At 40.1% G+C, this 144,179-nt stretch overlaps 2 protein-coding genes across 4 annotated transcripts; one reads left to right on the top strand and one right to left on the bottom strand.

Annotated features, from left to right (window-relative positions):
* Positions 1-32,528: 32,528 nt before the first annotated feature.
* On the bottom strand, positions 32,529-141,717 carry psmd1 (proteasome 26S subunit, non-ATPase 1). The gene is made up of 25 exons (XM_063045633.1): positions 141,540-141,717; positions 129,101-129,144; positions 128,310-128,383; positions 127,822-127,991; positions 126,326-126,531; positions 125,407-125,550; positions 124,042-124,268; positions 119,599-119,665; positions 118,206-118,343; positions 118,037-118,125; positions 112,163-112,241; positions 108,760-108,933; positions 106,973-107,084; positions 103,967-104,163; positions 99,259-99,354; positions 96,958-97,022; positions 61,996-62,110; positions 61,195-61,311; positions 47,817-47,919; positions 43,357-43,526; positions 41,870-41,962; positions 39,074-39,169; positions 38,673-38,828; positions 33,910-34,061; positions 32,529-32,711 (listed from the first exon to the last, which is right to left on the bottom strand). Exons 1-24 carry the CDS (start codon positions 141,553-141,555, stop codon positions 33,915-33,917), a joined length of 2,895 nt encoding a protein of 964 aa, XP_062901703.1. The 5' UTR covers positions 141,556-141,717; the 3' UTR covers positions 32,529-32,711; positions 33,910-33,914.
* Positions 77,550-90,075, top strand: htr2b (5-hydroxytryptamine (serotonin) receptor 2B, G protein-coupled). 3 transcript variants are annotated; one of them, XM_063045631.1, is made up of 4 exons: positions 77,550-78,899; positions 79,097-79,728; positions 87,464-87,664; positions 88,254-90,075. In XM_063045631.1, the coding sequence occupies exons 2-4, from the start codon at positions 79,329-79,331 to the stop codon at positions 89,126-89,128; spliced, it is 1,476 nt and encodes a 491-aa protein (XP_062901701.1). In that variant the 5' UTR covers positions 77,550-78,899; positions 79,097-79,328; the 3' UTR covers positions 89,129-90,075. The 3 variants fall into 3 exon arrangements, with proteins under 3 accessions (XP_062901701.1, XP_062901700.1, XP_062901702.1); XM_063045630.1 differs by having other exon boundaries at positions 79,094-79,728; XM_063045632.1 differs by having other exon boundaries at positions 78,877-79,728.
* Positions 141,718-144,179: the final 2,462 nt, after the last annotated feature.

Raw genomic sequence — 144,179 nt, 5'->3', positions numbered from 1 at the left:
TCCAGGTGCTCCATTATTCTCCCACAGTCCAAAAACAGATTGGTTAGAAGGTTAATTGGTCATTGTAAATTGAGCTCAGAGCAGTATTGAAACTTCATAAATAGTGCAATTTTCATTAGAAGACCACAAATTGTCTGCACATTGACCTCCACAGGAACTTTGGAAAAATGTCAAGTTGTTTTTAATATGCAAAGATTGTAAATATTTTGACAAAGAACTCTCAAAATTCACCTAGCTTGTTTATGAAGGATTTTTTAATCTGTGGGATTTTATTTTACCAAAAAGCAGATTACCAAAAATCTAAACTGCTCCTCCTTTACAAAAGAAATGTGATATAAAAATTGATTGCCCAATTTTTTTTCTGTTCCCTGCTTTTAAGTCTTACCTCAGTTTGCAAAACTTTCACAATGAGAACCAGCAGATACAATCATGTATCATTATGCACTGTTGTAACCTGCTCAAGAAGTACATTCTAGAAGTGATCTACAGGAAAGCATAGAGTCATAGAATCATGGAGTTATAGAGCACTACAGCACAAAAAACAGGCCCTTCAGCCCTTCTTGTCTGTGCTGAACTATTATTCTGCCTAGCCCCATCGATCTACACCTGGACCATACCCCTCCCATCCATGTATTTATCCAAACTTCTCTTAAATGTTGAAATTGAATCAGATCCATCACTTCCGCTGGCAGCTGGTTCCACACTCTCATAACCCTCTGAGTGAAGTTTCCCTTAAATATTTCACATTTTCCCCTTAATCCATGACCTCTAGTTCTAGTCCCACCCAACCTCAGTAGAAAAAGCCTGCCTACATTTACCCTTCCTGAGGAGACTGAGGTCCTTTAACATCTGCCGGACGATGCTGAGGATGTTCTACGAGTCTGTGGTTGCCAGTGCTATCATGTTTGCTGTTGTGTGCTGGGGCAGCAGGCTGAGGGTGGCAGACACCAACAGAATCAACAAACTCATTCGGAAGGCCAGTGATGTTGTGGGGATGGAACTGGACTCTCTGACAGTGGTGTCTGAAAAGAGGATGCTGTCCAAGTTGCATGCCTTCTTGGATAATGTCTCCATCCACTACATAATGTACTGGTTGGGCACAGGAGTACATTCAGCCAGAGACTCATTCCACCGAGATGCAACACAGAGCGTCATAGGAAGTCATTCCTGCCTGTGGCCATCAAACACTACAACTCCTCCCTTGGAGGGTCAGACACCCTGAGCCAATAGGCTGGTCCTGGATTTATTTCATAATTTCAAAAAACAGGAATTCTGCAGATGCTGGAAATTCAAGCAACACACATAAAAGTTGCTGGTGAACGCAGCAGGCCAGGCAGCATCTCTAGGAAGAGGTGCAGTCAACGTTTCAGGCCGAGACCCTTCTACATATTACTATTTAACTATTTATGGTTCTATTACTATTTATTATTTATGGTGCAACTGTAACGAAAACCAATTTCCCCCAGGATCAATAAGGTATGACTATGACTATGACTATCTATAACCTTCATAATTGTATATACCTCTGTCAAATCTCCCTTCGTTCCCCTACACTGCAGGAAATAAAATCCTAATCTCTTCAACCTTTCCCTATAACTCAGGTCCTCAAGTACTGGCAACATCCTTGTAAATTTTCTCTGCACTCTTTCAATTTTATTGATATTTTCCCTTAAATTGATATTTTCGCCATCTGGGGGAGGTGAAGATGGTGGCGCAAGGCAGCGCACGCGGCCGCTCCGAAATGATATCGTATGTGTTAACTAGGGGCCGTGCACAATCCTGATTTGATGGAGATAGACGTGAGAAGCACGGAGGAACATCTGGAGAAACTTCTGAAATGCCTGCTTCACTGCCGCTGCTACTGTGCGATCGAGAATCTCTGGAGGGGAAGGCCCCAAATCCTCAGCTTTGCCTATTGCCGGGCCCGGGGTCGAAGTGCTCAGCAGAGATGGTGCTCGGTGCTCGGTGCTCGGTGTCGGAGGCTCGAAGTTTTCGGACAGACTCAAGAGTCGGACTGTGGTCGGGTGCTTCCAGGATACTGCATCGGCAAGTTTGCAGCGCTGGAAGCTCATGGCAGGGAGAGTTTTTTTCTTCCTTCTACCGTCTGCTTGAGATGATGGGACTTTCGAGAGACTTTAGAGACTTTTTTTTTACCATGCCCATGGTCTGTTCTTCATCAAATTATGGTATTGCTTTGCACTGTTGTAACTATATGTTATAATTATGTGGTTTTTGTCAGTTTTTCAGTTGGTTTGTCTTGTGTTTCTGTGATATCATTCTGGAGAAACATTGTATCATTTCTTAATGCATGCATTACTAAATGACAATAAAAGAGGACTTCGTGTCCTCATAATCTAATCTAATCTAAACTGGTGACCAGAATTTAACACAACCCTCCAAATTAAGCCTCACCAACGTCTTCTATAACTTCAATGTAACATCCCAATTATTTGATTTCTGAAGAACAATATGCCAAAAAAAGCTCTCTTGTTGGCCCTATCTACCTGTGATGCCACTTTTAAGGTCTGTATTCTCAGATCACTTTGTTCTATCTCACTTCTCAGAGCCCAAGCATTCACTGTGTAAGTCATATTCTGGTTTGGCCTTCTAAATATTCAAAGACTTAAGATTCAAAGTATATTTATTATCAAAGAATGTATAAATTATACAACCTTGAGATTTGTCTGCTTACAGGCAGCCACAAAGCAAGAAACCCGAAGAACACATTTTAAAAAGAAGAGGCCAATCCCCAACGTGCAGAGAAAGGGAAAACAAACACAAATCATGCAAACAACGGAGGTGAGAAACAACAACGGTATTCCCAAGCAGACTGAGTCCTTAGATCCAAATCTGCGGAGCAGCCCGGCGTAGACCGAAAACCTCAGTATCAGTAACCCAAACGGAAACAGCTCCTGTGCTCCTTGACGTGGGCTCTACTGTGTGCCCTGTCAAGGAGCACGGAAAGTGTATCCATTTGGGTTACCCAGAGAAATCAGTGGTCGCAGAACATTGCACTTGTAATGGCCTTAGGTTGCATTTCAACAGTTCAAAACTACCATGCCACGCCAATGTCTTTTGGGTCCACCTGGTGAAGGGAGCCATTGAAATAAAACTAGAGAAAAAGAATTTTAACAAAGATGAAGTTCTCTCTCACTCTAAGTAAGAACTGGAATTCAATTGTAAACAAGGTGGGACAGCAGAAACCTGATTGAATGAGGACTAAGCAATCAGGAGGGACAGACGACGGGGATATATGTAACCATCGAACTAGACGTGCCTAGGTATCATCCCTGATGAAGATGGCGGAGTTTGTCATCGAAATGTTGGTTAAAGTCAATAACTGTACCCGGCTGGAAGCCCGAGAAGAGTTTATCCGTCATATTTTTATAGATGCACCGTAGAAAGCATTCTTCTAGGGTGCATCACCACCTACTATGGAAGTTGTCGTGTCCAAGACCGAAAGAAGCTGCAGAAGATTGTGAACATGGCACAGCACATCACACAAACCAATCTTCCATCCGTGGACTCACTTTACACCGCACGCTGTCGGAGCAGTGCTGCCAGGATAATCAAGGACACGACCCACCCAGCCAACAGCCAACACACTTTTCGTCCCTCTTCCCTCCGGGAAAAGGTTCAGGAGCTTGAAGACTTGTACGGCCAGATTTGAGAACAGTTTCTTTCCAACTGTGATAAGACTGCTTAACGGATCCTGACCCGGATCTGGGCTGTACCCTCCAAATATCCGGACCTGCCTCTCGGGTTTTTTGCACTACCTTACTTCCCATTTTTCTGTTTTCTATTTATGATTTATAATTTAAATTTTTAATATTTACTAATTTAACTATTTTTAATATTTAATATTTGTAATCCAGTGAGTGTGTAGCGCAGAATTAAATATCGCTGTGATGATTGTACGTTCTAGTACCAATTGTTTGGCAACAATGAAGTAGAAAGTGTACACCGGCTGAAGCTGTCAGGATGGAGCACAGGCCCTTTAAGAAATGACATTCAATTACAGATTGTTTACGGACCATTGTTACGTCTTGGACCATCCAGTATTACAAACTTTACAAACAAAAATCCTGAAGATCTTTCTTTATTAAACATTACTGGTGTGTTGTTAAGTTTCTTTGAACAGCGTTTCATTGGAAATAATGGTATCCAGTCTCACCATTGTCTCTTAGGTTGTGTTATTTGGAGCTCTCGCTGTAACACTACATTATATTGTAGACTCTGTTGTGTTTCCCAGATCCCTTCAACAGTATTTCAAGGATCATTACACCCTGCCAGATGATTTATGCATTGTGCACAAGAAAATGTAAAATTAACAACAGGATATTAAAACGAAGAGCTGAGACTTAATCCAGGGACTACTGAGGAGGGGTTGCTGTTGAAAATGTGTATAGAAATTAGATGAACTGTTCTACTTAAAACAAAATCAGTGGTCTGGGAGGTTCAATACATTTGTTTGAAATAAGAAGAGTGATCATCCTTATAAATCAAATAAATCTATATACATAAAGCTGTACTGAAACAACAGATTTTTTCTCTGTTTATAAACTGAATGTTCCAGGACTCCACAACAGATTAATTTCAAACAGAAGTTTGCACCGTAGAATTTTAACCCATTGTAAGCCGGTTTTGAGAATTTTGTTCTTCATGTTTTAATTCCTGTGCTTCACAGTTTGCTTTATTCTGAGAGCAGCACTTTGTCTATCTTAATGATCACAAGTGGCCATTTCCAAATTAAGTCTTCACTGGTAACATTTCATCAGTGAATTGCGTTATTTCTCAATATACTACAAATGAACGTTTCAGTAAATTTGCCAGTCAGTGTACACTCAGTGGCCACTTTCTTAGTGTTGTGGTAGTTAATGGTGGCATTCCCATGCCACTCCCACATGGGAGGAGTTCACATACTGTACAAGCAACATTACGAATAAAGTTTTGTTGAAGATCTTACATGTTGGCCTCTTGGTGTGCTCTGCACTCTCCCACATAACAAAGACAACAATGCATCTCAAGTGGTTGATTGTTGATGAATTTGGGCTATAGACCAAAGGAGATCCCAAACAAGAAATAATTTACAGTAAAACTGTTTTTTGTTCTCATATATCCATGAAAAATATCCAGAAACATATTTTACTAATTGTATGCACCTTGAGGCTGAGCTAAGAACTGGTTGCTAGGCAATGCCTTCAAGTTGCACCGGAAAGTGCATACATTGTATAATGACATTGGGCCACTGGGAAAGTGCACAGAGACACAAATAAAATAGAGGTGTGGAAGAAGTCAGTCAAACTCTCAGGGAGAGAAAAGAAGACTTCTGTTGTCCAAATAAATAAAATAATTAATAAATGAGCAAACAGTAAAATGGAGCGAATACCTACAGTGCCTACATCTATCTAACTCAATAAAGCCCCCGAGACATCTGATTTCTCGAAAGCAAGGGACTTTGTGAGATGGCTCAGGTGCGTTGAGAGATTTAGGGTTTCAAGTAATCTCACTCAGACTTCAGAAGAACATCAAGTAAGCACACTGGATTGCATGGGTGACAAATATGACAACATCATAGGTAGATTAGGACTGACAGATGCTCAGAAAATGGAGTACAAAGCAGTGCAGGACAATTTCAAAGAATATTTCACATGAAAGCAAAATGTGACATTTGAGAGAGCAAAGTTCAACTCCAGAAAACAGGAGCCAGTTGAAAGTGTAAATGACTTCATTTCAACATTGTATACCCGGTCAGACAACTGTGCATATGGAAATGTGAGAGGTGAGCTCATTAGAGACAGGATTGTTGCTGGGCTTCTGGACACCAAATGGTTGCAGGCAAATCTCACATCAGAGAAAGCTATTACTATGGTCAGGCAGAGTGAGAATTTTCATCAGCAACAGGCAGAACTCAAGTACAAAAACAATGCCAAGGTAGAGCAAGAAGCTGTACAGAAAGAAGGTTACAAACAAGGTGCAGTTAGAAAGACAGAAGGAGGAGACAGTAGAAATGAGCTCAAACAAAACAGACAAGCAAAACAAAGAGCAGGTAAAATGTCCAACTGCAGGAGATTCAGAAAGTCTCCATTCCATGTCAAAGAGCTCTGTCCGGCAAAAGCAATGAAATGCCACCAATGCAATGGAATTGGCCAATGTCACTCAAAAGCAGTTCTTCAGGAGATCAAAGAAGAACTACTTCTGTTCTGGGTGTCAGATATGGGACTTCCAGGAGACTACCAGCCTCCCCGATGGTGCAACAGATGCAACAAGATGCAGGGTTGAGATTGCAAAGGGAGTTTCTGAGAATAGTTCACAAGGCACAGGATAGATATGTCCCACAGAGGAAGCTGTTCTCGAATGGCAGGGTTGGGCAACTGTGGCTAACAAGGGAAGTTAAGGACTGCATAAAAGCCAAAGAAAAAGCATATAAGGTAACAAAAGTGAATGGGAAGTTGAATGATTGGGAAGCTTTTAAAATCCAACAAAAGACAATTTTAAAAAGTTATAAGAAGGGAAAAGATGAAATATAAGGGCAGACTAGCCAATAATATAAAGCAGGATACCAAAGGTTTTTTTTCAGTTACATAAGAGTAAAAGGGAGGTGAGAGTTGACATTGGACCACTGGAAAATGATGCTGGTGAGGTAGTAATGGGGGACAAAGAAATGGCAGATGAACTTAATGGGTACTTTGCATCAGTTTTCACTGTGGAAGACACTAACAGTGAGGGTCAGGGAGCAGGAGTGAGTGTCATTGCTATTGCAAAGGAAAAAGTGCTAGGCAAACTCAAAGGTCTTAGGGTGGATAAGTCACCCGGACCAGATGGACTACATCCCAGAGTCCTGAGAGAGGTTGCTGAAGAGATAATGGATGCATTGGTTATGGCATGGTCCCAGAGGGTTGGAAGATTACAAATGTCACTCCACTCTTTAAGAAGGGAGGAAGGTAAAAGAAAGGAAATTATAGGCCAGTTAGCCTAACCTCAGTAGCTGGGAAAGTGTTGGAGTCTGTTACTAAGGATAAGGTTTCAGGGTTCTTCGAGACTACTGATAAATTAAGTCAAAGTCATCATGGTTTCTGTAAAGGGAAATATTGCCTGACAAATCTGTTGGAGTTCTTTGAGGAATTAGCTAGCAGGGTGGACAAAAGAGAGGCAGTGGATGCCATTTACTTGGATTTTCAGAAGGCATTTGATAAGGTGCCGTACATGAGGCTGCTTAACAAGATAAAATCCAGTGGTGTTACAGGAGAGATACTGGCATGGATACAGGAATGGCTGACAGACAGGAGGCAGTGAGTGGCAATAAAGGGGTCTTTTCTGGTGGGTTGCCAGCGACTAGTGGTGTTCCTCAGGGGTCGGTATTAGGACAGCTACTTTTCACATTGTTTGTCAAAGATTTGGATAATGAAGTTGATGGCTTTGTGGCAAAGTTTGCAGATGATACAAAAATAATGGAGGGGTAGGTAGTGCTGAGGAAGTAATGTGATTGCAGCAGCACTAGACAAATTGGAAGAATGGGGAAAAAGTGGCAGGTGGAATACTGAGTTGGAAAATATATGATAATGTATTTTGGTAAAAGGAACAATAGTGCGGACTATTATCCAAATGGAGAGAAGGCTGAAACATCAAAGGTGCGGAGGGATTTAGGAGTCCCCGTGCAAGACTTCCAGAAGGTTAATTTATAGGTGGGGGCTGTGGTAAAGGAGGCAAATGCAATGTTGGCATTTATTTCAAGGGGAATAGAATATGAAAGCAAGGATATAATGCTGAGGCTTTATAAGACACTGCAGGCCACACTTGGAGTATTGTCAACAGTTTTTGGGCCCCATATCTCAGAATGGATATGTTATTATTGGAGAGAGTCCAGCGGAGGTTCACAAGGATAATTTCAAAAATGAAGGGGTTAACATATGAAGAGCGCTTAGGAGCTTTGGGCCTGAACTCACTGGGATTTAGAAGAATGCGGTGGGGGTGGTGGTGGTGGGGGGCGGATCTCATTGAAACCTACTGAATGTTGAAAGGACTAGATAGGGTGGACATGGAGAAGATGTTTCCTTTAGTGGGGGTATCCAAAACTAGAGGGCACAGCCTCAAAATTGAGGGGTAATCTTTTAGAGCAGAGGTAAGGAGGAATTTTTTTCAGCCAGAGAGTGGTGAATCTGTGGAATGCTCTGCCACAGACTGCGGTGGAGGCCAAGTCCATGGGTATGTTTAAGGCAGAAGTTGATTGTTTCCTGATCAGTCAGAGCATCAAAGGATATGGCGAGAAGGCAGGTATATGGGGTTGAGTGGGATCCGGGATCAGCTATAATGGAATGGTGGAACGGACTCAATGGGCTGAATGGCCTAATTCTGCTCCTCTGTCTTATGATCTAAGACCATGATTCAGATAAAGAGAGCTTTCCTCAGAGTCAAGGCTGGTGTTCTATGGTTCAGTTGCAAAATGAGGCAGTACATTCAAAATGGACACTGGGACAGATGTCACAGCCATCTCCGACAGTCTGTTCACAAAACTGGCAAAGAAAACAGGTATTACACTGAAAAACCTGTTTATGGGAGGCAGGGTTTGAGGCTCAGCACAACATTGTGGGCCAAAGGGCCTGTACTGTGCTGTACTATTCTATGTTCTAAAATCCGGCAAAGGAAGTGCTCGTGGGCCCAGGGAAACACGAGCTAAGTGTGAAAGGAATGCTTATTATTTCCACCTGTAAGAATGGGAAACAGTCTACATTGTTCAGAATCTCGTCTCATAACTACTGGGACGACATGCCGTTGAGAAGCTGAACCTCATTGCAAGGCTGGATTTGCTGAACAATGTTCAGTGGCAGGAGAAGTACCCGGAGTTGTTCACAGGCCTGGGGGTACTGAAAGAAGAGTACCCTATCCAACTGAGGCCAGGAGTGACACCCTACTCTCTGGCCACAGAGAGGCACATACCAGTCCCATTGATGAACAAAGTCAAAGCTGAGAGAAGGGAGATGTTTGACATCAAAATGAGAGTGAATGGACCTGCTGGCTTTGTTCCTGTTCCCAAACCAGATGATATATTGAGGATCTGTTCTGATCTAACAAAAAATTGTGCTGTAGGCTTTCTATGTTCTATGTTCTAAAATTGAATACAGGCAGTCCGGGTTATGAACAAGATCCGTTCCTAAGTCTGTCTTTCAGTCGAATTTGTAGGTAAGTTGGAACAGGTACATACGGTTCTCATTAGCGTCAATTAGTCAAATGTTTGTCTTAGTTTGAAACGATTGAACCAACCCCTACTTGCAACAAATTCTTCATCACAATCACCTTCACTTGCTGCACGTGCAGTTTTTAAATCACTGAAAAGACTTCAAGCCTTTTCTTGCACTAAAGTAAGGCTAATAGGCATACTACGCTGATTTTGATCGTCTAACCAAATTATCAATCGCCTTTCCATTTCAATAATTAAACCACTGTGTTGCTTAATAATAATTGTAGCTTTCGTCGGGGCAGGGCCTTTCACATGCTCCATTAATCTCACTTTAGCCTTTAAAATTGTTCCGATCGTTGACCGACTGTAGCCTAACGCTTTTCCAATGACCTATGCCATTTCACCTCTTTCCGATTGCTTTATTATTTCCACATTATTTTCAATTGTGATTGTTTTCCTTTTCTTTGATGCATCACTAGCACTTGCATCAGATTTACGCTTTGGAGGACTGGTTACAAGGGTAAATAAGAGAAAAATTTAAGCCAAATACAAAGTTACACACTCAACACAGTGTTAATGGCAACGTGATCCGACTTAAAATGGCTCCTTCCTCGAGCTGACGAACCACTGAAGCCGCGCAATGTTTTCATGGGCGTCACAAAGTAGTGCGTGCGTTCATTATTACGAACCATTGTATTAAACTCAAATTTTTAATATAATAGGCTTTATGGCAGTCCATTCGTAAGTTAGAGTAGTCTGTAAGTTGGACGTCCTTAACCTGGGGACTTAATGTAATGCAGTGTGACGGGAGTAGTTTATTCTGCCCTCTGTTGAACATACATTAGGTATGCTGGGTGGAGCAAAGTTCTTCATCAAACTAGATGCAGACTCGGGGTTCTGGTAAATCTGTTTGGTCTCAGAAGTTCACAACTTTTATCACACCATATGGACGTAATGCCTTCAAGAGACTCCCTTTTGGCAACTCATCAGCCCCTGTCCCAGCCCCAGTCCCAGCAGATGGGTGACTACCAGGAGAGGTAAGGAGATTGAGAAGTCAGTGTAAGATTCCACTGTGGTCGTTCCCCTCAGCAACAAGTATACCCCTTTAGATACTGCTGAGGGGATGACCCATCAGATCACAGCAGCAGCAGCCAGGCTGGTGGCACTGTGGCAGGCTCTGAGACTCGACGGGGATGGGTAAAGTCAGGCAGTGCCGTAGTTATAGGGGACTCGATAGTTAGGGGACAGAAAGGAGATTCTGTGGCCACAAAAGAGACATCAAGATGGTGCATTGCCTCCCAGGTGCCTGGGTCCATGATGTATCAGAGCATCTGCAGGATATTATCAAGGGGAGGAGGAACAGCCAGGAGTCCTGGTGCACATTGGCACCAATGACGTAGGCAGAAAAGGGGAAGAGGTCCTGTGGAGTGAGTATGTGGAGTTAGGAAAGAGGCCGAAGAGAAAGACCTCCAAGGTCGTGATCTCTGGATTACTCCCTGTGCCAAGAGCTAGTGCAGGTAGGATTAGGGTGATAACACAGATGAATGAACGGCTGCAGAGTTTCAAGTTCTTGGATCATTGGAACCTGTTCTGGGGCAGAGGTGATCCATACAACAACTGAACTGGAGGGTAACTAGTATCCTGGCTGCAAGGTTTACTGATGTTACTCAGGAGAGTTTACACCAGTTCTGCAGAGGGCAGGGAGTAGGGAGCCAGAGCCCCAGGTCATTAAGGGAAGGATCAGACTCGAAGGTAGATGTCAGGGAAAATATTGAAAGGCAAAGTCGAAGTAGCAGGTATGAAGGGTCAGATAATTTGAAGTTTGCATATTTTAATGCTGGAGTATCATGGGTAAGGGTGATGAATTTAGAGCATGGATCAGTAGATGGAATAGTGATTTGTAGCCATTACTAAAACTTGGTTGAGGGCAGGGCAGGAATGGGTGATTAACATACTAGCTTTTCAAAATTTTAGAGAAGACGGAGGAGGTGGTGTTTCACGAAGAATCAGGGACAATATCACAGCTACATTCGGAGGAGACATAATGGAGGGGTCAAGCACTGAGTCCATTTGGGTGAAACGCAGGAATAGAAAGGGTGCAATCACGCTGATGGAATTGTACTACAGACCCCCTAATAGCTACCGGGACATTGAGGAACAGATATGTAATCATATTAAGGAAATGTGTAAAAATAATAGGGTTGTTGTCATGGGGGATTTGAACTTCCCTAACATAAACTGGGTCCTTCTTGGTGTAAGGGGTTTAGATGGAGCTGAATTTCTTAAATGTATCCAGGAAGGTTTCGTGAATCAGTATGTGGATGGTCCATTGGGAGGAAGGGCCACACTGGACCTGGTTTTGGTAATGAGTGTCGCCAAGTGATTGATCTTTCAGTCGATGAACAATTAGAGGACAGAGACCACAACGCCTTATCTTTAAGGATCGTAATAGGTAAGGATAGGTGGGAGAGTTTTAAATTGGAGTTGGGCAAATTATGAGGGCATTAGGCAGGAACTAAGAAGTGTTAATTGGGAACACCTTTTCTTTGGCAAGTCCACACCAGACACGTGGAGGGTGTTTAAAGATTAATTACACAGAGTGCAGGAAAGGTATGTTCCTGTTAGATGGAAAGACGGGGATGGTAAGACAAGTTGATGAGGGTTCGGCAGTGGATGTTGTCTACATGGATTTTAGTAAGGCATTTGACAAAGTCCCTCATGGGAAACTAATCCAGAAGATTTAAGATCTGCAGCGAGTTGACTCTTTGGATTTAGAACTAGCCTGTGCATAGAAGACAGAGGGTAGTAGTTGATGGGACTTATTTGAGCTGGTGGTCTGTAATTAGTGGAGCTCTGCAGGGATCTGTGCCGGAAACTCTGCTGTTTATAAATGACCCTGGATGAAAATGTTGATCAGTGGGTTAGTAAATTTGTGGATGATAACAAGATTGGTGGAGTTGTGGATAGTGTAGAAGACTGACAAAGAATACGGCATGATATAAACCAATTGCAGATGGAGTTTAACCCAGATAAATGTGAGGTATGCTCCTCAGCAGGGCAAATGCAAGGAGACAGTACAATGATAAAATAAGGTCCTTAACGGTGTTGTTGAGCAGAAGAATCTTGGGATCCAAGTTCATAGCTCCTTGAAAGTGGTTACACAGGTCAAAGTTCAAAGTAAAATATATCATCAGATGTATTGACATCCTGCTCTGAGATTCTTTTTCCTGCGGAAAATGTATAGAACAGCAACTGTAAACAGAGTCAATGAAAGAGCTAGCGCATAGAAGACTATGCAAATTTAAAAAAAATAAATAGCGATCAATAACCAAGAGCCTGAAATTACAAGATAAATAGTCCTTAAAGTGAGATAATTGGTTGTAAGAACATCTCAATAGATGAGTGTAGCTATCCCCTTTTGTTCCAGAGCCTGATGGTTGAGGGGTAGTAACTGGTTTTGAACCTGGTGGTGCGGGTCCTGAGGCTCTTGTACCTTCTGCCTGATGGCAGCAGCGAGAAAAGAGCACGGATCTTCGATGATTGATGCTGCTTTTCTATGGCAACGCTTCATGTAGATGTGCTCAGTGACTGGGAAGGTTTTACCTGTGATGTACTGGGCTGAACCCACTGTAGGATTTTCTGCTCAAAGGCATTGTGTGTTCCCACACCAGAACATAATGCAGCCAGTCAATACACTTTCCACTGCACATCCATCACAAAACTTTGTCAAAGTTGTTGATGACGCGTTGAAACTCCACAGACTCCTAAGGTAGTAGACGTGCCATTGTACTTTCTTTATATGCTGGGTCCAGGACAGGTCCTCTGAGGTGGTGACACTCAGGAATTTAAAGTTACTGACACTCTTCACCTCCGATCCTCCAATGATTACTGGCTCATAGACCTTTGGTTTCCCTCTCCTGATGTCTACTATCTGTTCCTTGGTCTTATTGACATTGTGTGAGAGGTTGTTGTTATGACACCACTTGGCCAGATTTTCAATCTCCTTCCTGTATGCTGACGTGTCACCACCTTTGAGACGGCCCACAACAGTGGTGTCATCAGCAAACTTAAATATGGTGTTGGAGCTGTACGTAGCCGCGCCATCATAGATGTAAAATGAGAAGAGCAGGGGGCTAAGCACACATCCCTGTGGTGTAGCTGTGCTAATGGAGATTGTGGGGGAGATGTTTTTGCCCATTCAAACTGTCTGGGGTCTGCAGGTGAGGAAATCCAGGATCCAATTACACAAAGGGGTATTGATGCCCCGGTCTTGGAATTTAGTGATTAGATTTGAGGTGGTTAATAAGGCTATGGAATGCTTGCTTTTATTAGTCAAGCATTGAGTTCAAAAGTCTGGAGATTAGGTTGCAACTTTATAAAACTCTGGTTATGCCATATCTGGAGCATTGCATACAGTTCTGGTCACCCCACTATAGGAAGGACGATGAGGCTTTGGAGAGGGTGCAGAAGAGATTGACCAGGATGCTGCCTAGTTTAGGGGGTATGTGCTATCACGAGGGGTTGGATAAACTTGGATTGTTTTCTCTGCAGCGTTAGAAGCTGAGGGGAGATCTGGCAGAGGTTTACAAGATTATGAGAGACATTGATAGAGTGGACAGAGAGTGTCTGTTTCCCAGGGATGAAATGTCTGATAACCAGAAGGTATGCATTGAAGGTGAGAAGGGGTAAATTCAACGGGGAGGGGCAAGTTCTTTTACTCAGTGAATGTCTGGAATGGTGATACAGGCAAATACATTAGAGGCTTTTAAGAGACGTTGGTATAGGCACATGGATATAAGGAGGATGGAGGTAGGAGGGATTTGTGTTTGGGTGTTTTTAATTTGCTTTTTAGCTGGTTCAGCGCAATATTGTGGGCTGAATGGCGTGTTCCTGTGCTGTACTCTCCGACATTCTATGTTCTAACTCTTTCAGATGAGGAAGAATCAAATCTTGGAGGGACTGGAAAGAGTAGTCTGCCACATGGATGATGTACTCATCTTCAGAGGCTTAAGTGAGGATCATGACAAAAGAGTGGAAGCTGCCTTGGAGAAACTGAACCAGGCTGGAATCACCCTGACCAAAAAGAAATGCGAATTTGCAAAGTTGAAGTCCTTAGGCTTCCAGCTGTCCTCAGACGGAGTGCAGTCAGATGCAGGCAATCTGGCAGGAGTTCAGAGCATGAAACAAACTATAAATGTATCAGAGATCCTCAGTTTCCTTGGCATGGTAAACCAGCAGGGAAAGTTCATTTCAGAATCAGCAGAGAAAACAAAGCCACAATAAAACTATCTCTCTCAGAGAGATGTTTGGACCTGGGACACACCATAGGAGAAGTCATTCTCATCAGTTAAAGTAGAGCTCATCCCTCTGTCAACATCGGCATTCTTTGATTCAAAGAAAGCATCCAAGTCCGCCTCTTCCTTTGTCCTAGTGGGAGTGCCGATGAAAAACTGCAGAGAAGTACGGAAGCCGGTGGCATATGCTTCAAGAGCACTGACTTACATTCAAATTGAAAAGGAGACACTGCCTCTCGTGTGGGCTTGTGAACGCTTCAGCAGCTACTTGATAGGCACCAAATTCCTACTTGAAACAGACCACAAGCCACTTGTCAGCCTCCTAAGCTTGAAACACTTGGATGACTTACCTCCACGTCTGCAAAGATTCAGAATGAAGCGTATCCATTACTGTTATGACATTGAACACGTCCCTGGCAAATCTTTCACAACACCAGATGCTCCATCAAGGACGCCATGCAAAAGCGAGTGGACAGTAGCTGACTCTGCTCTCATGGAGGATAACCAACATCTACATAGCTGAGGTATGTGAAAGCTTTCCTTCACTACAGAGTAAACTGGATGAAATGCACGCTGAGTTGAAAAAGGACCAAATCTGCAGCAAGGTCATGCAATACTGTGAACATGGGTGGCCAGCTGTTCCAAAAGGAGCTCACAAACACAGACCTTACTGGCTTCAAAGAAACACACTAATTTTTCTTGAAGGTTTGCTACCCAAGGGCTCCAGACTCATCATTCCTGCTTCTATACACACTAAAATCATCAGTCAAATCCACCAAGAACAACGAGGCATCAAAAAAATGTCACCTAAGAGCAAGGCAGTCCATGTGGTGGCCTGGTCCGAGCACACAGCTGGGAGGTTATGTAAAACAATATGATGCATGTAGAAAACTACACAAAAATCATGTTGAACCTTTTTGTCACACAGAATTCCCAGACTTTCCGTGGCAAATTGCAGGCACAGACATTTTCCAGCTGAGAAGAGACAACTACCTCCTCACTGCGGATTACTACTCATGGAATGCTGATGTGTCCAAGCTGTCCTCTGCGTCCTCAGCAGCAGTTATACAGCACCTGAAATCTGTATTTGCTCACCATGGAATACCAGAGACACTTGTGTCAGACAATGGTGCCCAATTCAGCTGCTCAGAATTCAAAGCCTTTGCTAGGGACTGAGAGTGCAAAGACCAGAGAAGTGATCCACAGTGGCCACAGAGAAATGGAGAAGTGGAAAGAGCAGAGCAAGCTGTTAAGAGTCTCCTACCGAAGGCAAGAGATGACTACAAAACACTGCTAGCTTATTGCTCCACTCCTCTTGTGAATGGTTACAGTCTATCAGAGCTGTCAATGGGGCAGAGACTGAGAACAAACCTGCCCATTCTTCCTTCCCTTCTCCAACCTCACTTACTGGACTTCAACAAAAGTGAGAAATTTTGAGAGAACACAGCTTGAGAAAATGAAGAACATGCATGATCTCAGACACAGAGCAAAATCTTTGTCGCTGCTCAGGAGTGGTGAAGCTGGTTGTGTTTCAGAACAATCCACCAAAAGAACGATAGTCCAGCAGCATGCACCACAATCCTTTGTGATCAGAAATCAGGTGGAACAGGTGTGCACTTGTGTGCCTTCAAAGTCTAGGAAAAGCAGAGAAAGAAATAGAGAGGGCTGATCCTCCTGACGACTTACCTGAAGTGGATGGACCCGTTCAAGTTCAAGAATCTCCATCTGCTCCAACACTTCCAGCAACCTATAGCAGATCAGGTTTTTTTAATCTTTTCCACCACAGAGATATACTCCATAGCCTAATAGCTTAGGATAAGTGACTAAAGAAGCAGAATAATCCTCTCTCATCGCCACAGTGTTCAGCTAGTCTACCCTGGCCACCTTTAGGTTTAGTGTTTTCAAAAGGAGTTCTAATGGTGAAAATATTTCACAAAATGAGACTGTTCTTTAAAAAATCACAAATTGGTTAAAAAAAAAGGAGACTGTTAAAAACAAAGAGAAAGAATGTTATAACGTTGGCAGTTCTTTTTTATGTTTATGTAAGGAGCTTAAGTTATTTGACATGGGTAAAATGAAAGGAATCACTCAATTTCAGTGACTATAATTCCAATGCAGTTCCATACACAAAGAGTACATACCTAGCTTCCCCCCCACCCCAGGAAGGGGAGTTGTTGTAGTAGTTTTTAAATGATATTCTTGTGCCAACCAGTTAGCCACTCCCACATGGGAGGAGTTCACCAACTGTACAAGCAGCATTATCAATAAAGTTCAGTTGAAGATCCTGCATGCTGGCCTCCTGGTGTGCTCTGCACTCTCCCTCATAACGAACACAACACTTTGGTACCTCCTGTACCTAATAAAGTGCCCACTGAGTGTAAGTTTGTTGTCTTCTGCTGCTGTAGCCCATCCACTACAAGGCTCGATGTGCTGCGTATTCAGGGATGCTCTTCTGCACATGACTGCTGTAAGGTGTAGTTATTTGAGTTTCTGTCCCCTTCCTGTCAGCTTGAACCTGTCTGGCATTTTCAGCTACAGTACAGCTGCACACTTTTTGTTTCTTTTCACACCATCTCTGTAAATTCTAGAGACTGTCGTGCATGAAAATCTAAGTAGCTCAGCAGTTTCTGACATTAACAATCACTCCATGGTCAAAGTCACTTAGATCTCATTTCTTCTCCATTCTGATGTTTGGTCTGAACACCAACTGAAACTCTTGACCGTGCCTGCATGCTTTTATGCATTGAGTTGCTGCCACATGATTGGCTGATTAGATATTTGCATTAACAAGCTGGTGTACACATGTAGCTAATAAAGTGGCCATTGAGTTTAATAACAAAGAGATATTGTCGCATATTTACACTATGAGGTTTTTATAGTTTTTGAATAATCAGTTGTGATGTTGTAATTTCTTCTTAGACCTCTGTTATCGATATATCAGAGAAAATCATTGAGATACTTTTTGGATATGTTTGTGCAAGTGCAGACCATGAATTAAGTAAATTTTAATGGTATAAATGTGACCTAAAAATGTTCAGGATATTCTAGTCCCTACCGTTTACAGATCAGAAGTTATATTACATGTTCAAATTGAAATATGTTGTTTTTCTTACTGGTGTCTTCTCCAGTCTTACTTCTTAAGCTTTTTACTTTGTATATGCCTCCTATCAGGAAGGCAGGAAGCCTGGAAAACTTAGTGCTGGCGCCATTCTCTTCACCAGCAACAGAAAATATGTTTGCAACAGGCTGACAAATTTGGTATTCTTTCCCTTTGAAGTTTCACTCTCCTGTTGCAGTGTTTTCAATCTTTTGTTGGCGATAGAGTGGAGAGACTACAAAAACAGTGTGATAAAATCAACAAAGCCAATCTACTACAAATTGGCAATCAGCTTTCCATGCCTCTTAAAACGGGGTGAATCTGTAATCAGCTGCAGACTCAATTGGGAATTAGAGTACTTTAAAATTCGCAAGTGAAATAACTTCATGAATGTTTCAGAATCAGATTCAGGTGGAATATCACGGGCATATGTCATGAAATTTGTTGTTTGGCAGTACATTACAATAATAAAAACTATAAGTTACAATAAGAAATGCATAAAAAATTAAGTTAAGTAGCGCAAAAAGAGAGCAAAAGAAAAGTGAGGTAGTGTTTGTAATGTAATGTAACTTCTGATCATTGTTCATTCAGAAAACCATAGTTGGAGAGGAAGCAGTTTCTAAAATGTTGAGCATCTCTCTTCAGGCTCCTGTACCTCCACCTTGAAGATAGCAAATGAGAAGGGGAAATGTCCTGGGTGATGGAGGTCCTCAATGATGAATGCCGCCTTCTTGAGGCATCTCCTTTTGAAGAGGTCCTTGATGCTGGGAGGCTCGTGCCCATGACGGAGCTGGCTGAGTTTACAACTTTCTGCAGCTTTTTCTGGTCCTGTGCAATGGCCCCTCCATACAAGATATTGATGCAACCAGTTAGAATGCTCTCCATGGTACACCTCTTGATTTCTGTGATCTATTCACAGGGCATTTCTAGCAATAGTCTGCCATAATAATGATGGATGACAACTTTTTTGACAGGAGAATGACTAAGTTATTGGGAATATCTTCACAATAATATTTGAACTGGTTAATTTCACTAAAGCCCCGCGCTTGGGATAGTGGGAAGAGGATATAGGTTGAATCTGAATCAGATATAATGAAAGTTTATTTTTGCTGGATTGAGAACCCACTCTTGGGTTCCTCTGAATGTCTGCATCCTTCTGTAATTCATTCCATTAGAAAGCTCACCATGCTGATGACAGCCGAAATTTCATATCTGTTCTCCTGAGGTTGGTTTTAAAGTTCTCATTTTTCAGGCTCACATCAGACTCAGAATCAAAATCAGGTTTATTATCACCGGCATGTGACATGAAATTTGTAAACTTAGCAGCAGCAGTTCAATGCAATACATAATCTAGCAGAGATTTAAAAAAATAATAAAAAATAAACAAGTAAATCAATTACGCATATTGAATGGATTTTTTAAAATGTGCAGAAACAGAAATACTGTGTAGCGACTATGCCCCACTTGACTCCTGTTGGTCTAGGGTAAACTGGCATTGACCCCACCAACTCTGTAAGTGCATTGGTGTGGATACTGTGTGATTGCACCCCGGTACAAGCCCACAACCTAAAATATCAGACGGTACATGATAGGCAAGTAAATGATTACACTTTATAATTATTTCTCGATGACGGGTTAGTAGAAACAAATAAAATAAAGGTGCCAAATCAGTAAGTTTTATCAGTTCTGTGCACAAATAATTCATTGGAGCTCACGAAATTCAGCATCCGTTCCTCCCATCGATCTCCTCCGAACTCTGTCAACCCTTGGCTGGGATCACTCCCGGTGATCTACCAGAGTGCTCGACTCACGTCTGACCTCTTCTCTTCTCCTCCACCAAAAGCCCGCACTTCTCTTCCGGTTCCCACACATACAGATAGAATAACATGACTTCCATTGGCTAGCAAATGAATACAAGTCCCATTATCACTAATTATAACCCAAACATGCTGCTAAAGAGAAGCCCTTACTCAGCAGTTAACATTATGGGAAGCCATTTTGTCAGCCTCAACAATTAACGTTACAATGAGTATTACTGAGAATCCCACAGCCGTATATTAAAAAAAAGTTAAGTAGTGTCCAAAGATTCAATGTTCATTTAGAGGGGAAGAAGCTGCTCTTGAATCGCTGAGTGTGTGCCTTCAGGATTCTGTACCTCCTATCTGATGGTAACAGTGAGAAAATGGACACTGCCTTTCTGAGACACCGCTCCTTGAAGATGTCCTGAGTACTTCGTAGGCTAGTACCCAAGATGGAGCTGACTAGATTTACAACCTTCTGCAGCTTCTTTAGGTCCTGTGCAGTAGTCCCTCCATACCAGACAGTGATGCAGCCTGTCAGAATGCTCTCCACGGTACAACTATAGAAGCTTTTGAGTGTATTTGTTGACATGCCAAATCTCTTCAAGCTCCTAATAGAGTATAGCCGCTGTTTTGCCTTCTTCATAACTTCATCGACATGTTGGGACCAGGTTAGATCCTCAGAGATCTTGACACCCAGGAACTTGGAAACTGCTCACTCTCCCAACTTCTAATCCCTCTATGAGGATTGGTATGTGTTCCTTCGTCTTACCCTTCCTCAAGTCCACAATCAGCTCTTTCATCTTACTGACACTGAGTGCCAGCTTTTTGCTGTGGCACCACTCCACTAGTTGGCATATCTCACTCCTGTATGCCCTCCCGTCACCACCTGAGATTCTATCAACAATGGCTGTATTGTCAGCAAATTTACAGATGGTATTTGAGCTATGCCTAGCCACACAGTCATGGGTATACAGAGAGTAGAGCAGTGGGCTAAGCACACACCCCTGAGGTGCGCCAGTGTTGATCATCAGCGAGGAGGATATATTATCACCAATCTGCACGGACTGTGGTCCTCCGGTTAGGAAGTCGAGGATCCAATTGCAGAGGGAGATGCAGAGGCCCAGATTCTGCAACTTCTCAATCAGGATTGTGGGAATGATGGTATTAAATACTGAGCTATAGTCAATGAACAGCATCCTGACATAGCTGTTTGTGTTGCCCAGGTGGTCTAAAGCTGTGCAGAGAGCCATTGAGATTGTGTCTGCTGTTGACCTATTGTGGCAATAGGCAAATTGCAATGGGCCCAGGTCCTTGCTGAGGCAGGAGTTCAGTCTAGTCATAACCAAACTCTGAAAGCATTTCATCACTGTCAATGTGAATGCTACCTGGCAATAGTCATTAAGGCAGCCCACATTATCATTCTTAGGCACTGGTATAATTGTTGCCTTTTTGAAGCAAGTGGGAACTTCCACCTGTTGCAGTGAGAGGTTGAAAATGTCCTTGAATACTCCCACCAGCTGGTTGGCACAGGTTTTCAGAGCCTTACCAGGTACACCATCGGGACCTTCTGCCTTGCGAGGGTTCACTCTCTTTAAAGTCAGCCTAACATTGGCCTCTGAGACAGAGATCACAGGGTCATCAGGCGCAGCAGGGATCTTCACAGCTGTAGTTGTGTCCTCCTTTCAAAGCGTGCATAGAAGGTGTTGAGTTCATCTGGTAGTGAAGCATCGCTGCCATACAGACCCTGCCAGTTGCCGTGCATCTGATGTCGCCTCCAACCTCGTTTGAAGTTGTCTCTTCACCCTTGAAATAGCCCTCTGCAAATCATACCTGGTTTTCTGGTACAGACCTGGGTCGCCAGACTTGAATGCCACAGATCTAACTTTCAGTAGATGAACATACCTCCTGGTTCATCCACGGCTTTTGGTTTGGGAATGTACAGTAAGTCTTTGTGGGCACACGCTCATCCACACAGGTTTTAATGAAGTCGGTAACAACTGCAGCACACTCATCCAGGTTCAGAGATGAATCCCTGAATACAGTCCAGTCCATCGATTCAAAGCAGTTCTGCAGGCACTCCTGTACTTCTCTTGTCCAAGCTTCTTGGCCCTTACTGCTGGTGCTGCAGTCTTCAGTCTCTGCCTACATTCAGGGAGTAGAAGTACAGCCAGGTGATCAGACTTCCCGAAGTGAGGGTGTGGAATAGCACAGTAGGCATTCTTGATGGTGGTGTAGCAATGGTCCAGTGTGATGTTTCCTCTGGTATTGCAAGTGATCTGTTGATCTTAGTTGCTCAGTAATTTTTTCAGGCTGGCCTGGTTAAAATCTCCCAAAACAATGGTGAAGATGTTAGGGTGTTTATTATGGCTATCTATAGAATATTTGGTTCTATTGCTAATGCAGAAACAGAACAATAGTCAGAATTGCCAATGGCCTAATCTTTCCCCATTTCCAGTAACAATTCCTCCAAATTGTAGAATAATCTTTAATGCAGATTCCAAACAGGAAGCAGCTTCTTTCCAACTGTGATAAGACTGCTGAACGGATCCTGACCCAGATCTGGGCCGTACCCTCCAAATATCCGGACCTGTCTCGGTTTTTTTTGCACTACCTTACTTTCCATTTTCTATTTATGACTTATAATTTAAATTTTTAATATTTACCATCGATTTGTATTTCAGGGAGTGGGAAGCGCAGAATCAAATATCGCTGTGATGATTGTATGTTCTAGTATCAATTGTTTGGCGACAATAAAGTATAAAGTATAAACTTTAAGTGTCTGATAATTTCTAACCAATGATGCCTTGTCTCTGTTTCCTCATGATCAGTTTTACAGCAGTAATTTGTTTTGTTACCTGGATTCACAATAGTCCTCCACATGAGCTACAAAATACCCAGGCGGATGGCCGTCCATACCTTTCACAAGTTCAAAGCATGCTTCAAATAGAAATCAATCGTGCAGGGGAAGTTACTAACACAGCTCATGGTTTGGTGTATCAAAGGAGAGTGAATAAAGATCACTTGGAGTTTCTCACCTGCAACAAACCGTGCCTTGTGCCTACAGCATCATCACAAAATGGCTTAAGCTGGCTGTCTATCAGAAACAGATAACTTGTGATAAATAATATTTAAACATGAACAAAACTAAAACACTCGTGGATAATACAATTAATTGAATTTAATACCATCATTACCACAATCCTGATTGAGAAGTTGTGGAACCTGGGCCTCTGCAATTGGATCCTTGATTTCATAACCGGAAGACCACAATCTGTGCGGATTGGTGATAACATCTCCTCCTCACTGACGATCAACACTGGTGCACCTCAGGGGTGTGTCCTTAGCCCACTGCTCTACTTCTCTCTATACCCATGACTGTGTGGCTAGGTATAGCTCAAATACCATTTATAAATTTACTGATGATACAACCATTGTTGGTAGAATCTCAGGTGGTGATGAGAGGGCGTACAGGAGTGAGATATGCCAACTAGTGGAATGGTGCTGCAGCAACAACTTGGCACTCCATGTCAGAAAGACGAAAGAGCTGATTGTGGACTTCCGGAAGGGTAAGACGAAGGAACACATACCGATCCTCATAGAGGGATCAGAAATGGAGAGAGTGAGCAGCTTTAAGTTCCTGGGTGTCGAGATCTCTGAGGATCTCACCTGGTCCCAACGTATTGATGCAATTATAAAGAAGGCAAGACAGCGGCTATACTTTATTAGGAGTTTGAAGAGATTTGGTATGTTAACAAATACACTCAAAAACTTCTATAGGTGTACCATGGAGAGCATTCTGGCAGGCTGCATTACTCTCTGGTATGGGGGGGAGGGGTGGCTACTGCACAGGACTGAAAGAAGCTAGAGGGTTGTAAATTTAGTCAGCTCCATCTTGGGCACTAACCTACAAAGTACCCAGGACATCTTCAAGGAGCGGTGCCTCAGAAAGACAGCATCCATTATTAAGGACCTCCAGCACCCAGGGAAGGCCCTTTTCTCACTGTTACTATCAGCTAGGAAGTACAGAAGCCTAAAGGCACACACTCAGTGATTGAGGAACAGCTTCTTCCCCTCTGCCATCTGATTCCTAAATGGACATTGAATCCTTGACACTACTTCACTTTTTTAATATATAGTATTTCTGTTTTTGCACAAATTTGATCTATTCAATATATGCATACTGTATAAAGTATACTGAATAAGATTTATTTATTATTTTCTTCTATATAACGTATTGGATTGAACTGCTGCTACTAAGTTAACAAATTTCACGTCACATGCTAGTGGTAATAAACCTGATTCTGATTCTAATTAAAATGTATGCGCCCAACTTATGGACACCCATTCAAACTAGCTCGAATATTAAATTCAAAGGTCCAGCAAATACATTTGCTCCTATTAAATGGCAGAACCAATTTCCCCTCTCTCTCCACTTTTATAAATTGTTCTTTCTTATCGTTCTTATGTGCTTTTGATGCAATTGATAAGAATACTATGGGAGTAGTACTATAGAGAGATTTTGATGTGTTTTCTAACTTAAGAACAAAAGCAACTTCTGAATGTTTGTAAAAACAGAATTAATTCATTATGCAGGGACAGCCTGTATGACCCAATTAGTTTTGACCTTCCACTTAGTGCATGATGACACTTTTTCCAAGCGGATTCCCTGCGATGGGAATTATTGCAACTTTCCTCTCCCTGAGCATTCCACAATACAATCAGGAAAGTGGAGGCAAAGGGCAGCCACGGAGTTAGGAACTTATGTTTGTGTGCATAATTGTGGGAATTCCACTTGGGTACTTTGGAAGGGAAATGGCAGTATTTAATGGCAAACCAGTGGCCCACAAAACCCTGCACTACATAGCTAAATAAAGATCAATCAAGAAATTTTAGTTAGGTGCTAGTATTCTACACTGGCATTCCCAGTTTCTTAAACTTCCATTATCTGCTATAAAGCAGATGGTTATCTTTACAAATTACAGATGAAATTATAATCACTTATTTGAGGATGGGGAACTCAGGAAGTGGTAAAGTGAAAGGGAGTTTCTTCCATTCAATGAAATCCACATATGCATTTCTATAATTAAGGATAATGTAAAGCTTCTCATATGTTCAAGTTCATGAGGAACCCATTGCAGTTGTGCTTTGCACATCTTCCTTCAATAAAGAATGCGTTCATGATATCTTTCTTATTGCTAATACTATATGTGCAGTTGTACCTTGGAAAAAAGGAAAACTCAATAAAACACTAAAGTCGCCTTAGGAAGTTTGAAGAAAACTAATTCTCCAACAAAACGAATTATACGTGGCATTATCTGCATATTTTATTGATATTTTGATTACCATATACACCCCTCCTTTCCTTGGAATTCTGATGAAAGGTCTTGACCCGAAACATTGACTGTTTAGTCCTCACCATAGATGCTGTCTGATCTGCTGAGTTCCTCCAGAATTTTGTGCGTGTTGCTCTGGATTTCCAGCATCTACAGAATATCCTGTATGTATCCCTTAAAATCTATTAGTTTGACAGACATCTCTGGCTCCTTCAAGTGAGAGGCGCTGTGAAACATCCTGTTCAAATTTAGCTGCACAATGCGATTCATCTGCATCTTATGTTTGTTTCATGATGGCATGCAAGCCGGGTTAAGATGGTGTTACTGAAGCTGGGTGACAGCTTACTGGTGGTTCTTAAAGCAAGAAATTCAACTAATTACTCTATTAATAAAACTTTTTATGTGGAAAATTGTGGTAAATGATCACTGTGAACAATGAATAGGTGAGCGAAGGTGAGGCTGATCTGAGGGTTGAGGCATAGGGGTGCAAGACAGAGTTGGGACAGCGAGGTCAAGGCATATAGAAGTGGCTGGAGTTGGAGTCAGAGACAGAGTTGGAGTGAGCGGAGTGAGGAAAAGTTGAAGCAGTGTTGTTTCGTAGCCTGTCATCCTACTCTGGGATGTAGACTGTAGACTGGCATCAAACAAGGCTGTCATTTGTCCAATCATTTTCTCAGTGAATTTTACCACAAGCTTCAAACTGGAGTGGAGTCAAACTAAAAGACAAATATGAAATTCTTCAACATACATCATCTCCACTCTAGAACCAAAGTCACCTCCACTTCAATCACTGAGCTGCAATCTGCAGACAACTGTGTATTCACAGGCTTGGAGGGCAAACTCTTTTGCTGGTTTACTGATGCAAAGAAAATGGGATTTACACTTAACTTCCTTAACCAACCTGTTACAATTAAGGAGCAGAATGTTTATTGTGTCCTGTGCAACTGAACAGGTCTGCTTGACTTGTAGCCACCCAGAAACAATGAACATGCCCACCTGCACAGAATTAGATCAAATGTTAATCAAGCCCACAACATTGACCAGCCCCATGATGTCATATGACAAGCAGATAAACAGTCACCCTGTGGATTGAACATTCCTCCACCCGTAAGATTTTAGGCAAAAACCAGCTTGATAATATTCCACTAGTTTTCTGGTCCGTTCTGACTGGCGCAACCCAGAAGCCCCAGGATCGAGTGTTGGTCTGGATTCAGTGCTTTTAATGGGGGATCCTGCTTCGAAAGGTTGCAGTGCCAATCCGTCTTGTTCACTAGCTCATTCTGGAATGACAGATTCATCTGGCCAACTCCTGATGTGGTCTAGATGACTACCATCCTCAAGTGTTGGAAGTAACCTGTTGGCTTTCTTTCACAACTTCTCCTTTCATCCACCTTCAACTCTCAGTGTTCGGGTGAACGTAAACTGGATTTCCCACCTCAAAGTTCCAATGTTTCATATTTGAATCGTACTGCACTTTCATTGTCTGTTGTCTTTCTCTTACTCGGTCCTCCACCTCTCCAACAATAAAACAACATGACATGAGCCTTCAAAACATGAACTACTTCCTCAAATCTAGAGAGCTAAATCGAACAGAAGTTATATTGATGGATTATGAGCAGGCAGAAGAAATATAGACCATAAGACATAGGAGCGGATTAGACCATTTGACCCACCGAGTCTGCTCTGCCATTTAGTCATGGCTGATCCCTTTCCCCCCTACTCAGCCCGCTGCCTGGCCTTCTGCTCATAACCTTTGATGTCATGTCCAATCAAGAATCTATCAATCTCTGCCTTAAATACATCCAATGACCTGGCCTCTACAGCTGGCTGTGGTAATAAATTCCACAAACTTACCACCCTCTGGCTGAAGAAATTTCTCTGCATCTCTGTTTTAAATGGATGCTCCTCTATTCTGAGGCTGTGCCCTCTTGTCCTAGACTCCCCCACCATGGGAAACATCCTTTCCATATCTACTCTGTCTAGACCTTTCAACATTCGAAATGTTTCAATGAGAATCCCCTTCTTCTTCTAAATTCCAGCGAGTACAGTCCCAGAGATATCAAACACTCCTTGTATGATAACCGTTTCATTTCTGGAATCGTGCTTGTGAACCTCCTCTGAACTCTCTCCAAAGTCAGCACATCCTAGATGAAGAGCCCGAAACTGTTCACAACACTCAAGGTGAGGTCTCACCAGTGCCCTATAAAGCCTCAGCATCACATCCCTGCTCTTATATTTGCCTTCCTCACCACTGACCCTACCTGCAAGTTAACCTTTAGGGTGATCTGCACAAGGACTCCCAAGTCCCTTTGCATCTCAGATTTTTTGATTTTCTTCCCATTTAGAAAATAGTCTGCACATTTATTTCTACCGCCAAAGTGCATGTCCATGCATTTTCCAACATTGTATTTCATTTGCCGCTCTCTTACTCATTCGCCTAATCTGTCTAAATCCTTCTGCCGCCTATCTTTTTCCTCAACACTACATGCCCCTCTACCAATCTTTGTATCATCTGCAAACTGGGCAACAAAGTCATCTATTAAATCATCTAAATCATTGATATACAGCTTAAAAAGAAGTGGCCCCAACACAGACTACTGCAGAACACAACTAGTCACTGGCAGCCAATCAAAAAGGGATCCTTTTATTCCCACTCATTGCCTCCTACCAATCATCCAATGCTTTAATCATGCCAGTAACTTGCCTGTAATACCATGGGCTCTTAACTTGGTAAGGAACCTCATGTGTGGCACCTTGTCAAAGGCCTTCTGAAAATCCAAATATACAACATCCACTGTGTCCCCTTTATCTATTCTACTTGTAATCTCCTCAAAGAATTCCAACAGTTTCACCAGGTAAGCTTTTCCCCTTAAGGAAGCCATGCTGACTTTGTCCTATCTTGTCCTGTGTCACCAAGTACTCCATAACCTCATCCTTAACAAATGACTCCAACATCTTCACAACCACTGAGGTCAGGCTAATTGGCCTATAATCTCCTTTCTGCTGCTTTCCTCCTTTCTTAAAGAGTGGAGTGACATTTGCAATTTTCCAGTCCTCTGGCACCATGTCCTACAATTTTTGAAAGATCATTACTAATGCCTCCACAATCTTTTAACGCCACCTCTTTCAGAACCCTAGGGTACAGTTTATCTGGTCTGGGTGACTTATGTACCCTCAGTTCTTTCAGCGTTTTGAGCACCTTCTCCTTTGTAATAGTAACTGCACTCAGTTCTCATCCCTCACACCCATCAACATCAGGCACACTGCTAGTGTCTTCCACGGTGAAGACTGATATAAAATACTCATTGAGTTCATCTGCCATCTCCTTGTGCCCTGTTATTATTTCTCCAGTCTCATTTTCTAGTGGTCCTATATCCACTCTCAACTCTCTTTTATTTTTTACATACTTGAAAAAGCTTTTACTATCTACTTTGAGATTGTTTGCTAGCTTGCTTTCATATTTCATCTTTTCCCTCCTATTGATTCTTTTAGTTGCTCTCTATAGGTTTTTGGAAGCTTCCCAATCATCTGTCTACCCACTAATTTTTGCTTTGCTGCACGTCCTCTCCTTTGCTTTTACATTAGCTTTGACTTTCCTTGTCAGCCACAGTTGTACTATTTTGCAATTTGAGTTTTTTTTGGAATACATTTATCTTGCACCTTCCTCATTTTTCCTAAAAACATGCCATTGCTGCTCTGCTGTCATCCCTGCCAGCAGCTCCTTCCAATTTACTTCGGCCAATTCCTCTCATACCAATGTAATTACCTTTACTCTGCTGAAATACTGCTATGTCAGACTTTACTCTCTTCCTGTCAAATTTCAAGTTGAACTCAATCATATTGTGATCACTGTCTCTTAAAGGTTCTTTTACCTTAAGCTCCCTAATCACCTCTGGTTCATTACATAACATCCAATCCAGTATAGATAGTCCCCTAGTAGGCTCAATGACAAACTGCTCTAAAAAGCCATCTTGCATGCATTCAGCAAACTCACTCCCTCGAGATCCATTACTAATCTGATTTTCCCAATCTTGCCTCATGTTAAAATCTCCAATGACTATCATAACATTGCCATTTTGACATTCCTTTTCTATTTCCCATTGTAATCTGTGGTCCACGTCCTAGCTACTGTTGAAAGGCCTGTATATAACTGCCATCAGTATATGTAGTTTAATTTGGTAACATGTTCAGCACAAACATCATGGGCTAAACAGATGAAATTCACCATCACTTTCATTAGTGCACCAGCTTAGCTTTTGATTCTCTGAAGAGTGTTTGAAGATCAAGATCTCAATGAAAAGCTCTGATCTACTGGACAACAATGATCTCTTTCCTCCTCTGTGCTTGAGACATGGGTTGCCTACATGCGACACTGCAAAGCACTGGAGAGGCACTGGCACCATCATCCGCACAAAATCTTCCAAATACACTGAGAGAAAAAGCAGTAGCTTTCTGACTATTAAAGGAATCAAGGTATATAAAATTAGGATATAAACAATGGTATTGAAGTTGTAGATCTCAATGATTGATGGGTGGCCAGGTCCTTCTGCTTAATCAATAGCAGCCATTCCCTGACAAAGGTCACAGTAGTGACACCCTGAATACAGACAGTTGGCTCAAATGGACCCAGGCTCCTGAAGTGCGTTGCAAACAAAATTTCACACTTAGTGATCTCTTAACATAAATCTAATTACCCCATGATTTTTTAAATCAGCAGACTATAGTTTAGGAACACAGCAGAGTGAACTGAACCTATGCTATCAGATCTATTACCACTGACTTATGCCATGAAATTTGTTTTGTGGCAGCTGTACAATGGAAGACAAAAATGACTACAATTTACAATAATTAAATGGTACAAAGGAGGAGTAGTGAGTCAGTGTTCATGAACCATTCACAAATCTGATGCCAGATGAGAAGAAGCTGTTCCCAAAACATTGAGCGTGGGTGTTTGGACTCCTGTACCTACTGAGAGTATATTTGAGATGAGGGCACGTGCCGGATGGTGACATTCCCTATTGATGGATGTTACCTTGGACACTGCCTTTAGAAGATGTCCTTGAGGGTGGGGAGTCTTGTACCCATGATGGAGATGATTGAGTCTACTATCATCTGCAGCCTCTCTTGATCCTGTGCATTGGAGCCTCCATACTCCATACTAGGCAGTGATGCAACCAGTCAGAATGCAGTCCTTGGTATATCTGTAGAAATTTGCCAGTTTTTCATGATATGACTAACCTTTCAGCTGTAGGTGTGAAAACAGCAACAATATGATGGCAACGGTACTCTTTACTAATCACATTCATTCCAGAGTGGATCATCAAGATCATTTCTGCTTTGTTTGCCACTGCGATAATTGAACTACTCACTGGGAGCTTGGTGTATGAGATAACATTAGTTTAATAAAGGACATCATTCTTGTGCTGGCTCCAAATTATAAAGTGAAGTGATTTGCCAAACAAAACCTGAACTCTTTCAGCTGTATTAAAAAGAACTAGCATAAGCTTACCAAAATACATTTCTCCCACAAAATATTTATCTTCATATTTTATAGCTGTTCATCTCATGAAGCAATTAATTTAAAGATGAAATTATGGCTTTAATACTAATTTTAAACTTTACTCATACGATATTAATTTTTTTGTGTAAAGGATCTTTGACAAATCTTATGTAGATTATTTCATATGGTGTTTAGGTTCCCATAGACACTATGGAGCACCAGCTAATGTGCACACTATGACAGGGTTATATTGAAGAGTGACTCAAGACAAACACTGTAAAAATCAGAGTATAATTTAAGGTAATAGCATTGCCTTTTTTGAGTAAAGTCATCAACCTGAAACATTATCCTTGTTTTTCTCTTTGTAAATGCCACCTGATCTGCTATCTCCAGCATTTTCTGTTACTACCTCAGATTTTCCAACATCTGTTTTCCTTTATAATTTAATGCACTTAAATTCAGAGTTTACTTATTTCCTCTAATAAGTAAGAATGCTGAAAGTAAGAGAAAAAAGTCATGAGAAAACTGCTAAAGGAAATAAAAATGTCAAGTGGCAAAAAACTAATGGAAGAGGGCAAATAGAAAATAAAGTGGCAAAGAATTATAAAAACGCAGTGAGTGATGCAAAGATAAAGCCAGAACTATTGGTATGAACAAAGTAACTGAGTGGAATACAAATTCTGACCTTTGTTTTGCTATTCACAAATCATGATTATATTTATATATCCACTATGCCTCTGAATTCTCTAAATCCTTAACATGTATTTTGACACAGTTTGATAAATGAAAAACTTCCTACTGCTCACAGCATGTTTTTAAAAATTCTTTTCTTCTACTTTTCCTATCCATATTTCTTGAATGTCCTGTAGGTACAGGCAGTGTTGGAATAATTAGATTAAATTGCTATTTTTTACATAAGCCGAGAGAATGACAGACTAATTTCTGCAGGATGAAAATCAAAGCTTAATTGGAAATATTCTAATCTACATACAAATACTTAACAGTATGAGTCACTGGAATGAAGTCAAAAGTAGAAACTTAATTGTTGGAGACAAATGTAGCACTTCTACAGCTATCTTAGCTAAAACAAAGTAACTTGGTTCCTATAAGGGTTATTTCTCACTTATCCTTCAAAAATTGTCGGATTAATATTACCTAATTTGTTCAAATTTTAATTTCATCAAAATAAATGAATAGCAATAGAGAAAAAAAAACTATAAAGAAAGAAAACAAAATCCATTTTTTTTTAAATTTTCAATTCAACATTGTATGGGGTTCTCTTGTTTAAAATGATTAACTTCTAAAGCCTTTTCTCACTTCAACCTCTCACTGCTGCAGTTTGTGACTCCCAACCGTTTCAAAAGGGCAGTAATCATACCGGTATCCAAGAGCAGGTGAGCTGCCTCAATGACTACCAACTGGTAGCTCTCGCATCCACTGTGATTAAGCATTTCAAAAGATTGGTTAGGGCTAGAATTAACTGCTGCCTGAGCAAAGACCTGGACAGGTTGCATTTCACCTACTGCTGCAACAGGTGTACATTGGATGGAGTCTTACTGGCTCTCCCACTCTGCTTTGAGCACCTACAGAACAGAAAAAATGTCAGCCTACGGCTTCTCGATTAAAGACTGGCTTTCAATACCATCATCCCCTTGATATTAACCAACAATCTTCTAAACCAGGGTCTCTGTACCTTCCACTGCAAATGGATCCACAACTTTGTTTGGAGACCACAGTCAGTGTAGGTCAGTGATAATATCTTCTCGCTGACTATCAACAAAGGTGAATTTATAAATGGTGTTTGCACAATCTCAGCACGCTACTCTACTCGCTCTACACTCATGACTATATGGCAAAGCACAGCTCAAATTCAACATTTGTATAAATTCGCAGGTGACACCTTTGGTATTGGAAAAATCTTAAAATGGTGACAAAGTAACATGCAGGAGCGAAGTAGATCAGCTGGTTGAGTGGTGCTGTAATAACTTTGCGCTCAGTGTCAGCAAAACCAAGGAAATGATTGCGACTTTAGGAAGGGTAGGTCGAGAGAACATGCACCATTTTCATTAAAGGGTCAGTGGAGGAAAGAGTGAGCAGCTTCAATTTCAGGGCTACAAATTCTCTGAGAATCTGTCCTGGGCCCATCACATTGATGCAGTCACAAAGAAAGCATACCAGCAGTTCTACTTCATTATAAGTTTGAGATTGGCATGTCATCAGTGGAAAGTATTCTGACTGGTTGCATCACACCCTGCTACGATGGCTCCAATGCACAGAAACAGTGCATTTGAATAAAAAAACAATGTTTTTTATACACGAAAGTGGTTTATTGATTTTTTCAACATTACCAAGTTTTACAATGTATAATTAATCTCTTGCAGTTGTTTTGAAAGTTATCAATCCAGATATGAAATAGCCCTCCTTTCTGTCGAAGCATGGTGTGATCACCCCCAATAAAATTAAAATGTTGAAAATGGTGTAAATATTCCCAGATTTCTGTGGACAGTCTGTGAAGGAACAAAAGAAAACAGAATGAGCCTTTCAGTGACACCTGTTTGCAAAAATGTTTTACTCAGTTTGAAACATTTCATTCTCACCCACTTAAATCTGAAAACCATTTATTTAAATCCACCCAAATTAAAGAAGTTGCATCAAGCTCATATTTTGGTTCCCATAATAGGGAGCATGCAGATAATACATGTGATGTAGAGCCACTAGTTAAATAGGGAGATCTGGAAAAACAAAGCTCACATGAATTTCTCACCAACTTGCTTTAAGAATATCTGTCATTTACTAATGATGCAAGAGGAACTTAGATTTGAAATAAGAGGCCCGATAAAAGCACAGTGATATTACCAATGAACTGATGTCCAGGTGCCATGACAGTTGAATGCCAAAAATCATTACAAGCATGCTCCTGCATTTCTAACAATTTCACCATTTCCTCTAGACAAACAGCTATTACTTGTGCCTAGACTCCAGAAGTACAGGAAAGCCACTTGAACTCTAGGAATCACAGCCAATGATTCTATGACTAACCTCTAATTTAAATCTTTCATTCTCTTTAGATTATGTAGGTCATTTTAATGTACTTTTATCTTCACACAATTTGCCAAACAATTATTGTTAATGCTTTTTTAACTTTAGGAAAGTCAGATAATGCTCTACGAATCTCATATAGCCTAACAACCCGCATATGAAAATTAACCATATGGCTGTTGACCAGTACACTTGCACCCAAATATGAATCAAGATTTTCAGAACAAAAAAAATTTAATGCAATAATAACTCATTTTCAGCTAGTAGCTCATGCTTTCTGACATGTACTAATTGCTTAATGCAGAAACACTTTTTCAAATCTCTTATGGTCCAGTCCCTCTCAATCCCTGCAACTGCCACCTGTTCTGTCAAGATCTTTGCACTGAAATTCTGACACTTTGCACATTTCCAATTTCATTTGCACTGTCAAATTCTAAGTACTATTTTTTTTCCATCTTTAAGGCGCTTCTTAAAACTCATTTCTTTGAATGAGTTTGCGGTCATCTGTCCCAATATCTCTTTCTGTGGCTTGGTGTTAATGATATTATTTTAATTGATAAGTGTCCTGGGATATTTTGCTACAAAAATTTATTGCACAAGTGCAAGTATTACTCTTGTTACTGATGAAATAGAGCACGAGAGGGATTGACAAGTTACAAGACTTACTTGGTTTAATCATCAACATATTCAAATGGCTCAGGGGGTTCAGGCTCCTCCTCCTCTTCCTCAATCTTCGGTCCATGAGCAGGAACAGGTTCCACAAGCTCCTCTACCTCTTCACTTGTGTCCTTCAGAATAATAATCCCACCAATTGACAGCTGCAATAACAAAATTGCAACCACGCCATCACAAAACAGATGAATTTATGTAAAGAAAAACACCTTTTGTAATTTTGTAGAATTTCAAAGAAGAAACTAATCTGAATGAATATACGGTAGAACTCCTTTAAATCAGCACAATCTGGACATTGTTGGGGCCAGAGTGGCGGAATTGAGGGCATTGCATAGTATTACCATTAATACTGCAACACAGTTTTTTAAATAGATGTCAGGCTATAGTACAATTGCCCACTGAATCTGGTACATTTCAAGGGAGCATGGAAAGCCAGACACCATGGAAGTGCCAGAACCGGGTCCCAGTGAGTTAAAAGGGAGAACAGGAACTGGGACCCAAATTGTGAAAAGGAGGGCAAACAGCAGATATCTTGTGCCTGTTGAACAAGGTCTGAAGTGCTGGAATCACTGTGTTCTTCCATAAAACACATCTTTCTAACCATGATCCAAGCTGTTAATACTTAACCAATAAATGTTATAAATAAAAAGTTTTATTTTGTCCTTCTGACCTACATTACTATAATAAAAAGTCTAATCATGCTGAATCAATTATTAATATCGATATTGTTGATTGGAGTACTGCGCAGACACAACAGAAGCATTCCCGTGCAGGTCCACTGAAGAGTTTTAAAAAGCAGGAAGCTTTTTGACGAGGGTGAGTGATTGGAGTACTTTGCAAACGTAACAGAAGCATTCCTGCGCAGGTCTGGCAAAAAGCTTTAAAAACCCAGTCTTTATAAAAGAGGTACCACCTAGCAGAGCGCTCATTGTCAGAGTAGTCCGAAGCAGAGTTAAGGCTTTTGCTCAACAGGGCTCTGCCGAGATCAGGCAGAGGCAAGGTAAGTAGGTAAGTTCAGTCCTCATTTCTTATTTAAACCTTGAGAGAACAGGGGGTATGCCTACAGAGCCAGTATTCTGATCTCAGTGTCAGATGTGGGATTTCCGGGAGACTTCCAGCCTCCTTGACATTCACATCTGCACCAGGTGCATCAAGATGCAGTTACAGGTGTCCCCCGCTTTTCGAACGGTCGCTTTACGAAACCTCACTGTTACGAAAGACCTACATGAGTGCCCTGTTTTCGCTAACAGAAGGTGTTTTCACTGTTACGAAAAAAATCACCGCGCGATAAAAGGCAGCGCGTGCCCCGAGCAGCCGCTCTCCCCCGGATTCGGAATGGCATTGCTTTAACACGTGCCTGTGAGCAGCCGTTTGCAAGATGAATTCTGAGGTATTGGAAAAGCCTGAAAGAGCTCGTAAGGGTGTTACACTTAGCGTAAAACTAGACATAATTAAGCGTTTTGATCGTGGTGAACGAAATAAGGACAATGTAAGTTTGGCTTGTGGAAGCTGACGAAGATGATGTTGAAGAGGTTTTGGCATCCCATGACCAAGAACTGATTGATGAAGAGCTGATGCAATTGGAAGAGGAAAGGATAACAATCGAAACCGAATGCAGTAGCAAAATGAATGTGAAGCAACTGCGTGAGATTTTCGCTGCAATAATAAAGTACGACTTTAATTTTGAAAGGGTACGTAGGTTTAGGGGATATTTGCAAGATGGTTTGAGTGTTTACAAAGAACTGTATGATAGAAAAATGCGCGAGGCTCAGCAGTCAGGCAAGCCTTCCACATCAGCCACAGCAGACGACAAACCTCGACCTTTGACATCGAGGCGGGCAGTCATGGGAGAAGATGAGCCGCCTACTCTAATGGAAACAGACGATGAGATAACACCCCAGTGTCCCAACACCTCAACCCCCGGGCCACGTACAGATACCGATTCGCGGAGAATGCAGCAGTAGCCGGGAGGCACCCAGCACATCTTTAAGAAAAAAGCCGAGATAAACATGCTAATTAATTATGCAAACAACAGGAATTCTGCAGATGCTGGAAATTCAAGCAACACACATCAAAGTTGCTGGTGAACGCAGCAGGCCAGGCAATATCTCTAGGAAGAGGTACAGTCGACGTTTCAGGCCGAGACCCTTCGTCAGGCCTAACTGAAGGAAGAGCTAGTAAGGGATTTGAAAGTGGGAGGGGGAGGGGGGTATCCAAAATGATAGGAGAAGACAGGAGAGGGAGGGATGGAGCCAAGAGCTGGACAGGTGATTGGTAAAGGGGATATGAGAGGATCATGGGACAGGAGGCCCAGGGAGATAGAAAGGGGGGGGGAACCCAGAGGATGGGCAAGGGGTATAGTCAGAGGGACAGAGGGAGAAAAAGGAGAGTGAGGGAAAGAATGTGTGTATAAAAATAAATAACCGATGGGGTACGAGGCGGAGGTGGGGCATTAGCGCAAGTTAGAGAAGTCAATGTTCATGCCACCAGGTTGGAGGCTACCCAGACGGAATATAAGGTGTTGTTCCTCCAACCTGAGCGTGGCTTCATCTTGACAGTAGAGGAGGCCGTGGATAGACATGTCAGAATGGGAATGGGATGTGGAATTAAAATGTGTGGCCACTGGGAGATCCTGCTTTCTCTGGCGGACAGAGCGTAGGTGTTCAGCAAAGCGGTCTCCCAGTCTGCGTCGGGTCTCGCCAATATATAGAAGGCCACATCTGGAGCACTGGATGCAGTATATCACCCCAGCCGACTCACAGGTGAAGTGTCGCCTCACCTGGAAGGACTGTTTGGGGTGCTGAATGGTGGTAAGGGAGGAAGTGTAAGGGCATGTGTAGCACTTGTTCCGCTTACAAGGATAAGTGCCAGGGGGGAGATCAGTGGGGAGGGATGGGGGGGACGAATGGACAAGGGAGTCTCATAGGGAGCGATCCCTGCGGAAAGCAGGGTGGGGGGGGGAGGGAAAGATGTGCTCAGTGGTGGGATCCCGTTGGAGGTGGCGGAAGTTACGGAGAATAATATGTTGGACCCAGAGGCTGCTGGGGTGGTAGGTGAGGACCAGGGGAACCCTATTTCTAGTGGGGTGGCGGGAGGATGGCGTGAGAGCAGATGTGCGTGAAATGGGGGAGATGCGTTTGAGAGCAGAGTTGATGGTGGAGGAAGTTGATGGTAGAGCGTTCTTGTGAAACCTTTCATGCCGAAATGGCATAAAGCGACGAAGCAATTACCATTAATTTATATGGGAAACTTTTTTGAGCGTTCCCAGACCCAAAAAATAACCTACCAAATCATACCAAGTAACACATAAACCTAAAATAACACTAATATGTAGTAAAAGCAGGAATGATATGATAAATACATAGCTTATATAAGGTAGAAATAATGTATGCACAATGTAGTTTCACTGAACAGAATCGCCAAAAACGATCTGCAGAAAAAAAATCGGCACGTACACGCGCATGCATGCATGCACACACAGGTGCCCGCGCAAGGCTTCATGGTCATGGTAGTCTTTCTTGGGGTAAACACAACATATTTGACTGCTACTCTTGTCCGCTGGCAACCCTAACCCCCCACCCAGGTCTGCCGGTCTGCAAGAATATTGTCAATAGTAAACTGGTCCGCAGTGCAAAAAGGGTTGGGGGCCCCTGATATAAGGTAGCAAAAGTGAGTGGGAAGTTGGATGATTGGTAAGCTTTTAAAATCCAACAAGAGGCAACTAAAAAAGCTATAAGAAGGGAAAAGATTAAATATGAGGGCAAACTAGCTAATAATATAAAGAACGATACTAAAAATAAAGAAGTTTTTTTTTCAGTTATGTAAGAGTAAAAGGGAGTTGAGAGTTGATATCGGACCACCACCAAAAGATAATGCTAGTGAGGTAGTAATGGGGGACAAAGAAATGGCAGATGAACTTAATGGGTACCTAGCATCTGTCTTCATTGTAGAAGGCACCAGCAGTGTGCAAGAGGACCATGAGTGTCAGAGAGCAGGAATAAGCACCACTGCTATTACAAAGGAAAACGTGCTAGGCAAAATCGAAGGTCTTAAGGTGGTTAAATCACCTGGACCAGATGGACTACATCCTAAGTCCTGAGCAAGGTTGCTGAAGAGACAATGGATGCATTAGTCATGATCCTTTAAGAATCACTTGATTCTGACATGGTCCCAGAGGACTGGAAAATTGCAAATGTCACTCTCAGAAACGACGTGTTGTCATTGGAGAATCCAGGGGAGATTCACAAGGATGATTCCGGGAACGAAACATACAAGGAGCATTTAGCAGCTTTGGACCTGTACTCACTGGAGTTTAGAAGAATGCGTGGGAATCTCATTAAAATCTACTGAATGTTGAAATGGTTAGATAGAGTGGATGTGGAGAGGACACTTCCTATGGTGGGTGTATCCAGAACTAAAGGATACAGTCTCAAAATTGAGGAGCAACCTTTAGAACAGGGGTAAGGAGGAATTTTTTTAGCCAGAGGATAGTGAATCTGTGGAATGCTCTGCTGCAGATTGCGGTGGAGCCCAAGTCCGTGGGTATATTTAAGGTAGAAGTTGATAGTTTCCTGATTGGTCAGGGCATCAAAGGATATGGTGAGAAGGCAGGGGTTGAGTGGGACCTGGGATCAGCCAAGAAGGAATGGCAGATAAGACTCGATGGGCTGAATGGCCTAATTCTGCTCCTATATCTTGCATTCTATTATTTTAAATCTACAACTGGTTAAGTTGAATGTTTTGAACTCAATACTCACAGGTTTAAAGGGCTGGTACCTGCAACCTTCTGGCATTGCCAAGACTTTGAGTTGTGCAGGCATTACTCGAGCTGGATTCTCCAACAGATGGCAGTTCGGCTCTGGTTCTTTCTTCTTTTCTTTTTCTTTGTCTTCATCTTTCTTTTCTGTTTCTTCCTGAAGAGTAACAACTTTAATTAACATAAGTTTACATTTATATGAGCATTCCTAATCTAAATTAATAAAGTTACCATTTAGAGCACATTCAAGCATTAAATTTGTTAAATAGATGTTTAAATATTAAGCTCTGAAATTTGCAAAGCGTAAGCAAGGAAATTATATTCTTTCTCTTTTTCTCTGCGATTTCCTGACTGAGATACTTTAATGCAAATAACTCAAATGTCTGTTCACTTCATACTTACAACTTCCATTTTTTCCTCATCTTTTTCTTTTCCCTTCTCTTTTTCTTTCTCTTTCTTCTTTGCTTTGGCAGTGATTGACAGAACAGCTGTTGATACCTGCGGATTTAACAGATTGCATATCTATACTTCAAGCCAGGAGTCACAATGTAGAGAAATGAAAAAGTTTATCATGTTTAAAGAAAGACAATAGGGATAACCCTAGGAATTATAGATCAGTGAGTGGACAAGCTCCTGGAGAGGAATCCTAGAGACAGGAGAATTAGGGATAGTCAACATGGCTTTGTGAGGGGCAGATTGTTCTTCATGAGCCTGATTAAATTCTTCGAGGAAGTGACAAAACAAATCGATGAAAGCAGAGTGGATATGGTAGTGTATATGGGTTTTATTAAGGCCCTTGAAGGCTCCAAGTGGTAGGCTCATTCAGAAAGTCAGGAGGCATGGGATCCAGGTAATCTTGGCTGTGTGGATTCAACAGAAGGCAGAAGGTGGTATTAGAGGGAGAGTATTCTGTCTTGAGGTCAATGACCAGTGGCATTCCACACGGATCTATTCTGGCATCTCTACTCTTAATGATTTTTATAAATGACTTAGATGAACAAATAGAAAGGTGTGTTACTAAGTTTGCAGGTACCACTAAATTGGTGTTGTGGATAATGTAGAAGGTTGTCATAGATTACAATGGGACATTAACAGGATGCAGAGCTGGGCTGGGCAGATCGAGTTCTATCCGGAAAAGTGTGAAGTGATTCACTTGGAAGATCGAACTTGAAGGCAGAATATAGGGTTAATGGCAGGACTCTTCAAGTGTGGAGGGACATAAATTCCTCAGAGTTGTAGCACAAGTTGATAGGGCAGTTAAGAATGTGCACTGTCTGTTAACCTTTATCAGTAAGGGGGCTGAGTTCAAGAACCATGAGGGCTCCATACAACTCTGGTTAGACCACACTTGGAGTATTGTGTTCAGTTCTAGTTGCCTTATTATAGTAAGGCTGTAGAAGCTTTATAGAGAGTGCAAGTGGAGATTTACCAGGATGCTACCTGGATTAGAAAGGAGATTTTTTCTTTGGAGAGGAGGATGAAAGGTAACTAGATAGAGGTGTAAATGAAGATAAAAGTCACTTTCTCAGGGTAGAAATAGATGATACAAGGGGCATAACTTTAATCTGTTAGGAAAAAAGTATGGTGTGGGGGGGGGGAAACTGTCAGATGCACAGATGTAGTTTTTTTTAAATATGCAGAGAATGATAGGTACATGGAATGCACAGCCAGGAGTGGTGGTAGAGGCCGATACATTAAGGAGACCTAGAAGACTTAAAGAAAGGCATATGGATGAAAGAAAAACGAAGAGCTGTGTGGAAGCGAAGGTTTAAATTGGTCTTGGAGTAGGTTAAATGGTCTGTACGGCACTGTTCTACGTTTTCTGTGTTTTATGTTTAATAAAGACGAGTTCATGTTCACAATTCACGACAGCAACAATAACTATAGAAAGTGCAATCATCAAAAATATCTGAACTTTCTACTTCAAAAGAAACAAACAAACTTTCTTGACTGTACAATATTGCTGTTTTAGTAATACTCAATACAGGTGCACATTCCCTTATCTGAAAACCAAAGTTTTTTTCACCAACAGCTGACGTCATTCAGGTGTGATGTGGCAGCACTAGCAGAGGCCGCTAGACGTCAGTTGTGGCTCAGCACTTGTACTGGTTACACATGCATTTGCTGTTCACTGATATTTTGCGTTCACTGCTGACTTTGTGTTTAATTTCACTGTGAAAATGTCAAAAAGAGCTGCAGATACCCCTATGGGTAACAATGAGAAAAAGAGAAGGAATCTTCTCTATCAATAATGCAGAAAGTGGAGTTATTGCAGAAGCTTGATTGTGGTGTGTCTGTGCGGCGTGTTACTGAAGAAAATAGTGTCGGAACTACCACTGTATATGATTTAAATAAACAGAAAGACAAGTTACTGAAGTTTTATAGTGACAGTGACAGTGACGTTCTACATTTATTCCAATAAGTCATTTACTATGTGTTTGATTCGGTTCGTTTGAAGCTGTATATTTTTATGTTTTATTGAACGTTTTTGTTGGAAATAAAATTTCTTGTCATTATTCCCTGAACAATACAGTATAACAATTACTTACATAACATTTACATTGTATTAGGTATTGTAAGTAATCTTCACACAGAGAGTGGTGAATCTGTGGAATTCTCTGCCACAGCAAACTGTTGAGGCCAGTTCATTGGCTATGTTTAAGAGGGAGTTAGATATGGCCCTTGTGGCTACAGGGGTCAGGGGGTATGGAGGGAAGGCTGGGGCGGGGTTCTGAGTTGGATGATCAGCCATGATCATAATAAATGGCGGTGCAGGCTCGAAGGGCTGAATGGCCTACTCCTGCACCTATTTTCTATGTTTCTGTGTAATCGAGAGATGATTTAAAGTATACGGGAGGATGTGCGTAGGTTTGGTGCGCCGCTGGGTCCTAAAGACCACTGCACTGAGCCAGGTTAAATAAGGGACTTGAGCATACATGTTTTTTGGTATCGGGGGTGGGGGTGGGGGGTCTGAAATCCAAAAAATTCAGAATTCCGAAATGCAACTGGCCCCAAGGATTTTGGATAAGGGATTGTGGACCTGTATTTTAACTTGCATTTTAGAAACCATTTCAAAATTTAAATTGTGAATTGAACCAAGGGGATGAAATTTCAGATACAATTTCATAAAAATAAATTGAATATTTTACAAGAGAGCAAATAAAGAGTTATGTATGGAAATAGCCTATGAAATAAGACCTTCTCCTTCTCTTTCTCTTTGGGAACCTCCAGTGGAGCAGGGTAAGCAAATGTTGATGGCTTGCAGTTTGATCGGTACTGGACTTTAGGCATCTGTGAACAAAGCATACCATACAAGTAGTGTTCAAAAGTTATTGAGCAAGCTAAAGAAAAACAAGGCCAACAAAATACAGTTTATTTAGAAAAGGGAAGGAAATTTCTGCATTTATATACAATTTTGGTGTTCCTAGGGCACTTTACAAACACATTTACAGTGTAATTTGTTATAATACAAGTACTAGGAAGAAACACTGGCCAGAATACAACAACAATTATCCAGCTCTTCTTTAGTTGCGAGATATTTTACATCCAATTAAGAAAACTGCAGATGTAACTTAGAAAATTCTGTAAATATTAAGAAGATAAGGCAACATATGTGGAGAGCAGACAAAGACTGTTCATAGAACTCATCACATGATGATAGCTCATTGGCCCGAAATATCTTTTTTGCCGTAGATGTGGCCTGATCTACAGGGTAGTTACAGAACTTTCTACTGTAGGTTTCCAACATGTGTAGCATTTTTCTATTTAATTTAAAAAGTGCACTGGTTTAACACTTCATCTAAAAGATGATATTTTCAGTAGTGAAAATATTTTCAGTCTCCTCCAAGCGGACCAAAACTTTGTTGTGGTTTGGAGGCTTGCGTGCCTCAATGACCCAGAAAGCTATTTTGGCTGGAGTCAGGGCTTTATGCTTTGGCTGTTGGGAGGGTCACCCATGCCAAACAGGTCAAAGGGTAGAGCCTAGAATCAGAATGCTCCACTGGCCCTCCTGGTTTCAGGGTTCAGCTCAGGGCTTAGAACCCTGACTGGTAAAATAAATTTTTTTTTTTTTTTTTTACAGAAACAGCAATGAAGAATCCTTCTACATCTGAATGCATTGGTATTCCTGAGTCTCCATTCAGAACTTGCATAACTGACAGTACTAAGAACTAAGCTTCTGACATAATGAAAGAAGCCCAGACATGCAGGATCTTCACTGCTGCCATAAACGCCAACAGTGTAACGGGCATCAAAAAGAGTTCTTCAGTCTGAATCCACTCTATCTGCTCAAGTTTTATGACCTGCAATTGAGCCCACATCTATCATAGCTAATAGAGTGCTGTCACTGGAGTACCTGACCCCCCTGCATGTTTAAAATCTATTTTAATAACCTATCTACTATAGTACATGCACACATCATCTGGTTTTGTGACTAATTTAAATGCAAAACGCAAGTTAGCCAGTTCATGTGCAAAGCATTAACCCTTCCTGTCTTACAGGTGTGGTGAATTTAAGCAGCATACAGTAAAACTCTTGATAGTCCACGAGATAGTTATTCTGAAATCCTGATGGATTGGCATCTGTCTCACTGGTGATAATTCCTGCTTTCTCTTAAAACTCACCAGTCCCAATTCATAAGCTTCCCATTTCCCACATTCCCTGGAAAGGAAAAACACACAAATTACCTTGAGGTCCTTGTTAAGTCCAATTACTGCAGTTGGAGTGAAGGCCAAGGACAGAAAATGCGAATGAGGGAACCAGAACCAAAACTGAGTGAACACCAGCACTCCAACAACTGAGGGCATGTGGGTGTGCCCTGTCCGTGACTGAAGTGAAATGGTCATATTACGGCCACCTAGCAAGGAAAAGGAAATTAAATAACCTTACATTATGACCTGATGTCCCTGCTGTTAAGGAGTTAAGCAAAATTTATTAATTTAAACAATAAAGGATTTGTGCAATACAAGGAATTAATTGTATATAAATGGACCTTGTTTTACTAAACTGTTCAAGCTTGGAGGTCCCTTAGCAAGGAGCACATTCTATGAGGCATTCACTTCTGGAAACTGCACAGCAGTAAAAGCCGTGTAAATATAACAGCTTTGACTGCAGTACTAACTTACAATCTCACCCTTCAAATTATTTTCTGGAGAATCTCAATTTCAATAGAGGGAAAAAAAAATACATTGTGTTATACACCATCACACAACTCAAATTTGTTTGTTTTTAATTCAGCTATCGCACCTCAGCAACTCCTCCACTTTCTCTTAAGCCTTTTGAGTGCTTCTTAAATCCTGTCTCATTGACCAATCTTGTTAGATACTTGCCCCAACATAATCCAGTGTCTCACTACTAAATTTAGTTTGCTAACACCTCTATAATATACCTTGGGGTGTTCTGACATATTAAAGTGACTATGAAGGTTTTTGTAAATAAAATTGTAACTTTGGTACAACTTTACTGCAACTGTATAATAAATGAGGTGCCAAAGGAGTGGTTGAGCCAGGTACAACAGTATAACTTAAAAAGCACCTTAAGACATTGCTTGAGTAACAGGGTTTAGAGAGGGATATGGGCTGAAAGTAGCAAAGTGAGAATGAGAAAGTGAGAAGGTGGACACCATGGTCTGCCTGTGTTCATTATGGCAAAGGGCCTATATCTGTGTGGTATTGCTTTACGACTAACTGCCATCTCATCTAAAGCCAGATTCTAATTTAATAAGATGCTGTCTAAAGTGATCAAGATATTAATTTCCAAATTATGCAGCTGAGAATAGCCTCAATATTCAAATACGCTGCCTTACATTAACTGTAACTGTCCATATATTGTTTGTCAAAGTCCGATATAAATTAGATTCCACCCATGAATTGATTTCAAGCCAATATGGGTCCAATTACTTATAAAGAACCTCAAGTACAATTGATCTAGATGATAAAGTTGTTTCAATTAAGGGATTAACTGGATGATACATCAAGCCTAATAGCAACTTGCTTCTCCAGAAGACTGAACATACATTACTGGTGCCTGATTATTTAAAAAAAAAGATACTTCAGGAGAAATAGAATGCGTACTAAATTCAAAATATGGTTTCCAATCACAAACAAAAGAAAATCTGCACATGTTGGAAATCCAAGCATGGGTCCCAATGAAGGGTCTCGGCTCAAAACGGCAACTGTTTACTCTTTTCCATAGATGCTGCCTGGCCTGCTGAGTTCCTCCAGCATTTTGTGCATGTTGCTTGGATTTCCAGCATCTGCAGATCTTCACTCGTTCAAAATGTGGTTTATTAGGTTACTTTTGAACTATTTCCTCCAATGAGAGACCCTAGAAACTGAAACACAAACTTAAAATTAGACCATTTCAGAAGATCTCTTCCACACAAAGGAAAATCAATCAAACTTTCCCCCACCTCCCTCCATCCCAAGGAAAGCTAGGTCCATTGATAACTTCAAAACAGTGATATACAAGGATATTAAGGTATACAGAATCAATATAAAATTGGAGATAGTTACGGATCAAAAATGGTCAGATAATTGAGTGGCTGAATGATTACTCTGGATTCAATGAGTTCTCAGAATTTAAACGGGGTTCATCATTGTTATCATTTATATTAATGATTTAGAGGATCATAAAGTAAACTGAGTCAGTAAATTTGCAGATGCCATCAAAATTGGGAGTGTAGTAGGTTATCAAAGCTTGCAGTGTGATGTTGTTCAGCTGGGAAAATGGGTTGAAAGTTGGAAGATGGACTTGAATATGGACAAGTGTGAGGTGTTGCACTTTGGGAGGACAAACCAGGGCAAGATTGACATAGTGAATAGTAGGGCACAGAGGTGTGTGGTAGAACAAAGCGATATGGGAAAACAGATCCATAATTCTTCGAAAGTGGCATCACGGGTAGAAGGGGTCATAGGAGAGCTGCTGGCACATTGACCTTCATAAATCAAGGCACTGAGTACGGGAGCTGGGATGCACGGTAGCATAGTGCTTTACAGTATCAGCAACCCATTTCTGCCGCTGTCAGCAAAGCGTTTGTATGTTCTTCACATACATTTCCTCCAAAGATCTACCAGATGGTAGGTTAATTGATCATTGTAAATTGTCCCGTGATTAGGCTCGGGTTAAATTAGGGGTCACTGTGCAGGGTGGCTCGAAAAACCGGAAGGGCCTACTCTGCGTTGTATCACAATAAATAAATAAAAGATACCAGTGAGGCTAAATTTAGAATATTGTGTGCATTTTTGGTCAGCTATGTATAGGAAAGATATGAGTAAGTTTGAAAAAGAGCAGAGAAAATCTATAAGAATGTTTCTGGGACTTGACCTGAGTTGAGTAGATTAGGATTTTATTCACTGAAGCATAGGAAAATGAGGGGAAATCTTACAGAGGGATACAAAATTATGAGGGGTATAGATAGGGTGAATGCATGCAGTCATTATTTTCCCCTCTGGCTGAGTGAGACTAAATTGGAGGTCGTTGCTTAGTGTGAAAAGTGAAATGTTTAAGGGGAATCTGAGGGGGAACTTCTTCACTCAGAGGATGGTACAAGTGTGAAAAGAGCTGCTCGCAGAACTGGTAGATGCAAGTTCAATATTTAAAACAGGCAAGCTGCGACATTTAAGAGAAATTTGGATAGGTATATAAATGGGAGGAGTTGGAGGGGTATGGACCAGGTGCAGATGTTTGATATTAGGCAGAAGACCAGATTTGTCTATGCTGTAGTGCTCTATGACTCTGAGAATGGCTACCACTATAGGTTGTGGCAGCTTCTAAACGATTAAAGAGATAAACTTAATAAATTGTTCAAGACAGAAGTGGGGAATATAGCTCAGTTAGTTTAATGTTTATTATTGGCCAGATGCTGGAATCAAAAATCAGAAGAAATAAATAATAATTGAAGACAACTGCATATAATCAAACCTAGTTAATGTAGTTTTATGAAAGGCAAATTACGTTCGACAAATATGCTTTAATTCTTTGAGGATGTGACAGGGACAGTTGACCAAGGGGAAATTAGATACAGGGTCTTTAGATTTCCAAAATGCATTTGACAAGGTGCCACAAAGCAGGCTGGTGCAAAATTAATAGCCCATAGTATTGGGGGAGAAAAGTACGCCATTGGATTGAAAATTGGCTATCATGTAAAAAATAAGAATTGGACTAAATGGTTTTTTTTCTAGCTGGAGATTTGTAACTAGTGAAGGACTCAAGGAATTAAAGCATAGGCTTCAATTGCTTATTATTTATATTAATGACCTGAAAGAGGTTTCCAAATTTGCCAATGATATGAATATAGTGGAAAGGAGGACATTGTGATTCTGCAATGGGATATTGGTAGACTGAGTGACTTGGCAAATAAAGTTTAATGTCAGGAAGTGTGAGGTCATGCACTAAGGTAATAGGAATCAAAAAGTAGATTATTATCTAAATGGAGAGATTGCAAGGGAGTTAAATCCAGAGAGACCTAATTATCCAGTGCATGAATCACTAGAGGTTAGCAGGCAGGTCATACAGGTAATTAAGGCAAATGGCATGTTGACCTTTATTAAAAAGAGGCTAGAGTTTAAGAATCATATAAGAATAGCACACTGTATATAGTTGGATATACTGTAGTAGACTGCATTATAGCTCTTAAGTGTCCTATATCCAAAATATAGCCAATAAAAGAATGACTTGAGGTATTAAGACAACACATAGGTCAGAAATAGCAGGAAAACAAAGATTTTATGATAATAAGGAGCTTAAAATTATCATTGACATGAAGTACTGAAGAGATTAACGAAAATATCGCTATTAATCTCATTAATCTGACAATCTAAATTTAAAGATTTTAGAAGAGGATAGAGGACACAAATAGTGACAAATTTCCAGAATAGCTTAGGTTCTAGATTATTTCCATCGGTATAGAATTAGTATGACATACAGGTTCAGAAAAGAAAGGAGAAGAGGAGGAAATATATCTCAGTTAGTCTGGCCTCATCGCTGGGCAAAATATGCAATACTCTAATGATTAATGGTAACTTTGAAAATCATAATGTATTAAAAAGAGTTAATCTGGTTACACTGAAGAAAAACTGCATGCAAGAAATCCACATACTAGCTTTCTTGAGTAAAATATTGAGCCTCAAGGTAGAATTTGCATTACCTGCATCAAGAATGCCTTGAGCTAGGATAGCACCAAATTTGGCCATCACATCGTCATGCTTGTCGTTGATAACCTTTGCATAGAGCTGACGGAACTGAGTAACCTAGTGAAGAACCACAGGGCAGCACATGAATAGGAGACACGCGAGCACCACTCAGGTTCTAATCCTTTCTAGGAGCAATTTATAACAAACCTAACATACCAACCATCAATCTATACGATGTGGGAAGAAACCAGAGTACTCATGAAACTCACAAGTTAACAGGGAGAACATGCAGTCCCCACACAGAAGATGCACCAGTGGTCAGGACTGAATCTTGGTTGCTCAAGCTGTAAGGCTCAAGTGAATGGTACTGGTGAACCAAATATTTTCATAAATGTTCTTTTATTTGATTCATTAAAATATAGAAAGGCAAAATCCAGATGGATGCAACTTTGTGCAATATATTTTACTTCCCTAATCTTTCATGCTGTTGAAATTAATTGTGTTGCTTGGATGTAACACGTGTTTAAGTTGATCATTCCAAAACTGCACTTTTATATAGAATTTGGTCACCAGATCTGAGCCTGATAACTAAGGATTTAGCCAACAGACCTGCACCCAACTATGACACTATTATCAAGTCCATAAGACCATAAGTCAAAGAAGCAGAAGTCGGCCATTCGGCCCATCGAGTCTGCTCCGCCATTTTATCATGAGCTGATCCATTCTCCCATTTAGTTCCACTCCCCTGCCTTCTCACCATAACCTCTGATGCCCGGGCTACTCAGATACCTATCAATCTCTGCCTAAATACACCCAATGACTTGGCCTCCACTGCCGCCCGTGGCAACAAATTCCACAGATTCACCACCCTCTGGCTAAAAAAATTTCTTTGCATCTCTATTCTGAATGGGCGCCCTTCAGTCCTTAAGTCATACCCTCTCGTACTAGACTCCCCCACCATGGGAAACAACTTTGCTACATCCACTCTGTCCATGCCTTTCAACATTCGAAATGTTTCTATGAGGTCTCCCCTCATTCTTCTAAACTCCAAGGAATACAGTCCAAGAGCGGACAACCGTTCCTCATATATTAACCCTCTCATTCCCGGAATCATTCTAGTGAATCTTCTCTGTACCCTCTCCAACGTCAGCACATGCTTTCTTAAATAAGGAGCCCAAAACTGCCCACAGTACTCCAAGTGAGGTCTTACCAGCGCCTTATAGAGCCTCAACATCACATCCCTGCTCCTATACTCTATTCCTCTAGAAAAGAATGCCAACATTGCATTTGCCTTCTTCACCACCAACTCAACCTGGAGGTCAACCTTAAGGGTATCCTGCACGTGGACTCCCAAGTCCCGTTGCATCTCAGAACTTTGAATTCTCTCCCCACTTAAATAATAGTCTGCCCATTTATTTCTTCTGCCAAAGTGCATAACCATACACTTTCCAACATTGTATTTCATTTGCCACTTCTTTGCCCATTCTTCCAATCTATCCAAGTCTCTCTGCAGACTCTGTTTCCTCAGCACTACCGGCCCCTCCACCTATCTTTGTATCATCAAAGTCAACTTGGGATTTGCCATGCTAACTTAGGTCAGTTCCTCATCAGGATCAGCATTGTTTGCTTAGAATCACGACACATTCTGCTCCTGATCCAACATATGGTGCAGTAAAAGATCAACAGTACATTTGGGACTGCTATAAAAAATAGTTTGTCTAACATGTAAAGGTTTAGATTAACGATCCTTTTAATGTAGGAAAGAGCCTTGGCCCACTGGTTGCATTACAAAATTAACATTTCGTTAGAAATGTCTGATTAAAAAAACAGCATCTTTTGAAGCAAGGATACCTTTGTAAGGACAAGTAGGGTATTACCTATCAGCATGACATATTCTGATAAGCTTTTTGTTTATGTGTGTTTGGACATGAAGAACAAACTTTTTGTCAGACTGCTCTTTGAAAGTGCCACATACTTTCCATGCTAATTTCTCACTTAAAAAAGTTCACTGATGTATTGATGGTTTCAATTCCTTTAAAGAATAGTCTTATTTGTCACATGTACTTCAAAATAAACAGTGAATTGCATTGTTTGCGTCAACAACCAACACAGTCCGAGGATATGCTCGGGGCTGTCAGCAAGTGTCGTCCTTCTTCCAGAGCCATCACGGCATGTACCTTCATTTCTTTACTGATTCACCCATTCTTGTCTAAATTCTCAAATTTCCTATTTAATTTTATATAGACATACTGCTTTAAGAGGAACTGATCACATATAAAGTTAGTTTAAACGCAAACAACAGGAATTCTGCAGATGCTGGAAATTCAAGCAATACACATAAGAGTTGCTGGTGAACGCAGCAGGCTTAATTAAAGTTATTTTAAAATATGTTTGAGTTTATTTAGATCACTTCCAAGCATTTTAATATTTCTCACCATCAGAGATGTTTGAACTGACCTTTAAGAGCAACTCGTCCTTTGGTGGGACTTAGGATCTGCTCCCTGGAATCCAGACGAAGGGTCTCGGCCTGAAACGTCCACTGCACCTCTTCCTAGAGATGCTGCCTGGCCTGCTGCGTTCACCAGCAACTTTTATGTGTGTTACATATAAAGTTAGCACTGCCTAGTTCTTTTTAAAATTACAAATCTTCTATTCACCAGTTCTATATTCCATTGAAAGCTGATTAACAGTGGCATCATTTTTTCCAGCTTTTCAATCAGTGTTTTTGTAAATGGTCAAAACCACGTTTCTATTTGTAGAAGTCTGCAGACACTTGCCTCACAGCATGAACTCTAGAATACACTAGTGCTCTGTAAATACTGAAAGTTTTCAAAAATTTCTACTGTTGAATCACAATTGAACATTAACTGTAGTTAATGTACTTGAACTCTGTTCCAGACGCTCAGTCAGACTATAGGAGCTTTTCACACGTACAGTGCAGGCTTTATTTCACAAATAAACTAAGTATAAATTTATTTTCTTAAAAAGTTCTCAAATGATCAGTTGTTTTGGAAGTGTTTACTGTCATAACAAAAGTTTTAATATACTTTTGGACTTTTTATTATGTTAGTGTGATACGTAAATATAGTTTTGCTGGCAAGATTATGTTATTTTAATTAGTACATGTTTTATCACTGTGAACATCCAGCCCTTTGGCTTACAAAAATAAAGTGCAACCCAACACGGTCATAACCATTTGATTCTTTCTAATTTGGAAATTTTCACTGCCACCAAGAAGTTATATATTTGGTAATAATGATAATCTTCTAGTGAATATAGTTAGCTTATCAGTAAAAGTATTATTTATACACATAATGCATTAAAAAACTGCAGCTGTTAAAACCAATGTGACATCTGCCACCACGAAAGACATCACTGAAAGGTAATGGATGTTCAGAAGTGATGTCAACCTAGTATTGGCCTCTTAAGGTTCACCACATGGTCTGGACCTCTCTCTCTTGGCTGCTCTTGGTAAATTTGAAAGGTTTTCCATTACTGATGCAACACACACAAAATGCTGAGAAACGCAGTAGGTCAGGCAGCATCTACAGAAATGAATAAACGGTCAACGTTTTGGGTTGAGACCCTTCTTCAGGACTGAAAATAAAGGTTGAAGGTGCCAGAATTAAAAGATGAGGGCAGGGGATACACACAAAATGCTGGAGATACTCAGCAGGTCAGCAGCACCCATGTAAATTAATAAACATTTCAGGCACTTCAGACCGAGGCCCTTCGTCAGGACTGGAAAGGAAATGGAAAGACGCCAGAATAAAAAGGTGGGGGGGAGAGAATATTACTGATATTTTTCTTATATTGTGTGGCGTGTGGCCAAGTGGTTAGGGCATTGGGCTCATGATCTGAAGGTCGCGGGTTCGAGTCTCGGCCAAGGCAGTGCGTTGTGTCTTTGAGCAAGGCACTTAACCACACACTGCTCCAGTCCACCCAGCTGAAAATGGGTATCGGGAAATGCTGGGGGTTAACCTCGCAATAGACTGGCGTCCTATCTGGGGGTGGGGGGGGAGGGAGTCTTGTACTCTCAGTTGCTTCACGCCACAGAAACCGGCATAAGCACCGGCTTGATGGGCCACAAAGGCTCAGGATAGAATTTGACTTTGACTTTTCTTACATTAACATTGGATGTTCTCAACTGCTCTGTTTTGTTTTTGTTGTTCTGCTAAACATTGTGGGCATGCTATATTGGCGAAAGAATGCATGGCAACGCTAGCAAGCTGCCCCCAACACATACTTTGGTGTATTATTATTAGTGCAAATAATACATTTCACTGAATATTTTGATGCCCTGGAAATAAGTAAGTAAATCTAAATCTAACACCATAAATTCCATCATCCAAACACCAGGAATAGCCATCCTCCAACTCCTCACTGCCACCTCAACATGCAAAATCATGCTTACACTTTCAAACAAACAAAGAAATAAAAAAGGAGCAGGGTAGGCTCCTCGACTCCTCAACACTCTTTAATGTTTATTTGCAAAGGTGAGAGCATCTGAAAGTTTCTAAATATTGCTAATTGACTTTTAATTTTTGTCGGTCAGTTTGTACTGGCTGTAACTATGTTACCCTAATCAAAAGGTTTAGGTCCAAACCATACTTCAGACCCAAGTTGTTTCAAGCCAATGTTAAGGGATTGCTGAATATTTGCAAGTTAACAGTAGTCTTGATCATTAAGGGCATCAAGTTTTTGAGAAGGAATATCATGTTGCTGTTATACAAGTCACTGGTGGGACCGCACTTGGAGTACTGTGTTCAGTTTTGGTCACCCTGTTATAGGAAGAACATTATCGAGCTGGAGAGGATGCAGAAGAGAGTTATGAGGATACTAACTGGACTAAAGGGTCTGATTTATAAGGACAGGCTGGTCATGCTGAATCTTAATTCCTTCTGCATGCAACATTCTGCGTGCCATACATCACTAAGAGATGTTGAAGTTTGTGTAATTAGGCACTTGGCAAGGTCCAAGAAAAAGAAGTTAGGTATAACGGATTGTCCATTCTGTGAGCAGGCCAGTGTTAGAGTGGTGAGATAAGGCTTTGGCTCTTGGAAGCTCTGGCAAGGAGAGACAGAGGCTGTGGGTTAATTTTTTGGTTTACATTTTCTTTCATATTGCAGTTAAGAGCAATGAGGATGCCAGGCAGGATAGTGGATTGCTCCTTATGCGGGATGTGGGAAGACAGAGTGACCTCCAGTGTCCCTGACAACTATACCTGTAAGAAAAGCATCCAGCTGCAGCGTCTTACAGACAGTGTTAAGGAATTAGAGCTGGAGATGGATGAATTCCGGATCATTTGGGAGGCTGAGGGGTTGATCAATGGGATAAACTGGGACGTAGTTACACCCAAGGTCCTGGACACAGGTAACTTTACTGTCAGAAAGGGGAAAAGGGATGGGCAGCCAGTGCAAAATATACCTGTGGCTGTTCCCATCAAAAACAAGCATATGGCTTTGGATACTGCTGGGGGCATGACCTAGCAGCGGAAAGCCAATATCAGGACTTTGACACTGAATCTGGCTCCATGGCTCAGAAGGGAAGGAGAGAGAAGAGATGAGCTGTAGTGTTAAGGGGATTCAATAGTTAGGGGAAAAGGCAGGAGGTTCAATACCCAAGAAAAAGATTCCCAGATGGTAGGTTGTCTCCCAGGTGTCAGGGTCAAGGGCATCTCCAATTGAGTTCATAGTATTCTTAAGTGGGAGGGTGAGCAACCAAAACTCACCATCCGTGTCAGTATCAATGACATGGTTAGGAGTGGTGATGAGGTCCTGCAAAGTCAGTTCATGGTGTTAGATGCTGAGTTCAAGGATGGGATCTCCAAGGTTGTGACATCAAGATTGCTGTCTGTGCCATGTGCTTTTGAGGTCAGAAGTAGGAAGATCATACAGTTTAACACGTGGCTAAGGAGATGATGCAGGAGGGAGGGCTTCAGAGTTTAGGATCATTGAATTTTCTTCCAGGGAATGTGGGACCTGAACGGGGGGGGGGGGGTGTCAACTGGAGTTGGAGGGGTGGGAATCAGGGTGTCAGAGTTAATAGTGGAGTGTTAGTGGGGAAAGATGTTGTTAAGTCTATATACAAAGTCAGGAGTCAAAAGGTTGAGCATCATAGGACTAATGTTCTGAGTTGTGTACATTTCAATACAAGGTGTATTGTAGGAAAGGCAGATGAGCTTAGAGCATGGATCAGAATGTGGAATTATTATGATACTATAGCTGTTAGTAGGTTCCTTGACGTTCATATAGCTAGGTGAAGTAGTGGGGATAAGTTCTCATTGCCTATTGAACGATCCCAATGGTGTGTGACTCAAATAGCCTCTGACAACCGAGTCCAGCTTCTGGCCTCATGTGGTTTAGGTACTAATCTCATCAGACCGTTTATACTGACAGAACAAGGGGTAAAGGCACCTTAAAAACAGATGCTTCAGGCAAATGGGGTTCTCTAGCAATGGTTGGCAGTTCATCTAGAAAAAAAATCTCTGATCTTAAAACTCAGCTGTTTTGCAGCTATACCCACTCATGGGGAGGGCTTTGGTAGCAAACCCAGAGGAAAGATTTGAAGCAACACACATCAAGGTCGCTGGTGAACGCAGCAGGCCAGGCAGCATCTCTAGGAAGAGGTACAGTTGACGTTTCAGGCCGAGACCCTTCATCAGGACTAACTGAAAGAAGAGCTAGTAAGAGATTTGAAAGTGGGAGGGGGAGGGGGAGATCCAAAATGATAGGAGAAGATAGGAGGGGGAGGGATGGAGCCAAGAGCAGGAGTCTGAGTCAAAATGTGGTCGAAAAGTTGAAGAGCTGAAGAAATTACAGATGGGGAGCAGTGAGAGATGGTTTCACTGAACTCCCGTCGAAGAGAAGATTTAAACTTCTTCAGTGTAGGCATCACAGGAAGAGGCTTCGCAGTAGTGAATTTAAAAACGCAAACACGAGGAAATCTGCAGTTGCTGGAATTTCAAGCAACACACATAAAAGTTGCTGGTGAACGCAGCAGGTCAGGCAGCATCTCTAGGAAGAGGTAAGTCGACGTTTCGGGCCGAGACCCTTTGTCAGGACTAACTGAAAGAAGAGCTGAGTTACTCACACAAAATGCTGGGGGAGCTCAGCAGGCCAGGCAGCATCCATGGAAAACAGTCGAGCCGACATTTCAGACCGAGACCCTTCAGCAGGGCTGTACTCTTTTCCATAGATGCGGCCTGGCCTGCTGAGTTCCTCCAGCATTTTTGTGTGCTGCTTGCACTCCCAGCATCTGCAGATTTTCTCTTGTTTGTGATTGGATTATTACACCACATTAAGTTCAATACCGACTGACAACTTCTGTGATGCCACTGCTGCCAAACTGTATTGGTCTCAACTGTTCCTTTGGATCCATCGGCTGCGTGGAGAGGGGGAGCCTGCTGCACGGGCAACAGCTTGCACTCCATATCATACTGACCTAGCTTGCGTATCACGTAAATAGCTAGGACGCAATATTCATGGTTGACCCTGACCAATGGAGGACCTCAACTAAGCCATTAGTGGTACTTGGTTGCAGGAGCAGCAGGACTGGGAGCTCTGTGCTCCGGGATTCTGTTGTTTTAAACATGATAGAGCTGAAGGGATTAAAGGGAAAGAGGTGGCATTACTAGTCAGAGCTTAGACAGGACAGAATGGAGAGCTTGTCCATTGAGGTTCTTTCGGTGGAACTGAGGAATATGAAAGGGATGACCACGTTAATAGGATTATATTATAGACAACCCACCAGTCAGTGGGATACAGAAGAGTGCATTTGTAGAGAGATCGCAGACTGTTGCAAGAACCATAAGATTGTGATAGTAGGTGATTTTCCACAGATTCACTGGGGCTTCCATACTGTAAAAGGACCGGATGGCAAAGAGTTTGTCAAATGTGATCAAGGAAGGTTCCTTAATCAATGCATAATCCCAACTAGAGGAAGTGCAATACCAGATCTTCTATTAGGGAATGAGTCGGGGCAGGTGACAGAAGTTCGTGACAGGGAATACTTTACATCTAATGACCACAATCCCATTATGATTACTGGTCCTCAGGCTGAGATTCTAAATTTTAATGGTTAAGAAAGGACCTGCCAAGTGTGGATTGGGATAGGTTGTTCTCAGGCAAAGCCATGCTTGGTAAGTGGGAGACCTTCAAAGGAGAAATTTTGAGAGTACAGAGTTTGTATTTTCATATCAGAATAAAGGGCAAAGATAACAGGTTTATGGAAGCTTGGTTTTTAAGAGATCAAGACCCTGGTTAAGAAAAAGGAGGTACATAGCAGGTATAGGAAGCAGGAACAAATGAGGTACTTGAGGAATATAAGAAATGCAAGAGAACAAGAAGAAAATCAGGAGGGCTAAAAGATATGAGGTTGCTGTAGCAGTCAACGTAAATGAGAATCCCAAGGTGTTCTACAGATATATTAAGAGTAAAAAAAATTGCAAGGGACAAAATTGATCTTGAAGATCACAGTGGTCATCTATGCACGGAGCCAAAAGAGATGGCGAGATCTTAAATGGATTTTTGCGTCCATACTTACTCAGATGGACACAGAGTCTATAGAAGTGAGGCAAAAGAGCAATGGGATTCTGAATCGCATACAAACTACAGTGGAGGAGGTGTTTGCTGTCTTGATGAAATCTAGGGTGGATAAATCCCAAGGGCCTGACAAGGTGCTCCCCTGGAGCTTGTTAGAGGCCAGTTCAGAAATTGTGGGGGCCCAAGCACAGATGCTTAAAACGTCCTTTGTAAAGGGTGAGGTGCCAGAGAATTGGAGAATAGCTAATTTTCTGTTGTTTAAGAAAGGTTCTAAAAATAAGCCAGGAAATTATAGACCTCACTAGTAATTATAGATTCACTAGTGGGCAAGTTATTGGATAGGACCAGATATACAAATGTTTGGAAAGACAGGAACTGATTAAAGATAGTCAACATGGCTTTGTGCATGGTAGCAATTTACCAGGAAAATTGAAAAAGGCAAGGTAGTGAATGTTGTCTAAATGGACAGCAGCAAGCTCTTTGACAAGGTCCCACATGGGAGGATGGTCAAGAAGTTTCAGTTGCTTGGCATTCAGGAAGAGATAGTAAACTGGATTAGACATTGGCCTTGCAGAAGTAGCCACTGAGTGGTTGTGGATGGTTGCCTCTTTGACTGGAGGCCTGTGACTAATGGTGTGCCACAGGGAATGGTGCCAAGTCCATTGTTATTTGTCATCTACATCAACGATCTGGATGATAATATAGTAAACTAAATCAGCAGATATGCGGATGACACCAAGATTGGGGGCGTAGCAGGCAGCAAAGAACGCTATCAAAGCTTGCAGCAGTATCTAGACCAGCTGGAAAAATGGGCTAAAAAATGGCAGATGGAATTTAATGCAGACAGGTGTGAGGTGCTACACTTTGGGAAGACAAACCAGGGTAGGACTGATACAGTGAGAGGTAGGGCACCAAGGAATGCCATAGAACAGAGGGATCTGGGAATACATATTTATAATTCCTTGAAAGTGGAATCACAAGTAGATAGGGTCACAAAGAGAGCTTTTGACGCACTTGCCTTCATAATCAAAGTATTAAGTACAGTAGCTGGAATGTTATGCTGAAATTGTCTAAGATGCTGGTGAGGCCAAATTTACAGTATTGGGTGCAGTTCTGGTTACCCATCTATGGGAAAGATATCTGGTTACCCATCTATGGGAAAGATATCAGAAAAAGTGCAGAGAAGATTTACAAAGATGTTTTTAGAACTTGAGGACCTGAGTCATAGGAAAAGGCTGAACAAGTTGGAACTATATTCCAATGATCCAATCAACGGCAGAAACCGGCCACAGTGAGGAGGCTTCTCATGCGTCAGCGACGTTTGATTGAAAGGAGAGCTACGCGGGCATTCAGGCTTCCTCTGACAGTCCAATCAGCGGCAGGAGCAAGCCATAGCAACGAGGTTTCTCGCAGGGCAATGACGCTTGTTTAAATGTACAGAAGGGACAAATGTAGATTACACGTAGGACAGATAAAGGAGATGCAGTGGATGTTGTATATTTGGATTTTCAGAAAGCCTTTGACAAGGTGCCACACATGAAGCTGCTTACCAAGTTAAGAACCCATGGTATTACAGAAAAGTTACTGGCATGGTTAGAGCATTGGTTGATTGGTAGGAGGCAGTGAGTGGAAAAAATTCTGGTTGGCTGCCAGTGACTAGAGGTGTTTCACAGGGGACAGTCTTGTGACTGCTTCTTTTTTATGCTGTATATAAATGATTTAAATAATGGAATAGATGGCTTTGTTGCCATGTTTGCAGATGATACAAAGATTGGAGGAGGGGCAGGTAGTGTTAAGGAAACAGGTAGGCTGCAGAGGACGTAAAACAGATTAGGAGAGTGGGCAAGAGAGTGGCAAATGAAATACAATTTTGGAAAATGCATGGTCATGCACTTTTTCCTAAATGCGGAGAAAATCCAAAAATCTGAGAATGCAAAGGAACTTGGAAGTCCTTGTGCAGAACACCCTGAATGTTAACTTGCAAGTCCCGTCGGTGGTGAGAAAGGCAAATGTAATGTAAGCATTCATTTCAAGAGGTCTTGAATACAAGAGCAGGGATGTGATGCTGAGGTTTTATAAGGCACCGGTGAGGACTGACCTTGAGTATTGTGAACAGTTTTGGGCTCCTCATCTAAGAAAAGAGGTGCTGGCATTGGAGACAGTTCAGAGGAGGTTCACAAGGATGATTCCAAGAATGAAAGGCTTATCATACGAGGAACGTTTGATAGCTCTGGGTCTGTATCACTGGAATTTAGAGGGGAGGGGGGAATTTCATTGAAAACCTTTCAAATGTTAAAAGGCCTAGGCAGAGTAGATGTGGAAAGTATGTTTCCTCTGGTGGGGGAGTCCAAGACAAGAGGTCACAGTCTCAGAATAAAGGGGTGTCCATTTAAAACAGAGATGCAGAGAAATTTCTTTAGCCAGAGGGTGGTGAATTTGTGGAATTTGTTACCACATGCAACTGTGAAGGCCAGGTCATTGGGGGTATTTAAGGCAGAACTTGATAGATTCTTGATTGAACATGGTATCAAAGGTTACAGGGAGAAGGCTGGGGAGTGGGGCTGAGGAGGGGAGAAAAGGATCAGCTATGATTAAATGGTGGAGCAGGCTCGATGGGCCAAATGGCTGAATTCTGCTCCTATGTCTTATGGTCTTTATTCCCTAAAGTGAGGGGAGATTTAACGGCAGTATACAAAATTATGAGGGATATAGATAGGGTAATCGTAAGCAGGCTTTTCTCACTGAGGTTGAATGAGACTAGAACTGGAGGTCATGGGTTAAGAATGAAAGGTGAACTGTTTATGGCAGGGGTCCCCCACCTTTTTTGCACTGTGGACCGGTTTAATATTGACAATATTTGTTGCAGACCAGCCGACTGGGGGGGGCTGTTGGCCACGACCGGAATATAGGTGATAAGTCAACTATAAGTCACTTATCAGTGGCTAATACACTCAATTTTGTTTCTAAAGGGGTTTATCTAACGAATTTAATATTAAACACACAGCTCATACTTTCCTCGCATGAAGTGATAAGTCAATTATAACAGTGGTCCCAAACCTCCAGGCCGCGGACCAATACCGATCCACGAAGAATACAGCAGTGGCCGGAACGCACCCAGCACATCTTTAAGAAAAAAGCCAAAATAAACAAGCTAATTGTTTAGGTGCTGCTCGGCACGTAAATGCTGGCCCAGATCAGAGGCAACACAATCGGCAATCGCCTCTGATCTGGGCCGACATTTACATGCCGAGCAGCACCTAAACAATTAGGTTGTTTATTTCAGCTTTTTTCTTAAAGATGTGCTGGGTGTGTTCTGGCTACCGCTGTACCGCTGCATTCTTCGTGACCTGGAGGTTGGGGACCACTGAATTATAAGTCACTTATAAGTCAATAGCATCATAACATTTTAAGTAATGTTTGGATACTAAACACACAGCGCATATTTTCCTCGTATGAACATATAAAATCATTGCAACACACCAATATCGCTGTATCAGTGGGAACCCTGGGCTTGTTTTCCTGCAACAACACCCTCCTATCGAGGGCTGATGGGAGACAGCGATACTCGAAGGGGGTTCCTTATGTCTAATCTATTCCACAATTTAGTTTCGTTGCATTTATTGCAGAAGACTCCACTTCGCAGCGATATGGTGTTGGAAATGGAAGCAATGTTTTCAGTGCTTTCGTGGCTATCTCAGGATATTCAGCTTTGACTGTGATCCAGAATGCCGGCAGAGATGTTACGTCAAACATACTTTTCTGCCCACCGTCATTTGCAAGCTCGAGGAGTTGATCTTTTTCCCACGCTGAAAGGTGAACTGTTTATGGCAGGGGTCCCCCACCTTTTTTGCACTGTGGACCGGTTTAATATTGACAATATTTCTTGCAGACCGGCCGACTGGGGGGGGGCTGTTGGCCATGACCGGAATATAGGTGATAAGTCAACTATAAGTCACTTATTAGTGGCTAATACACTCAATTTTGTCCCTGGATGATTCACCGGGGACATTCACAAAAGGGTCACGGACCCATTCCTTTGCACGTTCTGGGTCATTGATGACCTCGCGTGCGTTAAAAGTTCAACAGCGGGCGTGACAGGGAATGAGGAAAGGTGCAGCTGACTCATATCATTTCATATTGCCAAATCATATCGTTTCCTCGCGGCCCGGTGGTTGGGGACCACTCGTTGATGGTGAACATGAGGGGGATTCTTTTCACTCAGAGTGGGGAGAGTGAGGAATGAACTGCCAGTACAAGTGATGATTCAGGTTCAATTTTAGTAATTGAGAGAAATTTGGATAGGTACATGGATAAGAGGGGTATGGAGGGCTATGGTCCCGGTGCAGGTCGATTGGGCTAGGCAGATTAATAGTTTGGCAGAGACTAAATGGCCGAAGCAACTGCTTCTGCGCTGTAGTGTTTTTTGATTCTTGGAGTGTAGCAGAATGAGGGGTGACCTCAAAAGTTTATAAAATCATAAGTGGTGTGGATAAGGTAGGTGTTCACAGTCGGCTCCGCGGGGCTGTGGAGTCCTAAACTAAAGGGCATAAGTATATGATTAGAGGGAGGGATTTTAGAAAGTCCTGAGAAGCAACTTCTTTAAACAGAGAGCAAGTGAGTACCTGGAATAAAATGCCTGAAGAAATGGTCCAGGCAGATACAACTGCAACATTAAATAAGCATTTGGACAGGTACATGGATGGAAGGGTATTAGGCTAAACTCAGGCAACTGGGATCAGCATGGTGGATGCTGTGGGCAGCATGGACTAATTGGGCTAAGTGACCTTCTGCCATATCATATTACTCTATGACTCGATGGACTGAAGGCACATTTTGTAATCAGCCTTACCTTTGGACATGTGATTTCTGTTTGCTGGATGAGGAGCAGAGCAGATGCGATCAGAGCACCTTGGCGGACATAATTCACTGGATCATTAGTCATGGGCTCCAGAAGATTTATAGCTTCCTGCAAGAGTATGGAAATATTCGTAATGATGAATGTAAAAGCTAGATTTTAGATACACTCTGGAATTTCTGAGCTAGACATTAATAACTTGAAAATCCAAAGAATCAGTCTTTTAGTGGTATCAATGTCACGCTTGTAGACACAACAGATTTGTACCTAAAGTGATCACCCAGCTTGTGTTTGAACTCCTCAAAGTAGAGGATTCTGCATACCAACCAACAAATGCTGAATGACTAACGAATTAGAAGATATTTGTTGTTGATCTTTAAAGTCTGTGTGGGAACCTAAATGAATAAAAGAGTTAGAAAAATAAAACGTGGTGGATCTCACTGTGATGATTAATGCTCTGGACAGAATATCCACATTCTTTTATGATACATCAATTATTTCAATGGGTCTTACTATTCAAAGTATTTCTTCAAATACCTTTGGCAAAGCACATCAGATCGGTTTCAAATGAATGCCCACTGGTTGAGAGTTCAACTGATTAAAAGTTCCGGCTTTGCTCTGCGCAATCATGCAGAGAGGTCAACATCTTGTTGCAAAAATTAAATCAGATATTAAATTTACTGATATTATGCCCTACAGTGAGTTAACTGGGTTAAATAATATTAAAGTTGCCTCCAATTTTACACAATAGGGACACAGAACATCTAGTAACTGTAAACTACTATATAATCTCACCTTGTTGCCAGTTCCAGCACAGCAAATGCCTAGTGCCAGAGCAGCACCATACCGCACGTGGGGGTTATAACTTTCAGAAAGAAGAGACACCACACTTGGGCACTGTTCTGGTGTTCTATAAAACAAAGAAAATATTAAATGTAAAATAACATTAATTTTAAATTCAAATTATCATTCATTACATGAAACCAACAACTTCTGTATTACCAACTATGCATAAATATCTCATTAGTTTTACCAATCATTTTGATTTGGTGACACACATAATGGTACAGAGAGCAACTGCTATGGGAATGCGTAACTGAACCCCAGATGAGAATTGTTACCTCTGTATATAAAGATGTTTACTCAAAAAATAGTATGTCACTATTCTACATCAGCAGACGTGATGACCACCCACATTGCAGGATTTGAATCCCACTACTGTAAGGGAACAGGCTAAATATTCATTCAAGTTCAAAAGAAGAAAGATTTGTCACAGATGGTTGAAAAAACAATGCCTCTCCAGATGTGCTGGAAAGCTCCAGAGGTAGCACTTCTTGTTCTTGAGAGTGGGGGGAAAAAGCCAGTAATATAGGGAATGTGGAATAAAGATTTGCCAAGCAATTGGCAACCTTTCTTCCACTTCCATTTTCCATAGGAATGCCACTTTTATAGTAGAATTTAAATTATGCACATCAGTATACTGACATTAAATGGTTAAGAAATAAGACCATAAGATATAGGAGCAGAATTGGGCTGTTTGGCCCACTGAGTCTGTTCTGCTATTTCATCATGGCTGATCCAATTTTCCGTTCAGCCTCAGTCTTCTCCCTATATCCCATCATACCAACCAATCAAGAATCTTTCAACCTCTGCCTTAAATACACATAAAGGCTTGACCTCCACTGCTGCCTATAGCAAAGAATTCCACAGATTCACCACTCTCTGGCTAAAGAAATTCTTCCTCAACTCTGTTCTAAAAGGATGTCCCTCTATTTTGAGGCGTTGTCCTCTGGTCTTAGACTCTCCAACCATAGGAAACATCCTCTCCATATCCACCTTAGGTTTCAATGAGATCACCATTTATTCTTTTGAATTCTAATGAATACAGGCCTAGATACAAATGTTCTTCATGTGACAAGCTAATCAATTCCGGAATCATTTTAGTGAACCCCCTTTGAACTCTCTCCAGTTTCAGGACATTCTTTCTAAGAAAAGGGTCCAAAACTGCTCACAATACTTCAAGCGAGTCCTCACCAGTGCTTTACAAGTCTCAACATGACATCCTTGCTTTTATATTCTAGTCCTCTTGAAATCAATGCTAACACTGCATTTGCCTTACTCATCACAGACTCAACCTGCAAATTAACCTTCAGGTAATCCTGCACAAGGACTTCCAAGTCTCTTTGTGACTGTTTTTTGTATTTTCTCTCCATTTAGAAAATAGTCAACCTTTTCATTTCTTCTACCGAAGTGCATGACCATACACTTCCTGACACTGTATTCCATCCGCCATTTCTTTGCCCATTCTCCTAATTCAAGTGCTTCTGTAGCCTCTCTACTCCTTCAAAGCTATCTGTCCCTCCACCTATCTTCATATCGTCTGCAAACTTTGCAACAAAGCCAACAATTCCATCATCCAAATCTCTGACATATAACATAAAAAGAATCGATCCTAACACAGCCCACACCTCCCCCACCACCCGTGGAACACCATTAATCACCGGCAGTCACCCTTTATTCCCACTCTTTGCCTCCTGCCAATCAACCACTGCTTTATCCACACTAGAATCTTCCTTACGAGTAGCTTGTTAACAGCCTCATGTGTGGCACCTTGTCAAAGGCCATCTGAAAATCCCAAGTACACAACATCAACCAATTCTCCTTTGTCTAGCTTGCTTGTTATTTCTTCAAAGAATTCCAACAGATTTTTCAGGCAAGATTTTCTTTTGAGGAAACTATGCTGACTTAATTAAGTTGGTCAGTAAAACTACTGAAAATCTTTTCTTTGTACTTTTGTCAGTTAAATAAAGGTTCACGTGAATTAACATATCACAGATTTTCGTTTTATTGCATTTTGGAAAATATCCCAACTTTTTTGGAAATGGGGTTTGTACTTGGGCAGTGGACCTCCTCTCAAAACTTCCAATGTCTGGGTTGGTCGTTGTTCAAAGCTCTTTTGTCCCAAGAAAGGGCACAGGTTAAAGTTGAGAGGAGAAAGATTTAAAAAGGACCCGATAGGTGACTTCTTCACACAGAGGGTGGTGAGTACATGGAACAAACTCCAGAGAAAGTCGTTGAGGCAAGTACAACAACAATACTATAAAACATTTGCATAAGCATATAGCTAGAAAAGATTTAGGGGGATATGGGTCAAACATGAGAATATGGTACTAGCTTAGATGAGCACTTTGATTGACGAGCTGGGCCAAAGGATTTGCTTCCATGATGAATTCCAAGTCACACTACTGCTTTAGCTGGCTTTAAAAATTTTCTCGCTAATGCGATTCCCATTTTTAGGTTTCACATCAGCTAAAGTCAGAGTTATACAGCGTGGACCCATCTTGTCCATGCCAACCAAGATGCCTTCTTGAACCCGTCTGCATCTTTCTAAACCTTTCCTATCCATGAAGTTGTCCAAATGACACAATGGATGTGTTGGGCCAAAGGGCCTGTTTCTGAGCTGTAAAGCACCTGGACTCTAGACTGAGCTCCGTAACTGTCACATATGTGACCTATGCAGAGTGAAACCTCATTTCAAACACACAAGACTAAGTGAAGGAAAAAATGATGCAACCAGGTAATCGTACTTTTAGATAACCTTGCCTGTTCTCTCTATAAATGTCAGCTAACTTGCTGTGTTCCTAATATTTCCTGTTTATGTTTCAGATTGTCAACATTTGTAACTTTTTTCTTGTTTACGCTGGTTTCATTGCAGATCTAAAAAGTAAAATTGGCATGAGGCTTTTAGCCTTCTATAGCTTTAAAGACCTATTGAATTCTACAATCGAAACTTAACAAAAATCAAAGTAAAAATACCACAGAAAGATTACTACTTTCTGCAGCACTTAACTTTACAGTGCTTATGTTTTGCTAGCGATGTCCTTTTATAAAAAGTCATAAACTTGTACATAAAAAAACAAGAATTCCTCAGAAGCCATCTCAGAAACCTCAAATGAAGATGAACAATTAGTACATCATTACTTTATAATCGTCACATGTACTGAGATGGAGTGAAATAATTGTCTTGCATACTATCTACACAGATATCATTACAACAGTGTACTGAGGTAGTACAAGGCATAATAATACGAGAATGCAAAATATAGTGTTACAGTTTCGGTGCAAAACACAACTGCAGGTAGACAATAAGGTACAAGGCCATAATGAGGTAGATGAAGCAAAGAGTCCATCTGCACACAAGCTGGGGTCTGATCAGCCCCGGCTGGGTCACCTGGAGGAGGGTGTACGATGTTGAAAGACCCGAAACACCTGATGATTCCAGGAATATCACTGAAGACGTGTCCAGAAGCATCGGTAGATGTATGTACACAGCATAAATAGGAGATATTCAATAGTGGGATGGAAGCTGTCCTTGAGCCTGATGGTACATGCTTCCAGGCTTTTGTATCTTCTGCCCAATGGGAGCAGAGAGGGTGGGGTCTTTTATTATGTTGGCTGCTTTACCGAAACAGCAAGAAACGTAGATAGAGTCCACAGAGGGGAGACCGGCTTCCATAATAAGCTGAGCTGTATCCAACACTCCCTGCAGTTTCTTGAGATCACAGACAGAGCAGTAGCCACACCAGCCCATAATGTAGCTACATAAAATGCTTCCTATAGTCATAATTAAAATTTGCAGATCTTCTTCTTCATGTGCCTTGCGCGTTACACACTTGGGCGATCATGGCTTTCCACATCAAACGATCCCACGCGGCGTCAATGATATCTCGCACACTTTGGTCTGTTAGTTCTTTCACAGTGTCCATATATTTTCTTCTTTGTCTTCCTCTTCCGCATTTCCCAGGCATACAGCCTTGTAATGTAAGGCATTCTATTTCTCCCTTTCTGATGACGTAGCCCAGGAATTTAAGTTTCCTCTCATTTAATGTTCCATTAAAGATCTTTTTGTATGGGCATATTGGAGTACTGTCTCATTAATTACCCTGTCTCTATATAATATTTTCAGCATTCTTCTAAGAAACCACATTTCTGTTGCTTCTACGTTTCTTTGGAGTTCTGGTGTTATAGTCCATGTTTCAGAAGCATACAGCAAGATTGACCAGATGTAACATTTTAGTAGCCTAAGCCTTGTTGTCATAGAAATGTGTCTGTTGGTAAAAACGGGCTTCATTTTTTGGAAGTTGGTTTTGGCAATGGCAATTCTTCTTTTTATTTCTACTTTACTTCTAGCATCTTGTGATACAAAGCTACCAAGGTAATTAAAGCTGGTCTTTTCTTCAATCTCTTGGTTACTGATTGGCAGTTGGGAGTATCCTGCTGTTTTGATAATAGCATACATTTGTTATTTTTTTTACAGTTGATGGTTAGCCCAAAATCTGCACTTGTTTGTACTACTTTGTCTAGGAGGATTTGTAGGTCTTCTGCAGCACTTGCTATCGTCTGCATATCTTATATTGTTGATGTTAACACCTCCAATTTTTATCCCATCTAGGTCTTCTATTTCTCTGAAAGTCATTTCACTATAGATATTAAACAATTCCGGTGAGGCAACGCATCCCTGTCTAACTCCTCTTTGAATTTTAGTCCAACTGCTTATATTATCATCAATTTTTACCGCCGTCATTGATTCCAATATAAATTTTGAAGCAGTTGTTGGTCCCTTCCGTCAATGTTTAGTTTAGTGAGAATTTGAAATAATTTTTCATGTTACACTTTGTCAAATGCTTTAGTGAAATCAATAAAACATAAAAAGACATCAGTTTGATATTCAATTGCCCTTTCTGAAAGCATTCTCAGTATGAAAATTGCATTTCTAGTTCCTCCATCCTCAATAATCCCATATTGTAGTTTAAAAGTTTCAGGCCTTAACTTGTTTTTAATTCGACTCAGAACAATTCTCAACAAAATCTTTATTATGTGACTCATAAAACTGATAGTTTTATAATTTCCGCAGTCAATAGTTACAGGAATTTTTGGCAGAGTTATAAATACTGATTTCAAGAGATCCTCAGGCAATACAGCAGACTCATATATGCCATTAAACTGTTCAAAAAGAATATCTATGCCCAGATCTTCTAGGGCTTGTATAATTTCCATTGAAATTTCATCAGGTCCAGTGGCTTTATCATGTTTCATGCTTTTCATTGCTTTAGTTATTTCTTCTTTGGTAATAGGTGGGCCAGAATTAGGGTGTTTAATATCTGGGGGTTCCCCTCTATTATCCTCAAACAGCTGCTGTATATACTGAACCCACCCCTCACATACTTCATCTCGATCTGTTAGTATGGATCCGTCTGCTGATCTTATGCATCCTGTAGAGGAGGTTTTCTTAACTCCAGTGATTTCCTTAATTTTCTTGTGCATTTCTTTGCTGTTGTTAATATGGCCTTCTACTTCATTGCATTTTTGATTCAGCCATTCTTCCTTTGCAATATTGCACAATTGTCTGGTCTGTCTGTCTAGCTCTCTGTATTCACTTCATTATTCTTCACTAACCTTCTTTATTCCATCAGATCTAGCATTTCTTGGGTTACCCATCCCTGTTGGTGTGTTGGATTTCTTGTACTGGGATTATCTCCTCTGCTGATTGCTGTATAGAATATTTCAAACTGTCCCAAATAGATGTTATTACGTTTTCGTTGAGGTGTTCTTCTATAGCTGTCTTAAATTGTTGCTTAAGTATGCTATCTTTTTAAAGTTCTCCCAATATATACTTCTTCCTCTTTTTTCCGTGTTTCAGTTTCTTTAATTTTGTTTTAATGGTAGCTATTACTGGATGGTGATCTGAACCACAGTCTGCTCCTGGGTAGGCTTTAGAATTTGTGATATTATTTCTAAAGCGTTCATTGATGGTAATGAAATCTATTTGATTCCTTGTTCTCTCTCCAGGGTTAATCCAAGTACACAATCTACGTGGATGGTTTTTATACCAAGTTTTGGTGATCACTTGGTTGTTTCTGGCACACCAATCAGTAAACTTTTCTCCATTTTCATTTTTCTCCCCTAATCCAAAGAGTCCTATTATGTTATCAACCCTTTCCTGTCCAACTTTGGTGTTAAAGTCTCCCATGGCTAGTTTTATATCCTGAGATTTACACTGCTCATAAGCACTGTTGAGATCTTCATAAAACTTGTTGATATCCTCTTCATCCACATCATTTGTTGGTGCTTAGGCTTGGATTATGCTAATGTTAAAAGGGTTACCCCTTAATTTAACTAAAAGCAGCCGATCAGATAGCACCCAATATCCCATAAGACATTTTGATACTTGTTTGTTTAAAATAATTCCAGCTCCATACATATGCTGTTGACCTCCAGAATACATTATAAGAGAACTATTCTTAGTGAATTTGCCACTGACGGTCCATCTAATTTCTGACAGGCCTAAGACATCAACTTCCAACCTTTTCATTTCATTTAATGTGTTGTCCAACTTTCCTTTCTGGTAAAGTGTACGGATGCTCCATGTTGCTACCCTTAGCCTTTCCCTATTGCTTACAGTCTCTGGATGACGGTCTGGTGTCACCTGCAGCACTTGACTACCCCTACCGGGCAAGGTGTTGTTCTGTTGATTAGAATCAACCCCATTCACACTGTTGTCTGGTTTCCTTCTTTTGTTTCTTTCCATGATTGATTAGGCAGAAATTTCAACAGTGGTTTGCCGTTGCCTTCTGCTGCCGCAGGGCTCATCTAACTAGAGCATTTGACCTCTACTGGTGTTCCCAATTGGGATTCATACACCAGGCGTCGCCCAACCTTTGCTGTTGTTGTACAAAGACAATCCTCCACCAAAGTTTGGAATCCATCTCCATGCTGCTGGAGACTCCAGTGATTTTAGGTGACACCACCACCATTGGTCTGGTTATTTTTCTGGCCCCAAACATTCGCCATAGACAGAGAACATTGATGATTAAAATCATTAAAGTTAATTGATTATATAGACTTTCTAACATACTACAGGATAGTTTGAAGTCTTCATATTCCACCTGCCTGCCAGGCATTTCCTGTCACATCTATGAAAAAGTCTACAGTTCCCTCTCAGACCTTATTAGTTACCTAAAAATCAGAGTGGAACCAGACTATCCCCAATTTCAAGGGATACTACAAGAAGAGAAAGAATTACTGAGGCCTGTGATCAAAAAACTCCATACAAGGGAATTAAATCTATACAAGCAAACCAACTGAAGAATATGTCCATATCATATTTTGATGATTCAGTTCCTGAAACTCCCTGCTGAATAGTACCATTGGGACCATCTTAATAGATGGACTTCACCACCATCAATGGCAATTAAGGACGGAAGATAATTGGCAACTTTTCCTAAATCCCCAAAATAAGGATAAAAAGTCTCAGTGCAATGTGGAAAGAACAACAGGCTTCACATATAATAATGACTTCAAATGTAATACTTGTGGAATATGGGAGCAAGCTTAGTTGTGATAAAGATTATGATTAATTATGTAAACACGAGGAATTCTGCAAATGCTGGAAATTCAAGCAACACACAAAGTTGCTGGTGAACGCAGCAGGCCAGGTGGCATCTCTAGGAAGAGGTACAGTCGGCATTTCGGGCCGAGACCCTTCCTAAGGACTAACTGAAAGAAGAGCTAGCAAGTGATTTGAAAGTGGGAGGGAGAGGGGGAGGGGGAGATCCAAAATGATAGGAGAAGACAGGAGGGGGAGGGATGGAGCCAAGAGCTGGACAATTGATTGGCAAAAGGGATATGAGAGGATAATGGGACAGGAGGCCCAGGGAGAAAGAAAAAGGGGGGGGGGACCCAGAGGATGGGCAAGGGATATAGTGAGAGGGACAGAGGGAGAAAAAGGAGAGAGAAAAAGCATGTGTGTATATGCCTGGCCTACTGCGTTCACCAGCAACTTTGATGTGTGTTGCATGATGAATTACGTCTTTCTTCTTTTTGTGCATGAACATCAGCTAATAATTTTACCATCCAACACAAACTTCTAACTAAATAAAATACAAAATGTAGAGCTATTTGCATTTTGAATCCTCCTCAGTTCCTTCTTTGGGTAACAAAGCTTGCAAACAGTAGAGTACAGTTTTTTGAAAGGAAGGCGGCTTCAGTGAAGTAGGTTGATAGTGAATGACCAACTTCAAACTGGCATTTCTTTTTTTTTGTAATATTTTTAACTGAATTTCATCAAACATTTCCATAAGATGTATTTCAGATACTGTACATATATATCATACAATCATATTTGTCAGAAACCTCCACATAATATTTATCTGAGGTAACCAATTTCCCCCCGGATCAATAAAGTATGACTATGACTAGAAAGGAGACAAAAGAAAGAACAATTGAAAGAAGAAAACTACGTACAGAGTAGGGAGTGATCTTTTTTTTTTACAACATATTCATTGACTTGTGAGAATAAAATCAGGCCTATGAGGTGTTATGTAGTTAAACCATTTTTTCCAGTATGAATAAAATTGTTCCAACTTATGATTAACAGATGCTGTTATCTTCTCCATTTTGTAAATGTCCATTGTAATTTCCATCCATGCGTTTAAAGTTGGGCTCTCCTGTGATAACCATTTCCTGGTAAGGGTCGTTTTACCAACCACCAGCAGTACATTCATTAAATATTTATCTCTTTTCAACCATTCTTTGAGGTATATACCCAAAATATATGGTCTTACTCTCTAAGGGTATTTCACATTTAAAGATGTCTTGTAGGGCATTATGTATCCCACTTCAATAGTCTTTGATAATGGCGCAGTCCCAGAAAATATGATAATGGTTTGCATTTTGATTTCCACAATTTCTCCAGCAAACAGGGGGGGGTTTGCTATCATAATGGGATTTCTGAGAGGATGTAATAAAATATCTTATCAAGTTTTTCCACCCGAACTCCCTCCATTTCTGTGAACTGGTACACTTCCATTGATACCTCCATATTATTGTCCAATCTTCAAACTGGCATTTTTTTTTGACAGTTTACATCTGCAACCAGGGAACACTACAATATGACATCACAGGTGAGGCATATAAGTGGCAAGTGATGGTGGGGTGTGTTAAGTTAACGAAATTAAGCTTATAAACTCAATAAATTAAATGAGGTAAATTTGACAAATGTTAAACTAACCAATTAAATAAAAAATAAGAGAACAAAGAGAAATATTGCTTCTGCAATTTGTGGGAGCTTGCGGACACTTTTATCTAGGGGGACCACATCCAAGGTAAATGCTGCAGTCAGAAGAACTTTAGTTCCGTGTTAAGGAGCTGTTCGCCAGGCTGCATGCACTGTAAGACACGAAGAAGGGAAACTGGATGACCTTGATTAAATACTTTGGAAATGACACTTGGTCAGGAATGAGGATCCAAGTGAAAGTGTTTGCAGGATCCTGGATAATACGTCTGAGTGTATTGCAAACTGTGCGGAGAAGTGTTGGGAACTGCTATCTGAATGTAGCATTGCAAACAGGAAGCACACCATATAATAGAAAAATGTTAATGTCCGAAGAAGTGAAAAAGATAAAAGTGTTGATAGAATGCAAGGGAGAGAAAGGAAAAAGATTAGCAAACTCAAGAGTTGATACCCCGTGGCAGTAATGTTCATAATGGGGAATATTAAAAAGGCACAATAATTTAAACAGAAGTAGATACAAGGAATTATTCAGAAACGTTAGAAGAACCAAGACTCCAGCGAGGAAGTAAAGGAAATACAGTGGATTCCGGTTAATTAGGCCATTGGTTAATCAGGGCAGCCACTTACTTGGGACAAGTCATAAAGAACAAAAACTAGTTAAGAAAATATCTGTGATTCCCTTGATATATTTGCTGCCGAATTGGAAAAGGAAACTGTTGCCAAACAGTTTTTAAACTAGTGTCAGTTGCATGAACTTGTGTGGCCGTTAACACTACACTGTGCTTACAGCGAACAATTTTCAAATAGCATCCTACATCAAAGTTGCTGGTGAACGCAGCAGGCCAAGCAGCATCTATAGGAAGAAGTGCAGTCGACGTTTCATCCTGACGAAGGGTCTCGGCCTGAAACGTTGACTGCACCTCTTCCTATAGATGCTGCTTGGCCTGCTGCATTCACCAGCAACTTTGATGTATGTTGCTTGAATTTCCAGCATCTGCAGAATTCCTGTTGTTTGCTTTCAAATAGCATCAGTTGCTTGTGATTGTGTTCAAAAGGTAGTGATTTTGTTACTGATATTTGGCGAGAAATAAGCAGAACTGTTTTGCTCACTGTGGTTTCAAGCATTCAGGCTTGGAGATGCCAGAATGGACAGAGCGGACAGTTTTTAAGTAGCGCAGTTGCGTGTGCTTGTGTTATCCATTTGGGATGACTGATGTAGATTCAAAAAGCAGTGATATTCGATAATTGTTTTTTTTTATTTTGACTTTATGCCAAAATCTTGGCTAATTGGGGTAGCGGCTTAATTAGACCAAAATGTAGTGGTCCTGATGTGTTCCAATAATCGGAATCCAGCGTGTTAAGAAAATAATGCTGGAGTAATTAGTAGCAACAAAAATTAATAAATCCTCAAGGCCTACAAGAAGTAGCTTATAAAATACTTCATTGCTTATTATTTTCCAGAATTCTATAGATCATGGAACAGCAATGAAACAGTTCTTGCAGACTAGAGGTGGCTCCACTTTGATTAGCCTTATGTCAGTAATAGAATGAGACAGAAAATATCAACAGGGTTAGACAAAATCAGTGTGGGTTTCTACCAGGGAAATAGTATTTGACAAACCTATAGCAGTTCTTTTATTGAGGATATAACTGGTAGAATAGATCAGAGTGGATAAACTGTGATGTTATCCAGTTCAACAGGAAATGCAGAAAGGCAGCACAGCACTTATACAGTGTCAGGTTGTGAAATGTTGCTGTATACTACAAAGACTCAGATGTCCTTGTACACCAGCAAACATGAAGATGCATTAAGCAGTTAAGACAGCAAATGGTATGCAAGCCTTCAAAGTAAGATGTGAATTCAACAGCAATGCTGTTTTGTAAAATCATACACTGCATTAAAAGTCAAGTACATTTATTATCAAAGAATGTATAAAATTTATCAACGAGATCTGTTTGCTTACAGGTAGCCACAAAGTAAGAAACCCAAAAGAACGCAAAGAAAGAAAAAAAAGAAAACCAACACTCAATGCACAAGAAGAGAAAGAAAAAAAAACTAATCATGCAAGCAATTGAAGCAAACAGCAATATTCCAAACCAAAATTGAGTCCTCAGTTCAAAACCCTGGAGCAGCCTGGAGCAGGCCCAAAGCCTCGCTTATCAGTTCATCATATTAGCAGGCATGGAGCATAGCAGCCAGGGCAGTCTTCATAGTCTCAGCGCCATGGAGAGAGCAAAATCTGCTCTCACCTTAGATCCTGACACCCTGGCTTTTCAGTCTATCTGGGCCAGCGTTTGAACTGACCAAACAAAAGACAGTGAAAGGCTCCAGTGCCCTGGACAGAGGAGTGAACATCACAGAGAGTGAGCGAAATATGTTCTGGCCTCTGATCTGGGCCTCCGTGCAAACTGTCTCAACAGTTGATTGTACCTCACACCAGGACCCGCTGCTGCAAAGGGCTCAGGGTCTAGACCTCTCATCCTCATCTCCGAATAGCTCACTCCATCTGCATCGATTCTGCAACACACCATCTCAGCTCATCCCCCAAACTTGCCTTGCCACCGCTCACCCCCTCACTGTTTATGGTAAAAAGCTAACATAATTTACCCCAAAAAAAATTAGAGTGATGTTTTTAGTCATATTGCTTAACTTTTTAACTACCAGTGAGCTGTCACACGTGTTTGGTAGTGCCATCTTAATCATTAGTGAAACCCCGGCCCCCCGCAGTACTGTGTGCAGTTCTGGTCCCCTTACCCAAGGATATAACTACCATAGAAGGGATGTAGCAAAGGGGCACCAGACTGATTCCTAGGATGACAGGTCTGCTGAATGATGAGAGGTTGACTATCATTCTAGTGAATGCAAGGGGATCCAAATAAAAACTCTGACAGGGCTGAGCAACTGGATGCAAGGAGAATGTTTCTTCTGGCTGAAGTTGGAGAATGATGGGTCAGAGCATGGATCACTAAATCCAGGACAATGAACCTGTGAAATTCTCTGTCACAGAGAACTGAAGGTGTGGAGGAGAAAATGACAAGATGATAAGGAAAAAAGATATTAAAATTTCTAAATGCAAAAGCATCAAGGAAAGTGGGGAAAGAGCAGGAATATGAATTCAGATAAAGGATAGCTTTGAAAAGCAGAGCAGGTTTGAAGGTCCAACTGGTCTACTCATATTGCCATTTTTCTATGTTTCTATACAAACAACGGGTTGATAATGAATAAACATGCAAATTTATTGAGGAGAGGGAAATATTGGAAAAGCATTTACTTGAGGCAACAATGAAGATAATAGATAGAATAACAGAGTGAGTAAATAGCCCCCACTAAGTGAAGGCAGGGGGAGAGTAAATAACTAAACAGCAAAACCTAAAATGTTGTGCTGAGACTAATACTGTTGATGCAGAACTGCTACTCTGAGGAATTAATGACTTTGAATTGTATTTCCTTGAATTCAACATCAGCAAAGTAAAACGTGATCCATAATAAAACTTTATTAAATCTGCATTTATCATACCAAGATAGTCATTTCATACCTCATTTCATTTCATTGCTCAAGATTCCTAATTAGTGCAAAATGGTACATGTTTCTTAAAAACAAATCACTTGCTAACCAAGAGGCATTTTTAATATAGTTCCCATCAACATATCAACCTATTAAATACATCAATTGTAACCAGCTTATTTCAGGACCTGAATTCTTGATAATTATCACATTTATGGTGCAATCTGAATTGATGCTACAAAAATCTATTACAATAACTTGAGAATACAAGTTTATCTATTGTCTGTGCAAAGAAGGACTCTGATCTATGAGGAAGAAATGTGAAAACATCCGAATCAAATTTAGGGTTATCAAAAATGTTAGGCTTGGCATTGGCAAAGTAACAAGTTGGCAAGATGGGGGAGCATGCCCAGAATTTATTTGATGCTTCTACTAAGTTATTGGATAAATCTCACTGAAGCAGCCTGCTGTGGCCATGTGGTTCCCAAGAGCCTCATAAATTCACTATTAAAGCTGCTCTTAAAAGAGGGCCAGAAGTGACAGTGCAAACTGAAACCCCAGCTCACACAATGCCTTGAAGATCTTCTGTCAGAAGACTGAATCATGGTTTCTAAATATCTGAGCTAATCAAGGTTAAATAATTAAATTAATACATTTATTTGAAAACAACTGACTGATGTAAATTAATTATAACACAAGTGTTAATTCATATAAAGTTCATGAACAAAATACCCAGTTCAGTGTTTTGGAAGAGCAATGGCCCCATTACATCCGCTCAGAGTGTCAAAACCGAGGGACCAGATACGAAGTGTGTCTAGCCCTTCAGCTTAGGACAGTCAGGAGTCAGTAGTGAATCTATGGGTCAGAATGAGAGGTCAGATGCAGTAGGCAGACATGCAAGTCTGAAATGCACTCATTCACAGAATACATCCAACCAAATTCCTGTATGGATCGTCAAACTAGCCATTTTTCGCGGTATGTTTCAAAGCTAAGTGAGAGACTGATGACTTAAAAAACAAAAATGGAAAAAGACGAAGAAAGAAACTGTGTTTACAACTTGCTCTCTTGCATTTCCTTCTGGTAATCTACAGCACTACAACCAAAAGATTAATACATCTCAGTTTGAATAAGCTCACAAGAAGAAAAATTTCAAAGTTTGCTTTGCTTCACCCTATAGTTCACTGCAACCTTAAGAGTGCTGCAAACTTATCTGTTTCAACTTTAGGATTACAAGACCTCAAGACAGCGGACCTGAATTAGGTCATTCAGCCCATCAAGTCCTCTCATCGATCATGGCTGTTCTATCATCTCTCTCAACCCTGTTCTCCTGCCTTCTCCCTGTAATCTTTCACACACCAACTAATCAAGCACCTATTAACCTCCACTTTAAATATACCCAACAACTTGGCCTCCACAGCCTTCTGTGGAAATGCATTCTACGGATTCACCACCCTCTGGCGAAAGAAATTCCTCCTCATCTCTGTTTTAAAGGGGCAACCTTCTATTCTGAGGCTGTGCCCTCTGGTTCTACATTCTCCCACTATTGGAAATATCCTCTCCATTTCCACTCTTTCGGTGTTTCAGTATTCTGTAGCTTTCAATAAGATCCATCCGGCCCCCTGCCATTCTTCAATAGGTTTCAATAGGTACATTTAATGTTGGCGAAATATATACAATATACACCCTGAAATTCTAATGAGATTCCAACAAGTACAGGCTCAGAGCCATCAGACTCTACTCGTACAGTATGTTAACCTTTTAATTCCCAGGATCACGTCAGCCAAATCTCCTATTCATAATAGTATCTTTCCTGTAATACCATGGGTTCTTACCTTGTTTTGAAGCCTCAGGTGTGGTACTGTGTAAAAGGCCTTCTGAAAATCCAGGTAAACAACATTCATTGACTCTCATTTGTCTATCCTGCCTGTTAATTCCTCAAAAAATTCCAACAGATTTGTCAAACAGGTTTGTCCCCTTAAGAAAACCATGCTGACCTTGGCCTATGTTATCATGTGCCTCCAAGTACCCCAAAACTTCATCCTTAATAATGGACTCAACATCTTCCAATCCACTGAAGTCAAGCTAAATGGTCTATGACTTCCTGTCTTTTGCTTCATTCCTTAAAGAGTGGAGTAACTTTTGCGATTTTCAAGTCCTCTGGAACCATTCCAGACTCTAGTGAATCCCGAAAGATCTCTGCTAATGCCTCCACAATCTCACTGGCTACTACTTTCAGAACCCTGGAACGTAGTCCATCTGGTCTATGTGACCAATCTACTTTCAAACCTTTCAGCTTCCCAAGCACCTTTTCCTTAGATATAACAACTACACTCACTTCTTCCCCCGACGTTCTTGAATTTCTGGCATGCTGCTGGCAGCTTTCATAGTGAAGACCAATTGGAGACCATATGACTATGGTCTTCTTAACGACCCCTAAATCAAATCTTCTCCTTGCTTGCTAATGCTTTCAAAGTCTTTTTGTCCGCTCCAAGTTTGGTTTCAGTAAGTGCTGCCAAATCATAGCTTTGTGCACATTAGATCCTGTTAGGTAGATTTATGATGAGACCCCGAACTACTCCAAAAGAAAAGTACATTTATATAACCTGCATGCTGAATTTAAGGCACAGATCATTTATTTTATTTGAGCCTCTTACAACTTCATGAGCAATGTATTCCACATACACATGACAATAAATGCCAATGTCAAAATTATAATTAATATCACAGAAATAGCAACGAAAATAGCACTTTGTAGTGGTAGCCATGAAGTCTTTGAAAAAGTCAACATAAACTTTTCATTTCACCAATCTTAAGATGATATTCAATCAAGTTATTGATGTGTGGCTATATATTGTTACCAGCAAGTGGTTTGAAAATGACTTACAATCAAGTCATTTTAAAGCAGGCTACTTTCAGCTTTCTGTTGATGTTAAATAAACAATTACTAACATTCATAATAGGCAAGCTGATCCAAAGGAAAGTTTGCAAAATTCTGGACTGCTAGTCCAGTTAGTCTCAACTGCTGGCACGTTTTAGAATTAGTTTTGCATATTAGCAGCTAAATTTTGTACTTCAAATTTAAGAAGCATGGAAGAGATAGGAAATTTTAATTATTAACACAAGAAACACTTCCAAATTCTGCATCTTCCCAAAAAGAGCAGATTTAAGTTGTATCTATGACTAGCCAGAAGCATCAATAGCTACTGTTTCTAACAAACTTAGTACTTTCAAATTATTGCACAATGTCATGTGTTTTTATAGACAGGAATTTATGATTTCCCCTAAACTTAATTCTTTCCTTCTTACGTACAAAACAAAATACCAAAGAACTCTGTTAAAATTTATCAAATGTTCAAAAATAAAAGACAGAAAATCTAAAGCTTTTGATGACTAGGAAGAGTTAACTCTGGAACAAGTAACCAAGAAAACTTAAAAATCTTTACAAGAAAACATTACAAATAAAATTGTAAAAACAAATAAATTCTTAACTGTAATTAAATAGGGTATTACCTTTTGGCTTTCAGCCTCCGTGCTGACATTAAAAATGCTCATTTGTTTTCTGCATTCAATCATCAGAGATTAGTTGTGTCCAATAGCAATATGTAAAAGGAACAGCACTCAATATTTAGATTTTAAAAAAAACACTGTTAAGGGCGTAAGTGAGGCGGTGGTGGTGGTGGGTGGGTGAGTAGAGAGAGGAGAAAGGGAAAGGGAGACAGAAACAGAGGGAAAGGGAGACAGAAACAGAAGGAAAGGGGGTTGTAAATGCATCTTCAGAGATAAGTATTAGTGGTGGAAATTATGGATAGAAATATTGTAAATCCAGAAAGAACACAGTTGAAATGTAAATGGAAATTTTATGACCTGATTAAATAATCACAAGAAAAGGTTAAGTAGATGCATTTTATGAATAGCAAAGAAAGATACAGTACAGCCACAAGGAGTGAAACAAGAGCAGCGATCTGGCAGCGATACAGCACATGGATTAAAACAAAGTTATACAGCTCCGGGGAAGCAGAGAAAAAGAGAAATGAAATGACTTCCTGACCAAGCAAAGGAAGCATCAGCAGTTTAAGACAACAGATTGTGAACTTAAACAAAAAACAGCTGTCACATGGGAGGTAAGAGCAATTACAGAGCAAAATAGTTAATTTAATTAGTAGCCTACAAAAGTAAATGTGAAAGACTTGCAGCAATTCTTGGTAGCTGGAGTCAGGTTTGAGAGGCTCACTTTTAGGAAATCTTTAGCTATTCACAAGTGTATTAAAAATTATTTTTCTTTCTTCCTCAATTATTTATTACATAACTGTCACAGCAGGCTACAGACACAATGGAAATTTTGAACAAAGAGATACATAATGGAGGAGTTAACATTCACGTCAAGAGTATACATCTGGCTGAAGCCATGGACAAAGCTACAAAGACTCTGCAGCAAGACATTATTCTGGCACAAACGTGCCAGTGATCTATGAACTGACAGTTCAGAACATGCAGCCTGTTCCTCACTATTATTCGAAAAGAAGCAGGTGGGCAATTGCCAATATTCAGAGATGATGCCCGGACCAGAGAGTTATGGCGTGTCTTACTCAGCGGACTCTACAAGCATGTTTACAACCAGCAGAATGCAGGCAACCCCAATCCAGCCCTTCAACCCTTCAGGAACAAACAAAATCTTCTATCTGGCAATTACAGAGGAATCTAAGCTTGCCAGTGTCCTTACCAGCTCTAACATTTTAAAAGATCATTCCAAGGATGGACTACAGTGGGCAGCTTTACTAATTTTACTAGTGATCATACCAACTATTGGTGGGAATATTCTTGTTATTTTGGCAGTTTCTCTCGAGAAGAAACTCCAGAATGCCACCAACTACTTCCTCATGTCACTTGCAGTAGCAGATATGTTGGTTGGACTTCTGGTGATGCCCATCGCTCTTCTAAGTATTCTGTTCAGTAAGTGTCATTCAATTTTCTCTTCCGTTTCTCAGGCTCAGTTCAGTATTACCCTGCCAGTTATTGAAGGTACGTGTTGTTTGGTTAGTTTCAGATGTTTTAGGTACAAAGTGAAATGAAGCACTTGTCCTGCTGATTGTAAACATGTTAGCGTTTACCTAATAATTTAATCTTTTCTTTAAAGTACACTTAGTATTCTCACCCATAAATTATCACATGAACATTTTTCTTATAAAGGATCGTGTCCTAATAACCTTATTTCATCTTTCAAACTTCAAAAAAATCCTTTAAAATCCAACTTATCCAATAAATTTATGATACATTAGCTTAGAGGAAAATGCATTACCTCAATCTTTCTTTGTGCAGTTAAATTTTTATAATACTTTCTGAGGAAGCATAATTTGTATGGTTACCTACAACACAACGATTCAGCTAGCTACAATTTGCAACTACGATTGAAAGATGGCCATTAATAAATCCATAAAAGGAATTCTGCAAAAACTTGTTTATTGCGTGCCAAAAATAAGTAGAATACAGTGAGACTATCAGAGGGTAGAAATTAAGCAAACTACATGGATTAATTTAAGAGCAAATAAATGGAAAAAATGGTATTAAATAAAGAATAGGAACTGATGTGGAGGTCAAACACTAATATAGATCTGATTAATCAAATGGCCTTTTTCTGTGCTGTTAAAACCATGCAATTAGTCTCATCTAATAAGTACTCATTTAACAAGATAGTCAATTAGATGAAATGAATTGAAGAAACAAGTTTTCAATAACCTAGAAGTTAAAGTGTTTTGAAAAGTATTACCAACAGTTGCCATACTGTAATCCACTAGACAGCAAGAGTACCTTGCCACAAGACTTGGGAAAAGTAATTTGTCTTTACCGCTTACCTCTAATGATCATCTACAAATATTCCCTCTGGGTTGCATAGATTCATAAGTACACATTAACAAAAGATGGAGTTTATATAGGCATCAATTCCTGACAACACTTTTCTTCTGCCACTACTTTCCTTGCCTTAAAAGACTGTATAACCAAACATACTTCTTTCAATACACAATTTTTTTTCCCTCTGAAAAGGAGCAGAGGAAACTGTTTGGTTTCACATTTCGTACCAACACACCAGAGAATTGTTAAGAACTGTTCAAATTAAATTTATAAAATGGCAAAAAAATTCTGATCAACTTGAACTTGGTCATAAATCACTTAAAACAAAGTACAGTATATAGCAATTTGCCATTCAGGTGTAACTTTCATAATTTAAAGAAAAACAGAAATGAATTATCTAATGTATTTTGAATGATATGAAGATATGGAAAATACTATATGAAATGTATTTAATTTAAAAACAAAATGAGAAGCTGAGTAGTTTGGATGCAAAAGTTTGACAAAGCATTGTTAAAATCACTTGAATTCACATAGTTAAAGGATCATTAGCCTAATATTACTGGCAGGGAAATTTCTAAGAACAATCAGTTTAAAAATACTGAATTCTCACTTGGGCAAATACTGCTTATTTGCAAATAATGTACGATTTCCAACTCATGTTGACTTAAGTTCATCTATTAGTCTTGTGCATGCTAATTTACAGTACACTGGCTACGGGCTGAGTAATATCTTGATTTTAAACAAAATTCTTTTATGGCCTCATTCTCTTGCTATTTCTGCAATCTCTCCTAGACCCTCAGACCTTCCATCTTCCCAAGTAACTCTGCTTTTCAATTTTTGTCTTTTAATCATCCATAAACTGAATTTCTGCAACAGTGGTGCCTATGCCTTTAGGCTCTAAGACCCTTAGACTAGCATCCCCTTCCATGTAAGAGGCAACAATGGTAAATTTAGGGAACCCTAGTTAACAAAGAATTTGAAGGTTTGTTCATGGAAAAGAAGAAAGCATTTATAAAGGAAATTGCTATCAAATGGATCATTAAGTTTTTATGGGAAATCAGAGATAACTAAGAAATCTTGGCACCTTCATTACCAGAAGACCAAAGGATAGTAAATGTTGTCCCCTTATTCAAAAAAAGGCAGTAAGAATAAGCCTGGAAATTATAGGCCAGTTAGCCTCACATCAGTGGTAGGGATGGTGTTGTTGGAGATTCTGAGAGACATGATTGATGTTAACTTGGAACAGCAAGGGCTGATTAGGAGTCAACTTAGTTTGTTCTGCAGGTAAGATCATATTCCACAAATCTTACGGAGTTCTTTTTTTATCATGTAACCAGGAGAATCTATGACGGCAGGGCAGTAGACGCTGTCTATATGGACTTCAGTAAGGCATTTCGGCAAGTTCACGCTTGGTAGGCTGGTTCAAAAGGTTAAGACACAAAGGATATGAAATGTGTTGATGTACATATCCAAAATTGGCTGGGACAATGGTGCTTTTCTGACCGATAATCTGAATCAAGTGATGAGCCATAGGGATCAGTACTGGAACTTTGATGCTTGTAATGTACATAAATGACGAGTATGATTTGCAAGTATTCAGATCCCAGAAAAATGGTAGGAGTCGTAGATAGAGTCGGATACAGATCAGCTAGAAAGTTAGGAAGAGTGATGGCAGTTGGAATTTAATTGAGACAGTATGAGGTAATGCACTTTGGAGGTCAAGCAGAGTAAATAACAAGGACTTTCAGAATATTAATATAGAGAAATCTTGGGGTGCAAGTCCATAGCTCCCTGATAGATAGGGTAGTGAAAAAGAAATTTGGTATGTTTGCCTTTATGGGCCAAGGTATTGAATCAGAAACAGATTTATTACTATTGCCTTAAATTACATTAAGTTGGTTCTGCATCAGCAGTACAGTACATACATAATTTACTATAAATTACAAAATAAGTGGTGCAAAAATAAAAAGAAAAGGAATAATGAGGTTGTGTTCATGGACTGCTTCCAAATCTGATTGTGGAGGGGAAGGAGTTGTTCCTGAATCATTGAATGTGGGTCTTCAGGTAGTCAGAAGATTACGAAGGGTAGGACATCATGTTGCAACTGTACAAACATTGGTTAGGTCATATTTGAGCATTGAGTACAATTCTGATTGCCTCTCCGCAGGAAGGAAGTGGTAAAAATAGAGAGTGTCCAAAAGAGAATCATCAGGATGTTGCCTGAACTGGAGGGCTGTACTTATTAGGAGGGATTGGATAGGCACAGTTAATTCTCACTAGAAATTAGGTGGCCAAGGAGACCAAGTTTATAAAATTATAAAGGGCATAGGTACGATAGGGAGCCGGATTCTCTTTCTTCCCCCAAGTAGTCTAGAAGTAGTTGTAAACACGAGGAATTCTGCAGATGCTGGAAATTCAAGCAACACACATCAAAGTTGCTGGTGAACGCAGCAGGCCAGGCAGCATCTCTAGGAAAAGGTACAGTCCGCGTTTCGGGCCAAGACCCTTCAGGACTTGATGCTTTCGAGAGGGTGCAGGAGAGGTTTACCAGGATGTTGCCAGGATTAGAACTTGAGCTATAACGAGAGGTTGGACAAACTTAGGGTATTTTCTCTGAAGCGACGGAGGCTGAGGGGAGATCTGCCAGAGGCTTGTAAAATTATGAGAGGCATAGAGTAAACAGACAGTATCTTTTTCCAAGAGTTAAATCAGTAGATTGTGATACAGTTACATCAGCGGACAATCTGCTAGCATGGCTGTATCACAAAATTGGAAGTCCTCAATGGGGCAAAGACTACCAGTATTGCAGACATGAACCTGAAAGCACAGCTTTGTTGGACTGGACATGTCATATTCATGGAGGACTCCAGACTCCCTAAGCAGCTGCCCTATGGCTAGCTATCACAGGGGAGCAGAAACCGTGGTAGACCTCGCAGGACGTGCACCTTTAGCTAAACTTGCTCACAGCAACTTCGAAGATAGGCGTCACGCGGACCTGGAGACTACCCGACGGAAGAGGAAAACAGGAATAACAGCTATCTCGTGTCCATTTAAGCATCTATGCCATTTAAGAATTGGCCTCTACAGTCACCGCCAAACACACATCCCAAACACACATCAGATGAACTGCACAAACACAACAGTCAATTTTCGAAATCGATGGACAATTAACAAATTAGTAGGTAGACTGATACAACTGGAATAGAGAAGCAGGCTTCTGAAAGAACCAAGTCCTTTTACAAGTTAACAATTATCTGAAATGCGAGAATGTTGTATGAACAAAATATAGTAATTTCCATCTTTCTTATTTTCTTTATGAGGCCTTGCATCCTAAGTGACTCAACAGCATATAATCTATTTTCCCTTCCACAATCATAGCCATACATTCTTAATGCAACTATGAGCACATTAAATTGCGAACACACATGGTTATTATCTTGGACATCATTTATGGAATTACATTCAAGGAAACCTTTAATAAGGTCGCTTCACTTAAAAGCAATTTAATTACTAAAAAGTAATCCTGTACTGAAATTTTCAAAACATATTAATCATCTTATAATGTTTTTGTAATAATTTAATCTGAATTTATATTCTTGTTTTGGTATGTTGCCTTTAAGGATCAGTTCCAAATCACAACCAGGCAGCTGGTTATTCAATTCTGAATATGCTAACAAAATTAGTTTATTGACAGACTTCCTATTAGGAAAGCTGATTGAAGGAATCTATAGAAGAACAAAGCACGATTTGATGCAGGTCTTTAAAATGATTAGTTTGTTAAAGTCATAGAAAACACTTTCACTCATGGAAGAGCCCAGACATCATCATTATCTACATAATATACTATATCCACAAAATATTCAGAAGCAACTTCTTTATTAGGGACTGGTAAAAATGAAGAATTGAAAGAGATATTCCATTAAGGGAGAAAGGAATATATTTGCGGATTAGAGGGGCCTTATGGAGCATAAACACATAATGGACTGCACAGCCTTTGTCAGTGTAACTCCATACATTTGTTCATAAAGATTAAAAACCAAGGCTCTTGGATAAATGGTAACTAAAGAACTTATCCACTAATATTTATCATACTTAAATATTTTATTAATTATGAGTCAGCTGTTTAAGTTAAATTTTCTTCCTTTTTGTAAAACATTGACTTATAAAGTGTCCAAGAACTTCTAATTAACACATGTAAAAGTTGACATTACAGAATTATAGAAATAGGAAAAGAATGCATCAAGCATGGAAATGGCATAGTTTAATCTTAACACTACAGTAAGATTTAGGTAACTATTAACTTAGCAATTGGAATGGTGACTGAACAACCACATCTTGCAGATCACCCCTTCAGGTTTTCATCAATCTGCTACCATTTGACAAATCCAAAAAGGATTTCCTCATATAGAGTATGTTATTAATACATTGGCTTCTGACTAATTTGCCATTAGTTAATCAGGGCAGCCATTTATTTGGGACAGTTCTTAAAGAACAAAATCAGGAAAATAGCCAGGATTCCCTCTGTTTATTTGGGACACTATGTCATTTAACTAGGACAGGAAACAGTTGCTAAACTGTTTTTTAACTCGTGTGAATTAATGTGGCTGTTAGACACTACACTGCGTTTAGAATGAACTATTTTTAAGTACCATCAGTTGCATGTGTTTGTGTTCAGAAAGCAGTGATTTGTCATTGATAGTTGGCGAGAAATAACTTGCAGACTGTTACACCGCTGGCATTTAGGGCAGCAATGAAGTCTTATTGCCGTTTCCGTAGCAATGCTTTTTTTCACCAGTCGGGGTTGTTTGCCCTGAGACTAACTCCTGAACCAGAAAATTCCTCCAAATAAATGAGAAAAATCAAAGCCATTGTCTTTGAACCCACTCCTAAATTCTTGATATGAACTGACTGCTTCCCTCTCCTTCATTGTAACTGCTTGAGGTCTTGGTGCTATATTTGATGTCAAAACGCAATCCATGTTTGCAACCTCTATATTTGACGATTTCAACACACTACTGGTAGACATTCCTCATTCTACCTTCCATGAATTGGAGGACATACAAAATACTGTTATGCATGTCCTATCTTAATGAAATGTCATTCACAAATTATCTCTCTGCTGCTGGCCAACAAGAGCCTCCAGGTAAGCAATATCATGATGTTAAAATATTCACTCTTCAAGGTGCTGTAACTTTGTAATTTTGATGACAGATATGAAACTACTTTGTCCCTGCAATATCAGTCTAGATTCCTGAAACCACATGCCTTAGCACTTCACTCTACTCAAAATTCAACACCTATAAAACTTTTGATCATTCCAGCTAATTAATTCTTCCTTGGCTTGGTGATCGATGTGTCTTTGGAAAACATATTTAGATATTTTTCTAAATTTGAATGAACATTTTTATAAAATCAAACATCTCCAGGCTTCAAAGATTTACAAGCAGTTTTCTAAATTCATTCACTCTAATGTAATTTAAACAGATCAGCAAACTAAGTCACTGATATTCACTAGGAATATATATTTACTCTGACTTACTAAGAAATGCACTAATATATTCATTCACTCTTTTACTGCCTGGGGACTACTGCCAAGCAGAAGCAGCTCAAGTTCACCAAAATTTGAAGCTAATATTTTCCCTTTTAGATACTGTAGAAATTGCTTTTTTTTGCCAATGCATGATGAAGTACAGGTCAACTACTTTTAAATGAAGAACAACATCGTCTATTATTTAATTTTAAATCTCAAGGAAAGATGAGTAGAATCTAGATAAAACAGTGACAGAGTAGGCTAGGTGAATCCTTAACTATTCACATATACAGGGAAGAAATTTGTTGAGTGAGGAATCACTATTTAAAGATATACTTAATTTTATGTGAAGTAAAATATCATCAAAGGAGGCTGAAGATATGGGCAATTTTAAGTGTCTGCTGATGTTCAGGAGGCATTATCAGTCCAGCAACATGACTGCAATCACCTTATGTTAACAGAAGAGTAGAAATGCACAAAAACAAAGAGGAAATGTATTTAAGTAAACAGAAAATACAAATGTATTGTCCTTACAAAGGCAGTGACGACTGTGGCATATTCAACTTGCACACCCCATATCACTACCTCAGTATAGCAACGATAGGACCACTTGGGTTTTTTGTTTTGTTTTATTCTACTTGTGTTCTTTCCTATAAAAATATGTATAATATATATTAAATTTACATTTTTCTTGTGGATGCTGCTTATTCAATTCTACATCTATGATGCTGCTACACGTTTTTCATTGCATCTGTATACACATGTACTTGCGCAGATGACAAAATTCTCAACTTTGACTTTAAACTTTATGCTTTGCATGTTAATAATATTTAAGGAAGCATGACAATATATAGCAAAGTATATTTCAAATGGAGAATCCTCATGAATTGCTTTTCCAACATAATAAAATGAATATTGCAGGGGAATTAGTAAACACATATTTTTCACATAAGTAACTTTGTCTCTGCTCCCTTAAAAGCTAGCGATTTGTCAGACCCATAGAAAGGTTGACCCATATACAATGTTGAATAGGAAGAGGTTTTCTAGAAATTACAAATGAAAGAGTTTTATTTTTATGCAGGTTTAAGTGAATTTAAATACAAGAGATTTATATATTAGCTGTACATGCGGACTTTTGTAGGAAACACATGACGAATTGTGGAAATAGGCATATATCGTTGATTTTGAAAGAAATGCTACTCGACCTGAAGTTTGTGCTGTAACTGAAGCCAAACAGCTTAAGCTGACGGACTTTAAGATAAACTTTAACACAGTTCTGCATACTGTAAAGATCTTTCTTACTTTCAGATTCTGAGTGGCCATTACCTTGCGAGATATGTCCTATCTGGATATTTTTGGATGTTCTTTTATCCACAGCCTCAATTATACATCTGTGTGCAATCTCTTTAGACCGTTATATTGCTATTAAAAAACCTATTCAGCACAGTCGTTTCAACTCCAGGGCTAAAGTTCTCATTAAGATCACAGTAGTATGGATCATCTCCATTGGTATGTATGGTTTATTGGAATCTTTAACTTATATGTTTTAATTTATATTCTTCTGACTAACAGACACCAAATTAATACAGTTTTATTAAACTAACATAATAGTTTAATTATTATTTGTAATCTTATCAGTAGGTAAAAAAAAATTTCTGTGCATAGGTCCAAATATGGTTCTTACATTTTTGTACCTTTAATAGCTAGAAGAAACAGCCTAGAAATTATTTTAGTGTTCTACATTTCTTACAATACAAACCAATCTAAAGCAATAAGTTTAATAATGGAAAGTGGCGTGGCCTGAAAATTGGAATGAAACTGTCATGTTTGTTTCAATGAGAAGTTAAATTATGTTGATCCTAATAATTATAATAATATTTTAAGGGCAATTTAAAATTCCAGGAATATACAGTTCAAAAATGCAAAGCATGCTATACTGTAATACTTGGTAAAAAGACTCTAAAATATCTAACATATTACCAGAAAGACTCATCTTCCTGCATAAAAACAGCTCCAGTTTATTGATTTAGATAGGACATAACAAAATGATGAAAATCAGTTACTGCATTCAACTCATTTTGTTGTCTTTTCAATTTAGGCATTGCTATTCCCATCCCGATCAAAGGTCTACAGGATGAAACAAACACCTTTATAAACCAAACCTGTTTACTTAACGTTGGAAAATTTAAAAATTTCATGATCTTTGGGTCATTGACTGCATTCTTCATTCCCCTTGCCATCATGATAGTTATCTATTTCTTGACAATTCAAGTGCTGAGAAAGAAAGCGTACCTGGTTAGAGCCAAACCACCTCAACAGTTTAACTGGACTACTGTCTCAACCATTTTTCAGCAAGATCTTACATCAACAAATTCTCCAGAGAAGGTTGCAATGATCAATGGTTCACAAAAGAACAAGACATTTTCCTGCACAATTCAAAATATACCTATCCGAAGACTCTCCAGCTTGGGTAAAAAGTCCATGCAGAGCATCAGCAACGAACAACGAGCATCCAAGGTTTTAGGAATAGTGTTCTTCTTATTTTTGGTGATGTGGTGCCCATTTTTTGTAACAAATGTCACTTTTGCCATCTGCAAGAACTGTGACCAGGAACTCCTTCAAAAACTGATGGAAGTTTTTGTCTGGGTGGGTTATGTCTCCTCAGGAGTTAACCCACTTGTGTATACTCTTTTCAACAAGACTTTTCGCAAGGCATTTAGCCGATATATTACATGTGAATATATCAGAAATAAGGATATTAAAATACTTCAGAAGTATTTCAGCCGGATGTCTTTTCAAACATCAATCAATGAAAATGCCAAGTTATTCAATACAAAAAATGACATCAACCCAATGTACGCTAGTCCCCTGCGGTTAGGACCTGCCTCTGTCCAAAGAACAATAATGCTGGACACTCTATTCCTCGCTGAAAATGAGACCGACAAAGCCGAAGAAGCAGTAAGCTATATTTAAAGTTCAAAGAAAGTAAAGGAAACTGCAAGAGTGTTTAGCACTCTGTATAAAATGGGGATTCAACATGTAGGGCATACCTTTCAATAAGAGGATATACATTTACAATTCATTACTGTGATCAGTGCAGCATTTTTCTTCAATAGCTAACATGTTTGCTACATATCCTATCAGGTCCAATATCAAAGTGATTATCTATGCCCTCACTGGATTGGTCATTCATCCATCAATAAAATCCATGTGACACAGAACATCAAACTTGAGAACTAGTAACTTTACAAAAATATGTAAAGAAAAATACATTCAGTATTTGAGGAAAGGGAAAGAAAAACAATGCCACAGTGAGGCAGCATTAAGAAATATTAAGGAACAGTTAAGGAAATGGATTTCAGGGAAAATGTTAAAGGGGAATACACAAGTAGAAAGAGACAGGCTTCTAAATGGAATTAGTTTCTCAGGAGAGGACAAGTGAAGAGGCAGACCTACATCTAAGAAAGAAAATTTCATGGATGAAGGCAGCAGCTGCATAACTTCATGAAGTTAATGTGATGGGGGAGGGGGCAAAATCAAGTAGTAATATAAACACAAGGATGAAATTTATAAACCATAGGCACTGTTGGATAAAAAATTAATATATATCAACAAAGATGAGATGTTGGAAGAACAAGGTATTATATGGATGCACTTTCAGACGAACCAAAGTCCACAAATTTACTGATAATCAAAGCAAAGTGGCATTGTGATCTATCAGGATCAGAGGGGTTTCAAGGGAATACTTAAAGGTTACAAGACTGACAAGAGCATAGCAAATTGAAGTATAATATGAAAACAAAAGTGAGGTTATTCATTTTAGATGAAAAAAATAGAAAGGCAAACTTAGAGAGAAAGGTTTAAGGTTCAGACCTAGAGATCCTTGCACTGAAATCTGAGTGGAAGAATTGAGATATCTTGCTCCAAATATAAAGGCTCTTAGTGATGTCACATCTGAAATACTGTATATTCCATAGTCGTTATGGATAGAGGAAGGAAGATGCAGAAATGACATTCCTCCAGGCTGGAATGTCTAGAACTAGGCATTTGTTTCAAATAAGTTGACAACTCTGGTTTGAAATGAGAAGGAATTTCTTCACTCGTGAGGATAATGAATCTTTGGAATTCTCAATCCAAGAGAACTACGGGGCATATTTCCTGAAAAAGTGCTGATTTTTTTTTTTAAGATTATTAAAGCAATCAAAATATGATGGCCTTGGTTCCAGAAGGTATGGCAAAGCAGGCACATGGTGTTGAAATGGTCCTGACGAAGGGTCTCGGCCTGAAACGTCGACTGCACCTCTTCCTATAGATGCTGCTTGGCCTGCTGCGTTCACCAGCAACTTTGATGTATGTTACATGGTGTTGAAATGCTTATTCTTGCTACCATTTCTTTCATTCTTAAGTTTTTATGTTTATAAAAGTTAAGAGGCCAAACAGCAAAACATTTGAATAATTGAGCTGCAAAGTTTCAGAGATGCAAGATAAAAGCCGGAATTCAATGAAATTTGGGATTACAGATTTGGACTGTCTTTGCAACATAATCTCAGATCAGGGATGACCGAAGTGCTAAAATTGTTCAAGTATGGCTTAGAAAGATGATGGAATCAATAGCAGGGGCCAAAGCTAATTGTTTCTGCCGATGTTAGAGGAAACTGCAGTTCATACAAAAGTATATAAAGGTAGTGTGAAAGCATAGCATTTGTTAATGCCATCACGAACATTGTAAGACTAAAACTAGATCCTTAGTCATTTTTAGTGGGGTGTGGAAGGTACAAAAGCAACTAAGTGGAACTAGGTCATCTAGTCTACAGTCTGAGAACTCAAGGGGTAGGCGTCACCAAGCTTAGGTGATCAGAGGGAGCGATAGAAGGATTCTAGATAATGGGGATGGGTGGGGGTCAAACCAATCCATGACTCGTTGCAATTAAAAATTCATTGGGCATTTTGTTTTTATTGAAAGATTTTTTTTTTTTAAATGAGGTATTTGTTATTAAGTGCTTTCTCGTAAAAGCTTGCCCAAGCTCATACTATACTAGATTGTGAATTGGTAAGCAACAAATGCCAAAATTCTCATTTATCTTTAATTTATAAGATGTATCTACTTAGTAAAGCCACATTAAATTTCTGTATCCGAAAACTTTTTAAATTTACAGGTATCAATGGGCTTGCAAAAATTGCATCAGAGATTCCAAGAATCTGGGAGTGAACAGCCATATTGAATGGAACCTGTATTGTTCTGGGCACTGAGACTCACTAAAAAGCAATTAAGTTTTTAAGAAAATTTGTCAAATCATTCATTGGTTTTGAGATTTTATGCTCTTAATTAATGAACTGAAGTAACAGCTGGCTTGTGACTCTTAATGAATTGTACATTATCACTGTGGAATAAAGCAGTTCACAATTGGAACGCAACTTTGTCTCACCCAATTAAAATAATTTGATTCTGGAAGAACTGAACCTACGTGTGATGACAAAAAGAGATTTGGAAAATCAGTCCAAATCACCAAGTATTTCAATTTTATATTAAGATCCACCACTGCACCAATAGATGTAGATTTGGATGAAGCATTAATCTGATTTCCACTTTGACCGGAATGAGTTTTTGACCAAATATCAAATGCTACTATATTTCATGTGACACAATGGTCTGCGAAATTTCCTCTTAAAAGTTTTCAGCCAAATCTTTAAAAGTTGTAATTTATAGAAAAAAATCAGGCCAAAAAAACTTAAAAGGTGGAACTGACAGTATTTACTATTTTCTCTAGTATCTTTAAACATAGATGGTCAGTCGAGTTTTGTTCTAAAACATGGACAGTCATCTATGAAATTGTCAAAATACCAACATTGTCTACCAAGCAAACTGAAGTTATCATTACATACTACATCAATTAAATTATTTGCTTCTGGGATAAGTAATTAAGATAATTTTTATCAACTCTTAAATTTGATAAATCCTAATAATCTATTAAAATCAAAGACTGGCAAAGAATTTACCCAATGGACTAATTTAACAATTCCCAATTATTTTGAATAACAGCAGTAAAATTTTAGGATACTCAAAATGGCTATACGATTTTTAGAAGAAGAATTACTCATGTCTGTGTTATTCCTCGTGTTGAATAAACATTACAGAGAGGATATTCTCTTTACTTGCCCTCATCAAATCACTATTACAACAGGCTGTGCAGAAATTTCTTGGATATTCATTTCTTAGTAACAAGAGAGAGAAATAATGATTGGAAAACAATCATTACTGTTACCAAGCATCAAGCTATCCATCAATGCATTTCCTGTAAGCAAAGATAATTACATCTGCCTGATCTGTACTAATGTCCAATGTCTGTCACATTCAATTGTCTCAAAAACATAAAATGGGTTGTATCTTTACGTGCATCACTCATTTAAAATAATGGCCAATACAGTCTGGCAAATCATCTATTAGAAATCCTGTAATTATGCTTTTTGTTTTACTTACAAAGCTTAGTAACACTTAGTAACCAACACTGACTACTTAACTTGGACAAAGCAAATAAAACTGTGGATGCTGGAGTCTGAAATAAAAAGAGAGATGCTGGGAGAACTTAGCCAGTCAAACAACTTCTGTGGAAAAAGAAACCACAAAGTATTATTGCAAGATGTTTTCAATACGTCGGGGTAGGTTTTATTGCTATATTAATTACCAACTTCATTGGACCTATAACTTCTTTTCCATCGAATTAAGTTGACCACGTAAACAAATTGCTATGAAATCCTCATGACCAATCTTTTCATATTAGCTTTGAAAATGCTGGCAAACAATTCAACAAAAGATAACAATATTACAGTGAACGCCAATTATTTCTGCACACGTTTGTCTACACTAACTTCTACAGATGTATTGTTGATCTATTCCTGACTGCTTGCATCATGGTCTGTTATAGTAAATCAAGTGTACAGGAATGCAAGAAGCTTCAGAGGGTAGTTGACTCTGTGCAATACATCACGAGCACATCCCTCCCCACCACCAGTAGCATCCACAGAAGGCACAGCAATCATCCAAGATCACCACCATCTGGGCTGTGCCATCAAGCAGGAGGTACAAAAGCCTGAAGTGCTACACCATAAAGTTCAGGAACAGCTAATTCTCTTGAACAAACTGGCACAACCATAATCGCTACCGTTTAGCAACAATATGAACAAACCACTAAAATGGCCTTTTTAGTTCTAACTGTGTTTTCTCTTGGTAAAAAGTTATGTATAATTTATGATTTTGTTGTGAATATGCCACCTTGTGGTGCTGATGAAAGTTTTCATTGCCTCTGTACATAGATGTATGTACTTACACGTACAACAATAAACTCAGCTTTGATTTTCATATGATGCACCTACCCTTTGAATCATGATCAGAAAAGACCACGAGGCATGAGCAACTAAAATAATTCTTGTCTGAACATATACAGTATTTCTGTAACTTTCTCAGGAACCAATACTTTGTTAAAACCACAAAAAGTTGCAAGTTTACAATAAATGATTAAATATTTTTCTATAATGCACTTTAAGTCCGTGAAAATCATATACTGGTAAATCTATTCTGCAACATTCACATTTTTAATACATCACAGGCATTTCCTACATTTCTTTTTGGATTTCTTGTTTTCTGCTGTAAAAAACTGAGCACATTTATATAGGAACAAAATTCCTGACTGGTTTCTCTTAAAAGTACTTTTGGATGGTATCCCATCCCAAGAGTGCCTACAAAACAATCCAGAAACTGCCCTTTTTCTATCCACTTCGTATTGAATCTTATCTCTCTACTGCCCACATTCCAAAGCGGATCTTCACTGCAAATAGAGGAAGTAAGGCAGTGCAATGTATTGCAGTTAGAAGTAATCTTGCCAATTGCAATTTGTTCGTCAATATTTCTCAATGTACCATTCATCCTGAGCTGCCACTCTAGAACGTCAGAGACGGAGGTGATATCTGATTGAGAGTTTCAAAATTATAAGAGACAGAGTAGGAAACAGACAGAATCTTCCCAGTAGAAATGTCGAACATCAAAGTACATGCTTCAAGGTTTAACGGCAATATGAGAGGCAGATTTTCCTATTAAAAATGCAGAGTGGTAGGTGCCTGGAATTGGCTACCAGGGTGGTAAGGAAGCAGGTAATTTGGAGGTGTTTCTATAGATATAAATGTGAAGGGAATGGAGGGATATGGATGATAGACTGTTATGTTTTGTAACTTCAAAACATTAAACTAATCCAAAGGAAAACAAGAGAACGTGAGATGAGAGTCTAACTTCATTCTTTAAGCAAGGCACCTGCATATCATGTGGTAGCTTGATGACATACACCCCACACAGGACAAGGACATTTAGTATAAATGAGCATCATGATCAGAACATCATGGGCTAAAATAGTCTGTCCAACACTGTTCTATGTTCTAATGAAACTGATAATAAGTAATTGGCTTATGCAGAATTTAATTGTGCAAAAAACCCTGCCATCCAGAATACTAGTTACATTATTATACAACACAATAAAAGTGTTAGTCATCACTTTCAGTCAGTACTTTTAGTTGTGGCTCAAGATGATAAATGTATCTTTAAGATTCAAATTCACTTTCATGGTTTTACATACAGCTGTCTAGGTAACAGAAGCTCGCCTTTACAGAATTTACAAATTACTACCCAAGAATATGAGATATGAAATAAAATTTGCTCTCTCAGAATTTGTGAAAAAGTATATAAACAAACAATGTGCAGATGACACAGCTTTTCAATGAAGAAAATTGCAATATGGACTGTTTTCTGGGAATATGCAAGTACTCCCTTGCCTCCCATTTGTGGTTGTTGTGGGTATAGAAAATGTAGACATTCTCCTTACACAGGAGAACCCTGTGCAACTTTTCTTATTACTGATGAAAAGGCAAAAGGTTAAACATCCTGAAAGCTTCACAAAAGGCAGCTGGATGCACTTTTTACAGGTGTAGAAGTCAGGGACACTGGAGGTCTCCCTGCCTTCCCATGTGCTGCAAGATGATTGACTCCTTCAACAAATTCTGGTTAATCACCATAAAAATGAAAAATCAACTGCTCCTTTTTAAACACATACTTATGGTGCTGTCTGTGTGGAGTCTGCAAATTGCCTCTTTTAGCATGTGGATTTAACCCAAATCCTCTGATTTCCTTTCACATTTCATGTCATATACTCCTATCCATCCTCATGTATTCGTCACAATAGCACGTGAGAGAAGGAGTCTGAGAGACTGTTCGCAGTCGTAAAGAAACTAATGTGGAAACGCCAATGAAATAGAACATGTAAGAAAAATTGCTAACATCAGTAAATATGGTACAGGTTAACTGAACACATGACTCAACACACTAAGTTATTAAAAGAGAGATTATATGTATATTACCTCAAGATAATACATTTTTGAGTTTGGCAACACAGCTCTTTTTGTTTTTTTTGTGTTACTAACTTTAAGAAACAAATAACCCAACAAGCTATATTGTGCAGTTCTGTGCTATGTGTAGCCTCTCAAGCCTGAAATGACTTGAGGTCTTTTGCAAAACAAACAGCGTAAATGAAATGCAAGCACTCTTCCCTCAGAATTCTTCTACCCAGTTTAGATGATTGAATTAAGACCAGAGAACTATCCTAAACAAGGCAATAATGATCACAAATATGACAGCAAAATTGGTGATTAAACATTTTAAAATATGCCTTACTGAATTGTAATATGGAGCCACTACATATTATAAAACATAGATCAATAAAGCAGGGCCAGTAAGAACTCATGAATTATTTTCTGGGGAATTCAAAATGAAATCTTGCCGGCTTTGAATTGTACCCACTAGGTCCATCCAGCGTGATCTACTGTAGGTCTTTTAACTAATGCCACCATATTCTCTACCCACCACCCCAAACAACATCATTAATTGAGATGATCTTTTTTTGTGCCTGGCCCACCAAATTACATGGCCTTCAGCAGGCAAGGTGTCTATTGGGAGAGACAAGCTTAAAGAATCAGTTGGCCTCAGTTGCTGTGTTTTAATTAATTCATGGTAGACATTTGGTACTCCAATACTTTGCATATAAAACAGAAAATATGTAAAAAAACATAAGAATCAGAGCAGTTTCCATTCCTGAATAATAACCAATGTTAAAAATAAAATACATAATCTTGCTGTCCAATAACTAAACAGTAAATTATCACTTTACCAAGCCCACACATTCTGCTTCAAGGTAATCATATTAACATTTCCAAGTACTTCCACTAAAATTATACCTCTCCTCAGGAGAAGAGCTGCTCGATACCATTAAATGAAACCAAGTGTCCATACTAAACACTTTTTTTTAAAAAAAGGGTGAGATTCTGTCAATAAATATAACTCAAAAGGAATACACCATCATCCGAATGAGATATCAGCATACACTCACATTGTAAATTAATGCTTGCCAAGTTCGTAATACCAACTTCAGTATATATTTTTTAATATGGAATAAAACACACTTTGTTGTAGCTGTAGAAAACAATTAAATAGAAAAAGCTCCCTTAAACTCAAACTAAGGTATAAAGGGACTGCAGAAACAGACTATGACAGAATGTCTGGGAAGGAAAATACACAAAAAGAATGCTACCATGCATATACCATATGTCCGTATTTTCAGTAGTTAGTGCTTGAGATTACGCAGATTCATTCCTATTGGAAAACATATCAACCAGCGCCACCATGTGGCAGAATAAGTCATGGTTGTAGAACAAGTACCATACAATGCACTTCAAACCATGGTTTGCAATAATTCAAAATTCTATACCTGAATAAAATAAATCCAAGAGATTCTACAGCAGCACGTCTGACATCATCATTGACATCACTCACCTGAAAGAGCAAGGAAAATTCATCAATTCTGAAGTCTCCCTTTAATATTAAGTATAACTTTCTGCCAAGCAATTGTACCAGTATCAGAAAGACATGCAGATAGCTGAAATCCACCTTGCAAATAAACTTTCCTCTCAATTCTACACTGTGTACAAGTTTGCAATCTTTTAGATCACATGCACTGTGTTGCCTAAAGTTATTGATTTTGCAAAAAAAAAGTTCAAATTTGCTTTTATGAGGAATCTGTTCATGATGGAAGTGTAAACAGTAGATACACAGATCATTTAAAATAAATTTTATTTTTAGGCTGATTTATCTGTGATTCTCGGAACTCAATTCAAAATTAACTCCACAATATAAATTATAAGAGTGAACAGGGATTGTGAGAGGAGAGTCAAATCAGCTTCCCCAGTGATGCACTTGGAAAGTGCAAAAATACAGATGTCATGCAAGCATAGGATCATGTTCACTGATGATGCTGTCAAGTAATATACTGTCAAAATCCTGAAGAAGAGCTGAACGCGTTGGAAAACTATCTTACAGACACCAATAAGCTCTCAAATTGGAAAATTCTCCTCATATCCTGCCAGTTTCAACTCCACATTAACATAACTAAGAGCTAATTATCTGGTCAATATCACGGAGGTGAGCATGACTAGACTGAGCTCCTGCCTCAGCAAGGACCTGGACCCATTGCAATTTGCCTATCAGCACAATAGGTCAACAGTAATCTCAATGGCTCTCCACATGGCTTTAGACCACCTGGACAACACAATCACCCATGTCAGGATGCTGTTCATCGACTAAAGCTCAACATTTAATACCATCATTCCCACAATCCTGACTGAGAAGTTGCAGAATATGGGCCTCTGTACCTCCCTCTGCAATTGGATCCTCGACTTCCTAACGGGAAGATCATAATCTGTGTGGATTGGTGATAACATATCCTCCTCGCTGACGATCAACACTGGCGCAACTCAGGGGTGTGTGCTTAGCCCACTGCTCTGCTCTCTATATACACATGACTGTGTGGCTAGGCATTTGTCGGCGAGAGATGGAGAGCAGACATGAATGGAAAGAGTTGGTAGACCACCGGATGGAGTGGACTTGGAGCGAAGATCCGACAGTTAGCAACGCTTGGAGGCAGTCGATGGGGAATAAGCGGGAGGAGAAGATGGTGGCGTGCCTGCGTGTGCGCAGCCCTCCGGTGAAAAATGATATCGTATCTGTTAAATAGGGGCTGTGGACAATTCTGATTTGATGGAGAATGGACGTGAAAGCACAGAGGAACATCTGGAGAAGTTTCTGAAACGCCCATTCGCTGCTGTCGTTACTGTGTGGTCGGGATCTTTCGAAGGGTAGGCCTCAAAATCCCTGGCCTTGCCTGCTTTTGGCGACCAAGAAGGAGGTCGAATCGTTCAGACAGAGATGGCGCCCAGTACTCAGTGTCGGAGAGCTGATCAGAGCTCAAAGTTTTCGGATGACTCAGAGTCGGATTGTGGTCGGCATGGCAGGGAGAGTTTTTCTTCCTTCTCCTGTCTGCGTGAGATGTGGGACATTTGAGAAACTTTGAACTTTACTGTACTCATGGACTTCTTCATCAAGTTATGGTATTGTTGCACTGTTTGTAACTATATTATAATTATGTGGTTTTGTCAGTTTTTTCAGCCTTGGTCTGTCCTGTGTTTTGTGATATCACACCGGAGGAAATAATGTATCATTTCTTAATGCATGCATTACTAAATGACAATAAAAGAGGACTACGTGTCTTCATAATCTAAATAGACGAATCAGTGAACTCCAACGTGCACATTAGACTGCTTCATTAAAACAGGCCCTTTTTCTTTTTATTTTCTTTACTAACCCTATGGTCAGATTAAGATTCAATTGTTAAATTGCATGTGGTGTACTGTCTGATATTTTGCGTTTCAGATTTGTAATGGGGCAACACATCACGCAGCATCCACACAAGTGAGATTTGACTGGGCCAGAGGCTGTCTTCCCCGGACAAACACATGCTGGCCAAACCTGAGGATTACACTTGTGTACAGAAATGACAAAAAACAATCTTTAAAAAATCTTAAATGATACACAGCATATGAGGGCCTACTAGGACACTACTATTATCCTTTAAATTCATATGCTTATACAGGTTAGCATCTAGGAGAGATGGTGCAAGATGATAAATCACCTAACAAATGAAATAATTAAACAAGAGGCAAATTTTTTTTCTTACAGCAACATGCAGTAGTCTTCTGATTGCCTTATTATTTCCAGAGCCACAATATGCCATTGCAACACTGTACATTCCAGAACGTCTGAGAATGGGGTCCTGCGCATATCAAGAAAAGACACCAATTATGAAATACAAACTTTTATATTAGGTGGATAAAAGGTGCTATAATAAACCTTTTCTGCTAACTATCATTTCTGCTCTATAACATCACCAATAACTTCTCAAAGTCATTTTTCAAACAGTTAGAATTAAGGTTCATTTGATTAAATTTCCAGTCTTCAAGTGATGAGCTAAATCATTAACCCTTAAGAGAACTTTGAAGACATCATTAGCTTGATCTATTTTTAAATAAAGTTATTAATCCTCCAAAATCTGAACATTGCCAGTAAGACCACAGCTTGTACGTCGCTGGTAGAAAGGGTCCTAAAGAAAGGCTCTGGCACATTGGCCTTGAAAAATCAATGCACAGTTGCAAGAAAAAGTTTGTCAGCCCTTAGCAATTACCTGGTTTTCTACATTAATTACTCATAAAATCTGGTCTGACCTTCATCTAAGTCACAATAGACAAACACAATCTGCCTAAGCTAATAAAGCACAAACAATTGTACTACGTCTCGTCAGTACTGAATACACCATTTAAACAATCCCAGTCAAGGCTCAAAATCTCTGGGGTAATGCCTTCTACAAAAGCTATTTGGAGTCAGCTGTTCCAATCAATGAGGTGAGATTGGAGGAATGGATTGTAGAGATACCCTGCCCTATAAAAAAAAGACACTCAGTCAAGTTACTGACAGGGGCTGCCCTTTCCAAGAAAGATCTGTTTATGTGCACGATGCCTTGATCAAAACAACTTTCAGAGGAGCTTAGAGGAACAATTATAGAGATGCATGAAGTTGGAAAAGGCTAGAAAAGCATTTCTGAAGTCCTGGGTGTTCATCAGTCCACAGTAAGAGAAACTGTCTACAAATGGAGGAAATTCAGTACGGCTGCTATTCTCCCTAGGAGTGGGCATTCTGCAAAGATCACACCAAGAGCACAATGTGTAATGCTGAAGGAGGTGAATGGAACCCAAAGGTAGCAGCAAAAGACCTACAGAAATTTCCAGAACTTGCTAAGGTCTCTGTTCATGTTCACTTGAAGAAAAAACACTGAACAAGAATGATGTTTCATGGAAGGACACCATGGAGGTAACCAATGCTCTGCAAAAAAAAAAATTTCTGCATATCTCAAATCTGCAAAACAACACCTTGATGTTCCACAACGCTTCTAGGACAATGTTCTGTGGAAAGATGAGACAAAAGTTGAACTTTTTAGCAGAAATGCACATCGTAGTGTCTGGAGGAAAAAGGGCACTGCACACCAACACCAAAACTTCATCCCAACGGTGAAGCATGGTGGAAGGAGCATCATGGTTTGGAGGTGCTTAACTGCCTCAGAGCCTGGACAGCTTGCAGTCATTGAGGGATCAATGAATTCAAAATTGTATCAAGACATTTTACAGGAAAATATCAGGGTAGTGGTCCATCACCTGAAGCTTAATAGAAGTTGAATGATGTAACAAAACGATGATCTGAAACACAGGAGTAAATTAACAACTGAATGGTTTAAAAATAATGGCCAAGTCAGAGTCCAGGGTTTAACCCAATTGAGATGCTGTAGCATGATCTGAAGAGGGCTGTTCATGTAAGATATCCCAGAAATATTGATGAACATGAATAGTTTTGTATAGAGAAATATTCTAACATTCCTCCTCACTGTTGTGCAAGTCTGATCAGCAGCTACAGGACACGTTTGATGGAGGTTATTGCTGCTAAAGGAGGTTCTACCAGTTATTAAATACAAGGGTTCACATACTCTTTCCAGCTTGGACTGTGAATGATTAAACAATGTGTTCAATAAAGACATGAAAACAACAATTGTTTGTGTGTTATTAGTTTAGGCAGATTGTGTTTGTCTATAATTGTGACTTAGACATTTTGTGGGTAATTAAGGTAGAAAACTAGGTAATTGCAAAAGGTTCACAAACTTTTTCTTGAGACTGTATTGAGTACAGGAGATGGGATGTTATGTTGAAGTTGAATAAGATGTTGGTGAGGCCTAATTTAGAATATTGTGGGCAGTTTTGGTCACCTACCTATAGGAAAGATGTAAATAAGGTTGAAAGAGTACAGGGAAAATTTACACAGATGTAGCTGGGCCTTGCGGACCTGAGTTATGGGGAAAGGCTGAATAGGCTAGGACTTTATTCCCTAGAACATAGAAGATTGAGGGGAAATTTGATAGAACTGTACAAAAATTATGAGGGCTATAGAAAGGTAAATGCAAGCAGGCTTTATCCATGGAGGCTGGGTGGGACGACAACCAGAAGTCACGGGTAAGGGGGAAAGGTGAAAAGTTTAAGGGGAACTTGATGGGAAACTTCTACACTTAGAAGGTCAGGGGAGAGTGGAATGAGCTGTCAGTGCAAGTGGTAGATGTCAACTTGATTTAAACATTTAAGGGAAGTTTGGATAGGTACATGGATGGTAAAGTATGGAGCGCTATGCTCCTGGTTCAGGTCGATGGGAGTAGGCAATTTAAATAGTTTGGCATGGACAAGATGGGCCAAACAACCCGTTTCTGTGCTGTACTTTTCTATGACTCTCCTTATCCCCAAATGCTCTTGAAAAGGTTGTGTTTAGTTGCCATCTTAAAACTGCTATGCTTCCCATATCCAAAAGTTCAATTTAGCAACACTGAAGTATATTTTACAATTACAGTATATCCATATCAAGTTAGCATGCTACTTGGAGGGAAACCTGCAAGTGCTGCTCTCACACTTTCTGATGATAGAGGTCCGAAGTTTGGAAGGTGCTGCCAGATGCCTGGATGACTAATTGTAGCCCATTTTGCAAATGGAATCCAGCAGTTACGTTATGCCAGTAACAAAAGAGTTGTACATGTTTTTATTATATATTTTATACTAGTTTAACAATATCTATGATTTTGACAATGTCTATATTAATCTCGGTTTATATTGTTACTGATATATATATTTAAAATAATTCTCCTCTTGATTGTATTCATGCTCCTTTTAAATCAATAAAAAGATTAATAAAAAAAAAGAAAGAGTTCTACAAATCCAGCCAAATAGAGAGCTTTATATGCTGGTCTTTGCTTTGGTGTATTAAGTGGTGTGGCATTTGCCACTGGATATCTCACTTCTTGTAGCCATGTCTTATAGACAGCGGTGGAATTAAACTTGGGTTGCTGGTGCTGTAATAGCATTACACTAGCCACAATGCTACTGTGCCGCTCAAGTTTCGGTCAATTTTTCGACCAAACCTTGTGAAGAGACCTAGAGCAAATTGGTATGGCCAAAACACAAATGGGGCATTGTCACGTACTGCCTAATAGAATTATCAATGACAGTTTCTGTTACTTTACCAGTGATTGGGAAGTGACTCAATCGGCTTGCATTAAGCCAGGATGGACTTGTCTTATTGTTAACAGGACACACCAGAGCCATTTTCCACATTGTTGGCTAAATTTCAGTGTGCAATTATTCTAGAACAGGAGGCACATTTCTGGAGTGCAAGTCTTCAGTACCGCAGCTGGAATGTGTATGCTACTATATAGCATCAAATGTTCCCAAGAATTATTTCCAATGAATTTTGATATACTAAGTATATCAATCAGTGATTTATCTTAATGTATTAAAAAGTACTCAATTTTCCCTAATAGTCTGGAATTCTACAAACAAAAAAAACCCAAAAAAATTACCTCCTGTAGAACAAAATTTCATGTTTTCCTTTTCCTTTCCCTAAATCTACAGGAACTACAGTTTTTCTTATTTAAAGAATAATACAAAAAGAAAATGCTTGACTAATATTGATCCTAGTGTATGCTGCCTACCAATTTACCAATACCACTCTCTTTTATAATGTGCTATTCTTTCTTCCTCAACATTACCAGGAATGAATTTAACTCCTTTTCTTACTCATTCTTTAATCATAAACTGCACTGCTTTACTCATCACCCTACAAATGACCACAGACATTGTCTCAAATACAATTATGATCTTAATTCAATAGATACAAATAGATTATAACTTAATTCCAAAACTACTTAAATTTTTTCTTCACAAGGTAAGTGCATTGCAGATAAGGTTATCATATGCTGCTGACCCCAACTCTCCCTTGATGGAGTGTTAACCATCTTCTTTCCTCAAAAGCTATTAGAGAAGGTGATGGGTCTTAAAGTTATACTGCTTGTTGTCAACATTACTAATATTAGTGTTAAGTTCTTGATTTATGTAATTAACTACAATGAGATTCCAATAAACTTTTCTCAGGCTTCTAGTTGGGTACAAGTATCGATTACAACCTGTTATATACCGGGAAAGTATTAGATCCTTTTCAATTAAATTCCACTTGAATAATAAGATATGAACTCTTATTCATCTGGGCAGAACTATGAGATTATTCAAGTCAGTTTTAATCACCGTTTTACCATGCCTCTAAGATTCTGTCTTAGATATATATCAATCAATAAATAAATACGGACATTATTAAGCAACATAATTATTTTATAAAAATACTGCTTTTGACTACCATACATGCTAAAATGTGCAACCTATTAGATTCCTACACTATATCCTTTGACAGACATCTAATAAAAACAAATGAGATAAAAATGCTCTGGGAAAAATTTTTTAAGTTAAACTTACCTTATCTCTACAAAGACTCTCAATGAGAGCATCTGCTTCTTCCATTCTACCATACATCACCATAGCAATGCCTACAGCCAAGCCACGGAGAATCTTCTCATGCTGAGTCTCCTGAGCATAGCCCACCATATCCTCAATTGCTTGAGCTGACTTAGATCCGAGCATAACCAATCCCAGTGCCAAACCTGCTGCCTCACCTGCATAGACCATCAAAATCGACAAGCAATGTAAAAGAAAAACGGAGCATTACTTTTAAACAATATACATGGGGGGGGGGGGGAAAATCGATATTGTCCTAAATCTACTCATTCATCAGAATAGTTGTTTTAAATAGGATTAAGTTGCTCATACAGTAAAAGACTGGAAACCTAGAACTCTAGCCTCGTAAATCACAATCTAGACACCCGGGTACAAAATCATCAGCTGACATTCAATAGCCACAGAGGTAATATTGTGCTGTTAAAGAGGCTATCCTTCAGAAGCTACTATTGTATTTTGACAACAGCAGGAGAATCCTCCCCTTTGTTTTTTTGCCCTAATACTTAACAATCATTACCGAAAAGAATCTGGGCATTATCATTTTCATGCTCCTGGGAGATTACTCTGCAGAAACTGCTGCATTGTGATCAAAGCTACGATTTAAGAATGCAATTGTAAGCTTAAAGACAATCTAATTATGATGCATTTACAGAAGGACTGTATACTGAATAAAAATCTAAATAAGTCATATAGTATTTGCAATCATTCCAAAGCATTCCACATTCACAAGAGTAGCATGTGATTGGAGGCAGAGGATATAGACAGAGTCCTAAATGAGTGCTTTGCAATGGTGCTTAACAAGGAGAAGGATATGGAGGATAGTAACATCTGTATGGAGCAAGCCAACGTGCTAGGACATTTTGTGATAAAGAATGAGATAGCATTGGGTCTCTTATTGTACATTAAGAAAACTAAATCTCCAGGGTCTGATGGGATATATCCCTGTTTGCTGAAATGTCTATTGAGACAAGATTGATGATTATTGAGATAAGATTGTTGGCGCCCAGACCAAGATCTTCAAGACTTCTCTAGCTCCAGATGAAGTCCCAGAGTTCTAACTAAGTAGCTAATGTTATTCCACTGTTTAAGAGGAGAAACAAGGACAATCCTAGTAACTATAGACCAGTGACTCTCACGTCAGTGGTATGGAAGAAACTGGAGAGGATTTTTATGGATAGGATTTATGAGCAATTAGAAACAATTTGGTGCAGGCAAGCCACACCTTACTATAGTTGATTGAGCTATTTTTATGGTAATAAAGGTGACTGATTAGGGCAGGGCTATAGATGCAGTCTGCATGGATTTCAGTAAGGTGCTTGACAAGGTGCCATATGATACACTATACAGAATATTGGGATGCATGGGATCCATGTGTGGGGATTTGGAATCATCTTGGCTACAGAAGACCGATGGTAGTGATCGATGGGACTTACTGGAGCTGGAGGACTGTGACTAATGGTGTATCTCAGGGATCTGTACTGGGACCTCTGCTGTTTGTGATATATACAAATTATCTGGATGAATATGTGGATGGATCAGTACGCATATGATACAAATAGTATAGAAGATTGCCAATGGATACGGCAGGATATAGATCAGTTGCAGATATGGACAGAGAAGTGGCAGATGGAGTTTAATCCAGACAAGTGTCAGAAATTGCACTTTGAAAGACCAAATGTAAAGGAGCAATATACACTGTTAATGGCAGGGCCCTCAACTGTGCTGATGCACTGAAGGGTGTCCAAACCCATAGCTCCCTGAAAGTGGCTGCACAGTGTGATAGGTAGCAAAGGTGTACAGCATCCTTGCCTTTTATTAGTTAAGGCATTGAGTTCGAAAGTCAAGAAGATATGTTGCAGAATTATAAATCTCTGGTCAGGCTGCAACTGGAGTATTGCATTCTGTTCTGGTCACCCCATTATAGGAAGAATGTCAGACTTTGAGAGGAGAGAAAGAGTGATCAGAAGAGGTTTACCATGATGCTGCCTGTATTAGAAGGCATACCCTATGAAGACAAGTTGGATAAATTGCGTTGTATTTTCCAGAATAGTGGAGGCTAAGGGCAAAACCTGATAGCAATTTTTAAGATTATGAGGACATAGATAGAGCAGACAGCTGGTATCGAAATGTTTTAATACTAGAGGGTATGCATTGTGCCATGATAGTATAGTGGACAGCACAACTCCATTCTGACATCATCGAAGGAGTCCGTACATCGTCCCCATGGAGAGCATGGGTTTTCTCCAGGTCGTCATGTTTCCTCCCACAGTCCAAAGCATCACCAGTCAGTAGGTTAAATGCTCATTGTAAATTACCCCATAATTACGCTAGGGTTAAATTGGGGGGCTGCCGGGTGGTGCAGTTTGAAGGGCCAATTCTGCACCGCATCACTGAATAAAAATAAAAAAATAGATAAATAAATAAGGTGAGAGGAGATCAGTTCAAACAAAATGTATAGGACAAGTTTTATTTTTGCACAGAGAGTGGTGGGTGCCTGGAATGGACTGCCAGAAGTACAACAGGCTCTTAGATAGCCACATAAGTATGCAGTTAAAGAAGGGATATACACTTGTATAGACAGAAGGGACTAGTTCAGTTTGGCTTTTACTTACTAATTTAATTAGTCTTGCACAACATCATGAGCCAAAGGGCCTATTCATGTGCTATACTCTTCTTGATGAGTACCTGTCAATCATATTAAGACTAACCACAAATTCTACACTGCTAGTAGAAAAACGATTGCACTTATCCAATAATTTGTCTAACCTACATGGCAATAATCATTGAGATGATTGTTTCTTCATTATTTGGAATGAGAGGGAAAAGGAAGGAGGAGGAGAGAATTCAGGGTCACTAGAGTAGAAATCAAAAGACATTTAGTCATGCAATGGTCAGTACTGCTAACTCCATACAGGTCTTTGCACAAATTACATCTTTAATTGGGACTGATATTCATCTCTTCCTTACCAGTAACTGCATCATCTTGATATAGATTTGTTTTGAGCAGATCATAGACATCCTGTCGAGCAGTACCCAAGGCAGCCAAACCAAGACCAAGGCATCCACCATGACGTACAATCTACATGCAAAAAGATATGTTAAAATCAGTCTCTTCTTGCTACACATAAAACACAAGCTTTACTCACAACAAATACATAGATTAAAAAGCAGATTGAAAACTACATACTTTTTACAATCTAGTCTAGAAATGCTGAACTACGACAGCTAGCAAGTAAACTAAGTAATTTACTATGGACACATATTCAATTAGCATGTGAGAATAATTTGAGCTTTGTGTGCAGTGATCATATTGATCAAGCTCAGAAATATTAATTCATGTTAAAACAATTGTAATGTTTGCTACTGAAAATAGGCAAAAGAAATCTCAAACAGTTCACTGGATTACACGTGCCACTATTGCATATAAAGCCATCTGTGTGTTAATAACCAACACTGAACTACCGTAAAGCCAAATGAATGAAGTTTATTGGGACCGATATATTTCCACAGAGAGAGTTGCCTGACTGCAGAATCTGTGGAACACAGAATCTACAAAGGACTTTTATGAGAAGAGAAATGGTGACACTCAATAAGTTAATTTAATTACATAATATACGAAGAGAGGCATGACAGGCGAAGTGATATGTTGCATCTGTGGATAGGTGGGAGCTGATGAAAACCAATGGAATTCATGGTGATCAAGTCTGTAGTTCAAGGAACACTGGTTCAGAATGAAATTTGGATACTGTGATGCAACGTTAAATGAAAGCAGCCTTACTTGGACACTATTCCAGAAGCCAGTCTTAGAGTAAGTATTCTGGAATGCTCCAATCAAACAGGACAGGATAAGGTGAGTATAAGGGAGGTAGCACTTGCGTAAAAGGGGCTATTGAAGCAAGGGAACTGTATTGGAACAGAATAAGGACTTTAAGAATAGACACCATTCTCTGCATCTACAGATGAAAGTCTTAAGGGTTGTGATTATGTCCTTATGGACATATTAAGTTTAAGAATATTTGTTCTGGGGGCTTAATATAAATTTACAGAGGAAAGGAAAGATCCATTTGTCATGGTTCACATGGAACCAACAAAGGTACTAACACAAAGGTTGTGGTTCCAGAGTTGGCCTAAGTCAAAGTTATACAAAGTTGATAATGCCGTAATTACTACCCAAGTCACACACAAATTGGCTCAGTACAAATAAATTCAGAGTAGTGGGAATATAGCTTATTGATAGGCTGGAAGATGGCAGGGATCTGATGAACAGAATAGTGTCTTGTGCTTGAAAACGTGAGATAAATAGTCTGTCAGAAGGGACAGTTCATAGAAACATAAATGTATACCTTATTGATCTTCAAAATTCTTACACTGGAAAAGGTAGAAACAGAGCTGATGTTTCCTTTGGCTATGTGCTTAGAAGAAGGGAGCTACAGTGTCAGAACAAAGGATCAGCCATTCAGGGCACGAAGGAATACATCTACCCCGAGGCTGGTCAACCTCTGGAAGTCACCACCCAGGAGAATGAGAGACCTATGTCACTGCAAACAAGTTAAACTTTTTTTTAAGATACTGAGGGAATCATGAGTATGAAATTAATTTGGTATAATTTCAGCTAAATTCTTACTGAATGACAGAACAAACTTGAAGGACCAAATAATGTACACTTGTTCACATTTCTTACGTTTTTATAATTGTGTCCAGGTCAAAACTCTGTTCTCAAAAGTTCACATGTTGTAACTATATTTAGCACTTACATCATTACTTGCATTCTTCAGCTGGTTCAGCAAATATTCTATTATGTCACCACCATGATTTGCATGGATGAGACCAAGGGCATATAGACCACCTCCTTCCTGATAAGCTGATCCAGGTGAGGAATCCTTGGGCAAGTATGTTGCCATTAACTGTAATACTTCCTTTTCATGACCCTTGGAAAGAAACAAAATTTCAGAAATATAGATTTCAGGAAAATATTTGGAAAATGCAAACCTACAACCTGTAATTATTCATAGAAAATCTTGCTGGGAATACAAAGCTTCAACTGCTTTCTTGAACAAATTATACAATGTATGCAATGATAAAATGCAGCACTGGTACGCTAAAAGATCACAGGACTTTAAAAGACAAAATGCGTGGGTACTGAGAAGTGATAATGAAAGTAGCCAATGCTAAATCTGTTCTTTTGTACCAACGAGATAAAATGTGGAATACAAGTACCAGACAGTTGTAATATCAGATGCAATTTCTGGTATTCCATTAAAGGTACAAAAATAATGGCAAAAATTCAGCTGGTTACCAAAAATGGGAGATCTCAAAAACAAAGAGATCTTTGTTATTTTGCATTAATATTTTTGAGTAGTCTAATCACCAAGATCATTCATGATTGCTACTGACTAGTTGATGACATGAGGGTTCCATATCACAATCAATTATAAAGAATTTTTTTTTTAAACTCTTCATAGAAAAGAGTCATCTGACTGTGGAATTCTATGCAAAAATGTTTTGAACTGTAGAAACAAGACAAAATCTGCAGATGCTAGAAATCCAAGCAACACACACAAAATGCTGGAGGAGTTCAGCAGGCCATGCAGCATCGATGATAAAAAGTACAGTCGACATTTTGGGCTGAAACTCTTTGGCAAGGTTGGAGAAAAAAAGCTGAAGAGTAGATTTGAAAGGTGGGAGGAGGGGAGAGAGAAACACCAGGCAATAGATGATACTTGAAAGGGAGGGGGGGGGATGAAGTAAAGAGTTAGGAAGTTGGTTGGAAAAGAGACAGAAGGCCATGGAAGAAAGGGGAGAAAAAGGGGGTGGGCAGAAGAGAACCAGAGGGAGGCAACGGACAGGCAAGTAGGTAACATGATAGAGGGACAAAGGGATGGGAGATGGTGAAGGAGGGGCATTACTGGAAGTTTGAGAAATCGATGTTCATGCCATGAGGTTGGAGGGTACTCAAATGGAATACAAGGTGTTGTTCCTCCAACCTAAGTGAGGCCTTATCCCAACAGTGGAGGAGGCCATAGATGGATATATTGGAATGGGAGTGGGAGTAGAATTACTGGGAGATCCCACTTGTTCTGGCGGACGGAGTATAGATGCTCAGCAAGCGGTCTCCCAACCTACGCTGGGTCTCACCGATAGGTCACACCAGGAGCACCAAACACAGTACATGATCCCAACAGACTCACGAGTGAAGTGTCGCCTCACCTGGAAGGACTGTTTGGGATCCTGAATGGCAGTGAGGGAGGTGGTGTAGGGGCAGGTGTAGCACTTGTTCCACTTGCAAGGATAAGTGGGTGGAGTGAGATCAGTGGGATTAGTGGGGAGGGACAAATGGACAAGGGAGTCATGTAGGGAGCGACGCCTGCAGAAAGCAGAAAGTGGGGGGAGGGGTGGGGGGGAAGGGAGGAAACGATGTGTTTGGTAGTGGGATCCAGTTGGAGGTGGCAGAGGTTTCGGAGAACTACGTGCCGGACACGGAGGCTGGTGGGGTGGTAGGTGAAGTCAAGAGGAACCCTATCCCTGGTAGCGTGGCAGGAGGATGGGGTAAGGGCAGACATGTGTGAAATGGAAGGATTGCAGTTGAGGGCAGCGTTGAGAGTGGAGGAAGGGAAGCCCCTTTCTTTGAAAAAGGAAGACATCTCCTTCATTCTAGAATGAAAAGCCTCATCCTGAGATGAGAAATTGAGAGAAGGAGATGGCGTTTTTACAAGTAGCAATTTGGGACAAAGTGTAGTCCGGGTAGCTGTGAGAGTCCATTGGTTTATAACAGACATCTGTGGATAAGCTGTCTCTAGAGAAAGGAGAGGGAAGTAAATGGATTCAGTGACTTTGAGGGCAGGGTGGAAGTTGGAGGCAAAGAGATTGAAATCGACAAGTTCAGCATGGGTGCAGGAAGCAGCACCAATGCAGTTGTCGATGTAGTGTAGAAAAAGTGCGGGATGGTTGAACTTTAAAAGTTCATTATCTTTACTTTAGAATGTGACACTTGCTTGAAAAGATTTGGGAAGTGAGTATCAAAGAGGTTAAATTAGACAGCTCAGGCTCAGACTTACTCTTGCCCCAGTGAAACACAATTAACTTCACCTCATCTTGACTCAAAAAAGGGAACTTTTCCAAGCTTTGTCATCCTGAACCTTTCTCAAAAGTGTCTGTTTGTGGACACACCCAAAGAATAACATTTAACTAAATCAATAATTACAATAAAATATCAGACAATTGCAACATGCACCTTACTGGGAATCCAGAGAAAACTAATTTATGGCTCATATGGTTCAATTGCTTTTAATTACTAGACAGAAGGTTAATATTTTCATGTTTACTAGTATTTTGGAGCTATGTCAACTGTTTTCAGCCAGAATTGCTGTAATTTATTATTAAATAATCTCCACATGATCCACCTGTGCTAATCACCCATTTCAGACAATAAACAGGAATGTTGTCCCTTTTCTAAAGATATTCTGCCACTGCATATTATTTCACTTATTTTAGGGCACGGTATGTTTATCCATTGAATCATACATCAATATGACCAACTGCCTTCATGGCAGATCAAAAAATCCGGAATATTACTGAACTATTGCAGTAGATATCACTTAAATTGTTAGCTTCACCTAGTTGTACTTAAATATGTTCATTGTCGAACACTGGAATAAATAGTTCATCCTACAACATGTCTAAGGAACAAAGAGTTCTTTTTGGAAGCATTTTCTGTTAGATTTATTTCATAGTAGTATTAACAGGTTTCATTATCTTATTTCCTTTCTCAAGATTGAGTACTTCACAGTGCCTGCATTTCAATGTACTCTCGTGTTGCTGTTTATAACTTACTGCTTATATCTGCAACATATTGTTTCAGAAGAGGTGGACCTGTTGTCTGCAGTCACTGATTAAAATGAGAAGTTTAACTGCAAGGGCTATTTATACTTAAGCACATTCCAGAAACATCCATTTAATTCTACTAATTTCAATTTGGCCAGAACTAAACAAATAAAAAATAAATCCTGAAGCATGAAAGAATGTTACAAAAAGACCTCTATAAACATTATATAGTGAATTTTCTGTAAAATACAGAAATACTATAATATGAATGAAAAAGAAAATTAAGTAGACTGGTTCAACAAAAGCACACTGTACTTTCAGAATACAAGTCATTACCTTATGAATGACTCCAAGACTGGCTGTTGCTGTAAACTTAGCCCAGTTGGTGGCTCTTGCCAACCACTCAAGATTCTCTCTAAAAAAACAAATTTCAAATGTCAACCTTCCTATTATCATCAATTCCGCATTTTTTATTTATTATTTTCTAATCTACAGATGCAAAGATTGACTGTGGTATCAACATTACCACATGCAAGATGCTCCAATTCTATAAATTAAGAATCAGAAAACTATCAGTTACAGCCTGTATAGTTTAAACAACCCACCAGTTAAACTCAACTGTCACTTTATCTGAAGCCACAGTTTATTACAGACAAATTAAAATTAAAAGCAAAACAGAAGATTTGGCAAAATTTCAACTTGACAATATGGAATAAGAACCGTTATGAAGTACACACTAATATTTAACTGTTTTCTGCCAGATTTTCCACAATCTGGAATAGACTATATTGAAAAAATCACTAAAATTTCTTGCAAAACAAGAAGGGAAGGGGGAGAAGAGAAGAGAAGAGAAAAGAAGAGCTATAGTAATTGAGGATTCGTTGCTTGGGGAACAGAAAGGAGGTGAAGTGAACGAAAACAAGAACAAGATTCCAAGATGGTTTATTGCCTCCCAGGTGCCGGGGTCAGGGACATCTTGGATCGAGTCCACAGTGGGAGGGTGAGCAGCCAGAGGGTCATGGTCCTCACTGGTACCAGTGACATGGGTACATGCGTGATGAGGTCCTACTAAGTGAGTTCAGGGAGTTAGGTGATCAGTTAAAAGACAGGACCCCCAGGTTGTAATCTCAGGATTGTTACCTGTGCCATATGCTAGTGAGGCCAGAAATAGGAAGTACACACAGTTTAACACGTAGCTAAGGGTTGGTGCAGGAGGGAGGACTTTAGATTCTTGGATCACTGGCCTCTCTTCCGGGTAAGATGTGTCCTGTACATAAGGGACGGTTTGCACCTGAACTGGAGGGAGACTAATATCCTAGCAGGAAGAGAAGTGGTTGTGAAGAAAGTTGTTGTTAAGCCTACATACAAGGTCAGGAATCAAAAGGTTAAGCGTGGTGGGACTTATGTTCTGAGTTGCATATATTTCAAAGCAAGGAGTATTGTTGAAAAGGTGGATGGGCTCAGGGCATGGATCAGCATGTGGAATCATGACGTTATAGCCATTAGTGAGACTTGGTTGAAGGAAGGGCAGGACTGCTAGCTCAGTGTTCCAGGGTTGCATTGTTCTAGACATCATACACTGGGAAAGAATAAAGTGGGAGGGATAGCATGACTAGTCAAGGAAAATATCACAGCAGACTGAAGAACTTGTCTAGTAAGGCTTTCTGGGTAGAACTGAGTAAGAAAGGTATGGCACATTAATATAAATTATAGACCACCCGTTAATCAGAAGGATTTAGAGGAGCAAATTTGCAAAGATCACAGACTGTTGCAAGAAACATAAGATTGTGATACAAGTAATTTTGACTTTCCACATATTGGCTGGAACTCCCACACTGTAAAAAGGCTGGATGGGAGAGTGTGTCAAATGTGTTCAGGACTTTCTTTACTCCAAGTCCTAAATAGGGAGTGTGATACTAGATCTCCTATTAAGGAATGAGACAGGGCAGGTGAAAGAAGTTTGTGTAGGGGTTCACTTTGTATGTAGTAATCATAATGCCATCAGTTTCAAGGTAATTTGGAAAAGGATAGGTCTGGTCCTGGAACTGGAGAAAGGCCAATTTGATGTTATGAGAAAGGATCTAGCAAGTGAGGATTAGGATAGGTTGTTTTCTGCCAAAGGTGTGCATAGTCATTGGGAGGCATTCAAAAATGGTATTTCAAGAACACAAAGTTTGTATGCTCCTGTCAGAATAAAAGGCAAGGATAACAGGTTTATGGAACTTTGGTTATCGAGAGATATTGAGATCCTGGTTAGGAAAAATAAGGGGCATAGCAGATATAGGCAGGAAGGAACAAATGAGGTACTTGGAGTATTATAAATGCAAGAGAACACTTAAGGAGGAAATCAAGAGAGCTAAAAGTACACATGAGATTGCTCTAGCAGAAAAGTTGAAGGAGAATCCCAAGGGCTTCTACAGATCTATTAAGAGCAAAAAGATAGCAAGGGACAAAATTGGTTCTCTGGAAGATCAGTGTGACAATCTATGCATGGAGACAAAGAAAGTGGGGGAGATCTTAAATGGATTTTTTGCATCTGCATTTACTCATGAGACAGACACAGATTCTATAGATGTGAAGCAATGCAGCAGCAAGATCATGGACCGACACAGATCACAGAGGACATGTTTGGTATCTTGAGGAAATTTGGATGGATAAATCCCCAGGGCCTGACAAGGTGCTCCCTGTGGGAGGATAATGGAGAAATTGTAGGGGTCCTAGCAGAGCTATTAAAGCATCCTTAGCCCTGGGTGAGGTGCCAGAGGATAGCTAACGTTGCTCTATTATTTAAGAAAGGCAATAATAATAAGCCAGGAAATTATAGGTCAGTGAGCTTGACGTCAGTAGTGTGAAAGCTATTGGAAGGTATTTCAAGGGACTGAATATACAAGTATTTTGATAGACATGGATTGATTAGGGATAGCTAACATGGCTTTCTGCGTGGCAAGTCGTGTCTAACCAATCTTTAAGTTATTCGAGGAAGTTACACCGAAAGTTGAAGACGACAAGGCAGAGGATGTTATCTACATGGACCTCAGCAAGCTCTCTGACAACGTCCCTCATGGGAGGTTTCTTGCATTCAGGATGAGGTAGTAAACTGGATTAGACACTGGCTTTGCGGAAGCAGCCAGAGCGTGATTGTAGATGGTTGCCTCTCTGACTGGAAGCCTGTGTCTGGTGATGTGCCACAGGAACCAGTGCTGGGTCTGTTGCTGTTTGTCATCTCTATCAATGATCTGGATAATGCTGTAAACTGGATCACCAAATGTGCGCATGACACCAAGACTGAGGGTATAGTGGATAGCGAGGAAGACCATCAAAGCTTGCAGGGGATCTAGACCAGCTGGAAGAAAGGTTGAAAAATGGCAGATGGAATTTAATGGAGACAAGTGTAAAGCGTTGCACTTTGGGAAGACCAACCAGGGTAGGTCTTACACAGTGAGCATAGGGCACTGAGGAGTCCAGCAGAACAGAGGGATCTGGGAATAAAGATACAGAATTCCTTGAAAGTGGCATCACACAAAGAGAAAATGGTAAAGAAAATTTTCGGCACATTGGCCTTCATAAATCAATGTACTGAGTACAGGAGTTGGGATGCTATTTTGAGGCCTAATTTGTAGTACTGTGTCCAGTTTTGGTCACCTACCTACAGGAAAGATGTAAATAAGATTGAAAGAGTGCGGAGAAAATTTACAAGAATGTTGCCAGGACTTGAGGACCTAATTTGCAGGGAAAGGCTGAATAGGTTACAACTTTATTCCCTAGTACATAGAAGATTGAGGGGAGATTTGATAGAGGTATACAAAATTATGAGGGGTATAGATAGCCTGTTTCTGTGCTGTGCTATTCTAAGACTAAAGTAATATCATAAAAATTGCCCTCTATCCCAGCATGCTTCTCCACCCTACAGTATATTAAGAATTTTGCAACAACAATAACCCAGAATTTCAGGTGACCAAAATGCCCAAGGTTGCCTGCTCTTACTTGTAGCAGGTTTCTGAGTACATTGTCCCCCAAGGTGGCAAACTAGGCCCAGAAAAAAAGCAGAGCCTTTCATGGTGTGATTACCAGATTGCCAGCGATAGCTTATGAAACTCCACTCATGTTTCACTAAGCTTCAGGAAAACTAACAAAAATAATATAATTAAGAATCAATACACAATTATTATTTAAATATGTACCACACAAACATAACTAATCTGGCTCTCAAAATCAGCTTCCGTCTCATCCGGCTACTTGCCACATTATTAGTACATTCGCACATTATGAACACCCCTTAACCGAAATTCCTAAATTTAACAACCTCTGAAATTTAAAGTTTTTTGAGCACAGACATGATGTCACAAATGGAAAATTCCACGGTGCTAGGAGGGTTCCCAGGTCTCTGCACACCACAGTCACTTCTGAGAAATTACCTCATATATGCAATGAATAGAAGTTAATGAAAAATTGAAAAATACTGCATAAAGTGAAAAATGAAGTGGAAATTCCATTATGAGTGGAAAGAATGGATTCACCAGCAGAGTGAACATAAACAAGCAAAGATCTATCATGCCAAATTGAAAATTGAAGTTAATTGTGAATATTCAGCAAGCTGTTTGCAGAAATTTAAGGCAGGGCATTCAATTTTAAAAGATTTCTGGTCATAGAGCATCTGCTGGTCATGAAGCAGTGGAGAAATTCATTGACGAATTTGCCAAGATCGTCGTTGCTGATGAAAATCTAGCACGCTGAATGGCTATATCAATACATACGTATGATGAACAAAGGTAAGACTGAGACTGCTTACTGGTAGCACATAAATTCAGAACTAGGAATGATAGCGATGCCAAATCACCACTGATCGTCCACCTGGGTGGCCGTGGTAGGGATAGCTTACATTTCTGATGGCTCAATGTACACATTATTGTTTGATCCACAAAAATATTAAAAATATTATATAAAACTACCTTCAGAGCATATGTATATGCTGTACTGTATATGCAGTGTACATGGATTGTACATTTAAACTTGGGTCTCATCCCCCTGGCATCTCATTATATAGATGCTGATATTCCAAAATCCGAAATGCTACTGGATCCAAGCGTTTTAGATAAGTGGTGCTCAACCTTTATCAACTACAGCCCTACCAACAATTCCCAAGATTCATTAAAAGGAGCTGCCTGCAGCTTTATTCAACAGAAGCCTTGGAGCTCAAGAGAAGCACTATGGAAGGCATAGGCATGTTTCAACTCTAAACCCGACTCTCTGCTGTTCACCTATGTCTGCAGGATCCAGGGAGCCTACTAAGCCAAGGACCTGTCTGAGCATCTGATTCAAATACGTCTCCACCTCTCAACGTGGATGTATTGTATTGAAGGGCAGTGGTCTATCACTATAACTCAGGATATTTTTTTGCGGTTGCTGAATGACACGAGATGCAATTTCATTAAGCTCATTTGAATGACTGTAATCAACTCCTGCCAAACCATGGAGCAGAACCTGCTGTAATTAGCCTATCATCACAATAGGTCTACACAATAGATGCAATCTCACTGGCCTCCACTCGGCCTCAGATCACCTGGACAATTGCAATACCTATGTAAGGTTGCTGCTTATTGACTGCAACTCAGCATTCAACACAATTATACTCAGTTCTAATTAACCAGCTTCAAAATGTGGGCCTCAGTACTTCCCTCTGCAACTGAGTATTTGACTTCCTCACTGGGAGACCAGTCAGTGCAGGTTGGAAATAATATCTTCTCCAACACCAGCGCACCTCAAAGATGCGTACTCTACTCTCTCTACACCCATAATTGTGTGACTAAGCACAGCTCAAATGCCATCTATAAATTTGCCAATGACACAACCACTGTTGGCAGAATTTCAGATGGTGATATGGAGGCATACAAGAGTAAAATAGATCAGCTGGTTGAGTGGTGTCGCAGCAACAACCTGGCACTCAACGTCAGTGAGACCAAGGAATTGATCATGGATTTCAGGAAGGGGAAGTCAAGAGAACACACGCCCGTCCTCTTTGAGGGATCAGAAGTGGAACGGGTGAACAGTTTCAAGTTCCTGGGTGTCAAACCTTAGGTTCCATTCTCCCTACTAACTTTTAACAGAATGGTCCATCATTTTAACACAGAGGCCTCACTCTATATTGCCATTATTATAAAAAACAATTTTGCTTTAATTTTACTTCACAAATTAAAGAAAACATACATTTACCTGAGAAACTTGTCACTTGTTGTTCCACAATACATAAAAGAATTAGCTATCACTGTTGCTGTATGACAAACTGAGTTTCGGACTGCATCCTGACAAACAGAAACATTTTATTGAGTGACATTAGAAATAACTTATAAAATTCTAAAATTAAACTTAGACAATGACTTACCTTTGTGTTTTTTAATATCATAAGGTCTGTGTTGTTATTTAGAATTAAAAACTGCAAATGTAATTCAATAGACATTTCACCACTTAATATTTTTATCATTTTTGTGTTCTGATCATGCAAGGCTTTGGACTCCGAAGTCTGAAAAGTAAAACACAAATATTTTGCAAATATAAAGCAATATATATGTACTTGAATTTCACAAATTACACATTCACTATTCATGTGGATTATTAAAGAACTGTAATTTATTCTCCAGAAAAAAATATTTTAGAATTAAAAAGTAATGTAATTATCAAGGTTACACTCACAGTAGAGCCTCCAGACACTCATTTACCCATTTCACACCCCCTCAAAAAAAAAAGTTATAGCACAGAACAGGCCATTTGACTCCAAGTTCAGATGTTTTTACGCCTCAAAAGATCAAGTTATCTCCACTCTCTCTATGCTGGAGTAGAGCAAGATAAATTGGCAATTGTTTCAAACTTAAACTCCTCCCTAAATTACTGACCAAGATACTCCCCAATCAAAGAATTCTGCCACTCTAATTAAAAAAAGTGTCAAGATTATTCTTTGTACCCCTGGGCTGATAAAAATGAAGGCAATTGAAGCTGTTGCAATACCACACAAGTTCCATTAGAAATCCAAATATGCAGATTAAAATTCCACCTGCTGGAACCCTCGTATTGGACAAAATTTTTTTTTTTACAGCTTTTTTCCAAATTCAGTAAATAAGGTTACTTGAACCATGCAAAGTTCCAAGCAATCATGAAACGTAAAGATATTATACATTAACTTCACAGTTAGCTCTCATAAGGAAATTATTGGCTTCCTTCAATTTCTTCCACAATAGTGGACATATTGATTGAAAGTAGAGATTAAATAACATAACAAATCTACTGGACTGCAGTCATGACTAAAATAAAAGACTTTATTAATGACAAGTACCTTGAATTCCCTAATCAAATTCCATTTGTAGTTAAGATTAAAGGAAGTGGTTCTGTGCCTACCAGTTTCCAGAGTCTTAGTTCTAACAATATTCCAATACCCAATTTTTAAAAAATATACGGAAAAAAATCCTCTTTAAAAAGAGATCAAAATTACTTCAAACAGCACTCTTCACATCGGGAACAAAAAACAAAGTCAAGGATTCAGAGTTATTTTTGGTCACCAGCCAATTAGACAACGCAAACATCCTCATATATCTTTCTGGGAGAAACCATAGATCCCAAAATGGCCAAAAGAAAATATAATGAAAAAGAGTATGTGTTTCATCCAAGCAAGGAGAAGTGGAAGAGCATGGAGAGGGATATGGAAGAAGTGGAAAGGTACGGAGGGGAGTATAGAAAAGTAGGAGCAGTGTAAGAAATACAACAAAATACTCTCGTCTCCTCACCAATTCTGTGGTTTTCACGGATGCTGTTGGAGAACTTCCCAACTTTTCGTCTGTCTCCATGGATTCACTAGAGATAAATTCAAAGTATTAATGATACAGAATCAACTGACTTATTTAATTAATACTTCTCACTTAATTTATGCTTACAATCCATCTTTAAAACCAATTATCTTGAGTTAACATCTCAGGTATTCCCTTTGGACTATATTAATTTCATTTTCTATGTGGAATTAAAGTGAAACTAAGTTGTTCCACATCAAATAATACCCATACAAGTTTTCACTTTAATGTTACATTACATTCAAATATTGATGAATTGCAATTATACTTCTATAGGAGTACATAACAAAAAGAGCAATTCTAAAAGGTAACCAATTTACACTCAAGTTTAAGTGTACTGGTTAAAGCTACATCTGCTTCCACAACATGCAACAGTGGTATGAACCAAATCAAATCTGATCCCTTCCCATCTGTGAGAATATATTCAGAAAATGTATTAAAAAAGGCTTTTCAATTACATATTCCAGTGATATCATCTTATAGAGTTTACCATTACACATGTCTGGGACAGCGGTGAATTAAACCACAAGACACAGGAACACAATTAAGCCACTCAGCCTATCAAATCTGCTCTGTCATTCTATTGTGGTTGATAGATTATCCCTCTGAACCCCACTCTTCTGTTTTCTCACAGAAACCTCTGACACCCTTACTAATAAAGAACCTATCAACTTCCACTTTAAATACATCCAAAGGCTTGGCCTCCACAGCCATCTGCGGCAATGAATTCCAGAGATTCACCACCCTTTGGCCAAAGAAATTTCCCCTCATCTCTGCTCTAAAGGGATATCCTTGTATTCTGGAGTTTTGCCCTCTGGCTCTATAGAAAACATTCTCTCCGCATCTACTCTGTCTCGGCCTTTCAATATTCCATAGTTTTCAATGAGTACAGACCTACAGCCATCAAATGCCCCTCATATGTTAACCCTTCCATTCCCCGAATCATTCTCATGAACTTCCTCTGGACCCTCTTCAATGCCAGCACATCTTTTCATATGCAAGTGACCCAAAACTGCCACAATACTCCAAGCTGCCATCTGACCAATGCCTTATAAAGCCTCAGCATCATATCCTTGCTCTTATATTCTAGTCATCTCAAAATGAATGCATACATTTGTCTTCCATACCACTGACTTAACCCACAAATTAACCTTTATGGAATTTTGCACAAGGACTCTGAAGTCTTTTTGCACCTGATTTTTGAAATTTCTCCCATTTAGAAAATAGTCTACATCTTTATTCCTTCTATCAAAGTACAAGGCCATACACTTCTCAACACTATATTCCATCGGTCACTTTTTTGCCCATTCTCTCAAACAAGTCCTTCCGCAAACTCTCTCCTTCCTCAACACTACCCACCCTCCGCCTATTTTTGTAGTCTACAAACTTGGCCACGAAGTGATCAATTCCATCATCCAAGTTGTTGACATATAATGTGAAAAACAGCCCAATAACAACCCTTGTGGAACATCATTATTCACCAGCAGTCAACCAGAAAAGGCCCGTGATCCCCACACTTTGCCTCCTGCCAGTCAGCCAGTTGTCTATCCTTACTAGTATCATTCCTGTAATACCATAGGTACTTACCTTGTTAAGCAGCCTCATGTATGACACTTTGTCAAAGGCCTTCTAAAAATCCAAGTAAACAACATCCACTGACTCTCCTTTTACCATCCTGCCTGTTATTTCCTCAAAGTATTCAAACAGATCTGTCAGGCAAGATTTCCCCTTAAGGAAACCATGCTGTTTCATCCACCTCCAAGTACCCCAAAAACTTGCCCTTAAAAATGGACTCTAATATCTTCCCAACCACTGAAGTCAGGCTAAATGACCTACAATTTCCTTTCTTCTGCCTACCTCCCTCCTTCACAGAGTGGAGTGATACTTGCAATTTTCTAATCTTCTGAAACCATTCCAGAATCTAGTGATTCTTGGCAGATCTATTAATGCCTCCAAAATCTCTTCAGCTACCCCTTTCAGAACCCTGGGGTGTATCCATCTGGTTCAGGTGACTTACCTCTCTTTACACCTTTCAGTTTCAAAGCACCTTCTCCTCAGTAATAGCAACTACATTCATTACTGCCCCTGACACTCTTGAATTTCTGGCATACAAGTGAAAACTGACAAAAAACACATCCACTATTTCTTTGTCCCCCATTACTACCTGTCCAGCATCCTTATCCAGTGGTCTGATATTGACTCGCACATCTGGAAAAATGCTTCTAGTATCCTTTTTATGATATTGGCTAACTCACCTTCATATTTCTCACCTTATGGCTTTTTAAGTTCCCCTTCACCACCACCCTTCCTCAGTCTGGCAGAACTAGTCCTCATCCTCAGCAATTTTTCCTTCAGCTCCTCCCACTCAGGGGGTATCTATGGGCACCCATTTGGGCCCAAGCTATGCCTGCTTCTTCTTTGCCTACAAAGAGCAGTCTACGTTTCAAGCCTTCCCCAGTAATGCTCCCCAACTCTTCCCTTGCTACACTGATGATTGGTGCTGCTTCATGCAACAATGCTGAGCTCAAAATTTCATTAACTGTGCCTCTAACTTCCACTCTGCCCTTAACTTCACTTGGTCCATTTCTGACACCTCCCTCCCCTTTCTCAATCTCTGGAGACAAACTGTTGTCCGACATCTTTTATAAACCTACTGATTCCCACGGTTATCTTGACTACAGCCCTTCCCACCGTATCTCCTGTAAAAATGCTAATCCCTTCCTCCACTATTGATGCTCCCCTCACCTGCATTTCCTTTATTTCCCGAACATCTGTGCTCACCCAATCTTCCCACCGGCTTTAATGGCGATAGAGTTCCTCTTATCCTCACCCGCCACCCCATGAGCCTCCGCATCCAACACATCATCCTCTGTAACTTCCACCATCCCCAAACGGATCCTACCACCACGCATATCTTTATGTCCTTCCCCCAACCACTTTCCGGGATCGCTGCCTCCGTGATTCCCTTGTCTACTCATCCCTCCCCACTAATCGCTCTCCCAGCACTTATTCCCGAAAATGCTACACCTACACTACTCACCTCCTCCCTCACCTGCATTCAGGGCACCAAACAGTCCTTCCATACGAAACAACACTTCACCTGTGAATCTGCTGGGGTTGTCTATTGTGTCCGATGTTCCTGATATGGCCTCCTCTACACTGGTGAGCCCCGTTGTTATTTAGGGGACCACTTTGTTGAGCACCTCTGCACCATCCAGCAAAGTGGAACTTCCTGGTGGCCAAACAGTTTAATTCTCATTCCCACTCCCGTTCCGACATGTTAACCCATGGCCTCTTCTTGCATCAAGATGAGGCCACCCTCAGGGTGGAGAAGCAACACCTTATAGTCCGTCTGGGTAGCCTTCAACCTGATGGCATGAATATCGATTTCTCCTTCTGGTAAAAAATAAAAGAATCTCTCCCCCTCCCCTCTTCTTCTATTCCCCACTCTGGCATCTTACCTCTTCTCACCTGCCTGTCACCTCCTTCCTCTCCAGCCCTTTATCTTTCCTACCCACCTAACTTCACATATCACTTCCTAGCTATCCTCCTTCCACTCCCCTCAACCTTTTCACCCTGGCATATTCCCCTTCCTTTCCAGTCCTGAAGAGGGGTCTCAACATGAAACGTTAACTGCTTATTCATTTCCAAAGATGTTGCCTGACCTGCCAAGTTCCTCCAGCCTTTTCTGTATTAGTTGTCTTCTGCTTCTCAATCCTCTAACTTCTCACTAATTTTTGCTCTATTATACACCCTCTCCTTTCCTTTTCAGCCACAGCTGCCTCATCTGCTCTTTAGAATACTTCTTCATCTTTGGGACGTATCTATCCTGTGCCTTCCAAACAGCCCACAGAAATTCCTGCCATTGCTTACCTGTGCAATAAAAAGGCAGACTATCATACCAAATTGTACTGCAGTTCAGTAACCCTGAAAGAGTGGAACAACCTATACTCTTTATATCTCACTAACTGTCCTTTTCACAGTGTACAAATTTAACATATCATCGTTTTAAATGCCACTCACCACTGAGTAGCTATTCCCACAGAAGTTTCTTGCCGTCACGTTCATATCTAAAATCATCGGTCTCATAAGTAATGTATGAAAACATCCCAAAAAGTTAAATGTTGTGTTGCTACTTTGTCAGTGTGCAGTTAACAGAACTATTTGACATAATATAATTTAAACAGTTCCCTAAAGTACACTCAGATTTGAAAATGCTGCAAGCAACTGCCATTTAGTACAGAAAATGACAGTACTACACTTGTGAAGTCAAAGGAAGTTCAGGAGGTATTGTCATGGTATCAGCATCTCAATATTCTTAAAAATAACAATCACTGCATATCACTCAACAAGTTCTGCTACAAGAAAATACTGCGCTTTTACCTTTCTTTCTCAGTAATTGGTACAGTACCAGTATTTGTAGAACCTGGTACAACAGCAATAGGAGTGCCTACAGTCTTAAGGTTCTGGATGACACTCGACAAGAATTGTTGGCTGGCACTCTCATACAAGTCAAAACAGATTTGATAGGCCATCAGCAAGTTGTCGTCCTTCACAAGTTTTTCTAGGATATCACTAACTGCTTGGGGGTCATCCAGGAAAATTAGACACTGTAAAAATAAAATTTCAGAAGTTAGAGCAAATCCCCTCTGCAACTGCCCAAGATATTTCTGCAGCAAGGCAGCCCAATTCTGCCATCTACTGGTATTTAAAGCAGACTTAATACTAGTTTTATGGGAAGATCAATCAATTTATTCAAGATCTCAGTTATGATAAAATCAAGTGTGTTTTTATTAAACAATTCTTCTCCTAAATGGTATTAAAAATGTCTTTTACAAATTTACATCCACCGTATTTGCAAATTTGCGACTATGAATCTTATCTGCAATGAATATTTGCTAAAAACCACACAATAATGTACAGCAAGCAGGAAAATATCTTAGAATCATAGTTCAGCCTAACCACCAGCTAACATAGATACTCTAAACCTTCATGTGCTCAAATAGCTGTGCTTTCTTAATGAATTATTTGCAATTTCAAATCTTAAAACACTGAAATAGGGATTTACTCCAGTAGAACTCTGTTATTAATAGGGTGATAGTCAAAGAGTCACAAGATTTTTTATGGGAATTGCACAACATCTTATATTAAAACATCTCTCCATCATTTCTCTTTCAAACCCTTAATATTCCGATTCAATTAATTATATTTTTGCTTTCCACAGCTGAAGCAATAATAAATTCCTGGGAGTCCGTACAGGGGAGACCAGGAGAGATACAGTAACTATTTCTAAATTGCCTTCAAAAGATGTAATAACTGCTCGCCTGCAAAAAATGCTTACGGGAAATGCCAGATGAGAGGGTTAGGTACAAAATCAACTAATTTCTGGCATTTATTCACAGCCCAAGATAAATGCAAATAGGAATGGGGAGGTAGTGGAGTGTAACTGATATTTGTTTTAACAATTTTGTAAGAACAATAAGTTGCCTAGAAACAAAAACTGATGAACAAAACCTAAAATGGAAACAGAAAATTCAAGAGATACTCAACAGGTCATATGCAGAGAGAGAAAAATAGAGTCAACTTTTCAGTGCTTAAAACAGATGCTGCTTGACCTGCAGAGTACTTTCAGCATTTTCTACTTTTTATGAATTTATATACATTGGCTTCAGATAGAAATGTTCCCATGGAAGCACTACTGAAAATCCTTAACTTGGGTTTGTGGTTAGCACTTGAAAATGGTATTACCTGACACACATTAATAAAATCTGGTTTTTCCAGATTCATATACAGCTTGACCAGAACACGAAGGACTTCATTCCTGAATTGCTTATTCTGCATCAGTGACATGCACACTTTTACACTGTATGCAAGCATCCCAGAGATATCGTTCTGTGAAAGAATAGAAGAGTTAAATATGGCACCATTCTGCAAACATTGTTTTGTTGGTATGTTATACCTAATGGACTTCACTAAATGAACAGACATTCTTACCAAAAGGCATCCTGTCATTTGCAGCTAAGAGCAGAAGGTACTGCAGCATCAGAACCGGATCAGCCAGGCTGGATTACAGCTTCTCCTCCCAACCTGTTAGACTTCTTAACACCCTGTTGCCACCCAGCACACATATGCACCCTGTCTGAATGCTCTGCACCCAGCGTCCATCCATCCCTACCACTCTGCAATTCACTGACACACTCTCAACCTGCGCTCTGGTCACTTTTCATTGCGGCTGTTTCACAGTTATACCACTGCTTGCTTTGTTACAATAGTGCCAGTGACATCATACTGTTTTACATAAACATACATTTTGTACTTTATGTCAACCTGTCATTCAGGCCATTCTGCTCAGGGACTTGTACTAATATTATTTTGTGACTATACGTGCTGGATCATAACTGTATGAGCTGTGTTTTGCACCTTTGCTCCAGAGGAACAATATATTAGTTAGCTGTGTACATGTTTTATGACAGTTACCTGGAACTTGAAACTAAATACAAATTAACCACAGGACAATATATCTTCGTCTCTTCCGTGACACTATTTTGAAATTTCCACATTGTAGATTTACTAAAATGGCAGTATTAACTACTAAAACAATAAAAGAAGTGGGGGAAGGAAAAAAAAAAGCAGAACTTTCATAAACATTAACAATAGAAATACTTACAGATTCAAGAATCACTTTTTCAAAGACATCAAGCCTCCTAGTCTCCAAAGCAATGCCAATAGCTTGTTTGTATTTGTGGTCATCAAAACACCGTTGGAACATCTTATTAACAATACCTTCCAATCGAGGGTCAATAGGTTTCTCCTCACCATTGGGTATTTCTCTATTTTCAACTCGAAGTTTTGTATAATGATCAATACATTTAGCTACAACAAAAAAAAATACAAACATTTAAACTATTGTAAACCTTTTTCATATGAACAAAGTTACGACTACTCATTGCGTTGCCTCAAGGCACTGGAGTTCTAAATCTTTCCTTGTATGTGTACTGAAACGATTCCATAGCTATCATGCTAAAATAATTACCTTTTGGAGGCATTGGCTGATCATTTCTGTCATTTGTACAACCAGTGAATTTCAGTTTAAAACCATGCTGAGCTGCAAAGAGTTATTCCTCATGTACCCCTGCACCTTTTGCCCCACGGTTTAACTCTGAAACATCTGCTATTGGGAACAGATTCATTCTATTCCTTCCATCTAAAACTGTTATTTGTTTGTACACCTCCATCAAATCCCCTCAATCTAGTAAGTAAGCTCCAAATAGAAATACTCCAGCTTTATTAGTCTAACATTGTACTTGATATCCCAAAGCCTTTCCACCATCTACAAGCCACAAGTCTGGAATATGATAGAATAGTCTCCACATGCCAAGAAAACCATTCAAGAAGCTTGATGCAATCCAAAACAAAGCAATCCATTTAATTGGCATCCACTTAACTAAGTCTTCATTACCTCCACCAACAGCATGACATGGTTACAAATTTGTTCTATCTGAACTGTACTTCTATAAAGCACTCGGAGTACAGTTCACTAAACCACAGCCTCTGTCAGCAACAAAAAGAGCAGTGGGCACATGGGAACATCATCCTCTGCAACTTCTCCTCCAAATCACACACCATCTTGATTTGGAAATATATCAGCATTCCTGCACTGCCACTTGATGGAAATCCTAAAGTTCTCTTCTTGATTGCACTATGACAGTTTTATCATTACAAATCAGAAAATTTATGCAAGTCCAAAAAATGAGAGTTGCAAGATTAGAAATCAGACAGCAATTTGAAAAAGGACCTAGTGCTTTTCCTGCGTACAAGACAAACAAACTCTTCTTGGGCTTCTAGTCAGATACAGGTATTGATTATAAACAACATTTCCATGACAAACACCGCCGTCTATTATGAAGATATCATCGAAATGCCGGTTATAATTGATACTTGTACCTGACTGGAAGTCCGAGAACAGTTTATTCATCAGAGTATAGAAGTAATTTTATACTCTTCAAAATTAAATTTCCACAAAATATTAAAACATCAACAGGTGATACATGAGCTCAAAGATCCACTATGTTCCTTTAGTGCCACATTATCAGTGTATAACATGCATCACAAAATAATTCACAAAATTCACATTCAAGGAATAGAAATTAGAATATTGCTAACCTATAATAGTTTCCACATATTCTGATTCATCATTGACATTGAAGAGGTCCCCAGCTCCAAGTGCATAATTCAATGATTCTTCAAAGGCTCCAAGATGATAAAAAACTTTAGATGCCACCAAAGCAGCAAATTCCCGACTCCGGAATGTCTCATCTTCATATAGTTCCTCACTAAAAATGAGCACAATGTTTAAGACAAATATTTAGACGTTGATTATAAATTTTGCCTAGGTATGGGTAACGCAAATCAATATCATCAATCTTCATTCATTTGTGAATAATGGAATACAAAGATACCATACCATTCTATAACGATCAAACCACAAGAAATTATGCATAAGCATACAGAAACAAGGTACAGAAATACAAATGACCTTAAGTACAAAAGCTCCACTGGTGAATTACATTAATAAGTCCATCAATTTTAATTACCATAGCAAGTCAGAGAGGTATTTGCTAGGAAAAATATTCAAAAAACAAATGCCTTACATTTTAACCACGGATTCTGAAATTTCAGCCCAGAAGTCATTGACAACAGAGTTCAGCTTGTGCAGAGCAAACTCCTGGAACACAGTGAAAAAAAAATAAAGGCACAGAATATATTTTGATATCTAAACAGTGTGTATTGTATGCTCTTTCTTTAGATGAGAGCACAAAAGAAGCTGCAGGTCTTTCTCATTCACACCTTGAAAACCCTTATGCCTCAGAATGACACCAAAGCAGTAACAAATAAAACTCCTCAATATTCATGGTAATGAAGAGACACAAAAGCTGAAACATCGTAACGACAATCTAGAGACACAAGGGGGACTGCAGGTGCTAAAAATCTGGATCAACACAATAAAAAAAATAGCTGGAAAAACTCAGCATGCCAGGCACCCATGGAGGAAAATGAATAGTCAATGTTTTGGGCCCAAGATCATTTATCAAGATGAGGTCCCAATGGATCGCATCCTGATGAATGGTCTCAGCTGAAAGATCTGACTGCTCATTATCATCTATAGATCCTACCTGACTAGTTGCATTGATAATTACAATCATAATGCTGCCCTAAATTTAACATTTAAAAATCAGGTTAGTTGCTTTGCCAGTGTTGTGATTCGAGTAACAGAGGTTTCATTCCCAAGATATTCACATTCATTTCACACTGAAATTATTTGCAAAATCAGATGACACTTAAAAATATTGGAGCTTTAGTCAAAATACTCCATAAAATGTTTCCCAAACAAAGAAAATTCTTCAACTTTTGCAAATTGTTTCTCTGCAGATGAAGCACTTACCTTGAGCTGTGGTTCTTTTTCATCCAGAAGTGAAATGATTCCAGCTATAAAACACAATTATGGAGGGAACATTAGTATAAAATATATTAGTTAACTCCAGCTAATCATTAAAAACAAGGACAGCGTTGTTCAACAATTATCCAGGTAGAAAATGATAGATCAAAGACAGATTCTGGAAACAGAACATAGAATAGTACAGCAGAGTACAGGCCCTTCGGCCCACAATGTTGTGCCAACCCTTAAACCCTGCCTCCCATATAACCCCCCTTAATTTCCTCCATATACCTGTCCAGCAGTCTTTTAAAATTCACGAGTCTATCTGCCTCCACCACTGACTCAGGCAGTGCGTTCCACGCACCAACCACTCTCTGAGTAAAAAACCTTCCTCTAATATCCCCCTTGAACATCCCACCCTTTACCTTAAAGCCACATCCTCTTGTATTGAGCAGTGGTGCCCTGGGGACGAGGCGCTGGCTATCCACTCTATCTATTCCTCTTATTATCTTGTACACCTCTATCATGTCTCCTCTCATCCTCCTTCTCTCCAAAGAGTAAATCCCTAGCTCCCTTAATCTCTGATCATAATGCGTACTTTCTAAACCAGGCAGCATCCTGGTAAATCTCCTCAGTACCCTTTCCAATGCTTCCACATCCTTCCTATAGTGAGGCAACCAGATCTGGACACAGTACTCCAAGTGTAGCCTAACCAGAGTTTTATAGAGCTGCTTCATTACATCACGACTCTTAAACTCTATCTCTCGACTTACGAAAGCTAATACCCCATAAGCTTTCTTAACTACCCTATCTACCTGTGAGGCAACTTTCAGGGACCGGTGGACATGTACCCCGAGATCCCTCTGCACCTCCACACTACCAAGTATCCTGCCATTTACTTTGTACTCTGCCTTGGAGTTTGTCCTTGCAAAGTGTACCACCTCACACTTCTCCGGGTTGAACTCCATCTGCTACTTCTCAGCCCACTTCTGCATCCTATCAATGTCTCTCTGCAATCTTCCACAATCCTCTACACTATCCACAACACCACTAACCTTTGTGTCTTCTGCAAACTTGCACTAATAAAAATCACGAAAAGTAGAGGTCCCAGAACAGATCCTTGTGGGACACCACTAGTCACAACCCTCTAATACAAATGTACTCCCTCCACCATGATCCACTGCTTTATGCAGGCAAACCAATTCTGAATCCACCTGGCTAAACTTCCCTGGATCCCATGCCTTCTGACTTTCTGAATAAGCCTATCGTGTGGAACCTTGTCAAATGCCTTACTAAAATCCATATAGATCACGCCCACTGCACTACCCTCATCTATATGCCTGGTCACCTCCTCAAAGAACTCTATCAGGCTTGTTAGACACGATCAGCCCTTCACAAAGCCATGCTGACTATCCCTGATCAGACCATGATTCTCTAAATGCCCAGAGATCCTATCTCTAAGAATCTTTTCCAAGAGCTTTCCCACCACAGACGTAATGCTCACTGGTCTATAATTACCCGGACTATCCCTACTACCTTTTTAGAACAAGGGGACAACATTCGCCTCCCTCCAATCCTCTGGTACCATTCCTGTGGACAACGAAGACATAAGGATCCTAGCCAGAGGCTCAGCAATCTCTTCTCTCGCCTCGTGGAGCACCCTGGGGAATATTCCGTCAGGTCCCGGGGACTCATCCATCCTAACGTATTTTAATAACTCCAACACCTCCTCTCCCTTAATATCAATATGCTCCAGAACATCAACCTCACTCATATTGTCCTCACCATGATCAAGTTCCCTCTCATTGGTGAATACCGAAGAGATGTATTCATTGAGGACCTCGCTCACTTCCACAGCCTCCAGGCACATCTTCCCACCTTTATCTCTAATCGGTCCTACCTTCACTCCTGTCATCCTTTTGTTCTTCACATAATAGAAGAATGCTTTGGGGTTTTCCTTTACCCTACTCGCCAAGGCCTTCTCATGCCCCTTTCTTGCTCTCCTCAGCCCCTTCTTAAGCTCTTTCTTGCTACCCTATATTCCTCAACAGACCCATCTGATCCTTGCTTCCTGAACCTCATGTATGCTGCCTTCTTCCACCTGACTAGATTTTCCACCTCACTTGTCACCCATGGTTCCTTCGCCCTACCATTCTTTATCTTCCTCACCAGGACAAATTTATCCCTAACATCCTGCAAGAGATTCCCAAACATTGACCACATGTCCATAGTACATTTCCCTGCAAAAACATCATCCCAATTTACACCCACAAGTTCTAGCCTTATAGCCTCATAATTTGCCCTTCCCCAATTAAAAATTTTCCTGTCCTCTCTGATTCTATCCTTTTCCATGATAATGCTAAAGGCCAGGGAGCAGTGGTCACTGTCCCCCAGATGCTCACCCACTGAGAGATCTGTGACCTGGCTTGGTTCGTTACCTAATACTAGATCTAGTATGGCATTCCCCATAGTCGGCCTGTCAATATACTGTGACAGGAATCCATCCTGGACTCACTTAACAAACTCTGACCCGTCTAATCAGGCGCCAATCAATATTAGGGAAGTTAAAGTCACCCATGATAACAACCCTATTATTTTTGCACCTTTCCAAAATCTGCCTCCCAATCTGCTCCTCTGTATCTCTGCTGCTACCAGGGGGCCTATAGAATACCCCCAATAGAGTAACTGCTCCCTTCCTGTTCCTGACTTCCACCCATACTGACTCAAAAGAGGATCCTGCTACATTACCTACCCTTTCTGTAGCTGTAATAGTATCGCTGACCAGTAATGCCACCCCTCTCTATCCCTCTTAAAGCACTGAAATCCAGGAATATTGAGAATCCATTCCTGCTCTGGTGCCAGCCAAGTCTCTGTAATGGCCACTACATCATAATTCCAAGCTCTCAGTTCATCACCTTTGTTCCTGATGCTTCTTGCCTTGAAGTACACACACTTCTACCTTACTACCTTTACACCCTTTATTCTGCTTCTCTTTCCTCAAAGCCTCTTTATATGTTAGATCTGGCTTTACTCCATGCACTTCTTCCACTGCTCTATTGCTCTGGGTCCCATCCCCCTTGCAAATTACTTTAAACCCTCAAACTAAAACCTTCAAAGCAAAAAAAAAGGTGGAAATGCGCAACATATCAAGAAACAATTGAAAGGAACACTTCAGGTTGAAGACGCTTCATCGGATTTGGGAATAGGGAAAAGCAATTTTAAGTTGTAGAGAGGCTGTGGAAGGATGCATTGGACTAAAGAAATATCTCTAATAGAGTGACACCAGGGCTGTCAAGGGGATAAACTATCACAACATCGATGTAAGATTGACAGGTTGATCAAGTAGAGGGGGAAAAAAAAACAATGTGATATAAACACACACAAAAGATTTGTTAAAAAGTGTGTTGCTAATACACTACAGGGAGGTATGAAGACCATCGCTTATGGTTCCAAGCAAGTCTCCCCATGACTACATGGGTTTCTGCTGACTGCTCCAATTTTCTCTTAAACCTAAAGGTCATGATGTTATATTGGTTGGTAAAAGAATCAAAGGGGAGTTGATGGGTTTGTGGTAACCAAGGACAGGGAAAAAAGTAGAAAATGAGATTAACATTATCCCTCAGTGTGACAATAACTAAGATACTGTAGATAAACTGTTCTTGAGAAAGAAAGATAAGGTAGATGAACTTTTCTCGAGGGAACACTTCAATATTCAGGCTTAATGGTTTATGTTTCAAGGAACAGTCAGAAAATTGGTCAGTATTCACTTGATACCAGAAGAATCAGGGATGAGCTAATAGATGTTAAAATGTCAGTAAAGATTTGTTTTTAATTATAGAAAACTATTTTTATTGAAGAATTCAAAACAATAAATCAAGTACAAATAACTGGACCTTAAATATTTAGGAACAAAATCAAAAATCTTCAAAATCAAAATCATTTAAAAGGTATCATTCCACTTAAAGGATAGGTTAATTTTCTGACTGAAAAGACTGATATAAGATTTGTTTGCAAAGACTAGGTATCAAGTAATGTGGATCAAAAATAGAAAAAACAGATTTGAGGAACAGATCAGCAATCATCCAACATCAGAAGAGAACATGCTCAAAAGATTGGATAGCACACTCATGTTTCTTTAGAATCGTTCACACTCCAATCTTTTACTTATTATCCATTTAATATACTAACATCCACATATCTAAGCAAAATTTGAATTAGTCTGCATTGTTTTTGTTCACACAACTTTTCATGCCAAGTTTAGTGTCATATGCTCAAGTAGTGAGTTACAATGAAAAACTTGCAACAGCATCACAGGCACATAGATTCAGATAAACACACACACTAAATTCCTCCTCTCTGCTACATTACCTGCATCTTCAAAAGCTTCAATCACTTACGTTGTTTCTCGGTTTACTTCCTTGTGATCATTTGATCTTTGAACAATTTGAACTATATTATACTTGAAGTAAAAGCCAAAAGCCATGGTTGAACTAGGAGGTTCAGTCTGCTAAGGGCTAAATCTGTGGCAATCAAGACCAGTGATCCAGAACTATACAAATTGTCCAGGTATGACTGACAGATGGCCATTATATCTACAAAGTGAAACCTAACATCATGAATGCCTGTAATACTTCACTTCTAGATGAGCTCAGTGCTTTTTATGCACGCTTTGAAAGAGAGTATAAAACTATACCTCTGCAAATCCTGGCAGCATTTGGTAATCTGTCTCGGAGGCCAATGTCAGAATGCTGTTCAACACTCTCACAAAGCGTCAGGTCCTGATGGCATACGTGGTAGGACACTGAAACTGGTGGGAGTGTTCAAGTGCATCTTCAATCGCTCAGTGCTGCACTTAGAGGTTCCCACCAGCTTCAAAAGGATGACAATCATACCAGTGCCCAAGAAGCACAGGGTGAGCTGCCTCATGACCATCACCCAGCTGCACTCACATCTGTAATGAAGTGCTTTGAGAGGTTGTTCATGGCTAGAATCAACTCTTGCTTAAGCAAAGACCTGCAATTTGCCTATCGTCACAATAGATCAGCAGCGGATGCAATCTCACTGACTCTCTACTCGCCCTTGGATCAACTGGACAATAACAATATCTATGTCAGACTGATGTTTATTGATTACAACTCGGTGTTCAACACAATCATCCCCTCAGTTCTAACCTACAAGCTCCAAAACCTGGGCCTCCATACCTCTAGTCAACTGGATCTTTGACTTCCTCACCAGAGACCACAGTCAGTGCAACTCAAAAATAACACCACCTCACTGACAATCAGCACTGGCGCATCTCAAGGATGCATGTTAAGCCCACTACTCTACTCTCTCTACACTCACGACTTTGTAGCTAGGCACAGCTCAAATGCCATCTGTAAATATGCTGACAACGCAACTATTGCTGGCAGAATGTCAGATGGCGACTGTTGTAACTGTGATCGAAGTCACCAGCGAAAACACTGAAGTTGGTGATATAGAAGTCTGTATTCAGCACAAGCAGGCATTCTCATGGAAACACTTACTCACAAACACAAAAATTGACCACAATCTTATACCCTTAAAATCAAAAGTAACAGCAGGTGATTCAATATAATTTTAATAGTTACAATGACATTGTTTCCTTTAATACTTGGGGTTGACAAATGATTCCTTTGAGATACATAGTGGAAGCACATTGTAATTGATAAGATACTTCCGAAGGTCTAACTGCCACTGTGAGAAACTACTTAACACAAATATTCTAAAACATTTTGACAACAGAGAGCCAGACACCCATAATTAATGTTGTCAGGGCTGTCTCTGAGTACACAAAACTATTGACTGCCTAACCTGTGACCATGGTTATGCTAAGCGACAATATCCTGAAGTCACAATGGTGCAACACACACAAAATGCTGGAGGGACTTCGCAGGCCAGACAGCATCTATGGAAAAAAGTTCAGTTGTCGTTTCGGGCTGAGACCCTTCAGCAGGACTGGAGGAAAAAAAAAGATGAGGAGTAGATTTAAAAGGTGGGGGAGGGGAGAGAGAAACACAAGGTGATAGATGAAACAGGAGGGGGAGGGATGAAGTAAAAAGCTGGGAAATTGATCAGTGAAAGAGTCACAGGGCTGGAGAAGGGAGAGTCTGATAGGAGAGGACTGAAGGCCATGGAAGAAAGGAAAGGTGGGGCGGGGGGGTGATGGGAGCACCAGAGGGAAGCAATGGGGAGGCAAAAGGAAAAGGTGAGGGAGAAAAGGGGATGGAAATGGTGAAGGGGTGGGGGGGGGGCATTATCGGAAGTTCAAGAAATCAATGTTCATACATCAGCTTGAAGGCTACCCAGACGGAATCAAGGTGTTATTCCCCCAACCTGAGTGTGGCCTCAGAGAAGCACCTATGCTCTGTCCACCGGAAGAAGTGGGACCTCCCAGTGGCCACCCATTTTAATTCCACTTCCCATTCTGATCTGTCAATCCACGGCCTCCTCGACTGTCGCAATGAAGCCACACTCAGGTTGGAGGAACAACACCTTATATTCTGTCTGGGTAGCCTCCAACCTGACAGCATGAACATCAATTTCTTGAACTTCTGGTAATGACCCTCCCCCTTCACCATTCCCCATCCCTTTTTCCCTCTCTCACCTTTCTCTATGCCTGCCCTTCACCTCCCTCTGGTGCTCCCCCCCCCCACTTCTCTTTCTTCCATGGCCTTCTGTCCTCTCCTTTCAGACTCACCCTTCTCCAGCCCTGTATCTTTTTCACCAATCAACTTTCCAGCTCTTTACTTCATCCCTCCCCCTCCCGGTTTCACCTATCACCTTGTGTTTCTCTCTCTCCTCCACCACCTTTTAAATCTCATCTTTTTTTCTCCAGTCCTGCTGAAGGGTCTCAGCCCAAAACATCGACTCTACTCTTACTTTTTTTCTACATCAATGCTGCCTGGCCTGCTGAGTTCCTCCAGCATCGTGTGTGTGTGTTGCTTGGATTTCCAGCACCTGCAGATTTTCCCTTGTTCACTATGGTGCAAATAACTTAGCCACGTTGCTTGGTTTGATGCAAGCCAATTAACACAACTGCATTGTTTTAACACCTGGGTCTCGGTTTGGTCACCGGCCGCTCGACCATGGTTTCCAGTTGGGTGCCGGACACTCGGAGAGATACAGCCGGGGGGGGGGGGGGCGCTCGGCCGGGGGCTGTGGTCAGCGACTTGGGCTGGCTCCCCCACCAGACTTAGTCTGATGAGGAGGGTGTGAGGACACCCGGCAGGACTGAAAAAAGCAAGACCTGACAAAGGGCAGATGAGCTCCTTGTGAGCCAACGGCCATCTTCCATGGAAGAGATTAAAGCCTCACCACTTATCTATAAATCGTACGCTATGCACCTAGTTAGAAGAGACATGGTGAACTTGGGCGCTCACCGTGTGCCTGGACCTGCCCAAGGCCTCCGCCTAAGGAAGAGCCGAGCTCGAAGAAGCGGCCGCAGCTGGAGGTCGACACGGCCTTGGGCTCGAGTTCGGCGGGCGGTGCCAAGGCGGCCAGCGAGAACAAACTGGAGGAGAGGCTGTACTCGATGCTGTCGCAAGATCGAAGAAGATGGAGGTGCATAGCCGCCAACCCCAGATTTGGGACAGCACCCACTGACTGACTTGCATATGCAATCTCAGTCTATGGAGCAGATTGTGTTTTTAACTTCAATTTACCGCTTGCAATTTACATAAAAAACAAAGCTATTTGTAAGCTTCCTGAACTTACTTACATTTACAATAAGAACTGAAGCCTGATTCTTGTTTGAATTAATATCTGCCATATTCATTTAACTCCAGTATACTTTCTAACAGTGACAAGGTGGTGTACAGGAACAAGACAGATCAGCTAGTCGGCTGGTGCCACAACAAGAACCTTGCACTCAGCGTCAGTAAGATCAAGGAGCAGCTGTCGACTTCAGGAAGGGGAAGTCAATGAGGGATCAGCAGTGGAAAGAGTAAGCAGTTTCAAGTTCCTGAGTGTCATCATCTCTGGAGATCTATCCTGGGCCCAACATGTTGATGCAATTACAAAGAAGGCACAACAGCAGCTATTTTTCATTAGGAGTTTGAAGAGACTTGGTATGTCACTAAAGATTCTCACAAATTTCTAGAGATGTACAGTGGAGAGCATTCTAACTGGTTGCATCACCATCTGGTACAGAGGGACCACGGCACAGGATCAGAAAAGGCTGCAGAAAGTTGTAAATTCTGCCAACGCCATCATGGGCAATAGCTTTCCCAGCACTGAGGACACCGTTAAAAGGTGATGCCTCAAAAAGGCAGCATCCATTATCAAAGACCCCCATCACATACGACACGCTCTCTTTTCATTGCTACCATCAAGTGGGAAATACAGGAGCCTGAATTCACACACTCAATACTTCTGACTTCTTCCCTTCCAGCATCAGATTTCTAAATGGACAATGAACTCATGGAACACTACTTCACTATATTTCTCTCTTACTTTGCACTACTTACTTAATTTTTTTTATACATACTTCTTTCTGAGAGTTTTTATTATCATTTATTGCAATGTATTGTTGCCACAAAACAACCTGATTCGGATTGTAAAAGCGTTGTATGAAAGCAATCCATTATCTGCATTATGTGTCAGCGCTAATTTTGTTCATTTACAGTCAAACAAAAGGAACACGGCAGCACGTTGGTTATCTGTCGTGTCCCATGACAGTGAAACCTGTGAAGGAGTTTATAAAGTGGAAAAGCCATTACACGGGGACAGTTCCACTCCTCTGACCTCAGAAGTCTGGATCCAGTGGTTTCCTTGGTTACAGCCATGACTACTTTTGTGCCTTATCATGGCTTCATTCTCCCCAAAGTGCTGCAGAACCACCTTCTTGGCCATTGGATCTCACTATTCATTGTATCCACCCAGTCTGCCACAGCCAATTTCACATGCTCAGACATATTTTACTGGGGTATGAATCCTCACCTGATTTAGCCTGACTGCCGAAAAGGTGCACCGGAGTGTGGCCACTGTCACATACAAACAACTACTTGGGACCCACAGATGAGAGCTGAGTGTCTTGGTGGGAACCAAGGGTGAGTGAGCGACTCCAGAATGGGCAAGACAACTCCTCCTCCTGATGTGCCTCCCTGGACACCCCCCACACGGCAGCGTACACACAATGTATTCCTCTGTCGATAACAGTAGTATAGTACCGCAGTAGTATTGTTGGTGTTCCAATTTGTTCTGTATTTCATTTAACTACATAATTCACTACTCAGTGAAACAGTAGTTTGCCTTTACTTATACCCTTTCAACTACTTCCATGAAACTTTGGCTACTTGGGCCAGCAGCAGGTCCCAATGTGTTCCAGTTAACTGGAATCCATGGTACATCAAAATAAATGACCTTGTATTCCTCCATGTTGTATTCCATTTGCCACATTCTCACAGATCCTGCCCATATCACCTTGATGCTCTTTAAACACACCTCTGCATTAATAATCCCACTTAGGTTAATAGCAACAGGAAATCTGGGGGGGGGGGGAGAAATCGCATTTGGTCACCTCAGCCAAATTGTTGACAAAAATTGCAAATAGCTGAGGCCCAAGAACAATCTGTTCAGTCCTGCTATCTGCTTTCAGTCTAATAACCAGAGTGCACTCAATAAGCCTGGAACTCAATGCCTGAAAAGATGGTGAAAGAAATCATCACTACTTGAATGACAGCTTTAAGAACCATAACCTATAAGACTATGAACCAGAAGCTGGGAAATGGGATTAGGCCCATTTTTAGCCAACATGAACACGATGGGCTGAATGGTTTCCTTCTAAGGCATCAATTTCTATGACACAACAAGAATTCTAATCAAACTACCTATCCAGCATAAAATCATGCATAATAAACTTCTTCCAAGTCAAAGCTGATATTTTTGAGAACAGCAAAAACTTCAGTTTCCTTTTACTATATCTTGTTTTCTCAGCAACTCTGGACAAAAAAAATACCATCACCTTACTCACACAGTAATATCAAGACGAGACAACTCGCCCTTCAAAGTCTGTGTCATCTTCTATAAAGATCAGGACTAATTAACACAGAAAATCTACAACACATTACAGGCCCTTTAGCCGACCATGTAACTTACTCTAGAAGCTGCCTAGAATTATCCTACCACATAGCCCTCTATTTTTCTAGGCTCCATGTACCTATCTCAGAGTTTCTTAAAAGACCTTATTGTATCCGCCTCTGCCACCTTCGCTGGCAGTGCATTCCATGAACCCACCACTGTGTGAAAAACTTACCTCTGACATCCCCCTTGTACCTACTTCCAAGCACCTTAAAACTATGCCTCCTCACATTAGCCATTTCAGCCCTGGGAAAAAGCCTCTGGCTATCCACACGATCAATGCCTCTCATCATCTTATACACCTCAATCAGGTCATCTCTCATCCTCCATCGCTCCAAGGAGAAAAGGCCAAGTTCAACCTATTTTCATAAGACATGCTCTCCAATCCAGCCAACATCCTTGGAGTGTTGGAGTGTTTATTGTAAACAGTTTTGGGCCCCTTATCTAAGGAAAGATGTGCTGGCATTGGAGAAGGTCCAAAGGAGGTTCACAAGAATGATCCCAGGACTGGAAGGGTTAATGCATGAAGAACATTTGATGGCTGTGATCCTGTACTCACTGGAGTTCAGAAGAATTGGGGGCGGGGGGGAAGATTTCACTGAGGCCAATGGAATATTGAAAGGACTAGACAGAGTGGACATGGAGAGGATTTTCCTATAGGAAGGGAGTCTACTACCAGAAGGCACAGCCTCAGAATACAAGGTTCTCCCTTTAGAACAGTGATAAGGAGGAATTTATTTAGCCAGACGTTGGTGAATCTGAAATTATTTTAATTAATCTTTGGAATTCGTTGCCACAGATGGCGGTGGAGGCCAAGTGATTGGGTATTTTTTAAAGGGGAAGTTGATAAGTGACAAAGTACCTTAATGCAGAGTGAGGATGTGCAACACAAATACAATTCCGACAGACAATAATTAGATACATGACTCCTACACGTGTCTTAGGAAAGTGGGAGGAAACCCAGTCACAAGATGCACAAACTCCTTACAGTCACCTGCAGTAATTCAACCCCAATCTTCCAATCCCTTGCGCTGTAAAGCGTCACACTAATCGCCAGGCAACTGAGCAGCCCCTCTCAATCCCATTTAAAAGTTCATAGTAAATTTATTATGGAAGCACATACATCACTATGCTACCTTGAGATTAATTTTCTTGTGGGTATTCTTTGTGAAATAAAAGAATCAATGAAAAATCACACAAAGATTGATAAACAACTGCACATATAAAAAGAAACAAAGCTGGGAATATGAATTGTTGAGTCCTTGAAAGTGAATCCATATGTTGTAAAATCAATTCAGAGTTGAGAAGACTGAGGTTACCCACGCTACCTTCTCCCGGTAACCTTTGACACTCTAACTAATCAAGAACCCATCCATTTCCGCTTTAAATATACCAAATGACTTGTCCGTTTGTGGCAATGAATTCTACAGATTCAACTCCTCTGGATAAAGAAATTCATGTTTATCTGTGTGCTAAAGGGACGTCCTTTTCTATTTTGAGTCTGTGTCCTCTAGTACTAGTTTCGCCCTCTATTGGAAGCATCGTCCCTCCAACCATTCTATCCAGGTATTTCAATATTGGGTCGGTTTTAATGAAATACCCCCTCATTCATCGGAACTCCAGCGGGTACAAGTGCAGAGCCATGAAACACTCCTCACAGGTTAACCTTTCGTTCCCGGGATTATTCTCGTAAACCTCCTCTGGAGCTTCTGAAATGCTAGTGCATCCTTCCTTAGATATGGGGCCCAGAACTGCTCACAACACTCCAAATGTGGTCTGGCCAATGCCTCAGATTCATGAGTAACTTGCTCACTTTCTTGCTCGGAGTTACCGATCATATGAAAACAAATGTAACTCTGCCCCGGACTCTTTCGTCAACATAATGACACGGCTCTTGATTTTAGACACATCGCGCACTCTAGCTAGCCTCACGTTCTCCCACAAGTGAACCCCTTCCTGTTGCACTAAGGCGCCGATTAACGCGCGGCCCCGGGTGCGAAGCCCGTTCTCAGGCCTCATTCATTCAATGACTCAGCTGCTGAGTCCCAGGCAACTACTAGCGAATATTTAACACCTCCAAACGAGCCAAAGTGAGGTTTTCTAGGCCTGTGCAGGCGCAGGCTATCAAGCGCACAAAGCAACAACTGACCAGTTCACAAGATACAACATCAACCTGTTTTTCGTGTGTATGTGTAGCTCTCCAGATAATAAGAGAATGCTGTCGAGGATTTCTAGCCTTCTCTTATTGTATTAACGGTCACGCAGATCTCAAACCAGCCGGCAGCGTCTTCAGGCTCAGCCGGGCACCGAACAGGGAGAAGGGGCGAACTCGAGCAGCCTTACTCACCGGCCGAGGTAATCATGTTGTAACCGCTCTACCGTCCGCTAAGTGTGCCGATGCCCAGATTCGATGTTGTGCCGCCCGCTCGGTTTGTGGTGGGTCGGCACAGCGCTCGGTACCGTACCGCCTGCCCGGTGCCGGGACTCGCCGCCGCTCTGACTCAGGAGTTTTCACTCACAAACCCTACTTGCTTCACCCCCCTGGGGTCCTCGCAACCCCTGCTGCCGCCTGCTTCTCCGGTCACAGCAATTACCTCACAAGTAGCACCTTTTATTTCATTAAAACAACTTACTATTATTATTATCATCTATTTTATGGCAATATATAAAATACTTTCGCAGCCCTAGTCTTTTAGTCACAGGCATTCGATAGACAGCTGCGTTGAAGCCCCGCCTTTGGCGGGTGCCGGATGGCGACGCGGGCTGTGATTTGGAGTAATGGAGCCGGCGTCAAATGGGTGGGGAATTACTGTGAATGGGTCCGAGGCTATGAATTATAAAATAATTCTGAAGTTATAGACAAAATTAGGCAGAAATCCAGTTTATACTTTTGCCACAGTGACGATGCTTCAAGCAATGGACTGTGATTTACAGGTTCGTCGTTAATGGTAGGGTTCCTGGCATTAAAAAGGTTGGGAACCCCCGCGGGAGAGGAACTTCGACGTTTTGCGTTTATGCCCGATGCCGAGTCTCAAAGCTGAATGTCGACAGCTCCTGTACCCGCTGAGTTCCTCCAGCTGGTTGTTGGTTGCTCCAGATCCCAGCACCTGCAGTTTCTCCCGTCCGGTGTACTTCTCATTCGCTTATTATAAATAATATTCATTAAACACCATATACGAATGAAACAAGAACAAAGAACTGAAAATTATAAATTTTAAAGCATATTCAGAAATGCTATACATATATTCAGAATCTGAAGATTGTTCACCTTTTCATTTACTTTAGGTCAGGATTGAAAATATTTAAGCATACCACTTTTTTAACGTTGGAACATGTTTCAAGGAGAAATGAAATGCAAATATGAGGATTGTAAATAGATTATGGGAATCTTAAATCTATATGTTTTTCCTTCTACTGAAGCTCCTGAATATTTTCAGCATTCCCTGTTTATACTTCTATTAAACTTCTGTCTACAAGAAGGGTCAGAGCCGTCTCTATTTCCTGAGGAGACCGAGGTCATTTAATATCTGCCGGACGATGCCGAGGATGTTCTACGAGTCTGTGGTGGCCAGTGCGATCATGTTTGCTGTTGTGTGCTGGGGCAGCAGGCTGAGGGTGGCAGACACCAACAGAATCAACAAACTCATTCGTAAGGCCAGTGATGTTGTAGGGATGGAACTGGACTCTCTGACGGTGGTGTCTGAAAAGAGGATGCTGTCCAAGTTGCATGCCATCTTGGTCAATGTCTCCCATCCACGACATAATGTACTGGGTGGGCACAGGAGTACATTCAGCCAGAGACTTATTCCACCGAGATGCAACACAGAACGTCATAGGAAGTCATTCCTGCCTGTGGCCATCACACTTTACAACTCCTCCCACTCCTCCCTTGGAGGGTCAGACACCCTGCGCCAATAGGCTGGTCCTGGACTTATTTCCTGGCATAATTTACATATTACTATTCAACTATTTATGGTTTTATTTCTATTTATTATTTATGGAACAACTGTAACGAAAATCCAATTTCCCCCGGAATCAATAAATTACGACTATAAACATTAATCTGTTTTTGATATAAAAATACTAATATAGTTTGAATATAGTTACCTTGAAACCTGTCATATTGTATGTAATGATTAAGTATTAAACAACGGGATGCAGTAACTGTAAACAACGTATTTTTTCAGAATCACTCTCTACTACTACGTCGACTCAGGCCTAGGGGACTGGCGTCGGGCACTCTCTCCTTATTTATAAATAACTTTAATCCCTTTAATTACATTTATTGTCCTGTCTTCCAACAATGGAAACGTTTTCACAGCTCTCGCAAGTCTGCCATAGCCCAGGAATTCATTGCTGGCAAAAACGAGATTCGTTTGTATTATGCCACTTGATGGCGATATACACTTAGATACCTATCACAATACTCAATACTGTAATTGATTTGTGCATTGTTTCAATCTATTGATCTGTGATAAAAGCAACAAACCTATTCAGAAAACTTAAATGTACTTTTATTTGTACTATACAAATTAGATTTGTCACCTATTCGTTAGTTAAAATTTATATAACTCTTGATATTTAGGTTGAATATTCACGACTTTAAAAGTTGTAGGTCTGTATCTGCAATTTTATAATCACGTCTATCAGAATCAGGTTTATTATCACCGGCATGTGATGTGAAATTTGTTAACTTAGCAGCAGTTCAATGCAATACATAATCTAGCAGAGAAAAAGATAATAAATTAAATAATAACAAATAAACAAGTAAATCAATTACATATATTGAATAGATTTTTTTAAACGTGCAAAAACAGAAATGCTGTATATTTTTTAAAAAGTGAGGTAGTATCCAAAGATTAAATGTCCATTTAGGATTCGGATGGCAGAGGGGAAGAAGCTGTTCCCGAATTGCTAAGTGTGTGCCTTCAGGCTTCTGTATCTCCTACCAGATGGTAACAGTGAGAAAAGGGCATGCCCTGGGTGC

Source organism: Mobula hypostoma, chromosome 4, assembly GCF_963921235.1.
Source record: "Mobula hypostoma chromosome 4, sMobHyp1.1, whole genome shotgun sequence".
NCBI lineage: Eukaryota > Metazoa > Chordata > Chondrichthyes > Myliobatiformes > Myliobatidae > Mobula > Mobula hypostoma.
This window is presented reverse-complemented; position numbering and strand designations above follow the sequence as displayed.

What these genes read in the sequence shown, in the direction of transcription:
- htr2b (XM_063045631.1), top strand. Translation starts at nt 79,329, where the DNA reads ATGATGCCCGGACCAGAGAGTTATGGCGTGTCTTACTCAGCGGACTCT. An exon ending in TCTTCTAAGTATTCTGTTCA is followed by an intron (nt 79,729 to 87,463) that starts GTAAGTGTCATT and finishes TCTTACTTTCAG; the next exon opens with ATTCTGAGTGGCCATTACCT. An exon ending in AGTATGGATCATCTCCATTG is followed by an intron (nt 87,665 to 88,253) that starts GTATGTATGGTT and finishes TTTTCAATTTAG; the next exon opens with GCATTGCTATTCCCATCCCG.
- psmd1 (XM_063045633.1), bottom strand. An exon ending in GTCTTGGAGTCATTCATAAG is followed by an intron (nt 108,934 to 112,162) that starts GTAATGACTTGT and finishes TTTCTTTCCAAG; the next exon opens with GGTCATGAAAAGGAAGTATT. An exon ending in TCAAGGCATTCTTGATGCAG is followed by an intron (nt 43,527 to 47,816) that starts GTAATGCAAATT and finishes TTTCCTTGCTAG; the next exon opens with GTGGCCGTAATATGACCATT.